This window comes from Camellia sinensis, chromosome 13, assembly GCF_055761805.1.
Source record: "Camellia sinensis isolate YWXY chromosome 13, ASM5576180v1, whole genome shotgun sequence".
Lineage (NCBI taxonomy): Eukaryota > Viridiplantae > Streptophyta > Magnoliopsida > Ericales > Theaceae > Camellia > Camellia sinensis.
This window is the reverse complement of record NC_138973.1, coordinates 151,615,344-151,759,522: the sequence shown is the minus strand read 5'-3', so window position 1 is coordinate 151,759,522 and position 144,179 is coordinate 151,615,344. Positions and strand designations below refer to the sequence as shown.

The window sequence follows — 144,179 nt, the reverse complement described above, 5'->3', positions numbered from 1 at the left end:
TCTTATTTTTAAATAATAGGTCAGGCCGTCGCCGGTGTGCCCAAGGGTGTATTGTCGTAGTATCTCGGCTAAACATAAGTTTATTCCTAGCCGGTTGTTTAGCTCGTGCACGCCATTGATTATTCGGTAAGTACTGGTCAAAACTTGGATGGGTGCTAGCCCGGTGCGGCGCAGAAATTCGATCATCAAATGGTTGACCGGGAAGCGGAGGCCTCCTTCAATTACTGACAGCACGGTGAAGGGGCATTGGTCAAGCCTGCCCAAGGGGTTGTTTCCATCTCGGCGAGCTCTAAATGGACATCTGCTGGGATACCGTATTCTTCCCTGAAGGCGGCCAAGGCAGCAGGTGTGTCCACAAGGAAGCGAAATTTCCCCATGTGTGGCCGACTAGTTTAGCCCAGCTGAGGTGGTTTGGCACAGGCTAGGAATTAATGGCTGCTCGGTCCTTGAGAGCCTCAGAATTAGTCTTAGGTCCCCTTGGACTCTGCAGAAAAATAAAGGGTAATTGTAAGTGGGAGCGCGGTCGCGCAAAACGAGCTAGACTTGAGCTCAGTCATGGATTGTGCCAAACCACCTCGGTTGTAAAGGCTAGCCAAGGAGCTCGGTCGCTCAAGCGAACTAGAGATTAGCCCGGTCGAGGGGCCAAGTCCTTTTGGTTAGCCCGATTTCTACTAAGGTTGGGACAAACTGCGTATTTGTTCGGTCCGAATGATTTTTTGGATCAAAGGAAGACCTGGAGCCTGGTCCGCCCCAGATCCTCAGTGTTCATTAGAGAAAATGAAGAACAGCAAGGAGAGTGAAGGGTTAGGGACGGTTTTGGGTGCCTATGTCCTAAAACCTACGGATTTAGTGCCCTAATATGTGAAATGCCGACTGAAATAGCAAAAACGAGGTTCAAGGAACTTACCAGTTGAGGGCAGGGCCTACTTTTTCGAGCACAAATGCAAGGAGTGGCAGGGACGAAGTTTTGCTGGGGGAGCTTGAGCTCTGAAATGTCGAAGGCTTGAAGAGAGGCAGTAGGAATGAAAGGAAGCGAGAAGGGATATGTTTATAGAAGGGGAGAAGCCGCATAAATTCAAATTTGAGGGGACGGTTGGGTTGGCTGCTCGAGGACCAATAGGAGATTGACACGTGCCTCCATTAATGGCAGCGTCAGAGTTGAAGAGACAGGAAGGCCAGACGAGGCATCGACCGAGTGAATTAAGGAGCCGAGCAAGAAAACCAGCTCGGTTGACTTCTTGCAAAATCGACGACCGAGGAAGTGTTACCCCGGTCAGGATAAATAATCCCAGTCACGCTTGCGCGGACGGAATTAAGGGGCAATTGAGACGGAGATTTATGAGCCGGAAGTGGGCCGAGATAAAAGCCGAGCATGTTGAAGGTCCAAGGGCATGTTGGGCCGAGATAGCTTAGTACTTGCCCGAAGTTGGGGCCGCTTGGCCCGTGGCCGAACTACTCGCAGCAGTGGTGACCGTGCAACTTGCGTTGCTCGGCCAGAAGGCATACATCTTTGGCTCGGCAGTGAAGCTCGTGCCAAAAGCTTGGCAGGAAAGCCTTTGGTTGATCGGCGTGGCCTTTCCGGAGCTCGACTTCGCCAGAATGCAGTCGGGCACGATAGGAACGGAGCTCGGCTATTGCTACACTTGGGCATGAAGTGCAGCCTAGATGTCGGCGGCCGTGATGCTGTACCTCGGTTGCTGAGCTCCCAACAGAGTAGCCTGGCAGTTGGGTTAGGTAATGTACAGCAAGACTTGTGCTGACGGATGGAATAGCAGCACCACGTATCGAGAGACGAATGAGAGTAGATTTGGGGCGTAGAAGATATATAAGCGAGTCTGCGCCCCCCATACTGAGATAGATGAACATTTGGTAAGAGAAACACTTACACTCAACTCTCTCCTAACTCTCTCTATCCTCAGGTGTGTGCTAACTTGGTCGTCGGAGGGGTTTTCCGGCCACACACCGCCGAGTAGCTCACTGCTGTTGTGCACGCAGGTGATCGGACAGAAGCGGAGCTTGGAAGAAAGGAATACGGGCTTGCCTAAATATTTGCTCCCCGTACATATATCTAAGTCATTTTTTTATAATTTGAACAGATATGAGCAATCCAAATGTCCTAATAGGACAAAAATATGTTGAAGATTCAAAAATCGTCCTGCTTTATTAAAATATGTTGAAAATTCATACAAGGTACAAAATCTATTAGGTATTCAATATATTTAAAATAATAATTAATTGTTCAAATTTATTTAATTTTTGGAATAAAAAATTCATTAATATAATCTTCACTACACACAGTAAAATCTGGCTTCTAATTACGGGATCGCTAACTTTTTTCCATATAATATGAATAAAAATAAGTGGAAAAAAAAAAGAGAAAATAAAAAAATAAAAATGGAAGAAAATAAAAAAAAATAAAAAGAAAAGAGTGAGGAAGATAGGATCATGGGATCATAGAAGGATGGGTGAGAAAATGAAAAAGTAAAAGAGAGAAGCGGAAAAATAAAAAATGTACATGTAAGATATTTTTTGAAAAATATATTTCAGTCGTTGTTTTATAATTTGAATAGATCTAAGCCGTTCAAATGTCCTAGTAGGACAAATGTGTGTGGGACAAATTCAAAAACCATCCTACTTTATTATATAGATGTTGAAGATTCATATAAGGCCTAAATTTACGAAATCTATTAGCTATTCAATATATTTAAAAATATTAATTAATTGTTAAAATTCATTTAATTTTTGGAATAAAAAATTCATTAATATAATCTCTACTATACACAGTGAAATGTGGCTTCTAATTCTGGGATCACAGGCTTTTCCATATAATATGAATAAAAATAAGTGGAAAAAAAAAGAGAAAATAAAAAAAATAAACAAATAGAGAGAAAAATAAAAATGGGAGAAAATAAAAAAATTAAAAGAGAGAGAGAGAGGGGGGGAAGGTGGGATCATGGGATCATAGAATGATGGGTGAGAAAAGGAAAAAGTAAGAGAGAGAAGCGGGAAAATAGAAAATGTACATATAAGATATTTTTTGAAAAATATATCTCAGCTGTTGTTTTATAATTTGAATAGATCTAAGCCGTTCAAATGTCCTAGTAGGACAAATGTGTGTGGGACAAATTCAAAAACCATCCTGCTTTATTATATAGATTTTTATGTTTATAACTTTTTAAATTATTAGTTTAAAAAAATTAAAAAATATATATATTTAGTGCAATTTTGATAATTTGTATTAAAAAAAGTTAAACCTGATTAAATAAGAGTTATGACATACCTCTTCTTTTATGAAAATATACAAATTTAAAAGTTATAATTAAAACAAATATATAATTTATTATTAAATATGAAGTGAAGTGATATTTAACAATAATTAATATGATATTTCTATTATTAATCCAATAATTTAAGTTATATTTCTTTTAATTTCAATTTCATAACTAAACATGCAATATGAATATAATACACACACGGATTAGTCTTTATGAATAAGAAGGTTTAAAATTATTTTCAAACTTTCATCATTTTCTTTTAATTTTTTTTTATCTAATTTGATTTTAAATTTGAATAAAATTTTTGATTTCATATGAATTATTTTAACTTTTTTATTAAATTTTTATCAATTTTTAAAAGAACTTTCATTCTTATCTCAATTTTTTTTCTTTTCACCAATTTTGATGGAAAAAACATAATTTTCAACGTTTCATCTTTTTAAATTTTTATCAAATTATAATTTGATAAAAAAATATATTAAGAGTTGAAGATTCTCTTAATTGAAATTATAGTGAAATAATATCTTGAAATAGTCAAAGTTTGAGTATGTAGTTAGTTGAACTGTATAATTTAATTAATTCTGTTATCATATTTGTATAAAAATTGACACTTATGACTACATTATTATAAGTTGGATTATGGGAAAAAAAATTGAGGTGTCAAACATTTTTCATTTGTAAATATCCTACATATTAAAAAATGAAAAAAAAAATGTGTACCTTTTTTATATCTGTTTATCAGTTTTTTTTTGTTTTTTTTATTTTAAGACATAAAGAATTGATGTTTCAATTTAAAAAATAAAAAAAATAAAAAAAAAAGATTGGGCTTTTTAGAGATAAAAGAAACCATCTAACTCTTTTATATACTATTAAGATGGACTATTTTAATCACATAAAAAAATAGAAATTATATTTAGAGATTATCCCTATATATTATGCTATTATATACAACTATAGTTGTAATAAATTAATTATAATATATATGAAAAGTTATATTAACATTTCATTTTCAATTAATTGAATTATAATTAACAAACTAACAAATAGCAGTAATGGTCTAACGGGAAGAGGATAAAAATAAAGAACACAATTGTGGAGATATGGTTTGGAAATACTCTCTGGATCTTGTAGGACGCTCTTGATCCTCAGCTAGTCACCTGAAAAGGAATGAACACTCCGGTGGGGGGTGCCGGAATTAGCACGTCGACAGAGAGGCCAGTGTATACTCTCTTGGTTGCTTGTGTCTCAAGTTAATCTTGTTTTTTCTCACCCCTTTTCTTAGCTGATGCTCCTCTTATTTATAGTCGTCCTTAATATTGATGGTTGGGCCCACCTTTTGACCAACGAATAATTGGTTATTCAACTATTTTGCCCTACCTATTCGTATTTGGCCCAGCTTACAGCTGATTCTATGGCCGATCTGGTTATTCGGTCTCTGTTCCTCCAGGATAAAGCCGTATAGTACATAACTTGATTTCTTTCTTTAAACTAAATCAGCTTCCCTATGTAATAATATTATTTGGCTCCCACAATTGCCCCCCAAACATCCTATTAATATCAGTTATTCGACATGTTTGGTCTTGGACTTGGAGGGTCAAAAAATATGACGATTTCCCTTATTTCAATGCAAGCGTCAGAATGCCTACTCTTTTTAGGAATGATTATAATCTCTCGTCCCTTCGTACGTTTCATTCATTTAATACGATTTGAAACCGTGTTGTCTCTTCGTTTGTATGCTTTTTGAATACACAAGGTCTCTCGTTGCCTGTCAGTTCACCTCCCTCACTTCACGTCCTCTGCAACTTTTTTCCGTTCATCATTGTCTTCCTCATTTCTTGTAAGTTTTTCTCTTCCCCATTTCAACTCCTATTTCCTTGTTTGTTTTCTGTTTAGAGTGTCCACTTTACTGGCTATGATGGCAAAACATTTGAGAGCCCTTCTTTCTGTGGATCGAGTCTTTAGTTTCCATCGCCGTTTTTCCATCCCTGCCGACGTCCATCTGTCACTCTTGGCAGAGAACGTAGTTGACATGGAGAGGACTGATGAGAGTACAATCGTCTTCCCTCTCCTGTTAATCGTTGAGGGCGGAGTCCGTTTCCCCCTTCATCCATTTTTTAGGGCTGTCCTTTGCCATTGGAGTTTAATCCCTTCTCAGTCGAACATAATTTTTTACCGAATAATAATGGGAATTATAGAACTAAACCGACGCCATAGGCTTAACCTTGGAATCCCTGCTATTCGACATTGTTATGCCTTGGCCAAATCCTCTGGTCGGCAGGGGCACTACTTCCTCAGGGCCAAGGACACCGACCATCATTTGGTGCCAATGCTTGCCAGCTCTGGCAAGCGTGTTGATGATGTCATGGTCGTTGTCCGCAGCAACTGGGAATTCGGCGAGGGCGAAGATCGCCTAGATCCAGTGCCCAGGTGAAGAGGCGAACCAAGTGGCCATTTAACCCCCCACAAATTTTTATTAAGTATTTACCTGGTTCAAATTCTACGTATTTGCCGTTTTATTTGTGCAGGAAACGATTTGAAAAAAGTTCTCGTTTCGGCCGACGACGCTATACTTGCGCAAATCAGAACCGCACTCCAGTTCTTTGGCCATCCGAATCTCCAGAAGCAAGAGAGGGCGGCCCACATTCTTCTGAGATACGAGCCGACTTGCGCTACGTTTTTGGCTGCAGATAGCATTCCGATTCCGAGAGGTGAACAGCATCTTACGGCGCTTATTTTTTTGAGCTTCAAGAACCTTAGGCAGATTGGTCTTGAAGCTTCAAATTCAGAGCCAACGGACGAACAAGCAGTCGAAGGAGTCGCTGAGCAGCCGAATCAACCCTCTTTGGACAAATCCGACAAACTAGAGGAGGAGGTTGACGCGGCACTAAATTTGGCTTTTGAAGAAGCCGCCCTCAATTCTCCATCCACTTCTGGCCGAGCGGACATGTCCTTCGAAGATATTTTCACCGACATAGAGGACCTACTTGGCTCATATCCTGACAACAAGGTTGGAGAATCGCTTAGTCAAATAGCCAGGCGAAAAAATGCCAAGAGGATGGCTGCCCGTGGGAGAGCCGAAGCCGAGCGAACTGAACCTCCACCCCCTCCACCCAACGCTAAGGTAGAATCTCCTCCACCTGCTCCTGTTAAGGAGACAGTTCAGACTGATGTAGCCGAAACGGAACTTGTTGTCGATCAACAGGAGGGTCAAGTGATGGAGCATATGGGGGTAAAATGTCCGGCTGAACACGAAACCGATTATTCGGAAAACCTAGTGGATAAACGGCCACGCATGGAAGAATCGAACCTGGTTGTGTCGTTTACAATACAACCAAGGATAAAAAATGTGCCGGGTGCTTCTGATGTATCGGCTGTAAAAGACACCGTTGTGGCCTTGAGCTTGGCCTCCTCCATTTCTTTGTCGGTTGACAGAGCAACCTTTAGGGCAGAGCCCGATCTGCTGTCCATCGCATTAGCCGCTCAATCGGCGATATTGGTACAAGATCCTTGTTTATAATTTTGCAAGGCTAATCAAAAGAAAAGTTTTTTATATCAGCTAACTTATTGATTCCTTGTTTTGTAGGCAACGAGAAAGATAGTTGAGATTGGTCGTCGCCAACATGACGCTATTGAACAGATTGGCTTTCTCACAGCCGAGGTAGAAAACGAAAACGGCAAGGCAGCAGAGGCCTCTCTCAGAGCTGAGTTTGAAGCCATGAAAGCGGCGCAAGAAAAAGCGAGGCCCGATGCCGAAGTAGATAAGGCCAAGATCATTGACCAACTGAGATTGGCCGCTGAGGAAAAGGGCGAACGCTAGCGAAGAAGCACTCAAATTGGCCAACGAGACGATTGCCAAGCTGGAGGCCGATTTGGAGGAGTCCAAGAGGGCGATAGCGAGCGCCGAATCCATGATTTCCAAGTCATTCCAAGCTGGCAAGGATGTGGCCTTGGAGAACTATGTCGAGGAAGTGCCTAAGTTCGAGAATAGGGGGTTCAAGCACAGCTGGCTCAAAGCCTTAGCTGCTGCTAACGTGGTATCGGAGCAGCCGATTCCGTACGAGCAGATAGAGTTGAGACACTGGAGTCTGACCCTAAAGACTGACCTAGGGTCAAAGTATATTTCATTTTGTTTTGGTATAGTGTGTGTGTAGGTTTTGTTAGATTTGTTAAATTTTTGACTATTTATTTTTGTGAGAAGCTATCATAGGGTAGTATTCATTTGTAAAGTGCCTTCTGTTTGTACTCAGTTTATGAATGAAAATTGCCTTTTGCATTTCTGCCTGATGCATGTGCTTGTTAATCGGCTAACTAAGATATAAAAACTTGAATGGAACAAATTACTGAATTAATCCAACGCTAAAATAACTGCATAGTACTGCGACTTAGCCGAATAGATTAATGAATATGCCTTTGCCCCAGCAAATTGATGAACAGGACCGCCGAACGGCAGTTCACGGATTGGTTGGGGCACAAGAACATTTCGGCGCATAGCCCTAATATTTAGGCCGAATAGATTAATGAATCTGCCCTTGCCCCAACAAATTGATGAACAGGACCTCCGAACAATGGCAGCTCAGGGATTGGCTGGGGCAGAATAACATTTTGGCGCACTCTGATACTTACGCCGAATAAATTAATAAATCTGCCCTTGCCCCAGTAAATTGATGACCAGGACCGCCGAACAACAGCCACTCAGGGATTGGCTAGGGCAAAATAACATTTCGGCGCACTCTGATACTTACGCCGAATAGATTAATAAATCTGCCCTTGCCCCAGCAAATTGATGAACCGAACCGCCGAACAACGGCAATTCACGGCGCAGAGCATTTAAGGGAACGCTTTGGGAACGCTTTGGGAACGCTGCACTCACAATGAATAAGAAGGGTGGGGGCTGCGTTCGTTTTATGGTCCATATCGGTGTCCAAATTTGGCAGATCACAGGAGAGAGAAAAGTAGCGGGTTTGAACTAGATGTCTAGAAGACTATTCTTCAACAATAGAGGAAAGGGTAAGACACTGGTGGAACTGGATTCAGCGATGAATCGAGGTGGCGAACCATTGTGAACAGGAAGTAGGACGTCGGTGGAGCGCGGAAGACGCCATTCTCCGCGTCGTCGAAGCAGGTCACCTAAGAAGGAAAGGCAACAGCGGTGGAATTCCCCTCACTCGCAAAGTGAGACGAGTAGAGCACCACGCCCGTTGTGCTTTTCAGTCGTCGTGGGGAACAAACCGATGACAGAGGCGGATTCGATCATTTGCGATCCAAACGTGGCAGTTGAATTCGCCTGACAGATTTTTCCGCCGGAAGTCCAGCAGTCGATGGTTAGACGACTTGATTTCGAAGTTTTTCAGGAGGGCGTCCATGGAGCGGTGAAAGGGCTTTATACGTCATATGAAATCGGCATGCGTCTCCATACCGCGGTGACCCAACGGCTGCTAAACCAGGCCATTACCGACCAAGATACGGCGAGCATGTTCGCTAAAGAAGCGATAAGGACGAAGGCCTATGAAGAGGGATTTTTTTATGGTTGGAAGATTGTTATAGAGAAGACGAGGGAAAAGCTGGCCGAAGAGGTCTGCCGATGTGAAAATCGTGGATTCAAGCATAAGTGGACCAAGGCTCTATAGGCAGCGGGCATTGATTTGGCGTCCCCTCTATATCAGAGTTATAATTTGCCCTTCGCGGCTTTTAAAGCCGAGAAAACTGACGACGAGGACAGTGCCGAATAATAGATTTCTCTTCAATTTTTTTTTTATTTTTTTTATTTTTTTTTATGCATGTATTGAATGAAAACATATCAAAGATAGGCATGACCTATTACAAATTTGGTGCGAATTATGTATTTACGATCTATTGAATGAAACAACTTATTTTAAATGTCTATATTGTTTCAATTGTTGTTCATAAATTAAGTCATGACCATCGATTACTGTTAATCACGTTTGTGGCGGCCAACTGCGATGTCGACAAAGCGCTCCGATTCCGGATATTTATTCGGCCCAACTGTGACATACACGGAAGGGGCTCCAAATTTGGAGGCTTTTATCTTGGCCAACTGTGTTATCCACGAAGGCACTCCGAATCCGGAGGTTTATTCGGCCCAAACATGTCATTCACGGATGGGGCTCCGAATTTGGATACTTTTATTTTGGTCCGAATTCGGAGGCTTACTTGGCCCAAACGTGTCATTCACGGAAGCGGCTCCGAATTCAGAGGCTTTTATTTTGGCCAATCGTGGTATCCACAAAGGGCGCTCTGAATCCGAAGGCTTATTCGGTCCAAACGTGTCATTCACAGAAGGGGCTCCGAATTTGGAGGCTTTCATTTTGGCCAATCGTGTTATCCATGAAGGGCACTCCGAATCCAGAGGCTTATTCGGCCCAAACGTGTCATTCACGGAAGGGGCTCCGAATTTAGAGGCTCTTATTTTGGCCAATCGTGTTATCCACGAAGGGCGTTTCGAATCCGAAGGCTTATTCGGCGCAAACGTGTCATTCACGAATGAGGCTCCGAATTCGGAGGCTTTTGATTTACCGAACTAAATTTCACATAGTGAGGAAATAAGAGGCCTTGCATTCTAAAAGTGAAAGTTGTACACGAAGAACATTCAAAACAAGTTATCATGCCCCATAAGGCAGGTTAATGATAAAATTTACACAAATGAGTGGAATTCCAAGGACGTGGCAGACTTCTCCCAGGCATGTCTTTGAGCCGGTATGCGCATGTGCCGACGATTGATTCAACCTGATAAGAGCCGTCCCAATTGGGACCTAGTTTTCCGTCAGTGGGGTTCCGAGTAGCAGGAAAAACTTTCTTGAGGACCAATTCTCCAGGTATATAACGTCGCAGCTGCACGCATTGATTATATGATTTAGCAAGCTACTGCTGATACCGCGCCATAGATGCGAGGGTACGATCTCGGCGTTCCTCGATCAGAGTTAGATCCAATGCTAACATCATGCCCTTACGGCCCAAGTCGAAGACCTTCATTTTGAGAATGGGTAAGCCAATCTCTAGGGGATAAATGCCTGGGTTCCAAAGCATAGGGCGAACGGTGTTTTCCCAGTGGACCGCCTTGGTGTAGTGTAATGAGCCCACAACACACTGGGGAGCTCTTCGACCCACCTGCCTTTGGCTTTCTCCAACTGTTTCTTGATGCTATCCAAGATGGCTTTGTTAGAGGCTTCAGCTTGACCATTGCTCTGTGGATAAGCCGAGGTGGAGAAATAGGGCCGAATACCATACGTGCTACATAATTCTCGATAGACACCACAATTAAACTGGGTGCCGTTGTCTAAAATGAGTGCTCTTGGAATGCCGAATCGTGTTATGATGTTTTTCCATACAAAATGCCGAACATCAGTATCTGGAATATGTGTTAGTGCTTCTACTTCAACCCATTTCGTGATGTAATCTGTCGCGATAATTAAGAATCGCTTGTTCCCTAGGGCCCGTGGCAATGGTCCGACGATATCAAGTCCCCATTGAGCGAACAGCCAAGGACTGGTGATAGAGCTTAACTCCTCAGTAGGCAAATGAGTTAAAGGGGAAAACTTTTGGCACTGTTCACATTTCTTGACATAACACTCGGCATCAGCTCTCATGGTCGGCCAATAGTACCGCTGTGTTACAGCTTGATGGGCCAAAGAATGCCCACCAGAATGGGCACCACAACTACTTTCATGTATTTTTGTCAAAAGTTCCTCAACTTTATTCAGATGAACACATTCTAGGTATGGACCAGAAAGGGATTTTTTGTAGAGCTTTCCTTGCGGATCTAAGTAATATCGCAGGGCTTTGCTTCGCAGTTTGTGTTCTTCTTTCTTGTCCGTCAGGAGCTGTTCGGAACATAGGAATACAGTGATAGGGTCCATCCAACTTGGACCTGATTCTATGATATTGATCTGAATTGACTCTAAAAGGGCAATGCTCGGCTCAAGGATGAATCCTACTTCAAACGTCCGTTTAATTTCTAAGTTGATGGCGGAGGATAGGCAAGCCAGGGCATCTGCATGTGTGTTCTGATCCCGGGTTATTTGATTCAATTCTTGATGGTCGAATTTTGCAAGCAAAGAATTCGTCATTTTTATATAGGCTGCCATACGGTCATTTTTGGCCGCATATTCCCCCTTCAATTGGTTGATGGCTAGTTTTAAGTCACAGAAGATAAGCAGACGCCGAGCACCAATGAGAAGTGCATTCTATAAGCCGGTTAATAATGCTTCGTATTCGGCCTTATTGTTCGATGCTTCAAAGCCCAGTTTGACAGCCTGCTCGATTATTGCCCCGTCGGGGGCCATAATCACTACGCCCACCCCACCGCCACGTTGGTTGGATGACCCATCACAATACAACTGCCAAATGTCCCCAACATAAATTCTCCAGTTTGGCTTAGGTTGAATTTCATTAGACTTAAAGTCGGCGAGACACCCAGTGAATTTGGTCACAAAGTCGGCAAGCACTTGTCCCTTAATTGTGGTTCTGGGTAAAAATTGGATATCATACTGGCCGAGTTCGAGAGCCCATTTTGAGACGCGCCCTGATGCTTCCGCACTACGGAGCACTGACCGGAGGGGGTAGTCCATTAGTACCCCAATGGTATGCCCCTGAAAGTAATGTATTAGTTTTCTTGTTGCCTTGACGAGCGCAAGGACGAGTTTTTCCAATGGAAGGTAACGTGTTTCGGCGTCAATCATTGCTTTGCTCACATAATAAATTGGCTACTGCTCCCCTAGTTCTTCCTTTAACAGTACGGCGCTGACCGCCCGGTCGAAAACTGCCAGATATAAAATGAGTGGATCACCTGCCGAAGGTGTTGTCAAGAGTGAAACTAATTGGAGGTAAGTTTTCAGACTGTCCAAAGCGGCTTTGCACTCGGGGGTCCATTCAAAAACTTTACCCTGCCGAAGGGTATGAAAGAATTGTCGGCAGCGATCTGTGGAATGACTGATGAACCTGTTAAGTGCGGCAGCCTTTCCCATCAGCTTTTGAACCTCTTTGACTGACCGAGGGGAGCCAAGTTCTAGAATTGGTGTGATTTACCCCAGGTTGGTTTCAATTCTGCGGTGGTTAACAATGTAGCCAAGGAATTTTTCGGATCCGATGCCAAATGCACATTTGGAAGCGTTCAGGTTCATTTTGTATTTGAGAAGTATGCTAAATGTCTCTTCCAGATCGGCTAGATGAGTTTGCTCTTCTTTGGACTTGACCACCATATCGTCGATGTATACTTCCATGGTACGACCGAGTTACTCCTTGAACATGGCAATCACTAGTCTTTGGTAGGTTGCCCCTGCATTCTTCAGCCCGAAAGGCATAACCTTATAGCGATAGGTTCCTTTTGGGGTGAGAAATGCAGTTTTTTCTTGGTCCTCCAGATGCATGGCAATTTGATGGTAGCCTCTATAGGCATCTAGAAAGCTCATATGTTGATGATGTGCTGTTGCATCTACGAGTTGGTCTATTCTGGGGAGGGGAAAGCAATCCTTGGGACAAGCTTTGTTTAAGTCCGTGAAATCCACACAAATACGCCAAGTTCCATTATTCTTCTTTACAACTACAGTATTCGACATCCATGTAGGATAGGCCACTTCGCGGATTGCCCTCGCATCAAGCAACCGATGAACTTCTTCAACCACAGCAGCAGTGTGTTCCGTGGCTGACTGCCAACTTTTCTGAATAATTGGCTTACATTTGGGATCAACGTTTAAATGGTGCTGGGACACAGATGGATCCACCCCCGGCATCTCGTATGGTGACCATGAAAATGCATCAAGGTTGCCGAGTAAGAAGGATATTAGCTCTTGTCTATCGACTTTATTCAGGGAAGCGCCGACCATGAAGAACTTGTCAAGATTCCCGTCAATTTCAACCCGATCCAAGGTTCTAGTTGCCTTTTCACTTAGGAGCCGCCCAACGTCATCGAGGCTCTCCAATCCGACACCTCAATTGAATTCACTTCCAGCTCTCTTGGTGTCTTTCCAGCAAGAAGGTAACATGCCTGCGCCGATTTCTGGGAACCTTGGATCTGCTCTATGTTGCGTTCAGTCGGAAAGCAAAGTAGTTGATGATAGGTGCTTGGCACGACCTGCATGGTATGCAACCAAGTTCATCCCATGATGAGATTATACGGCGAAGGAAGCTTGGCAACCAAAAATTCTACATCCACTGATCAGGAGCCTGCCCGAACTGGTAGTGTGATTTTGCCCAAAGGATATTCTGGATTAGCGTTGAAGCCGAATAACGGATAATCAGCTGGAGACAGGTCCGACTCAGTGAAGCTGAGTTTAATGAAGGTCTTGTAGTACATTACTTCTGAAGTACTTCCCTGGTCAATGAGAACATGTTCAACGGTAAATCGATTTACGTGTAATTCGATGACTAAGGGATCAGTGTGGGGGGAGCGTTACGTCGACCAAATCAGAATCATCGAAAGTAATACTCGCAGCTTCATGGGGCCGTTTTGCTGGTGTGATTTGCTTTTGGGGGTTAGGATGCGACTGAATTGTATGCACCGCAGATGCCGTCGGCAAGCTGTATATCATATGAATTACGCCGAGTGAAGGTGAATCTTCTCGTAAAGCTACTGTTTTTGTTGAATTGTTCTTTCGAACGTGTTGTACAAGCCGACCATCTTGTACCAACCCCTCAAGATGGTCCTTCAACACATAACAGCTATCGGTATCATGACCGTGGTCTTTGTGCTATTCGCACCGGCTATCCCGTCTCCTCGTGTCAGGAGGTCCCACCATCTTGAGTGGCCATTTAAAGAACGGAAGGTATTGAACTTTAGACATAACTGCACTAATCGGCTCCGATAACTCCGTATATTTCTTTTCTGCGCGCCTCATGCGCCTGCTATTCACTTGGAGTTGTTCATTAGCTCGATGTGAACATTGGTCATTTGATCAGCGCGAATCTCGTTTTTTCTCTCGTTTAGCCCGATTCCGTGGTTCAGGGCTCTATGATGGTACAGAGTTTATCGGCTGAACGATTTCAAATGGGGTCGTCTTGTTGGCCTTGTGTTCGGCTTTGACCCACAGGGCATCATGTTCTGCTTTGCAGTATTCTTCGACTTTCTTCATTAACGACCAAACTGTTTTGGGGGGGCCATCTAGTCAAGGATCTGCAGAGGGCACTATCAAGATGCAATCCTATCTTAAAGGCGGTGGTGGCCATGGAGTCATTGCAGGCATCGTCTACTAGATTAAAGCATTCCCAATAGCGCGCCGAATATGCACAAAGGGTTTCTCCCGGTTGAATTTGCATTGCCCAGAGAGAATCGGCTTGCTTTGGCTGGACTTCATTGGTGATGAACCTAGCCCTGAAAAATTTGGTGGAAGCTCTTAATCGATGCTGGTTCCAATTTATAATACCATCTGATGGCCAATGGTCCCAAACTGCTCAGAAATATTTGATACATGAGGGCCTCGTCGTCTGCATGAAGCATCATGGCTTGCTCATAATGACGAATGTGATCAATGGGATCCGATTTTCCGTCGTATAGGGTGAACGATGGAGCTTTGAACTTTTTGGGTAGCGCTGCCCTAGCGATCCGTCGCACAAAGGTGTCGTGTTGATCCTCTTGGTCTGAATCATTTCTTCTTCGCTTATTCCGCGCACACGGACTTCCTCCGGAAGAACTAGAGACCGCGACTCGTCCCTATTTTTTGGATTCTGGGGATGATGAGTCAGAGTCACTGCCAGTATCACGTCTTTGAATTCGAGGTCGTCAACCATCCTTTCCCATAAGTCGTCCCCGATCTTGGCACGCAGCCTGTTGGGATTTTGCCACCTCCAGGGCCAAATCCTGTCGAAGGCGCTCGTTTTCAGCCATCATGTTTTCTAACCTTTGTTCATTTTGCTTCGTCTGATCCATAATCGCTTGCATTGTCTCATGTGTTGATGTCGAGGGTGAGGTCTGGGCAACTGAGTCGAAGTTCAAGGCCCTTCGTGCGGCAATGTTCTCTGGCCCAAGCATGTTTCTTGGAGTGGTATCATCTCGTGGCGCAAGGTCGTCAGCAACTACCGGAGGATCTTCTGTCACGCCCGCCGTGGATGTGCTTAAGTATTCCCACAGACGGCGCCAATTATGGAGATATGGTTTGGAAATACTCTCTGGATCCTGTAAGACACTCTTGATACTCAGCTAGTCACCTGAAAAGGAATGAACACTCCGGTCGGGGGTGCTGGAATTAGCACTCCAACGGATAAGTGAATGTATACTCTCTTGGTTGCTTGTGTCTCAAGTTAATCTTGTTTTTTCTCACCCTTTTTCTTAGCTAATGCTCCTCTTATTTATAGTGTCCTTGCTATTAATGGTTGGGCCCACCTTTCGACCAATGAATAATTGGTTATTCGGCTATTCTGTCCTACCTATTCGTACCCGGCCCAGCTTACAGCTGATTCTATGGCCGATCTGGTTATTCGGCCTCTATCCCTCCAAGATAGAGCCGTATAATACATAACTTGATTTCTTTTTTTAAACTAAATCGGCTTCCCTACGTAATAATATTATTCGGCTCCCACAATAATGATATTTAAAAATTTTAAATTTACCTAGTTATACAAAAATCTAATGTTATGGTAAAATCTTGAATTCTCAATAAATTTTCACAGTTTTTATAAAATAAAATGACAATAAAAAATTAAAAATTTGATACCCATTTTTTTACTTCAATTTTATGGTCTTCATTGAAGAAAACAAAATTCAGTCAAAATCCTTGACATGGAACAAACAAAGATATTTTGATTGTAATCGTAATCACCAATAATTCTTCTCTACCATGCAAACCTGTAAACAAACACATAAACCTCACTAAAACCGAAACCAAAACCAAACCAACAATAGAGAAAGAGAATCACACAGGAAAAAATAAAATTAAAAAATAAATAAATTTATAGAGTAGGAGAATGCTACTTCTAACAACTTAAACCTCACCTAACCCAATCCGTTAGCTCCTATTGTCATATTTTTTTTAGATCCATATCTAAATTCTTATCTTTTTTTATTTTTGTGTAGTTTCTATTCGGATTTTTTTATTTATTTATTTTTTTTATATTTAAGATGGAGTTATGAGTTTCTAATTTTTAAAAAAATTTAATTTATCTATGGTTTCTATTTGTTTTTAATTATTATTATTTAGGTAAGTTATGATGTGAGTTAGATATGTGATAGACATGTGAGTTTTATTGATTTAAAGTATAATGATGGTGGGAGATATTTTTAAATTAGATTTTTTTGGAGAAACTTTAAAGATTTTTAAAACTTAAAATTAGATATTGAGATGCAAAAGAAAGATTTCAGCTGAATAAATAAAAATCAAATTTATTAATTTTATTTGTTTGTATATCTGATTTTTAGTTTTTTTTTTTTTTATAATGTATAAGATATAGATAGATATCTATAATTTTTTGAAAAAATATTATCTAATTTTTTGGAAAGAAAGAAGGAATGCAAATTTTAATACTTTTTTTGGAAAAACAGCGAGAGAGATTAGGATGAAGAGCTTATGAAATATTTTTGTTATTAAATAAATAAAGCAGTCAATAGTTTTTTTAATCTATTTTATAAATTAAAAAATCAATAATTTTAGAAAATTGATTAATTTGTTCCATTAAGCGATTTAAAATTTTGATAGATATACATCAAAAAATAGATAATTATATTACTAAATCATAATTCAAATTTAGATGTTATAACTTTTTGAGTTCCATAGCTAAATTCTTATCTTCTTTATTTTTGTGTGTAACCATAGTGTATGAAAAAAATTGAAAAAGGTACTGCAGTAATTATGAGAGAGCCAAGTTTGACAACCCAAAAATAATCTATCTTTTTATCTTTTTTCCATCACATTACCTCTCTACTTTTCTGCACATCTTTTCGTAAAAAGACAAAAAGTGCACTTATTTAGGTCATCCCAAACAAATATTTCAATTGAATAAATAAAAATCAAATTTATTAATTCAATCTGTTTGTATATCTAATTTTTAGTTTTTTTTATGTTATAATATAATATATAAGATACAGATAGATATCTTCAACTTTCATGAAAAATATTATCTGATTTTTTGAGGAAGAGAGAAGAAAGACAAGTTTTAATATTTTATTTTGGAAATCAGTGAGAGAGATTAGGATGGAGAGATTATGAAATATTTTTATTATTAAATAAATAAATCAGTGAATAGTTGTTTTAATCTATTTTATAAATTAAAAAATTAATAATTTTAGAAAATTGATTAATTTGTCTCATTAAGTGATTTAAAATTTTGATAGATTTACATCAAAAAAATAGATAATTATATTACTAAATCATAATTCAAATTTAGATGTTGTTATATCTTTTTGAGTTCCATAACTAAATTCTTATCTTCTTTATTTTTGTTTGTAATCATAGTGTATGAGAGAAATTGAAAACAGTGTTGTAGTAATTATGAGAGAAGTCAAAAAGGTTTGTGAGTTAGGAGAAGTCAATAAATGCTAAGTTTTTTTTTAAATCAAAAAATTAGAAAATTAAGATTAGGATATTGGAGCTCCCACAAAGCTTGTAGATTAGAAACTCATTTTTTCCTTATATAATATATAGATAGATATAGATATTTATATTTGTTTTAGATATTTTTTTAATATACAAATTATTTTTTTCAACTTTTTATAAAAATTATTTAGCAATCTCATCACTAACCATAATGTATGGAGGAAGTTGAAAAGAGTAATGTAGTAACTATGAGAGAAATGAAAAAGGTTTGTGGGTTGGGAGAAGTCAATAAATACTGAGAATATTTTTTTTTAAATCAAAAAATTAGAAAATTAGGATTGACATATTGAAACTTCCACAAAGCTTGTGGGTTAAAGAATTTGGAGCTATTAGGAGGCTTTTCTTTAGAAACTCCATTTTTCTTATATAATATATTAGCATATCACCCGTGCTATGTACGGATTGTGTTTACAATTATCTATATATGTGAATTGTGATTTTTAAATGTTTTCTTTTTTTTTAAATGTTTTCTTTTTTTTTTCTTTTTTATATTATATTAAAGTTTAATATTTTGATAATAATCATATGTGTTGGACTTTTCAAAGAATTAAATGTTTTTATTATTATTATTATATTATATTATATTTTAATATTTTGATAATAATCATATGTATTAGACTTTTCAATAAATTTTTTTTATGCTTGTTCTTAATGCATTAAAGTGTTATTATGAGGAATAATAATCATATGTGTTGGGACTTTTCAAGGAATTCATATGTGTTGGATTTCAAAGAATTTATTTTATATTTGTTCTTAATGCATTAAAGTGTTATTATGAGGGTAAGACTTGGGAGTTGAGAGAAGTTAATAAATGCTAAAATTTATAATCATATGTGTTGGACTTTTCAAAGAATTAAATGTCTTTTTTTATTATTATTATATTATATTATATTTTAATATTTTGATAATAATCATATGTCTTGGACTTTTCAAGAATTTTTTTTATGCTTGTTCTTAATGCATTAAAGTGTTATTATGAGGGATAATAATCATATGTGTTGGGACTTTTCAAGGAATTCATACGTGTTGGATTTCAAAGAATTTATTTTCTACTTGTTCTTAATGCATTAAAGTGTTATTATGATGGCAAGACTTGGGAGTTGGGAGAAGTTAATAAATGCTAAGATTTTTTTTTTTTTTTTAAATCAAAAAATCAGAATATTTAGATTGGGAGATTGAAGCTCCCACAAGGCTTGGGGTTAAAAACCTCATTTTGCTTAATATATAGTACTAGCCTATCACCCGTGCTATGCACGGGATAATTTTAGATATTTGTATTTGTTTTAGATTTTTTTTAATATATAAATTATGTTTTTTAAGACTTTTTATAAAAATAATCTAACAATCTTATCACTAACCATAGTGTATAGGAGAAGTTGAAAAGGGTACTGCAGTAATTATACACGGATTGTATCAATAATTATTTGTATGAGGTGATTTTAAATGCTGATCAGGAGTTTTTGACCAAATCAATAAATGCAGGCATGTGGAAAGACATGTGAATTGAAAAAAGTTAATAAATGCTGATCAGAGAATTTTGACCAAATTAATAAATGCTGAGTTTTTTTTTAAATAAAAAATTTAAAAAATTCAGATTGGGATATTGAGACTCCCACAGGCCTTGTGGTTTAAAACCCCCTTTTGCTTAATATATAGTGCTAACAAATCACTCGTGCTATGCACGAATTGTGTTTACAATTATCTATATATGTGAATTGCGATTTTTAAATGTCTTTTTTTTTTAAATGCCTTCTTTTTTTCCTTTTTTATATTATATTAAAGTTTAATATTTTGATAATAATCATATGTGTTAGACTTTTCAATGAATTAAATGTCTTTTTTTTATTATATTATATTAAAGTTTAATATTTTGATAATAATTATATGTGTTGGACTTTTCAAGAATTTTTGTTATGCTTGTTCTTAATGCATTAAAGTGTTATTATGAGGGATAATAATCATATGTATTGGGACTTTTCAAGAAATTCGTGTGTTGAATTTCAAAGAATTTTTTTTATGTTTGTTTTTAATACATTAAAGTATTATTATGAGGGTAGGACTTGGGAGTTGGGAGAAGTTAATAAATGCTAAGGTTTTCTATTTTTTTTGAAATCAAAAAATCAGAAAAAATAGATTGGGAGATTGGAGCTCCCACAAGGCTTGGGGTTAAAAAACCCCCTTTTGCTTAATATATAGTATATATAAATAGTTAGATAGATGTCTATAAAATAGTTGTTAACATTTGCCTTTTAATTACTAAATACTAGCATATCACTCGTGTTATGCACGGATTGTATTTACAATTATCTATATATACGAATTGTAATTTTTAAATGTCTTTTTTTTTTTAAATATCTTCTTCTTTTTTTTTCCTTTTTTATATTATATTAAAATTTAATATTTTGATAATAATCATATGTGTTAGACTTTTCAAAGAATTAACTGTCTTTTTTTTTATTATATTATATTAAAATTTAATATTTTGATAATAATCATATGTGTTGGACTTTTCAAGAAATTTTTTTTATACTTGTTCTTAATGCATTAAAGTGTTATTATGAGAGATAATAATCATATGTGTTGGGACTTTTAAAGGAATTCATACGTATTGAATTTCAAAGAATTTTTTTTATTCTTGTTCTTAATGCATTAAAGTGTTATTATGAGGGTAAGACTTGGGGGTTGGGAGAAGTTAATAAATACTAAGGTTTTTTTTTTTAAATCAAAAAATTAAGAAATTAAGATTGGGAGATTGAAGCTCCCACTAGACTTGGGGTTAAAAATTCCATTTGTTTAATATATAGTACTAGCATATCACCCGTACTATGCACGGATTGTATTTGCAATCTATACTATATATTAAGCAAAAGGGGATTTTTAACCCCAAGGCCTGTGGGAGCTCCAATCTCCTAATCCTAATTTTCTAATTTTTTGATTTTAAAAAAAAAAACCTTAGCATTTATTGACTTCTCCCGACCCACAATCTCTTATGACTTCTCTCATAATTATTGCAACACCCTTTTCAATTTCTCCCATACACTATGGTTACACACAAAAATAAAAAAAAATATATAAAAATTTAGCTATAGATCTCAAAAGGATATAACATCTAAATTTGAATTATGATTTAGTAATATAATTATGTATTTTTTTTATGTATATCTATCAAAATTTTAAATCACTTAATGAGACAAATTAATCAAATTTTCAAAATTATTGATTTTTAATTTACAAAATAGATTAAAAAAACTATTGACTGATTTATTTATTTAATAACAAAAATATTTCATAATCTCTCTCACAAATTTTCAAAAAAAAATATTAAAAATTGCATTCATTTTCTCTTCCCCAAAAAATCAGATAATATTTTTTTATTAAAGTTGTAAATATCTACCTATATTTTATATATTATATTATAACATAACAAAAAAAACTATAAAACTAAAAAAAAAAATTTAAAGTTATCTAAATAAACTTTAAATCAATAAAACTCACATGTCTATCACATATCTAACTCGCATCATAACTTACCTAAATAATAATAATTAAAAACAAATGGAAACCACAGATAAATTAATTAAAAAAAAAAAAAGATGCCCACAACTCTATCTTAAATAAATTGAAAAAAAAATACTCGAATAGAAACCACACAAAAATAAAAATAAAAATAAAAAGATATATCTATCTATCTATCTATCTATATCTATCTATCTATACTATATATTAAGCAAAAGGGGGTTTTTAACCCCAAGGCCTGTGGGAGCTCCAATCTTCTAATCCTAATTTTCTAATTTTTTGAGTTAAAAAAAAAAATCTCAGCATTTATTGACTTCTCCCAACACAATGTGCGTCCCATGTGGGTCCCACACCCATGTGAGACATTTGGTAAAACTTTTGGTAGAATTTTTGGGGCCTCTAGCATTTTTGTTTTAATTTCTCTCATACACTATGGTTACACAAAAAAAAAAAAAAAAAAAAAAAAAAGAATTTAGCTATATCTAAAAAATAAGAATTTAGCTAAAAATAATTTTAAAAAATAGGAATTTAGCTATAAAGATATAACATCTAAATTTGAATTATGATTTAATAATATAATTACGTATTTTTTTTTATGTATATCTATCAAAATTTTAAATCACTTAATGAGACAAATTAATCAATTTTCCAAAATTATTGATTTTTAATTTACAAAATAGATTAAAAAAAATTATTGACTGATTTATTTATTTAATAACAAAAATATTTCATAATCTCTCCCTCCTAATCTCTCTCACAAATTTTCAAAAAAAAAATATTAAAACTTGCATTCATTTTCTCTTCCCCAAAAAATCAGGTAATATTTTTTATTAAAGTTGTAGATATCTACCTATATTTTATATATTATATTATAACATAACAAAAAAAACTATAAAACTAAAAAAGTAAATCTTTAAAGTTTATCTAAATAAACTTTAAATCAATAAAACTCACATGTCTATCACATATCTAACTCGCATCATAACTTACCTAAATAATAATAATTAAAAACAAATGGAAACCACAGATAAATTAAATTAAAAAAAAAAAGATACCCACAACTTCATCTTAAATAAATTGAAAAAAAAAATACCCGAATAGAAACCACACAAAAATAAAAATAAAAATAAAAGATATATCTATCTATCTATATATATATATATATTAAGAAAAATGGGGTTTCTAACCCCCCAAGTCTTGTGAGAGCTCCAATATCCCAATCTAAATTTTCTAATTTTTTATTTTTAAAAAAAAACCTTAGCATTTATTAACTTTCCCCAACCCCCAAGTATAAAAAAAATTCTTTGAAAAGTCCAACACATATGAATTCCTTGAAAAGTCACAACACATATGATTATTATCACTCATAATAACACTTTAATACATTAAGAACAATCATAAAAAAAAATTCCTTGAAAAGTCCAATACATATGAATTTCTTGAAAGTCCAACACATATGATTATTATCAAAATATTACACTTTAATATAATATAAAAAAAGAAGACATTTAAAAATCACAATTCACATATATAGAAATAATTGTGAAGTACATATGAATTCCTTGAAAAATCGAACACATGATTATTATCCCCCATAATAACATTTTAATGCATTAAGAACAAGCATGAAAAAAATTCGTCGAAAAGTCCATCACATATGAATTCCTTGAAAAGTCCAACACATATGATTAGTATCAAAATATTAAATTTTAATATAATATAAAAAAAGAAAAAAAAAAAGACAAAGTGGTGAAACACAACCCGTGCATAGCACGGGTGATATCCTAGTACTATATATTAAGCAAAAGGGGGTTTCTAACCCCCAAAGCCTGTGGGAGCTCCAATATGCCAATCTTAATTTTCTAATTTTTTGTTTTTTTTTTAAAAAAAAAAATTAACCTCAACATTTATTAATTTCTCTCAACCCACAAAACTTTTTGAGTTCTCTCATAATTATTGCAGTACCTTTTCCAAAACAAATAATTTGTATATTAAAAAAAATTTAAAACAAATATAAATATCTATATCTATATCTATCTATTTATTTATATCTATCTCTAACCCACAAGTTTTGTGAGAGTTCCAATATCCCAATCTAAATTTCTTGATTTTTTGATTTAAAAAAAAAAATCTTAATATTTATTAATTTCTCACAACCCCCAAGCCTTACCCTTATAATAACACTTTAATGCATTAAGAATAAGTATGAAAAAAATTCTTTAAATCTTAGATTGTTAAATTATTTTTATAAAAAATCTTAAAAAACATAATTTATATATAAAAAAAATTAAAACAAATATAAATATTTATAATTATTCCGTGCATAGCACGGGTGATAGGCTAGTCTATATCTATACTTTATATTAAGCAAAAGGGGGTTTTTAACCCCAAGCCTTGTGGGAGCTCCAATCTCCAAATATAAATTTCTTGATTTTTTGATTTAAAAAAAAAAAAAACCTTAGCATTTATTAACTTCTCCTAACCCCAAGTCTTACCATCATAATAACACTTTAATGCATTAAGAACAAGCATAAAAAAAAAATTCTTTAAAATCCAACATATGTGAATTCCTTGAAAAGTCCCAACACATATGATTATTGTCCCTCATAATAACACTTTAATGCATTAAGAACAAGCATAAAAATATATTTCTTGAAAAGTCCAACACATATGATTATTATCAAAATATTAAACTTTAATATAATATAATAACAAAAATGCTAGAGGCCTCAAAAATTCTACCAAAAGTTTTACCAAATGTCTCACATGGGTGTGGGACCCACATGGGACCCACATTGTGTGGGTCCCACACCCATGTGAGACATTTGGTAAAACTTTTGGTAGAATATTTGGGGTCTCTAGCATTACTCATATAATAATAATAAAAAAAGACATTTTATTCCTTGAAAAGTCTAACACATATGATTATTATCAAAATATTAAACTTTAATATAATATAAAAAATGAAAAAAAGAATGCATTTTTTTTATAAAAAAAAAAAGACATTTAAAAATCACAATTCACATATATAGATAATTGTAAATACAATCCGTGCATAGCACGGGTGATATGCTAGTTATCTATATATGTGAATTGTGATTTTTAAATATCTTCTTTTTTTAAAAAAAAATGCCTTCTTTTTTTCCTTTTTTTATATTATATTAAAGTTTAATATTCTGATAATAATCATATGTGTTAGACTTTTCAAGAAATAAAATGTCTTTTTTTATTATTATTATTATATTATATTAAAGTTTAATATTTTGATAATAATCATATGTGTTGAACTTTTCAAGAAATATTTTTTATGCTTGTTCTTAATGCATTAAAGTGTTATTATGAGGGATAATAATCATATGTGTTGGGACTTTTCAAGAAATTCATATATGTTGGATTTTAAAGATTTTTTTTTTATACTTGTTCTTAATGCATTAAAGTGTTATTATGATGGTAAGACTTGGGGTTAGGAGAAGTTAATAAATGCTAAGGGTTTTTTTTTTAAATCAAAAAATAAGGAAATTTAGATTTGGAGATTGGAGCTCCCACAAGGCTTGGGGTTAAAAACCCCCTTTTGCTTAATATAAAGCATAGATATAGACTAGCCTATCACCCGCGCTATGCACGGAATAATTATAAATATTTATATTTGTTTTAAATTTTTTTTAATATATAAATTATGTTTTTTAAGATTTTTTATAAAAATAATTTAACAATCTAAGATTTAAAGGATTTTTTTCATACTTATTCTTAATGCATTAAAGTGTTATTATAAAGGTAAAGCTTAGGGGTTGTGAAAAATTAATAAATGTTAAGATTTTTTTTTTTAAATAAAAAAATCAAGAAATTTTGATTGGGATATTGGAACTCTCACAAAACTTGTGGGTAAGAGATAGATATAAATAAATAGATAGATATAGATATAGATATTTATATTTGTTTTAAATTTTTTTAATATACAAATTATTTGTTTTGGAAAAAGTATTGCAGTAATTATGAGAGAAGTCAAAAAGTTTTGTGGGTTGAGAGAAATTAATAAATGCTGAGGTTAATTTTTTTTTTTAAAAAAAAAACAAAAAATTAGAAAATTAGGATTGGCATATTGGAGCTCCCACAGGCCTTGGGGGTTAGAAAACTCCTTTTGCTTAATATATAGTATAGATAGATATAGATAGATAGATAGATATATCTTTTTATTTTTATTTTTATTTTTATTTTTGTGTGGTTTCTATTCGGTTATTTTTTTTTCAATTTATTTAAGATGGAGTTGTGGGCATCTTTTTTTTAATTAATTTATCTGTGGTTTCCATTTGTTTTTAATTATTATTATTTACGTAAGTTATGATGTGAGTTAGATATGTGATAGACATGTGAGTTTTATTGATTTAAAGTTTATTTAGATAAACTTTAAATTTTTTTTTTTTAGTTTTATAGTTTTTTTTTATGTTATAATATAATATATAAAATATAGGTAGATATTTACAACTTTAATAAAAAAATATTATCTGATTTTTTGGGGAAGAGAAAATGAATGCAAGTTTTAATATTTTTTTTTGAAAATTTGTGAGAGAGATTATGAAATATTTTTGTTATTAAATAAATAAATCAGTCAATAGTTTTTTTTTAATCTATTTTGTAAATTAAAAATCAATAATTTTGAAAATTTGATTAATTTGTCTCATTAAATGATTTAAAATTTTGATAGATATACATAAAAAAAAATACATAATTATATTATTAAATCATAATTCAAATTTAGATGTTATATCTTTTTTAGATCTATAGCTAAATTTTTATATTTTTTTTTATTTTTGTGTGTAACCATACTGTATGGGAGAAATTGAAAAGGGCGTTGCAATAATTATGAGAGAAGTCAAAAGAGATCGTGGGTTGGGAGAAGTCAATAAATGCTGAGGTTTTTTTTTTTAAAATCAAAAAATTAGAAAATTAGGATTAGGAGATTGGAGCTCCCACAGGCCTTGGGGTTAAAAATCCCCTTTTATATAGTATAGATATAGATATAGATCACTAGTGGTAACCCGTGCTATGCACGGGACTTTATACATTAAAAAAATTATTATAAATATGTTAAAGTAATTTAAGATTTTGTTTTGTGGTATATATGAAATTTATAAGTTAATTTTTATATTTATAACTTTTTAAATTATTAGTTTAAAAAAATTAAAAATATATATATAAATCTATTTAGTGCAATTTGGATAATTTATAATTAAAAAAAATTAAACATAATTAAATGAGGTTACATGAGTTATGATAATAGATAAATTTAAAAATTATAATTAAGACAAATATACAATTTTATTATTAAATGTGAAGTGAAGTGATATTTAATAATAATTGATACGAAGTTTCTGTCATTAATCCAATAATTTAAGTTACATTTCTTTTGGTTTTAATTTCATAACTAAAAATGTGATGTAAAGTGATATTTAACAATAATTAATATGATATTTCTATTATTAATCCAATAATTTAAGTTATATTTCTTTTAGTTTTAATTTCATAACTAAAAATACAATATGAATATAATACGTACACGAATTTCTAGTCTTTAAGAATAAATTTTTTTTTAAATATTTCCAATCTTTCATCATTTTCTTTTTCTTTTGTTTTTTTTATCTAATTTGATTTTAGATTTGAATAAAAAAATTTGATTTGATATGAATTATTCTAACTTTTTGTTTAAATTTTTGAACAATTTTTAATAGAACTTTCATTCTTGCCCCAATTTTTTTTTCTTTTCATCAATTTTGATGAAAAAAACAATAATTTTCAACACTTCATCTTTTTATAATTTTTATCAAATTATAATTCGATAAAAAAAATATTACGGGTTGAAAATTCTCTTAATTAAAATTATATTGGCACTTATGACCACATCATTATAAGTCGGATTATGAAAAGTTTTTTGAGGCGTCAAACACTTTCCATTTGTAAATATCCTACCTATTAAAAAAAAAAATTTTAAATGTGTATCTTCGAATATTTGTTTATCAATTTTGTTTTGTGGACATAAACAACTGATGTTTCAATTTAAAAAATTAAAAAGTATATAAAAAAAATAGATTGGATTTTGTAGGGATAAAAGAAGCCATCTAACTCCTCTATACGGTTTTAAGATGGACTATTTTAATCACATAAAAAAATATAAATTATATTTGGAAATTATTCATATATATTATGCTATTATATACAAATATAGCGGTAACAAATTAATTAATATATATATATATATTAAAAATTTTACTGAGCTTTCATTTTCAATTAATTGAATTATGATTAACAAACTAACAAATAACAGTAATGGTATAATAGGATAGAAAGAGAATAAAAATAAAAAACACAATGATATTTAAAAGTTTTAAATTTACCTAGTTATACAAAAATCTAATGTTATAGTACAATCTTGAATTCTCAATAATTTTTCACATTTTCTATAAAATAAAATGACAATAAAAAATAAAATAAAAAAATTGATACCCATTTTTTTTACTTCAATTTTATGGTTTTCATTAAAAAAACATAGATACTTCGATTGAAACCATCATCACCAATAATTCACCTCCACTATGTAAACTTATAAACAAACACATAAATCTCACTAAAACTGTAACAACCCACATTCATGTCCTAATCATGCTTGTATGCTTTTATATGTTTTGCCATGTTAAGTTGCTGTAACAACCCATACTCATGTTATAGTCATGTTTATGTTCATTTACATAGCTTTGTCTTGTTAAGTTTGCATTCATGAATCTTGTCTTGCTTTGTGTTTATGTGTTATGTCTAAGTGTTGCTTGCATGCCTTGTCCTTTCTCTGCTATGTTAAGCCTAAGTTATGTTAAGCCTAGGTCATGCCAAGCCTAGGTCATGTTACGCTTAGATCATTCTAAGCCGAGGTCATTTTTAGTCTAGAATTTATCTTGGAACCCCTTTGTTTGACCTCCACCTTTGCCTCGACATATTGGCCGAGATGTCACTATCTAGGCTGAGGTGTTCATCACCAAGGCCGAGATGTGTATTATCTAGGCCGAGATGTTACCTTTGCACCCAAGTGATCTTGTCCTGGAGTGGTATGACCTAGACCAAGGTGTGGCACATCTAGGCCAAGGTGTGGCACAGCTTAGTCAAAGGTTGTTCTTCCTAGCCGAGGTCATTGTCACCGTAGTTGCCAAAGTCTTGTTGTTAGCCGATGTCATCATTTGCCGGAGTGCCTTACCGAGTAGCTTGTTAGATACACTTTGTCATAGTCTTGTCTTGTCAATCTATCACCTTTTTTAGGAGAACTAACCAGCCGTTGCCACGTGTCCGAGCTAAGTCTTAAGTCAGCCGATAGAGAGAGAAAACCCATCATTTGTTTCTCTACTTGTTTTGAAGAGGAGAGAGAAGCTCTAAGAGAGGGAGAAGAGTTCTTGAGAGGAGGAAGATTTCCAAGCTTGATCCCTAGAAATCGAACCGTTAGATCCGCGTTCTAAGGTTAGATTCTTGATCTGCTCTTGTCGTTCTTCATGTTTATGTTATTGCATTGCATGATTGAATATGATTTGTAAGCCATGCATTGCATTGAAGTTCGGTTTTAGAAAGAGAAAATAGCATTCATGTGTTCATCAAGAAAAGTCATGTTTTGATCCGAAAGCTCATGCCAAGATCCATGTTTTTGTGTTTGTTTTCACATGATTTTCAAGTATGGGTACCCAGGTCCATGTTTTAGAACTCATAGCATGAAATCTCAGATTTTGTAATAAAGAAGTTATGATTTTTAGCATTCACATTCTTCATGATCTTCATGTTCATGTTCTTCCTGTTCTTCACGGGTGGAAACCCAGATCTCCAGACCTCACTTCCCGAAGTGTAGTCGCCGAGATCACTCTCACCTAGACCTCACACTTAGGCCAAGTATCGTATCTCACCTTGGCCTACCTTGCATGATCACTTACACCTTAGTTTGTCTTGTGCGCACCTCGGCATGCAACCGCACGCCGAAGCCTAGGTAACCACACCTCGGCCAGGAGGTGTGGGACCTCGGCAAAGACCTGGTTAATAACCAGCATGTCTTCCTGACATGTAAAACAGTGTTTTGACTGCCAGCATGTTTTCCCGAGATCATTTGCATGTATGTGAGACTTGTTTTGAGAAGTACGTTCAGTATGCTTTGCCATGTGTTTGTAGGACTTGGACCTTTGCCTTGACCCCGACGTCCCAAGAACTATGTGAGTGGTATTTTTAATAAAGTTATGTTATAAGGTTTTGATAAAGTTTTGCCTTGTTTGATAAAAGTATTTGTTAAGCATAAATGATATCCCTATTTTATGTATCAAGTATAAGTTTTGCGTATCAAGTATAAGCTTCGTTTTGGATGACATTCTTGAAAGTTCGTACGTGCTAGGGGACTATAAGCATTCGTAACACCTATGTGAAGTCCGTACGTGCTAAGGGACTATAAGCATTCGTAGCACAAAGTTTGGAAGTCCGTACGTGCTAGGGGACTATAAGCATTCGTAGCACATATGTGAAGTCCGTACATGCTAGGGGACTATAAGCGTTCGTAGCACATATGTAAAGTCCGTACGTGCTAAGGGACTATAAGCATTCGTAGCACAAAGTTTGGAAGTCCGTACATGCTAGGGGACTACAAGCATTCGTAGTACATATGTGAAGTCCGTACGTGCTAAGGAACTATAAGCATTCGTAGCACAAAGTTTGGAAGTCCGTACGTGCTAGGGGACTATAAGCATTCATAGCACAAAGTTTGGAAGTCCGTACGTGCTAGGGGACTATAAGCATTCGTAGCACATATGAGAAGTCCGTACGTGCTAAGGGACTATAAGCATTCGTAGCATATTTGTGAAGTCCGTACGTGCCAGGGGACTATAAGCTTCTGTGGCACCTTTGTTGTTTTGTCCGGAATGTCATCACTCCATGTTTAAGATTGACGTATGTTAAGTATGTAAGTAAGTTTTGAAAGACCAAGTTCGAATGATGTTTTGTTTCAAGCCAAGCTAAGCTATGTTATGTATGATTTTGACAAAGATATACTATGTATTGTTTTGAAAGGACCTCGAGAATCATTCATTTAAATCCTTTATTACTTGTACCATTCACTAAGTATCCAAGCTCACCCTCCCTATGTATATATGTAGGTAACAAACAAGAAGTCGGCCACGCCGAGATGTGTGTTTTGCAAGATGTTTTGAATGCATGTTATGTTGGCAATAGTTATGTCGGCAATCCTGAAGATTATGTTTCTTGACTTGTATTTCATGTATGTTGAATATGTCAGCTTGAGAAGCCTTTTACCAAGATGTAATATGTAATTTTGTACTTCATTTTATTTGTATTTCAAGCTTTAAAGCTATGTAAAGATGTATGCCATTCCATTTGACTTATGCACTGCTCTTGTGGACCACTTGTATTTTGGATTATTGCTTCCGCACTTGTGAGCCCCATATATTTATACTCTGATTGTGTGTGAATTTTGAAAGTTGGCCTTCGGTAATTCCGGATTACTGGCCGTCACGGCACCAAACTACTAGGGGTGGTTTGGGGTCGTGACAAAAACCGAAACCAAAACCAAACCAACAACAGAGAAAAAGAATTACACAGGGAAAATAACAAAATTAAAAACACAAATAATTTATGGAGTGGTAGGATATTACCCCCCCAGCAACTTAGATCTCGCCCTGCCTAATCCGTCAGCTCCTCTACCAGTGCCAATGAAGTCTAGAAGTTCGAATGACTAATCAAATTATTCTTCTAATAAGACTTAAAAATTGATTAATTTATCCCATTAAGTGATAATTCTATTATTAAATCATAATTCAAATTTAGATATTGTTACATCTTTTTGAGATCTATATCTAAATTCTTATATTATTTATTTTTGTGTGATTTCTATTTATTATTTATTTATTTTCAATTTATTTAAGATGGAGTTGTGGATTTCTATTTTTTTTAATTTAATTTATCTATGGTTTCTATTTGTTTTTAATTATTATTATTTAGATAAGTCATGATGTGAGTTAGATATATAATAGACATGTGAGTTTTATTGATTTAAAATATGATGGTGTGAGGCAGGATTTAAATATTTTTAAAATTTAAAATTAGATATTGAGAAGCAAAAGAAAGATTTTAACTGAATAAATAAAAATAATATTTATTAATTTTATCTATTTGTATATCTGATTTATTTATTTATTTATTTATTTGGGTTATGTTATAATATAATATAATATATAAGATATAGATAAATAACCACAATTCTCATGAAAAATATTATCTGATATTTTGAGTGAGAGAAAAGGAAAGCAAGTGTTAATATTTTCTTTTGGAAATCGATGAGAGAAATTATAATGGAGAGATTATGAAATAATTTTGTTATCTTTCTATTTGAAATACATAAATTAAAGGATAATTTTTATTTCTAAAATAATTAAATAGGTATGGGAGAAGTTGAAAAGAAGAATAATTATTATTTTCAAAATAATTAAATAGGCATGAGAGAAGTTGAAAATAGTGTGTATGAGAGAAGTCAAAAAGACTTGAGAGAAGCTAATATGTGCTGAGGTTTTTTTTTTTTTTAAATCAAAAAATTAAGAAGTTAATATTGAGGTATTGGAGCTCTCACAAGGCTTGTAAGTTAGAAACTCCATTTTCCTTATATAATACTAGCATATCACCCGTGCTATGCACGGATTGTGTTTACAATTATCAATATATGTGAATTGTGATTTTTAAATATTTTCTTTTTCTTTTTTTTTTAATGTCTTCTTTTTTTTCTTTTTTTATATTATATTAAAGTTTAATATTTTGATAATAATCATATATGTTGGACTTTTTAAGGAATTAAGGCCAAGTTTGGGAAGTTGCCAAAAAACCAAAAAGTCAAAAAGTTACTCAAAAAGTTAAAAAGTTATCACTATTCACCAAAAATCAAAAATTATGGTTGTGCAACTCCCAATCCTAATTTTTCCCTACACACTAATTTATATAATTTTTAATACACATTTTTCAATAAAAAGTCAAAAAGTTTACCCAAACAACCATATTTTTTTTCTCAATTTTTTAGTCCAAAAAGACAAAAAGTGCACTTGTTTAGGACACTCCAAATAACCCCTAAATGTCTTTTTTTTTTTATTATATTATATTAAAGTTTAATATTTTGATAATAATCATATGTGTTGGACTTTTCAAGAATTTTTTTAATGCTTGTTCTTAATGTATTAAAGTGTTATTATGAGGGATAATAATCATATGTGTTGGGACTTTTCAAGGAATCCATATGTGTTGGATTTCAAAGGATTTTTTTTATGCTTGTTTTTAATGCATTAAAATGTTATTACGAGGGTAAGACTTGGGAGTTGGGAGAAGTTAATAAATGCTAAGATTTTTTTTAAAATAAAAAAATCAGAAAATTTAGATTGAGAGATTGGAGCTCCCACAAAGCTTGGGGCTAAAAATCCAATTTTGCTTAATATATAGTATAGACTAACCTATCACCCGTGCTATGCACGGAATAATTATAGATATTTATATTTATTTTAGATTTTTTAATGTATAAATTATGTTTTTTAAGATTTTTTTATAAAAATAATTTAACAATCTTATCACTAACCATAGTGTATAAGAGAAGTTGAAATAAGTACTGCAATAACTATGCATGGATTGTATCTATAGTTATTTGTATGAGGAGATTTAAATGCTGATTAAAGGATTTTGACTAAATCAATAAATGTAGGTATGTGGAAAGACATGTGGATTGAAAAAAGTTAATAAATGCTAATTAGGAGATTTTGACCAAATCAATAAATGCTAAGTTTTTTTTTTTTTTTATCAAAAAATCAGGAAATTAGGATTGGTATATTGAAGCTCCCACAAGGCTTGGGGTTAAAAACTCTCTTTTGCTTAATATATAGTACTAGCCTATCACCCGTGCTATGCATTGGATAATTTTAGATATTTGTATTTGTTTTAAATTTTTTTTAATATATAAATTATATTTTTTAAGACTTTTTATAAAAATAATTTAACAATCTTATCACTAACCATAGTGTATGGGAGAAGTTGAAAAGGGTACTGTAGTAATTATACACGGATTGTATCTATAATTATTTGTATGAGGTGATTTTAAATGCTGATCAGAAGTTTTTGACCAAATCAATAAATGCAGGCATATGGAAAGACATATGGATTGAAAAAAGTTAATAAATGCTAATCAGTGAATTTTGACTAAATTAATAAATGCTGAGTTTTTTATTTTAAATAAAAATTTTTAAAAATTCAGATTGAGATAGTGAAGCTCCCACAGGCCTTGGGGTTTAAAACCCCCTTTTGCTTAATATATAGTACTAACATATCACCCGTGTTATGCACTGATTGTGTTTACAATTATCTATATATGTGAATTGCGATTTTTAAAAGTTTTTTTTTTTAAATGCCTTCTTTTTTTCTTTTTTTATATTATATTAAAATTTAATATTTTGATAATAATCATATGTGTTAGACTTTTCAAGAAATTAAATGTCTTTTTTTATTATATTATATTAAAGGTTAATATTTGATAATAATCATATGTCTTGGATTTTTCAAGAATTTTTTTTTATACTTGTTCTTAATGCATTAAAGTGTTATTATGAGAGATAATAATCATATGTGTTGAGACTTTTCAAGAAATTCATATGTGTTGGATTTCAAAGAATTTTTTTTATGTTTGTTTTTAATACATTAAAGTGTTATTATGAGGATAGGACTTGGGAGTTGGGAGAAGTTAATAAATGCTAAGCTTTTTTTTTTTTTAAATCAAAAAATCAGAAAAATTAGATTGGGAGATTGGAGCTCCCACAAGGCTTGGGGTTAAAAATCCCCTTTTGCTTAATATATAGTATAGATAGACTAGCATATTACCCGTGCTATACACGGATTGTGTTTACAATTATCTATATATGTGAATTGTGATTTTTCAATGTTTTTTTTTTTTTAAATGTCTTGTTTTTTCCTTTTTTATATTATATTAAAGTTTAATATTTTGATAATAATCATATGTGTTTGACTTTTCAAGGAATTAAATGTCTTTTTTTTATTATATTATATTAAAGTTTAACATTTTGATAATGGGTCCAGCTTGTCTCAAGTTGAGATCAAGACTGGGCCCGTCAAGTTCGGCCCATGGGCCCCATTTTTGGGCCCGTTTTGATAATCTGAATCGCTCAATGTGTAGAACTCGTCGAGTACTACATGCCTGTAAAAAATCACGTTGATCGGATATCAATAGCTATGTGATCAAATCAATTTTGTATAAAAAAAAATGGACGGTGAAACAATTAACGGTTGATAAAAAACTGTTTTGTTCACATAGTTATCGATATCCGATCAATGTAATTTTTTATAGGCATATAGTACTCGACGAGTTCTACACATTGAATGGTTCGGATTATCAAAACGGGACCCGTGGTGGGCCCCTACTGGCCCAACAGCACGGTCCAGTCCGATCTTGGACTGGACCAAAACCACTGCCTTTGATAATAATCATATGTGTTGAACTTTTCAAGAATTTTTTTTTATACTTGTTCTTAATAAATTAAAGTGTTATTACGAGGGATAATAATCATATGTGTTGGGATTTTTCAAGGAATTCATATGTACTGGATTTCAAAGATTTTTTTTTATGCTTGTTCTTAATGCATTAAAGTGTTATTATGATGGTAAGACTTGGGAGTTGGGAGAAGTTAATAAATACTAAGATTTTTTTTTTTTTACATCAAAAAATCAGAAAATTTTGATTAGGAGATTGGAGCTCCCACAAGGTTTGGGGTTAAAAATCCTCTTTTGCTTAATATATAACTAGCCCATCACCCGTGCTATGCACGGAATAATTATAGATATTTATATTTGTTTTAGATTTTTTTTAATATATAAATTATGTTTTTTAATATTTTTTATAAAAATAATTTAACAATTTGATCACTAAGCATAGTGTACGTGAGAAGTTGAAAAGGGTACTGCAGTAACTATACACGAATTGTATCTATAATTATTTGTATGAGGGGATTTTAAATGCTGATCAGGAGATTTTGACCAAATCAATAAATGCAGACATGTGGATTGAAAAAAGTTAATAAATGCTGATCAGGGGATTTTGACCAAATCATTAAATGCTGAGTTTTTTTTAAATAAAAAATAAAAAATTTAGAAAATTCAGATTGAAATATTGAAGCTCCCACAGGCATTGGGGATTAAAAACCCCCTTTTGCTTAACACGGAATAATTATAAATATTTATATTTGTATTAGATTTTTTTTAATATATAAATTATGTTTTTTAAGATTTTTTATAAAAATAATTTAACAATTTTATCACTAAGCATAGTGTATGAGAGAAGTTAAAAAAGGTACTGCAGTAACTATATAAGGATTGTATCTATAATTATTTGTATGAGGGGATTTCAAATGCTGATTAGGGGATTGTATCAATAAATGCAGGCATGTGAAAAAACATGTGGATTGAAAAAAGTTAATAAATGTTGATCAGGGGATTTTGACCAAATCAATAAATGTTGAGCTTTTTTTTTTAATAAAAAATATAAAAAATTCAAATTCGGATATTGAAACTCCCACGGGCCTTGGGGGTTAAAAACCCCATTTTGCTTAATATATAGTATAGATATAGATAGATAGATAGATAGATATAGATATAGATAATATAATATAGATAGATAGATGTGTTGAAATTTTCAAGGAATTTTGTTTATGCTAGTTTTTAATGCATTAAAGTTTAATTATGAGGGGGGTTTTGACCAAATCTCCCAAAAGGCATGGGGATTGGGAGAAATTAATAAATGTTGAGGTTTTTTTTTTTTTTAAAATCAAAAAATTAGAAAATTAGGATTGGGATATTGGAGCTCCCACAAGCCTTGGGGGTTAAAACCCCATTTTGCTTAATATATAGTATAGATATAGATAGATATAGATATTTTATATTTTATTATTTCTAAACTAATTAAATAAATAAATCAACCAATAAGTTTTTTTGATCTATTTTATAAATTGAAAAATCAATAATTTTAGAATGAGAGTTTGGAGTTCATAGGATGCTTCTCATTAGAAATCTCATTTTTCTTATATAATATCTATACTATATATTAAGCAAAAGGGGGGTTTTTAACCCTAAGCCTTGTGGGAGCTCTAATCTCCCAATCTAAATTTTTTGATTTTTTGATTTAAAAAAAAAAATTCTTAGCATTTATTAACTTCTCCCAACTCCCAAGTCGTACCCTCATAATAATACTTTAATGCATTAAGAACAAGCATAAAAAAAATTATTTGAAATCCAACACATATGAATTCTTTGAAAAGTCCCAACACATATGATTATTATCCCTCACAATAACACTTTTATGCATTAAGAACAAGCATAAAAAATATTTTTTGAAAAGTCCAACACATATGATTATTATCAAAATATTAAACTTTAATATAACGTAATAAAAAAAAGACATTTAATTCCTTGAAAAGTCTAACACATATGATTATTATCAAAATATTAAACTTTAATATAATATAAAAAAGGAAAAAAAGAAGACATTTAAAATAATAAAAAACATTTAAAAATCACAATTCACATATATAGATAATTGTAAATACAATCCGTGCATAGCACGGGTGATATGCTAATCTATACTTCTATACTATATATTAAGCAAAAGGGGATTTTTAACCCCAAGACCTGTGGGAGCTCTAATCTCCTAATCCTAATTTTCTAATTTTTTTATTTTAAAAAAAAAATCTCAGCATTTATTGACTTCTCCCAACCCAACCTCAGCATATATTAACTTCTCCCAACCCACAATCCCTTTTGACTTCTCTCATAATTATTGCAACACCCTTTTCAATTTCTCCCATACACTATGGTTACACACAAAAATAAAAAATATATATATAATAATTTAGCTATAGATCTCAAAAAGATATAATATCTAAATTTGAATTATGATTTAATAATATAATTATGTATTTTTTTTATGTATATCTATCAAAATTTTAAATCACTTAATAGGAAAAATTAATCAATTTTTCAAAATTATTGATTTTTAATTTACAAAATAGATTAAAAAAAACTATTGACTAATTTATTTATTTAATAACAAAAATATTTCATAATCTCTCACTACTAATCTCTCTCACAAATTTTCAAAAAAAAAATATTAAAACTTGCATTCATTTTCTCTTCTCCAAAAAATCAGATAATATTTTTTATTAAAGTTGTAGATATCTACCTATATTTTATATATTATATTATAACATAAAAAAAAAACTAAAATACTAAAAAAAAATCTTTAAAGTTTATCTAAATAAACTTTAAATCAATAAAACTCGCATGTCTATCACATATCTAACTCACATCATAACCTACCTAAATAATAATAATTAAAAACAATTAGAAACCACAGATAAATTAAATTTTTTTAAAAAAAGATACCCACAACTCTATCTTAAATAAATTGAAAAAAAAAATACCAGAATAGAAACCACACAAAAATAAAAATAAAAATAAAAAGATATATCTATCTATCTATATCTATACTATATATTAAGTAAAATGGGGTTTTTAACCCCAAGTCTTGTGGGGGCTTCAATTTTCCAATCTAAATTTCCTGATTTTTTGATTTATAAAAAAAAAAACCTTAGCATTTATTAACTTCTCTCAATCCCAAGTCTTACCCTCATAATAACACTTTAATGCATTAAGAACAAGCATAAAAAAAAAATTATTTGAAATTCAACACATATGAATTCCTTAAAAAGTCCCAACAGATATGATTATTATCCCTCATAATAATACTTTAATGCATTAAAAACAAGCATAAAAAAAATTTCTTGAAAAGTCAAACACATATGATTATTATCAAAATATTAAAATTTAATATAATATAATAAAAGAAAGAAGACATTTAATTTCTTGAAAAGTCAAACACATATGATTATTTTCAAAATATTAAACTTTAATATAATATAAAAAGGGAAAAAAAGACATTTAAAAAAAAAGACATTTAAAAATCACAATTCACATATATAGATAATTGTAAATATATTAAGAAAAAAGAAGTTTCTAAACCCCAAGCCTTGTGGGAACTCCAATCTTTCAATCTTAATTTTCTAAATTTTTGATTTTAAAAAAAAAAATCCCAGCATTTATTGATTTGGTCAAAATCTCCCGATCAGTATTTATTAACTTTTTTCAATCCACATGCCTGTATTTATTGATTTGGTCAAAATTTCTAATTAGCATTTAAAATCCCCTCATACAAATAATTATAGATACAACTGTTGCATAGTTACTGCAGTAGCTTTTTTAATTTCTCCTGTACACTATGGTTAATGATAAGATTGCTAAATTATTTTTATAAAAAATCTTAAAAAACATAATTTATATATTAAAAAAAAATTAAAACAAATATAAATATATGTAATTATTCCGTGCATAGCACGGGTGATAAGCTAGTATAGATAGATATCAAAAGGGATGGTAGGTTGGGAGAAGTTAATAAATGTTGAGGTTGGGTTGGGAGAAACAATAAATGTTGAGGTTTTATTTATTTTTTGTTAAATCAAAAAATTAGAAAATTAGGATTAGGATATTAGAGCTCTCACAAGGTCTGTGGGTTAAAAACTCCATTTTGCTTAATATATAGTATAGATAGATAGATATAGATATTTATATTTGTTTTAGATATTTTTTTTAATATATAAATTAATGTGTCATATAATGAAAGTGTGGGAGAGGGTGATGGAACGCCGATTGCGAGACATAGCAGATGTGTCAGAGAATCAATTTGGGTTTATGCCTGGTAGGTCAACAATGGAAGCGATTTATCTTTTGAGGAGAGTTATAGAAAAGTATAAAGAAAAGAAAATGGACATTCATATGGTGTTTATCGACCTTGAGAAAGCGTATGACAGAGTGCCCCGAGATGTAATATGGTGGGCGTTAGAGAAGAAATGGGTGACAAAAGGCTACATTGACGTGATTAAAGACATGTATGAAGGGGTGGTGACCACTATTAGATCGCCAGCTGGAGAAACAATGAATTTCCTATCACTGTAGGGTTACACCAAGGATCTACCTTAAGTCCTTATCTTTTTGCTTTAGTTATGGACGAGTTGACGATAAATATTCAGGATGACGTGCCATGGTGTATGCTTTTTGCAGACGATATTGTGTTAGTGGATGAGACTAGAGAAGGAGTTAACACAAAGTTGGAGATTTGGAGAAAAGCTCTGGAATCTAAAGGATTTCGGATAAGCAGAACTAAGACAGAGTACATAGAGTGTAAATTTAGTAATAGTAACAATGAAAGCAGAGGAGAAGTGAAGATTGAGAACCAAGAACTGCCTAAGAGTGAACATTTTCGTTATTTAGGGTCGATTATCACAACAACGGGAGAGATTGATGCAGATGTGGCCCATAGGATTAAGGCGGGATGGTGTAAGTGGAGAAGTGCGTCTGGGGTATTGTGCGATAAACGAATACCCACTAGACTAAAAAGTAAGTTCTATAGAACGGCTATTAGACCAGTTATGTTGTATGGGACGGAGTGTTGGGCAACCAAGAAACAACATGTAGATAAGATGAGTGTGGCTGAGATGAGGATGCTAAGGTGGATGTGTGGTAAGACTAGACAGGACAGGATTAGGAATGAGTGTATTCGGGAATGGGTAGGAGTAGCACCGATAGAAGATAAGTTGAGAGAGAATCGTTTGAGATGGTTTGGTCATATTCAACGGAGACCAACAGAGGCAGTAGTGAAGAGATGCGATGCTGTAACAATAGATGGAAGTGTTAGGGGACGGGGTAGGCCTAGATTAACGTTGACTAGCGTTATAAATAGAGATATGAATCTACCTAATTTTAATTTGACTAATGAAATGGCCTTTGATAGGGCCGTGTGGAGAAGAAGGATTCATGTAGCCGACCCCATTTGATGGGACTTAAGGCTTGGTTTGGTTTGGTTTGGTATATAAATTATATTTTTTCAATTTTTTATAAAAAAATATTTAACAATCCTATCATTAACTATAGTGTATAGGAGAAGTTGAAAAGGGTGTTGTAGTAACTATGAGAGAAGTTAAAAATGTTTGTGGGTTGAGAGGAGTTAATAAATGATGTGGTTATTTATTTTTTTTAATCAAAAAATTAAAAAATTAGGATTGAGATATTGGAACTCTCACAAAGTTTGTGGGTTAGAAATCCATTTTCCTTATATAATACTAGCTTATCACCTGTGCTATGCACGAGAAAATTATAGATATTTTATATTTGTTTTAGATTTTTTTTAACATATAAATTATGTTTTTTAAGATTTTTTATAAAAATAATTAAACAATCTTATCATTAACCATAGTGTATGGGAAAAGTTGAAAAATGTACTGCAGTAACTATACAGTAAATAATTTAACAATCTATAATTGTTTGTATAATGGGATTTTAAATGCTGATTAGGGGATATTGACAAAATTAATAAATGCAGGCATGTGGAAAGACATGTGTATTGAAAAAATTTAATAAATGCTGATCAAGAAATTTTGACCAAATCAATAAATGCGGAGATTTTTTTTTTAAATAAAAAATAAAAAACTCAGATTGGGATATTGAAACTTTCACAGGCCTTGGGGGTTAAAAACCCCATTTTGCTTAATATATAGTATAGATAATATATAATATCATATATATATATATAGATTATAAGATGAGAGAAATAAAGTGCTATCTTATTATAATGGAGGAGATCTTATAAAAAAAAACGTGTAGACATGAATGCCCTCCTATTTTATTGTGTTTACAATTATCTATATATGTGAATTGTGATTTTTAAATATTTTTTTTAAATGTCTTATTTTTTTTCATTTTTTATATTATATTAAAGTTTAATATTTTAATAATAATCATATGTGTTGGATTTTTTAATAAATTAAATGTCTTTTTTTTATTATATTATATTAAAGTTTAATATTTTGATAATAATCATGTGTTGGACTTTTCAAGAAATTTTTTTTATGTTCGTTTTTAATGCATTAAAGTGTTATTATGAGGGATAATAATCATATGTGTTGGGACTTTTCAAGGAATTCATATGTGTTGGATTTTAAAGAATTTTTTTTATACTTATTCTTAATGCATTAAAGTGTTATTATGAGGGTAAGATTTGGGAGTTGAGAGATGTTAATAAATGCTAACATTTTTTTTTTAAATCAAAAAATGAGAAAATTTAGATTGGGAGATTGGAGCTCTCACAAGGCTTAGGGTTAAAAATCCCATTTTGCTTAATATATAGTATAGATATAGATATATAGATAGATATATAGATAATGGTAACCCGTGCTATGCACGAAACTTTATAAATTAAAAAAAAAATTATTATAATTATTAGATAAGCTTTAAAGATTTTTTTAGTTTTTATTTTTTTTATTTTTTATGTTATAATATAATATATAAGATACAGATAGATATCTACAACTTTAATAAAAAATATTATCTGATTTTTTGGGGAAGAAAAAATGAATACAAGTTTTAATTATTTATTTTTGAAATTGGTAAGAGAGATTAGGAGGGAGAGATTATGAAATATTTTTGTTATTAAATAAATAAATCAGTTAATATTTTTTTAATCTATTTTGTAAATTAAAAAACTAATAATTTTAGAAAATTGATTAATTTGTCCCATTAAGTGATTTAAAATTTTGATAGATATATATAAAAAAATACATAATTATATTACTAAATCATAATTCAAATTTAGATGTTATATTTTTTTGAGATCTATAGCTAAAGTCTTATCTTATTTATTTTTGTGTGTAACCATAGTGTAGGAGAGAAATTGAAAATGGTGTTACAGTAATTATGAGAGAAGTCAAAAGGGATTGTGGGTTGGGAGAAGTCAATAAATGTTGAGGTTGGGTTGGGAGAAACAATAAATGCTGAGGTTTTATTTTTTTTTTGTTAAATCAAAAAATTAGAAAATTATGATTAATATATTAGAGTTCTTACAAGGTCTGTGAGTTAAAAAACCCCTTTTGCTTAATATATAACTAGCCTATCACCTGTGCTATGCACGGGATAATTTTAGATATTTGTATTTGTTTTAGATTTTTTTTAATATATAAATTATGTTTTTAAGACTTTTTATAAAAATAATTTAACAATCTTATCACTAACCATAGTGTATGGGAGAAGTTGAAAAGGATACTGCAGTAATTATACACGGATTGTATCAATAATTATTTTTATGAGGTGATTTTAAATGCTGATCAGAAGTTTTTGACCAAATCAATAAATGCAGGCATGTGGAAAGACATGTGAATTGAAAAAAGTTAATAAATGCTGATCAAAGAATTTTGATCAAATTAATAAATGCTAAGTTTTTTTTTTTAAATAAAAAATTTTAAAAATTCAGATTGGGATATTGAGACTCCCACAGGCTTTGTGGTTTAAAAATCCCCTTTTGCTTAATATATAGTGCTAACATATCACCCGTGCTATGCACGAATTGTGTTTACAATTATCTATATATGTGAATTGCGATTTTTAAATGTCTTTTTTTTTAAATGCCTTCTTTTTTTCCTTTTTTATATTATATTAAAGTTTAATATTTTGATAATAATCATATGTGTTAGACTTTTCAAGGAATTAAATGTCTTTTTTTTTTATATTATATTAAAGTTTAATATTTTGATAATAATTATATGTGTTGGACTTTTCAAGAATTTTTGTTTTGCTTGTTCTTAATGCATTAAAGTGTTATTATGAGGGATAATAATCATATGTATTGAGACTTTTCAAGAAATTCATGTGTTGAATTTCAAAGAATTTTTTTTATGTTTGTTTTTAATACATTAAAGTGTTATTATGAGGGTAGGACTTTGGAGTTGGGAGAAGTTAATAAATGCTAAGGTTTTTTTTTTTTTTGAAATAAAAAAATCAGAAAAATTAGATTGGGAGATTGGAGCTCGCACAAGGTTTGGGGTTAAAAACCCTCTTTCGCTTAATATATAGTATAGACTAGCATATCACCCGTGCTATGCACGGATTATGTTTACAATTATCTATATATGTGAATTGTGATTTTTAAATATATTTTTTTTAAATGTCTTCTTTTTTTCCTTTTTTTTATATTATATTAAAGTTTAATATTTTGATAATAATCATATGTGTTGGACTTTTCAAGAAATTAAATGTCTTTTTTTTTATTATATTATATTAAAATTTAATATTTTGATAATAATCATATGTGTTGGACTTTTGAATAAATTTTTTTTATACTTGTTCTTAATGCATTAAAGTGTTATTATGAGGGATAATAATCATATGTGTTGGAACTTTTCAAGGAATTCATATGTGTGGAATTTCAAAGAAGTTTTTTTTATGCTTGTTCTTAATGCATTAAAGTGTTATTATGAGGGTAAGACTTGGGAGTTGGGAGAAGTTAATAAATGTTAAGATTTTTTTTTTAAATCAAAAAATCAGGAAATTTAGATTGGGAGATTGGAGCTCCCACAAGGCTTAGGGTTAAAAATCTCTTTTGCTTAATATATAGTATAGATATAGATTAGCCTATCACCCGTGCTATGCACGGGATAATTATAGATATTTATATTTGTTTTAGATTTTTTTTAATATATAAATTATGTTTTTTAAGATTTTTTATAAAAATAATTTAACAATCTTATCACTAACCATAGTGTATGGAGAGACGTTGAAAAGGGTACTGCAATAACTATATACAGATTGTATCTATAATTATTTGTATGAGGGGATTTTAAATACTGATCATGAGATTTTGACAAAATCAATAAATGTAGGCACGTGGAAAGACATATGGATTGAAAAAAGTTAATAAATGCTGATCAGAGGATTTTGATCAAATCAATAAATGCTGAGTTTTTTTTTTAAATAAAAAATTTAGAAAATTCAGATTGGGATATTGAAGCTCCCACAGGCCTTGGGGGTTAAAAACACCCCTTTGCTTAATATATAGTATAGATATAGAAGATATATAGAAGATTAAGGGCTGGTTTGGCAAGTGTAAAAAAAGTAAAAAAGTTACTAAAAAAGTTAAAAAGTTATCATTATTCACAAAAAAATATAAAATATTAAATACAAATCAACTTTTTGGCCATCAATGTACTAACGTCAGGCCAGCTTCAGCGAAAGGAAAGAAAAAAATAAAGTTGCATGTGTACATTCACTAAGTTAGATGGTAAAGTTGGGCCTGTGGAGCCCACCATGGGTTCCGTTTTGATAATCCAAACCGTGAAGATGTAGAACTCGCTTAGTATTATATACCTGTAAAAAATCACGTCTATCGGCTATCACTAACTACATGATCAAATCAGTTTTGTATAAAAATTAGATGGTGTTATAGTTAACAATTAACAAAAAAAACTAACACGATCAGATAGTTATCGATATCCAATCAACGTAATTTTTTACAAGCATATAATACTCGACGAGTTCTGCATATTATACAATTTTTTAATACATATTTTTTTATAAAAAGTCAAAAAATTAACTCAAACATCTATATTTTTTTCTTTAACTTTTTAACCTAAAAAATAAAAAATACGCTTAATTGAAACGTTCCAAACATCCCAGCGGTAAAAAAAAAAAACGTATGAAAAACGTGTGATATTTTATGGGATCTGAATCGTTTTCGAAATATCACATCATCAAATCCGAATGCCAAAGTTACAGCACGACTTTGCCCCTTTCTCTGCCTCTCTCCACATGCAAACCAAACTACTGTGCCCTCCTCTTCTACTTCATATGCTTTAATATGTATAGTTTCCCCTGAAGACCTTCTCTCTCTAGTTTCTCTCCACTCTCAGAAACTCAAACTCTAATAGATACTGGGTGAAATCCAAAATTTTAAGGTTTATTTATTTTTAATTTTCAAAAGTTTGTGCATTTTCAAATGTATTCAGTAGAATGAGATTGAGGTTGATTTTGAGTTTTGATTGTTGTGTGGTGTAAAATGAAGAATGTGGAAACTTAAGATCGCGGAAGGAGGGAGTCCATGGCTTCGCACGGTGAACGATCACGTCGGCAGGCAATTCTGGGAGTTCGATCCCAATCTCGGATCCCCCGAAGAGCTCATGGAGATCAACAATGCTCGCCGCAACTTTACCAACAATCGTTTCCAGAAAAAGCACAGTGATGATCTGCTCATGCGCCTTCAGGTTCAAAATCAACAAAACATTTTCATCTCTCTCTACTTTCTCTCTCTAGCTGAGCTGGATCCAATTGTTTTGATATCATTTAGGAATAAGTAAAAATAGATTGAATGAGTCAATACACTTTTTGAATAATCCTCACTTTTGGACTCATCGAAACTGTGTTTACTGGGTTTTGACTGGTTCATATAAGTGGAGCCAACAGCAACGACAACTACTACAGCTACACAACTGTTATTTTATTATCTAAACCCTACTTACTATATGTAAGAATACTAAATTAATGATGATGATGATGATGGTGATGATGGTGATAAAAACAAACACCTACTGCATTGACAAAACAACACTAGTATAATTTTTTAATTGTGAATTATGTTTGCCATTTTGTTTTCCTTTTTTTGCAAGCGGCTCTCTAACTACATTGTTTGTATTTTCTCAACTGTTGGTGAACCACCACAATTAATCCCAATCCTACCTCCTATTGCTAACTTTCCAAACCCTAACCCCACAACCATCACCCCATCCATCGTCACCGACTTTGATCCACCTTCCCTCCTTCGCCCTGCTACCACCTACCTCCTTATTCAACCCTTTGCAAGTCTCCTGCTACTCCATCCCTATCCTCTCCTAATGTGCCCCCCTTCCATACGTGAATCCCCCTACCCCCACCCCCACCCTTCCCCCGATGCCCCCTCCCATCTCTTTGCTCTTCTTCTCCTTACCAATGCCTTCTACCAATGCCCCTTATCACCTTCTCTAGGGTTTTGAATGAAGGGAAATGGGTTAGGGTTTTGAACTTCTTTGCTCTTCTCCACTCCTTCGCAACCAATCCCCTTAACCTCCTCCTCTAGGGTTGTGAACAAAAAGGGAAGGGGAAGGGGAAGGGGAAGGGGAAGGGCTAGGGTTTCAAACAAAAGGGAAAGTGTCACGACAAACCCGCCCCTAAAGGTTTAGGTCATGACTGGCTAGTAATCCTAGATTACCTGGCCTAAAAAACGAAACAAATAAGTAATAATAGTAATCGGGGCTCTGCAGAAGCAATAAAAGAATATAACTACGTCCATCGAACAGTGCATACGTGCAAATTTCATATTTGAAACTTAAAACTTCATACATCCAATCATAGATACATAAGTATAGCACATCCAGTTAAACTCCTTATACATAATATCCATTCAAAAAAAGATGCCAAATGACAAAAACAAAACAACATAAAACAAAGGGTTGACACGCTTTGGCTCCACTCAAGTCCAAGTACGTCCCATCGCGGAGGCACTCCAAAAGCGGCTTTACAAAAAGGTGGACTCCCAAACTTCTCTAAACTTGATGCTCCATTTACTCGACCTACATATATATAGGGGAAAGAGGTAAGCTAAATTCCAATGAGTAATATTGGTATAAAGAGGTTAAATGAATGATGTCTAGCATAATACAAATCATATCTCATGAGTTTTGGAACAAATCATAATTAAGTACTGTCATATCAAAAGTTCATAGATCATAACTCATATGTAGTACATCCAATAGCACAAAGCAAAGGGCCTGAAGGCTTATATCAAAGGGACCATGAAGGTCAGCAAAGGGACCACGAGTCTAAACGAAGGGACCGTGTAGGTCAAACAAAGGGACCACTCGGGTCAACATCAGAGATCTTTGTAATCAAATAATGAAGGGCCTTGGTATTATTTCCCACAGGCAAGGGCCTTATCAAACAAAGGGCCATGATATTATTTAAAGGATACCACAATACATTTCAAAAGAGACAATCATTCATTTAGTCAAAACAATATTTCAAAATAACATTCTTGAAGTAATTTAAAATACATTTGAACATATCTTTATAAAGATACTGCTCACAGTGGGCTGGCACAGGTGATAGGCCTCGGATGACCACCTAGAGCTCGAATTTGGAAGTTGCTAGCTTAATCTCTTCAATTCCCTTAAATTCTCTACAATCTATCTACTCTCTCCCTAGAAGTTTCAAACTTTCATATCAGACTGGCCTTTAGGCCTTTCAAACTTTCATATCAAACTGGCCTTTAGGCCTTTCAAACTTTCATATCAGACTGGCCTTTAGGCCTTTCAAACTTTAATTTCAAACTGGCCTTTAAGCCTTTCAAACTCTCATATTAAACTGGTCTTTAGGCTTTTCAAACTGGCCTTTAGGCCTTTCAAACTCTCATATCAAACTGGCCTTTAGGCCTTCCAAACTTTCATATCAGACTTTGTCCACCATTCAAATTAATAAACTTTACAAAACTTACATAGAGGTAAGCAATTGGACAACAACATATTTCAGATGTTACTCACAGTGATCGGCTTGTGGATTTGCCCTGGAGCTTGACCCTACATATCACATAACACGTATGGGTTGCAAATAATTCAATCTGTTATTTAATTCACATATTCCTCTTTAGGCTTCATTCTTATCTCTTTAATTCAATTACAATGCTCAATGTATGCCTAAGAGTGCTTAGAAGTGCAAAGGAACGGAAAACAGAACACAAAATGCATTTTCAAAATTTCAGAAAACAGGGTCCCCGCTCGAGCGGATCCATGAGGTCTGCAAAAGTACTAGTTACATCAATTTCACGCTCGAGCGCGAACTCGACCGCTCATCTGGCTACATAGCTCCCCGCTCGAGCGTAAACTTCCCCGCTTGAGCGTAAGCCATGTTTGCAAAATATGCTGAGAGCTCGTATTTCATGCTCGAGCGGCGGTTTCCCCGCTCGAGCGGACAGCTAGAATTCTGGGTTTTCCAGAATTTGTTCTTGAGCTCAATTCGACCTGCAAAGGTTCCAAACTCATAATTTTTGGCTCAAACTTCAAATATATTTATGCTATCATGATACAAACACCAAATTATATCACTATGAAGCTCAATTTCATGAATCAAACACTTGCATGTCCCAAATTAACCCAAACTCATCACCAACTCATCAAATTCATGCATTCAAAGCTCCTACTCTTATAAATTGTACATGCATGTGATATATTACCCTCATTACAACTCACATGGTGCAAATGGTGATTGTAAACACGAGCTTCAACTAGAAACTTACATGGATCATATATTTCAAACTCAAACATGCAAATCCCAAACAATTACATACATGCAAGCATACATTAACCTTCAATTCAACATGATCAACTCAATTTCATGATCTAACCCACCATTTCACCTTCAATCCACAAACTCACAATTCACACTTATGAATTAAGGGTTGATTACTCACCTAGGAGCTTTAATCTTCCAAACTTAAGCTTAATTCTTGAGTTGGTCTTCAAATTATCAAGCTTCAAGATCAAACTTACAATCTCCTACTCTCTCTCTCTCTAGCCGGCCTCTTCGACTCTCCTTAGAGTGATTTCAGCCAAAAATGATATAAAAGAGAGGAATCAATTATACTAAGGCCCTTAAATAAAAGTCCCACTAACCAAAATTATAGATATTAAATAATTGAGTACTAAAGCACCAAATTAATCTGTTTACTTTGATCCGAATCAATTTTTAATTAAATTTCACCGTAGGCTCTAAAAATTATGCCAATCACAATGCCGTAATCAATTTCGGATTCTGTGGCCGATAAGGCCTTCAATTAAATTTCCAAAGCAGATAATCAAACAGATATTCCTACGGTGAACAGATAAAAATTCAAAACCACATATTTTCACATAATGGTACACGAAATCATATTAAACACATAATCATGCTCATATTAAGGACTAATTAACATATGCGGAACAGGGATATCACAACCATAATGACACTTGTAATTGTATAAGACTTAAACACTTACTGAACTGACAATGGTAAATGAGATAGTTTACTGGCTTACTTCATATGAAATTTTATATAACATTTTCTTTCAGCTTCTTATTTGAGAAAAAAAGTAAAAGTATACTTTGAGGTTGTTCTCTATATGAAGCTTATCAACTAACATACGCTATTTTCCTTTCCAAAATGTAGTTTGCCAAGGAAAGTCCAAGAAGGATACTCTTACCACAAGTCAAAGTAAAAGATACAGAAGATATTACGGAGGATCAAGTAATGACCACGTTAAGAAGAGCTATCAGTTTTCATTCAACTCTCCAGGCACATGATGGACATTGGCCAGGAGATTATGGAGGTCCTATGTTTCTACTACCTGGCTTGGTAAGTGTTGATTTGTCTCTACTGACGTTCCCATCATGCCATCCATTGAGAGTGGATTGTGTCAGACTACAACTGCAATTTTCTTCAAATATGCTATAGTTGTCAACATAGGTGTTAATAGTTTGGGTACGTAGCTTTGCAATTTAGTCTAAGAAAAGGATAATATGTGATTTTGACATTGTCTTGCCCATTGATGTATAGATTATTACTCTGTCTATTACGGGGGCACTGAATGCAGTCTTATCTAAAGAACATAAATGCGAGATGTGCCGATATATTTACAATCATCAGGTAAGGAGAATTTGATATAAGCATTTGAACCTATTATGACTGATCTATATCAATGTTTATTTAGGATATTCAAATTGTTTTCCTACAATTTTTCTTTTATGAGTTTCTTATCAGCATGATGAGATAAAATTTCTAAATGTTGAAATCTGTAATTACAGAATAGAGATGGTGGGTGGGGCTTACACATTGAGGGCCCCAGTACGATGTTTGGTACTTGCTTGAGCTATGTTACTTTGAGATTGCTTGGTGAAGAAGCTGATGATGGGCAAGGGGCAGTGGAGAAAGGACGTAAGTGGCTTTTGGATCATGGTGGTGCCACCGCAATAACATCATGGGGAAAAATGTGGCTTTCAGTTGCGTCCTGAATTTTTATCTTGTTTGTTTTAGTGCTCAACTGACAAAGTATTTTCTACTCTCCTAGACATTTATTTGGTTCTTGGTCTATTTTTTGATGGTTATAGGTACTTGGTGTATTTGAATGGTCTGGAAATAATCCCTTGCCCCCTGAGATATGGCTTATCCCATATGTTCTCCCGTTCCATCCAGGTTAGTGATCATCTTTGTGCTTTTTATGTAAGCCTTTCATTTTTTTTTTCTTCTTGTAATGAACTCATGGATCAAAAGAATGGATGGTACTTCGTGACAATGGCTAATTGATCCAAGTTTTACCATCTGCCAATAATCCTGACAATCATTTGGATCATAATTACAACCATAGGGTAAAGAGTAGGATTGTTCGCAGGTTGATTCGGTGTGGTTTCACCGTTGACCTGTCACCTGACCCAACTGCTTTGGGTGGGAGATTTCATCAACCAATATCGACCAAAGTACTTTTCAAAATTGATGCATGGAACATGTATGGAATGAACCTAGCAACAAGAATGATCACAAACAATGATAAATTAGAGAACTTTTTTTTTTTGAATTTTTTTATTGATTAACTCAAAACTAAATAGCCCTACGGCTTACAACCTTATTTATAATAGTAGAGAACTTCTGATTCGTCTAGGAAAGAGAAAACATTACAATTTTCTAACTTAACATTGAATAATTAAGAAAATACTAAAAAAGGAAAAATTGAGTTAAGCCTAAATTTGGATACTAGAAACTTAAAGAAACATGCCAAAACAAACAACAACCAAAATGGAAAGTTCTTAGTCTCTTAGATAATGTAATTGAAAAATAAAACTTTCTTAAAATGGAATAAATGCAAAATTGAGGGCCTAGTGGATAGAATTCACTTGAAAAGCACTTTAGATTACAATAAAGCAGCGGATTTTGATTGTTGGGCATTTCCCATCGAACATTGGCATTTCAAAGCTGATCCCCCAACGTTTATCTGAACACTAATGTACCATTTTGCCATTCTGTGATCCAAATGGTCCAAATAAGCCACGGCCACTTGGCCGTCTCAACTTGGAAAGAGTTCATTATCAAATTCAGAACTTAATCTGAGCTGTCATCAGTATTGCTAAAAGCACGTTCGAAGTGCAAAGTGCAGCAACAAAAACACTTTTAGTTGTTACAGTGAAACACAGCTACGAAAGTGCGCTTTTTAATAACCTTAAATTGCGCTTTTTCACGATTATAATTTTTTGTTTATAAAAATACAATTTATTAGTTTTTAACCTTTAGATCATAGTATTGAATAGGCCCTTGATTTGTTATAAATACCAATATTATGGTATGATACACTGCCAATATTTTGGTATGATAACGAATACCATTTTGGTGCTTTTTGGTTTTTACCTTTTAGGTATATTTGCATTTAACCATGTACTTCAGTTTAAGCATGACTATAAAAAATCCTAGTTGTGAATATATTGTATGCTACAAGAGAAAATATATAAAAACTATGTTTAAATGTTATATAATTAGTTGGGTACTTGATTATCATATTATCCATTCAAATTTAGCTAATAGAATTTGAATAAATTGAACAAGCCCATGTAAAATTTGCATCTACAATTTTTTTCAATTGCACAAGGCTACTCATTTTTAGTTAGAAGGATAAATATATTGTTATTTGATTTTTTTTAAAACCTTTTTTATATATATATATTTAGTTAGAGAATAGAGATAGAAGATTAGGGTTAGAGTTAGAGAGAAGAAGAAAGAGAAGAGAAAAAAAGATAGAGAACATAAATTAGGGTTGTGTATTTACATATGCACCCCCACTTTCAGCAATTGGATCTAAAATAATGAATGCGCCATTGATCCTAGTTATCTTGTTCATCGTCGATGTGGTTTGCAGAGTGCTCATGTTGCTGCTTCTTCATGGTCACCTTTGTTGATTTGATCAATCACCATCACCAAAAAAGAACTACAATAATTAAATCCCAATTAAACAATAAAACCTAATAAATCATAACTAACAAAAATAAATTCCTAATCTTCAATTTAACATTATCCAATGCTTTTTATTCCCCATCAATTTGAATACAAGGTATTGACATTAGTAGAATGATACCCGTGGGAGACTCATGTTGTAAAGCCTAGGATTGTTTGTTTTGGCAGAGAACTCGAGCTTTTTACTTTTATTTTTTTTAATAATTGAGCTAAACAATTAATTTATCAGAAACTTTTGTCCCTAATCCTTCATTGCAATATTGTCACAGTACCATATTGCTTTTTGTATAACTTCTAAATCTGTCCCTTGCATTTTTTTTTTTGTTTATTTATTTATTTTATTTTATTTTTTCCCTTTTCTTTTGTTGACCATGCGTCGTGCTATGTTCTGAGTAGAAGTTTTAATTAATAATTCCATATCCTTGTCAAATATAATTCTCATAAACTTGAGAATTTTAGCATAATAACTTTGCTTGTGTAAAATGTTTTTTGGTGATGTTGATTTGTGCATGCCATTTAAAATACTGCAAAAAAAAAAAAAAAAAAAGAAAGCGTTCCTATTGTCCTGTCTAAGGAAACCTTTTCTTTTTCCTCCAATTATGTAGGAAGGCTGTGGTGTCACTGTCGGATGGTTTACTTGCCTATGTCGTACTTATATGGGAAGAGGTTTGTTGGTCCAATCACGCCAACTGTTTTGGCTTTGAGAAAGGAGCTCTATACTGTACCTTATCACAAAATAGATTGGAATCATGCGCGAAACCAATGTGCAAAGGTTGGTAAGGGTCGTATTCATTATTAAGATGTTATACATATCGTTACTAATAACAATAATAAAAAGATCTTAATACATATGTTTAGCTGCTTTTCCATGGTTGTAGTTTGGATAGAGTTGCAAACAAGCCGAGCCGAGGCAAGTACTAGAATGCTCAAGCTCGGCTTGTCCCATTTTGGAGTGTTCAAGCTTTGGCTTGACTTCTTTTCAAGCTAGCAACTCAACTCGAGCTCGGCTTCTTGGTTTTCGGTAAAGCTTGAGATGACTCACAATGGTTTGATAGCTAAGTGGTTCAAACGGTTACGGTAAGCCTTTACACTATAAAATCTTGTATGTCATGACTTTATCCCCCCCCCCCCCCCCCCCAGCAGAGATAGAGTAGTGATCGGCTAGTAATCTTAGACTACTAAGGCCCAACTAAAACAAATTGATGATTCTTCTGTGGTATTTGTGGTATAATTTGATTAAGTACTGGAAACATTCAATTTTCTTAACCTGATTATCCTACAAACATCCATTTAGACCAAGTGTATAAGTAAATGAAATGAAACAGTTAGATTTTGAGAGAAGAAATATGAATAAACCAAAAGATGTTTATAGAGGTTAGGAGAGATGGAGAGAATGGTGTGAGGTAAAAGTGAAGAAACTTAGTATATTATCGTCCCTAGCATAGTATATAGTAAATATACTATTGCTTGGACTTCTAATTCTCTTCCTTCTTCCGTCATATTTACATCATAGTTGTCAAATCAGGATTCGAATCGTGAATCGAAATGTCCTTGTACCGAATCGCGAATCGAATCGAATCGAATCATGAATCGTAAGGATTCGGTCATTTTAAAAAATTAGATAAAAAAACATATCTACACACTTAAATATTACATTTATCTTACAAATATGAAATATTATAGACTAAACTCAATGAAAATGTTGTTTGGTTTTTTGTTTTGTGTTATGTTATTTTTAGTGATTTTTTTTTTTCATATTTTAATTATTATTTTTTAATTTTTAGATGCACCTAATTTAGGTGTGTACTTGAAAGGTAAAATATTTGTGATAGATTCTAAGAAAAAAAAAAAATTGATAAATACAAAAATATACTAAATTTTTAGATGTATATAAAAGGTTAAAAAAAATAAAAATAAATTATCAACCATTCTTTAATCTTGATAAAGAGAGCAATTAAAAACTCAAAACTCCAAATTCCAACACCAATAGCTAGTGACAGCAATAACAGAGGTACAAAAGTAATAAAAAGGCTCAAAGTGGGCAAATTATGAACTATTCAATTTAGTTCTTGCACAGCAAACAGTATCGTATGGAGTTTGTGGACCAATAGCAGCTCAAAGTCCAAGCACGACACCTCAAAAAAGTTTGTTGAAGCTTCAAGATTTAATTAAAGTTGAAGGCGCATGGACCCAACATCAAAAGCTACTTCTTCGTAACTAGAGAAAGAGAGAACCATTTTATTTTATTTTATTTTTCTAGGGTTTTGTTGTTTGAGAGTTAATAAGCAAACCAAAAGACAATGGGATTATTATATAATAACTCGAAAGGTCTTAGAAGACCTAGTCGATCCATTCTCCAGCAAAATAAAGCAGAAAAAAAAATGCATCCGAAATCAAAGAAATCCATTCGGGTCCTACTAGTTGCGGGTTTACTGGCGATTTCCAGAATCGTGTGATTCTGCGATTCTTATGATTCGGTGATCGATTCAACGATACAGGTGTGATTCATTGTCATTTACGATTCTCTCTACCAGTTCGTATTGATTTGTATATGTATCGAACTGAATCGTACGATTCGAATTGTGAATCGTTCGATTCTAACAATAGAGATTTACATTAATAGTGCTCAAAGTATAAAAATACCCATAAGGGAAATACAACATAACATAACACTGCGCCTCAAGTTGATGCATGGATGTCTCATGACCAACTTGCACACATCAGGATGAAAAACTACTAGTCCTTTAGTGAACATATCAGTTAGCTAGTCTTCAGACCTCACAAAGGGCATAAAAATTAAACCCTTGCTCAACCTCTCCTTAATAAAGTATCTGTCAACTTCAATATATTTTATCCTATCATGTTGCACTAGATTGTGAACACTATCGATAGCAGCTTTGTTATCACAATACAGTTTCATAGGGCTAACATCATGTAACCCTAATTCCATTAATAACACTTGAAGTCATATAAGCTCACACAAATGCCATGAGCCATAGCTCTGTACTCGACTTTTGCATTAGATCTAGCAACCACAGTCTGCTTTTTACTCCTCCAAGTAACCAGATTCCCTGTTAAGAAGGTACAATAGTCGGAGGTGGACCACCTATCAGTAGATGCTTCCATTCTCAAATGACCATGATTGGAGAATAGTATCCCGTTCCCTAGAGCCGACTTGAGATGCATCAAAATGCGGTAAGTAGCATCAAGATGCACTGTATGTTTGGTATTGTAACACGTTAGCTGTTATCCTTTCAATACATGTTTGAGATTTACCACTTTGACACTTGATCGGGTCTGGTATTATGACACCCTAGGTGTGTTACCATATCATTAAACACTTGGGATTCACCAATTTGACACTTGAACACTAGAGTTTCTGTGTCTTATATTCTATTTTAGAGTGTTAGTTATATAACACACTATCATCATCTTATGGAATATAACTTACCATATGATACTTGTTATTATAAAAAACAAAGGTGATTCTTTGATGCATTAAACCATAATGTAGATGGATGAATAGTAAGAGAGCATTATTGAGCATAACTTGTTTATATACATTCCAATGGCTTAATCAAGGTGCTTCAAGATCCTAAACTAATGTGAGCTACATTTCTATATATTATATAAAAAAGTTTTGCAGGTTTATTTAGAGTATGATTAATTAACTTAATCCTTACTAATTAAGGCTAATGTGATGCCCTGGGTCGTTGACCCGACTTGAGTGTGCCTTTTCGGAATTATTGAGTGACCTTCAGAACCTTGAGCATCGTGTGATGTGTTGTTTGCTTGTTGAACAGTGTCTAGCTTCTTCTATTGTTTTACAAGTTAGAATTTTCGAATTTTGGGCGTAAGGACGAACCGGGGGGTGTGGGAGTGCCTTGGGGGAAGTTTATCCACAACAGACAGTTATGCACGTGCGGTTGGTGGGCTCGCACGTGTGGTTTGGAGTAGGCCAAAATTTGGATCTAAGCTTGGAGCTGCATGTGCGGCAAGGTGGAGCAGCATAGGAACAACACACTGCGGGAAATTGCATGTGTTGAGTGGGGGGGGGGGGGAGGGAGGCACCGTACGTGCAGCCAGGCGTGTTTTTGTCTCGATTTTTGAGTCCATTCTCTCTATCAATTGATCCTCTTTCTCTCTTTCTCATATCTCTTTACTCTCTCTCTCTCTCTCTCTCACACACACACACACACATTTCTCTCCCTTCTCTCTAAAACTCTCACCAAACTTCACATTTTCTTCAATCCACCAAGATCAGCAAAGATTTGACACTAGTTCTTTGGACCAAAATGACGAGCATGTCGAGGGCTACATTTTGACTCAACCAAACGAAATTCCATCCAGTGTTTTTAAAGGCTCAAGGCGCACGAAGGCGCTGAAGGTCTCTTGGGGCCTAGGTGCAAGGCGAGGCGCGGGCTTTATTGAAGTAAAGCGCACAGTCTTAGTAAAAAATAGAAAAATTTAACATAGACTAATCATTCATAGTACTAAGACAATTTTTTTAAAAATAAAAAGTAATCAAGATTCAAGACAAAATATAGAATAATTCTCAAAGCCATGAAAGTGCATATTACATAACATTCCAATTTTCAAAGATAAAATAATCCATATTCAATAAAATAAAAATAAACACAAACACTAAACATCCAAAACATAAATATTCAACAAATACTAATATATGTCTTAACACTTAAAAACATCAGTATCAAAAGAAAGGGTAGGTTAGGTTGGTCAGTCAATCATCATCCTCAACATCAATGGCAAGCAAACTATCATCTTCTTCTCCATCAGTTGATTTATATCCCTCAACATTTTCCTCCTCTGTGTCATCTGAGCCCGCTTCCTCTTCATCTATTAATTGAAGTGGAGTTAATCTTGATGATTTAGATATCCTCGGTTGTACCTTTGAGCGTGAACTTGTTGCTCTACTTGCATGGCTACTTTCTTTTACTCCAGAAGCTCTATCAATAGTGGACCACGTCAAGCCATCATCATCATCAAACACAGGCTCATTATCTTCATCTGATTCTCCATCCATCCTCCCAAGCAACCACTCATTGCTTTCATCAATATTTTGCAAAGATATGGGATCAAGAGTGTTGCGCATGTCATACCTAAATCTCAATGTTCTATTATATTTGACAAACACTAAATCATTGAGACGTTCTAATCTATTTCTTTTCTTGCTATGAAGCTGTAAGTATTAAAAAGATATTAAATTCAATATAATGAGAATAAAAAATATTTGAATTGAACAAAAAATTAGTTAGAATGTTAAATACTCACATGTTTAAAAACATTCCAAATTCGTTCATAACCCGATGAACTACATGTTAGGCTAAGGACTTTTATGGCAAAAGTTTGCAAGTTTGGAGTTTTAGAACCATATGATGCCCACCAATCAGCTGCGATAATCGCTAGTTAGAAATAATTGTTACCAAGTATTGAGTTTCACTAAAAGTATTACTAAAAATAAACTCTATGAGTCTATAATATATTACCTGGTGCCCTTGTATTTCTTTGCCTAATCGCAATAGACTTGCCAAAAAGACTCTCAGGCTTCATATAAATACTCATCTCATTAGTGATCAAATCTTGAACAGTGACATCCGGGACCAACCTTTGCATGCATTCATAAAACCCATTCATCACTTCATGATCTTTTTGCACCTCTAATGCTTTTGGGTAAAAGAATTATGGGTTAAGAAAGTGCGTAGCTGCATGTAAAGGCCGATGCAATTGGGCATCCCAACTTTTGTCGATGATTTCGAAGATTTCATTATACTTCTCTTCTTTATGATCAAATGAACTTGCAATGCATTCTTTTGCCCTATCCATTACCTCATAAAGGTATCCCATGGGAGGTTTCTTCTCGATATCAACCAATCTAAGCACTTTGACGAGAGGACCCGAGACCTTAAGGGCAAACACAACAGTATTCCAAAATGAAGGCATCAACAAAGTTTGAGCCATTCTTTTATCTTGTGGTTCCTTTGCCCATTTGCTTGAGGTCCAATCTTCGGAGGTGACCACCTTTCTCAAATTGTTTTTTTGTTGATGCATTCTAGACAAAGTTAGAAAGGCGGTTGCAAATCTAGTTTTTGCAGGCTTGATCAAATTCTTCAGATTTGTATAGCGCCTCATCATGTTTAGCAACGTAGGCCGGTTGTAAATGTAGCCTCTGTTATCAGAATCTTACGATTCGCGATTCGATTCACGATTCGATTCATAATTTTTGTAAAATCGATACGAATCTATAGGTGAATCTCTCTGTTATCAGAATCTTACGATTCGCGATTCGATTCACGATTCGATTCGAATTTTTTGCAAAATCGATACGAATGTATGGGTGAATCTATTTTGGAAGTAAATCTATAGTGAGTCGCATGATTCGCAATCGATTCACGATTCAATTCACTTTTTACGATTCACGTAATTTTTTAAATTATTGTGTCCGACATATTTTCAACTATTTCTTTCTCCATATTTTTAATGAAAATGACATAATACAACTTCTAATAGCGTTTAATACCAAAATAACCAACATATATACATAATTTGTTATTATTTTAGTGATCATAAAGTTTTTAATAGAATCCAATCAGATTCATTCAGATCCAACATATTTTTGACCTTTCTTCTCATTTTTTTCCCCTTTAAAAAATCATAATATATCTTCTAAAGATGTTTAAGATTAAAGTTACACTATGAATTATCTATTGCTATTTTATTAAATTGAATATAATTGAATATTACATATGTGAGGTCAGTTATACCTTTGAAAATGTTTTAAGCTTTAAAATAAAGTATTCTAAATAATTCTTTCTTATTATTTGTTCACTGTTACTTAGAAAAGTATGTATGCTTATTGTCTAAATATCAATATCGTTGTTAATTATTGTTACTTTGAAAATTGATAATTTGTCTATTTGGTTATTATCTTTATTAAGAATGGTTGATAATAAATATCTAAAAAGAAAAAAAGTAAGATAGTGATCTTACATAACAATTTTGTTAACTTCTTACCTATTAAACTACGTGATTATCACTCAAAATAATATTTTCATTGATTTAAGCCTAGATATTTCATATTCATAAGATATATTTAACATCTAAATGTGTAAATATATATTTTTAAGTAATTTTAAAAAAGTGACCGAATCTTTACGATTCACGATTCGATTCGATTCGCGATTCAGTACAAGGTCATTTCGATTCACGATACGAATCTCGATTTGACAACTATGAATGTAGCCATGTACTGCAATACCCCTTATCTTGAAAATGTCTTCTAACATCAAGTCCAAGCAATGAGTAGCGCATGGTGTCCAATACAAGTGTTCATACTTGGCTTCCAAAAACCTCCCTATAATGTAACAATAACGAAAAATTATTATTTTCAAGTTTTTAAATTTTAAATACAAAACAAACTATGAGTAAACAATTTTGATGTAAGGAATGAGGAAATAGTCTTATCCGCCAACACATTAGCTGCAGCACTATCAGTGATAACTTGCACCACATTCTCTTTTCCAACTTTCTCCACAAACTTGTCTAGTAATTCAAATAGCTTTTGCCCATCCTTTAAATAGCTAGAAGCATCAACTGACTCAACAAACATGGTTTCTCTTGGACAATTTACTAAAAAGTTAATCAATGTCCTTCCTCTCTTACCAGTCCAGCCATTAGCCATTATGGAACACCCGTATTTTGCACAATCCTCTTTATGATTCTTCATTAAATGTTCGGTATGTTTCACTTCTTTTTTAAGTTGGGTAACCCGCACTTCATGGTAAGTTGGTGGCTTCATACCAGGACCATATTGCCCAATGGCTTAAATCATTGGTCCAAAACTCTCATAATTTACTTCATTGAAAGGGATACTAGCATCATACATCCACCTTGCAAATCTTTGCGTTGTCCGAACTCTCATTTCTTTTTTGTTAAGGTCATTTGCATCAATTTTGGTTTGCTTCCCTTTTGCTTGGTCTCTTCAAATTTTCACCACTGTTTTAGGATTGGGTGTGAAGTAAACATCTATAGGCCCTTTTCTATTTGGCATTTTTGATTTGGATTTGGATGAACCTTGGCTACTACTTGTCAACTTACGGCGTTGGTTGACATTGATCTCAACATCATCATCATCATCTTCATCTTCCATGTCCATGTCATCGAAATCAGGCAACATGTTCATTTCTTCTTTTTGTGTCTTCTTTTTTGACATGAACTCTCTAATCTCTTCTCTTACATGAGCTGGATACTTCGGGCAAGCAGTGACATTCCTATAACCTCCCGCGAGGTGTTGTTTCACCCGATAAACACCTCCATTTGATACTTTACCACAAAAATTACACTCAAACTTGTTTAAATTATTCTCCTCCACCAAATGGGCATATTGCCACGCCGGATCTTTTCTATTACTTTCAGATGTCATTTTCTACTTAGTACTTACTACACAACACAAAAAATAAATAACAGAAAAACAATTTCAGGATAATGAATGTAATGTATGTGATGAATTAATTATTTGTATATATATATATATTTTAATAGAGACGAGACTCAAAACAAAGGGAAAAAAGAAAAACGAAAAAGAGGAACAAAGAGCTAACTAGCAGAATGAGAAAAAAGAAAAGAAGCAAAATAAGAAGGAAAAAAAAGAAGATGAAAAATAGAGAGAAATTTCACCCAGCAACTAGCAACGAAGAAGGGAAAGGAGGAGGAGGAGAAGAGGAAAAAAATTCACCCAGCAACAAGCATAACCAGCGAAGAAGGGGGGAAAAAAAAACCAGCGAAGCAACAGAGAAGAAGAAGAAGAAGAAGAGGAAGAAATTCACCCAACCCAACCTAGCAACCAACGAGCGAAGAAGGGAAAAAAAAAAAAAAATCGACAGAGCTTTGAACAGTGAAGAAAAAAAAAAAATTTGCCGACAGAGGTTTGAAGAAGAAGAAGAAGAAGAAGAAAAAGAGTACCTGGTTGGAGAGAGAGAAGAGCCTAGTCGAAGGAGTGAAGGAGTCGAAGGAGCCCAGTCAAAGGAGACAACATAGATTAGGGATTTGATTTGAGTCGTCTTTTGATTTGGGTTGTAATGTATTGTATATGAGTTGTAATTGTATGTGTTGGAGGCTTTTGGAACACAATTTTGAGCCGTTAGATCTGAATAAAAAATAAACACAAAAGCCCGCCTAGGCGCGAGCCTTGCGCCTCTCTGCGCCTCTCCTAGTGGCATTCAAGGCGCACGACTGTTCTACTGCGCCTCGCCTTGGCCTCCTTAAGTCGCACCGGTTGCGCTTGGCGCCTAGGCGCGCCTTTCACAACACTGATTCTATCGAGTTTGAAATTTGGGGGTTTTCTTCTTGGTTCTCCTCTTCTCTCCAAGAGGTAGGGATTTCTCTAATTTCTTTTAATATAGTTTTCATGGATGGATATGTGGTATTTTATTCCATAATCTTAAGAGGTTTTGTAGAAATTTCAAAGCATGTAATGTGAGAACCCAAGGTTTGATTTGTGTTGTGTATTTCCTAAATTTTCTCTATCAAATGTAAGTTTTGAGAATGTTGGAGTATGTGGATACTTTAAATTATAAAAGCTCCAAATGTTCAAAGAAGAAAACCTAATTTTCTTGAAATCATGTGACTTGGAAAAATGGGAAATCTATTGATCATTTTGAGAAATTAAAATTGAATATTGTTAATTGAAGGAATGGTGAGAATAGAAAGCTTGTATTTGAACAATTGATTGAGATTTTGAGAAATGTTCCACTCTATAACCAAACCAAACCAAGTCAAGCGTTAAGTCCCATCAAACGGTTGATGGTTGAGACTATGTTTACGAGTTAAATTAGAAATGTGTGATTGAGTAATTAATGAAGTGGGTTAATGAATAGTTTCGGAAAAAAAAGTGTGAAGATAAGCGAATGTTTGTAAATTATTGGGATCCATGAGAGTTTTGAGAACAAAAAGAAAGAAAATGATATATGGTTGTGGAGTTATGTTTTATGCTTATTGTTCTTTCTCGGAAATATTTGTCAGTAATGCTTGGTTTAATTAAATCCAAATCTTATGTGTTATGTACCTTTGTGGGTTTAATTGAGAAATCGTTAATGTTTGGTTGATATTGGTATCTGTGATGAAAGTTGTCACGATCCTAACCCGCTCCTAGAGGTTAGAGCGGTGACCGGCTAGTAATCATGAATTACCTACGGCCTAACCTGACAAATTACAAAATATTTAATATATTGGGGCCTGAAGCGGAAGTAAACAAACATTATCTAGTCCATTGAGCAGTGCATAAATGACATAAAATAAAACCCACACAACTTTTCATAACATAACATACTTCTTCGGTGGCTTCTCAAAACGGGTGAACTTCAATGCAAAATCTCTATGGTTGATCCTCATGTTGCTCACCTACATATATATGGGGGAAGGGGTGAGCTAAAGCCTAATGAATTACATCAATATAAAGAGGTTAATGAATAAGTTCCAGGCCATCAAAAACATTCTTATTTAGATCACAAACTCTTTCAGAAATATATAAATGTATATAGAACTTTTATCAAATATTCATAGTTAAACAGTGTGTGACGTACATCCATTAGCACTAAGTAGAATGACCATTTAGGTCCAAAATATATAGAACGACCATTTAGGTCCAGAACAACCACTTCGAGTCCAGAACGATCACCATGGATCGAAAATAGAACAGAGATATCCGAAAGCGAAGGCATAAAAACATCCCTCAATGGCTAGGACTCGCTAAGGATGCAACCTAAGAAGCATGGACACTTCTAAGAAGGTGACGTATCTGTGTCGGACAACGACACTGTCCTATTTTTTAAATTTTCTTAAAAACCCGGACACTCTTTGGGCACTTGGAGGACACACGTGTCAATCGCTTAAACATACGTGTCTAACAATTAGACACATGTGAAATTTATTATAAGTTTGAACAAAACAACTTAAGATATAATAATAAAACAAAAATCGTATAATTTATAGGAATTAGTATCATATTGCATTTTTTATTATCTTTGAATGATATATTCATATATATAACATATAACAAATATATAAAATTATATATTTCATGCGTGTCTTCCATGTATTGTGTCCTGCATTTTTTTGAAAATTATCGTGTCGGCGTATCCGTGTCGTGTTACGTATCCATGTCCATGCTTCTTAAGATGCCACAATAGATACAAAATGGATATCTCATTCATTCATTTCAAAATACAAGTTCAGAAATCGCATCATATTAGAACTTTACGAAAATATCTTTACAAAGACATTACTCGCAGTGACTTGGTTCAGATGTTACTCCTTGGCGGTCTGACCTACATTATACACATACAAACGTTGATAATACACAACAATCAATCGAATTCTTATTTTAATTTTCTAACCATTTTACTTATGTTGGTTTCTAGCTTAATTAATCCTTAATGTGGCTTAATTCATGCCTAATGACGCATGGAAACAGATAAGAAAGAAAATATGAACAAAAAGATAGTTTTCAAAATTTTCTAAAATAGAGTAGTTTGCTCGAGCGGTCTCTTCCCAGGGTAGTTTGGTTGTTTCAATTGTTTGCTTGAGCTGTAACAAGACTGCTCGAGCAGTTTGTGAAAACTCTGTTTTCGAAATTCTGTTCAAATGGCTTCCGAAACGAAATTTCCAAGCTTGGGGTCTTGCATGGCTTGTCCAAAAACATGTAAATACTTTAGAAAGCACATGTACATGATCAATTTCAAATCATTTGCTCAAAACTTCTTTAATTTGCCAAAAATTGAATCAAAACATCATGCATGTCACGTTTTTCAAACTCTCTTTCCTTTCGATCTTCAAAATATGAAATTGAAAGTTTAACTTCATGAATTTCTAAAAATTTGAACTCTCATGCATGTGAATATGAACTCAATTTATGCAAGACAACAAAGATTCAAACCCAAAATGATCAAACCCTAAATTAACTTCCAATTCATGATCCTAGCTCAAATTCATTATCTTTTTTGCTAATTCCTCTTGATCCTAACCTTTTCTTGAATTCAATTATTATGTGGATTTCGTACAAGAATTTGGCTTGAATTCTTACCTAAAGTCTTGAATTGATGAAATCTTGTTGAATTTCTCTACAATTCTTCTATTCTCCTCGTCTCCTCTCTTAGTTCTTCAACCTCTCTCTCTCTCTCTAAATTTCCAGCACAATTGAATAAAATGAACTCATCTTCTCACTTTTTAACTTATATATTGAATAGAATTAGATTAGGATTAACTCAAGGCTCTAATCATGTATTAGCTTAATTAATCACTACTTAATTATGATTAACACTTACTTAATTTCATTAATCTCAATTTAATCATTCTTAATTAATACTAATCTCACTTAATTTTTTAATTGAGTTCCTATTAGGTTCTTCACACTAAACTGAATCAATTAAGCTTATTACTCAAAGGTTTCTAAGTCTTATGGGTTATCAATTCCTGATTCAAATCAAAATCCCCTAACAAATAAATCACATACGAATCACACCACATACAATACAAATAAAATAAAAAATTCCTATAATTAAATGAATGCAAAATGGTATGTAAGATGTGGTTATCATAAAAGTGCTATATGGAGGTTCTGTTTCCTTTCGGCTAGCACCCGATAAAGCATGGCATTCCATTTCCTTCCGGTTAGCGCCCGGTAAAGTGTGTATGTTGGGCTATATGGAGGTTCCGTTTATTTTAAGCTAGCAACCGGTAAAGTGTGACGCGTTGAGATAGGTTCTAGTGTCCTTCCCGTTAGTGCCCTATAAACTGTGTTGTGGTGGCTTGACGAAGCCTGGAATTGTGATTGTGATATTTGTTGATATGTGTAATTGTGTTGAGATATGTGTAAATGGTGGAAATGTAATAGGTGCCCACTCGCCCTTCTAGGCATATGGCTAGGAAATGTGGGAATGACGTTAGTGTTATTTGTGGATTAGTAGGTAGCTTGTTGAAATTATCTTCGGTTTATATTTCATTGTGAGTAGTTGAATTATTGAGTAGTTGTTTTGAGATTCCTTTCGATTTACCTATCATTGTGGATTGTTAGATTTTTATATTTGGAATTTACTTTGATTATACAAAGTTATTGAAATCCTTCAAATTGCAAAAGGTGAAATGAAACGTTAAAGAATCTAGTTTTGGGAAAAATCTATATTTATGTATATGTATATTTTGGATAATGGAAAAGAACATTATTTATATACATATTATGTGGAGCATCATCATATACATGTATAGGATTATATTGATTAGAATTATTAAGATTCGTACTGGACTATATGTTCATCTCACGATGTTGAACCTTTTTCAGGTACAAGCTTAACGAGCTTGAGAAGCTCTCTTTTATTATTTCGGCTAGGGCCTTTTATTTGTAGATTGAATGACTTGTTTTTGTAATAAGAGTTACACTCCTTTTATCCATGTTTATATAAGTCCAAGGGCATTTGTAATTGTAATTAATGAATTATCATGTAAATCCAAGAGAAACTTTTATTGTTTATTCAAGTTAATGATGTAGCTTTCACACTTTTATTTGTGAAAATGAATAATGATGATGGATTTTGTAATGTGAATCGGGTTCTAAAATACGGGGTGTGACAACAAAGGATGATTAACTAGATTGATTAGTGACCCAATTTATGATCAATTAAACTAACCTAGGTCAATTAATACTAATCAAGTGATTAGGGACAGATGGTGAACCACACCCGTCACCTAAGAATAGGACACCACCGACTTGCATTTGCCTACCATGTGTGTGACATGTGTTATATTAGATATAATATTTTACATACAAACGTAAAAGTGTCGAGACATGCTAGGAGCTTGCAATATGAAATCTGAATTCTCTAAGAAAGTGAGGGAAAAGCAAGAGAAAATGGGTGAAAAGCCTAAGGATTCAAATAAACTTGGAATTGAGGTAAAATTCCTTGATCTAACCCTAATTCTACTTCTATAACTCTCAAATAATTTGATTAAAATAAAGTTTCAGTTGTTATTTTCTAGAAGTTAGGTTGAAGGTTGAAATTGAATTGATCTTGTTCGGTTAGGTAGATCCTAATTTTTGGAAGATTGGAGAGGACCAATGTGTTCTCACTATTTATTAATACATATATTTGTGTATGTAGGCCTTAATAATGAAATTAGGAGGTTGGAATTACATAGAGCAAAAGTTGAATTTAAAAGGCCTAATTGATTGTGTAATCGATTCCAGGGCATTCTCTCTTTGCTAATCAATTGTTTAATTGATTCCGGACTATTCTGTCCCATTTTCCATCAATAGACTAATTTGTTCAATATTCCAGAGAATTCACTAATTTTTCTTGCAGGAAGATTTGTACTACCCTCACCCTCTGGTACAGGATCTACTTTGGGAATCTCTTCAGAAGGTTGTGGAACCGATTTTAATGCGTTGGCCTGGGAAAAAGTTGAGAGAGAAGGCTATTCGTATGGTGATGGAGCACATGCACTATGAAGATGAAAATACTCGTTATATATGCATAGGGCCTGTAAACAAGGTGAGTATTTCATCTCAATGGCGACCTTTTTCTATTTTAAAATTTCCTTCTGTTTAGTTTGTCAAGAATATTGCTCATTTTTTTCTCTATTTGAATAACTACAATTCTCTCTCCATTTTAGAAAATCAAATTTAATAAGCAGAACCATTTCATGCACTCACAATCAGAGGAGGTGCAAATTTTCAAATTAGTCTTTTAAACCTACTGGACAATGCATTACCATCCATCTAGAATTTCACTGACTTTTCAAGGTGGACAACTGTTGTGAGACATCCAAATTTGAATAGAGGGATCATCAAAAGACAATGTCTATGATATTGCAAGGTTCTAACACTTCAGAATATTAATCTCTCAGATTATATAAGTTTTTCACTCGCTTATATGCTTCCTAAAATTTTCTGCATGATATCACATTGCCATTCTTTTTCCTGTATCCTTTTTAGCAAATGCTATATGATTAATCAATAGCAGTTTTCTCTTTTTGAGGTTTCTCTTTACTTTGCATTCTAAAATGAGAAATCAAAACTGAATTTTGAAACTCAGGTGCTAAATATGCTTTGCTGTTCTTTTTTAAATTGTTTTTCAGTTTTCTTTTCAGTATATATATATATATTTTTAAGTGAGAAGTAAGCCTTGTCTAGTCCCTTCATTTTCTTATCTAAACTGAAATTTGAACTCAGGTGCTAAATATGCTTTGCTTGTGAATGGTAGATCCAAGTCACTCCATTTTTTTTTTTCTCTAAACTGAAATTTTAATCTCAGGTGCTAAATATGCTTTGCTGTTGGATTGAAGATCCAAATTCAGAGGCTTTCAAGTTACATCTTCCAAGAATCTATGATTATCTGTGGCTTTCTGAAGATGGCATGAAAATGCAGGTTTTGAAATAGTGCTGTACCATCTTTTGATTAATCGTTCATCGCTGATTCACTCTTCCTTCTATTATAAGATGAGTAGAAAATAATATGTAATGACCCCATCCTTCCCCAAACAGGATAGTGTGATGACCGGCCAGCAGTCTTTAACTACCGAAGGCCTGACTAAATGAAACAGGAAATGAACTATACATTGGGGTTCATTAGGAGGAAGCTTTACTGATATAGAATGAGTAGAGATTACTTTCCTACAAGTGGTGAGATTGGGTTGACTATATTGGCAGCAACAATAATAGACTTATAGGGCTGGATTTAGTGGGATTTTGTGGCTGCAAAAGTATTTAAAAAATAGGAGATTAAGGATTTGTAAAAGGGTAGGGTTTTGGGAATAAAAACACAAAGTGTTGGGTGGCTGTTCTAAACACTACCTTGCTGGATAGAAGAAGAAGAGAGAAATAGGTGCTTCACGTTCACAAGGGATAGGCCAATTACACAGAATATCAAATTTTCATTATATTAACTCTTCTGTTGAATCATTGAGATTACACATATATTTATAGGCTAAAGACTCCTAATTCTATAAGGACTATACCTCAAATTTAGAAACTAAAAATATTTAGCAACTACTAATATTCTAGACCAACTATAACTTCCAATTCTACTTCAATCATAATAGGAAACTTTAATGGCTTCTAATACAACTTCAATATTAACATAGGAAATTTAGACTTTTGACTGCTAAATATAATAAAACACATATATAATGTTCCATTTAATAAATTGACCCAAAATAAAACCCATGGGCGACCCCTACGACCCATGTCCAACAATTATTGTAATTACCATTATATCCTTAATTAATAAAACTTACTATAATGATATGAAGACTCAAAATTATTCCAAATCTTTAATTCCTGATGCTCTAAATGTGCTTCATGTAAAATTCCAGATTTGCTTTTTTTCTTCTTTAATTAGTTAAGTCCATTTAGAGCTGTGCATAAGTATAGATGAAATGAAACACAAAAACATTTCATCACTTATTGAAATTGTACATTGTGTAGGTAAGTTACAAAAAGGAAAGTACATTCATTTCAAGCCAATATGTACAAGACAAGTTCTATCTGTTGCAATCCAACTAGGTGTATATTACAAGAATGCAAAAGCTATACAAGACTCTCCATTAACTATTATATAATACAAAAACTTCTTGAAATAAGCTTTCTCTCTTAAACTTGCTCGTGTTGTTCTTCACCTACATACATATAGGGGAGAGGGGTGAGTCATTGCCCAATAAATAATATTATTGTAAAGTGGTGATGAATGAATATCGATGAGTTTACAAAATGTACATCAATAAATCCAGTTTGATAAGTTCCAAGTCATTTCATTATGAATATTTCTTTTCAAAGCATAGCATTTTCATATATATAGCAATATACATCCAACAGAACAAAACGAAGAATAACTGTCCCCGATACCGATTGGACAAACCTACCCACAGGTGGTGAAGGAGATCTCAAATAATGCCCATTGGCATGCTTACGGTCCCCCAATGGCTAGGACTAATCTGAGATTGCCAATTACATACATTGGTACAAAGAGTATAAGATATTCATTCATCAAGACAAAGCCAAACATTTCAAAGTATGATACATTTTCAATTTGAAAACTATAATTTTTGGAAATAACTTTGGAGTGATATTACTCATAATGGCTCTTGTAAAGAGGGGATACTCCATGACATTCCGACCTACACAAATGCAAATGCAAGTACGAATGAAATATGATGTAAAGTAACACAGTGTCGTTCTTTTCGAGTTCAATTCAAATGAGTTGGCCTAAGTTTAACCCTTCTTCTTTAATTACACTTTTTTAGGTCAACTTATAGGTGTAATTTAGGTTCATTTCAAATTTTGATTAGATGAAACAAGGCTCGGCGAGTTGAAAGGATGAAACGGAGGTGAAACTGGGCAATTGCCCTGTGGGCTGCACATGAGGGACCTGTGGGTTGCACCTGCAGATTCACGCAGTCTCCATCAGAGTTGGCCGCTGAGGCCGCACCTGCGGATTCACGCAGGCAGTTTTGCCTTTGGCTGCACCGAATCCCAAACTTGGTTTATAAGCAGTTTCTTCAATCCAAGGCTTCAAAACATAAAATTTTGCTCTATTAGATATATAAAAATGATATGAAAAACATGGTACAAGAATACTACACAAAAGCTTAAGATTTGATCAATCAAAAACATAATTTCCATTCAGTTTTGTCCTACCCTAGTTTCCTTTCATCCCTTTTTCCATTTCTTCCATTAACTATCATTGAAACCTAGTCTAACTTTACTTCTTGTTTGTTATAAGGATTGCCAAAGAGGGTTAGAAATCTTACCTTAGGATGAATTTTTGTTGAATTTTGAACAATGTTTTAGAGCTTCCTCCTATGGTTCTTCTTCTTCCTCTTTTTCTCCTTCTTTGTTCTTCTATCTCGTCTCTCTCTTCTCCAAATTTTCTGAGATAATCCTCTCTTTTTCTCTAATTTTTTTTTTTATATATATTTTATTTAGAAAAGAGGCACTTGTCTGTCATGTGGTTGTGCCTATCATTTGAGAGGTGCTTGGTTGAGCTATGTGAGTACTTCACCTATGTGCTTGCTTGTCAGGCCTTTTCCTAATCTCCTTTATTAGCTTAATTGATCAAGCTTAGTTCTAATTAATCAAAGTTAGTGTCTAATCATCATTAGTTTAATTAATTCCAATTATGTCTAATTAATCACGTTTAATTAATGCTAATCCCGCTTAAGTTTTGACAAAGTGTCTACAAAAATTCTACTCATTAGACCTAAGTTATTAAGTTCCTTGATTACGGTTTTTAAGACATCTAAACATTCTATTTCCAGTTGAAGTTTATCCCCTAACTCCTGTATTCTTCCAAGTTTCTTCCCTTAAGGGTTTCTAGCAAGGCATAACCTAACTTTGTTCTCTAGTCCTAACCCACAAGTAGTTCTAAGTTCTCTACTCATGACACTTATCTTCTAAATTCCTTTCTAACAAGTCACGAAACAAGTACTAATGCAATGCAAAGGAAGAAAAAAAAAAAATGAATGAGTAAATGGATTCCAATGTTATGCAATGAATGCCTCGGGTGTTACATAATAGCTCCACTTGAGTTATTATTAGTGGAAGGTGTAAGTTTCTAGCTAGATTAGCTTTATTAATATAATTTTTGTTTTCATTCTTGTGCATTTCGGAAACTTTTTTACCCCTATAGCTGGTGTATGATTCTGTTGCAGGGTTATAATGGAAGTCAATTATGGGACACTGCTTTTGCTGTTCAAGCAATTGTTTCAACGAACCTTGCTGAAGAGTATGGTCCAACTCTTATGAAAGCACACACCTATATAAAAAACTCACAGGTGGTTCTCATTTTTAATATATTATGATTCTCTTATTTTACAATGTGTTGGATTCTTCATGCTTTAATTGTCCACTTCTATTTTATTTTGACTCCCTTCTCTTTTCTTTAAAGGTTTTAGATGATTGCCCAGGTAATCTTGATTTCTGGTATCGCCACATTTCAAAAGGTGCTTGGCCTTTCTCAACTGCAGACCATGGATGGCCTATCTCTGACTGCACAGCTGAAGGATTAAAAGTAATAATTGATCAAATGTAAAAATATTCTTTTTGCTCATTTTCTTTTTTAGGGTTGACCATTGGTTCAATGGTAAAACCTTAGTCTAATAACCTTGAGGTTATGGGTTCAAGTCTCGGTACAACCACTTTGTGCACTATGCCAAAGGTTAGGTGTGTACCCATTCTTTCCCCTCCCAAACACATAGTAATGTGTACTAATTGGGTGTAATTTTTTTTTACTCATTTTCTTTTTTGTAACTTACATTTTCAATTTATTTTTCAGGCTGCTCTACTATTATCAAAACTGCCATCAGACATTGTTGATGAACCACTAGATGCAAAACGGTTATACGATGCTGTAAATGTCATTCTTTCTCTACAGGTAACTCGAATTCTAATTTTATTTAATTAACCCACGTTTGTTTATCTTCTAATACATTTCCCAATTTCTAGTTATTTATCATTCACTTTTTCAGTAGTGGATGCTTTTCATCCCAGTAAGGGTAATATGCAGCTTTCATGTCATTCTAAATTTATGAATAACTTTAAAATATTTTACATTATACTATAAATATCTAGGAAAATAAATTTTTGACATTTTATCTGGATGTCTAATGCTTTGTACTGCTGCTATTTGAGACGCATTTCGAAAAAAGTTTCTCAATGGAACACACAGAATAGCCTTTGTAGTTCTTCAATTTTAAAGCTGAAATGAATATTTTAATCCAGCATAACAAGCGAAGTTTTTAAAGGTGAATGTGTAATGTGAGGCGTTTTACATCTCACGAGGTGAGCGCCTTCAAGCATCAAGACGTAAGCATTTCGAATTTAAAATTTTATATTTATTAAATAAATTAAATGTTTTAACATAATAAAAAAAAATGAAATATAAAGGCGTAAATACTTTTCTCTTCAAGATGGAGAACATTTTACTGCAAACAAGAAAGCTAACCATCATTGCAAGTGAAATTGACATTTTTAGCTTTGCGTTTTTTTTTTTTATCGGAAAATGTTAGTTGCTAGTTGTTAGATTAGCACCTATAGGAGAAAATCTCTTCACCCTTGGCAAAGTATCTAAGTGCTTGGACTCCCTTAATTCAACCACCCTAAGAGGAATTGAACCCATGCCTTCTTTGAGACTAAGCCCTAAGGAAGGCATGGTGGCCAACTAGGCTAAGCCTAGTTGGTTAGCTTTGTGTTTTTCTTGATTGGTCATTTACTTCATTTTTCCTATAGAATATAATTGCGAATATAATTGCATGTAAGAATTTATGTATTATTGATTGATGTTTATTGATATCTATTACAATGATTCATGATTCTTATATATAGAAGAGGGTGAGTGTGTAGTAGGTAAGGAGTAGGTGAAGTGGAGGTGGTAGTGGTGTAGTGGGTTAGGTTTAGTGGAGTAGGTGAGGTGGTAGTGGTGTAATGGGTTAGGTTTAGTGGAGTAGGTTTAAGTGGGTGAAGTAGGTGGAGAGTAGGTGGATTTTAACAGCCCCCCGCAAACTCAAGGGGGATAGGAACTAACCAACTTGAGTTTGGAGAGAGTAACAAAACAAGAAAATACATAAAAATAAAAGAGGATAAGAGACACTGTATGGTCGTGTCAGACCATTGGTGAAGACACTGGATGGTGGTGTCATAACGTTGTAGAGGACACTGTATGGGGTGTCATAACCATGTAGAGGACACTGTATGGTGGTGTCATAGCGGTGTAGAGGACACTGGATGGCGGTGTCAGACCGATGTAGAAGACAGTTTATAGGGTCATGTCGGACCGTTGTAGCAGACACTGTGTGGTCGTCTCAGACCGATGTAAAAGACAGTTTATGGGGTCATGTCGGACCGATGTAGAAGACAGTTTACGGGGTCATGTTGGACCGTTGTAGCAGACAATGTTGTGACAGTTGTTGTGACAGTTTACAGAGTCTTGTCGGACCCATAAAGGAGCTAACCGGAATCAATGTCGGGACAGTTTACAGAGTCTTGTCGGACCCATAAAGGAGCTAACCGGAATTAATGTCGGGACAGTTTACAGAGTCTTGTCGGACCCATAAAGGAGCTAACCAGAATCAATGTCGAGACAGTTTACAGAGTCTTGTCGGACCCATAAAGGAGCTAACCGGAATCAATGTCGGGACAGTTTACAGAGTCTTGTCGGACCCATAAAGGAGCTAACCGGAATTAATGTCGGGACAGTTTACAGAGTCTTGTCGGACCCATAAAGGAGCTAACCGGAATCAATGTCGAGACAGTTTACAGAGTCTTGTCGGACCCATGAAGGAGCTAACCGGAATCAATGTCGGGACAGTTTACAGAGTCTTGTCGGACCCCTAAAAAGTCGCACCCTCAAAAGGTGTGCCCAATCTTTCAAAAGGCGTGCCATCAAAAGGCGTGCCCAATCCATAAAAAGACGTGCCATCAAAATGCGTGCCCAATCCATAAAAAGACGTGCCATCAAAATGCGTGCCCAATCCATAAAAAGATGTGCCATCAAAAGTTGCGCCCTCAAAAGGCGCGCCCACTTCATCAAAAGTCGTGCCCGACAGAAAGTGTCGAGCCATCAAAAGGTGAGCCGGAGACGCGGCGAGGCACGTGAGCGACAGAGTGGCGTGTCGGCCGCGTCGTCAGTGTCGATATAAACCAATGCGGAGGCTGTGCTTGAGGCAGAAGCGAAAACAAAAAAACCTGGGAAAAAACTTCTGAAAAACTCTTCATTTTCTGAGAGAGATATTCGTTTTTCTGAGAGATTGCCTCTAAGAGCTGCAAATCTTGAAACACTCCCCTTCCGAACATTATCAGTCTGAAATTGCTATTTCGCTGAAACATTCAGCAACCCAAAAAACATGGCCTCTTCTTCCCGTTCAGCTACCCAGAATATGGCCTCTTCATCTCGTGGTCTACTCACTCTCTTTCCCGACCTCAACGAGTCAACAAGAGAGATAACTGGTGCGGAGGCCCGTGAACCTCAACCAAACACCTCTGGTTTTGCTCCGTTGAACTTTCCGATGCGGTCGGTGGAGCAAAGAATGGCAGTGCAGTCGGATGTGGAGGCCAATCAGTATACATTGAAGTCATGTGTGGAAACCATGACTGCGGTTACAAATTTGTCGAACCGGCTGCAGAGTGGGACAAATGAGATGCAGCAGTTAAACGCCCAACTGGCTCTGCTCCAACGCATGTATAAGGATGCGCGAGCAGAGTTAAGTGTGCTAAAGGCGGAAAATAAGGAGCTGAAGCGGAAGGCCACCGTGATGTTCCGATTTGGAGGTCCACCGTATGCTGTAGTGGAGGAGCAGGGAGGAGGCAACTTGCTTGGTGGTCTAGGAAGCACGGAGGCAACACCGGCAAGGACCACCCAGGACGGAGGCAAGAAGAAAAGACCGGCGGCTGAGTAGAGAAGAAAAATCCCACTGTGGGTGTGGTAGTTTTGTTTTTTTTTGTGTGGGTTTTCTTCTTTTTTTTTTTTTTTTTTTTTTTTGATGTAAAAGTGTGATCGGGGTTGATCCCCTGATATGAATAAAATGACAAGGTTGTGGAATGTTGGTGGTGTTATTTTGTGGTGTTGTTTTGTTTAATAAGAAAAATAAAATAAAAGAAAATAATGGATAAAGAAAATAGAGAAAAATATTTGTGGATGGAATAAATTAAGAGAAAGGAGAGATATGATTAAAGTGGGTTTGAAAGTGGGAAAAGATGAGAGAGAGGGAGATAGAGTGGGTGCATGATGATGATGTTGGGTCCATGGAGAGAGAGAGAGAGATGTCCAAGAAGCTTGTGCTTTTGATAGTTACACATTACCCAAGCTGTATGTGAAGATGCATGTTACTGTCTTACACTTCTGCAGGCTTGGTATTCTTTGTGGGGCACTTGCAACACGTGACATTGAAAATTGTATTCGAAAATGATGACATCTCCAACATGAAACGTCTTGGAAGCAGCCCAGGCCTTGTAATCAATATTCCCAATGATGGTTCAACCAGCGGAGTCCCCAACCTTGTACACTGCTGCCATTGAAACCTTCAAGCCAGCAAACATGGCTACCAACAACAGAGCCACAGCTCTACACCCCACACCCAAATCCATGGCTAAGAGAGAGAGAGCAAATCGGGAAAAAAAAAACAGCAGTGACGAGCAGAAAAGCAGCGCCAGAAACGCCAACGACGACGACGAGTAAGAGTACAACCACGGATATGTGAGAGGCAAGGTGAACGGCGATAGAGGCTAGACGATGATGCGGGTGCCGCCGCCGACATATCGGAGGAGGGGTGTAAGAAAATGATGAAGAAGTCAAGGTATGTATAGAAAATAAGCGGAATAGGTTGAGGTCCGGCGGGCGGCCAAGGCGAGGTTACCGCCCGCCGGTGAAGCGAGAAATACTAAGGTCTTAACCTTGCTCTGATACCATGTAAGAATTTATGTATTATTGATTGATGTTTATTGATATCTATTACAATGATTCATGATTCTTATATATAGAAGAGGGTGAGTGTGTAGTAGGTAAGGAGTAGGTGAAGTGGAGGTGGTAGTGGTGTAGTGGGTTAGGTTTAGTGGAGTAGGTGAGGTGGTAGTGGTGTAATGGGTTAGGTTTAGTGGAGTAGGTTTAAGTGGGTGAAGTAGGTGGAGAGTAGGTGGATTTTAACATTGCATGAGGGATTCTTATTTATTTTTTGCTTATTAATTTATAAACCATCTACAAGGCTAAGTTTAACAAGAACCTAAGGTAAGTTCTTCATATCCATACTCCTCATATGCTATTCACAAATGGCATACAAGGCGCATGCATTTGGCTATGATGCGCGAGCCTAAAAATTTAAGCTTTGATGTGTTTTGCCTTAGCCTTAGCCTCGGCTCAAGGCAAGTATTAGTAAAGCCTTTTAAAACATTGGTAATAAGAGCAATCATAAGACAGACAAGGTTTAATGAGGAAAACTTAAACACAATCTCGGGTAAAAAACCATGGATACAATGCATCCACTCGTAAAGAAGGTCAAGTACACTTACAAGACCTAGTTGCAAGATCCTACCTGCTCAATATCTTGAGCAGTTTCGTAGTCCGATCTTATCCACACTTGTTCAATTTGTTGTGTATTTCTAGTCTCCAATAATGCATGCCAATGACACCCAAACACAATCAACTTCACCAATCCACGATTAATGTACGTGCAACTAAGTCTAATACAGTATGAGCTTGCAAGAGGAACCTAGTCACTTGCAAGACCTAGCGAAACCTGTCTTAAGAATATGAAAGAAAATTTTAGACATGCCAAAAATCATATATCAAAAGGACACATACCATTTTTGCTTAATATTTGCATGTCAAAAAATAAAAGAACAAAGCATGTGGATTATGGTAAAGGATTGTGAATCAACCATGTGTGGGTTCAATGCTAGTCATTCACCCATAACTAAACTAATGTCTCAACTTACTCCTACTTTTGTAAAAAAGTTTAGTGTAGAGGATATGAAAGATGGGAATAAACAGAGACTTAGTTTTATCCAAGACTGTGTAACATGGTGTCAAAGTCCGAGTACTCGAGGATGGATAAGGTGTGTGGCTTTTGCCTACACATGGCAGATTCTGTCCAATGAGCATGCTGTGCATGAGGGAGGGTGTGAAGCAAACTCATATATTCCTTGGGTACAAAAGTAATGTGTAGTATAGATGCGTGAGGTATCTTCACCTCAATAGGCTAACTTCTAAGGTTGAGTTCTACCTAAAACCGTGTAACATGGTATCAGAGCCCAAGTACCTAGGGACACACCATATATATTTTTTACAATAAAATGAATTGTCCTTCACATAGAATTTGTGGGGTCTTTCAAATCAATCAAAGACAGATTGATGCCATATATTCTTCTTTCCAAATTGGATACAATTTCATTAAAGCACTATGTTGAAGAAAAACCCTTTTTTTTTGGGTTCGCTTTGGTGCTTTTGATGGACACGGGATGTTAATCACCTTGTTTGGTTTTGAGTTTTGAAAATGAATTTTCTAAGTTTTTAATTCATTTTTTTGTATTTTTAATGATTTTTTAAAATAAATTAATCAAATTTTTAATTTTTTTTTAGATCCACTTAATCTTACTGTACTTAAAAAGTAAAAAAAATTGTACAAAAATTTTAAAAAAATTCATTGAATACAACAAAGTATGAAAATATATTGAATTTTCCTTTTATTTTTTATTTTTAAAGTCCTGCCCCCCCCCCCCCCCCCTCCTCTCAATAAATGTTATACACTTTTTAAGTGTATTTAGATTAGGTGTATCTAAAATATAAAAAAATTGAGTAAAATATTTTAAAAAATTTCTTAAAAAAAATGGAAAACAAAAAACTCAATTTTCTAAAAAGTGGTTTCAATTTGCTGGAACCAAACATGGTGAATATTTTTTGCTTCCTTTTTAGATTTAATAATTAATAAATCATCCATAAAAAGACAAATGATAAGAGTTAACTAAAAAGTTAATACTTAAAAAAAAATTTTATTTTATTGATTTAATGTTAGTTTTTCCTAACTTTGATTGTTTATGGATCTAATATTAATCTACATAGTAAATAAAAACATGTAATTTTTTTAATTGTTTTGTTCATGTTGTGTCCGTGTCCATACTTGTTAGGTTACGAGTTTAAAGGTTGTGCTAATTTGGGTTGGGTTAGGTTAGGTTAGATGGTCTGTGTTCGTTTAATGGTTGGACTAGGCATGTGGATTGGGCTCTTTAAAGGAAAAGGATTGTGCTGTAGATATATATTTTTTTAAATTTCATGGAGGCTGACTTCAGGTTTGTTTTGGGCTTTAAGGGGTATGAGTTGTGTGGGGCTGGTTAATGGACTAGAGAGATGGGTCTAGGTGGAAAATGGGTAGGTTATGTACGACTATTATTATTTGGGATAAATCACAAGTCAGTCCTATGTGGTGGACTTAAATACCTGTAGGTCTTGTATACTTTTTTAATGTAACAATAACTCCTAAAATGCTTATTTTGCGTCAACATTTTTTGAGAATATTGATAGGTAAAAAAATGAGCAAGACTTATTGGTAAATAAGTTTGATCAATAGGACCGGCTAGTAAGTCACCCTATCATTTGAGTAGTAATTGGTGCTTTGGGTTAGTCTAGGGTTATGATGGGTTGATTTGACTAGGGTTTGAGTCAAGAATTGTGGGTTGGATATTAAATGGAGAATATATTAATATAACCTTTCAGTTGACTTTGTTTTCATTGTTAGAGAGGTCTCAAAGCCCTAGCAGTAGGCATTGTATGCGAAGCAAAAGAAAGGAGTGTTCGAATGAGGCAACAATTGTAGTGACGATGGAGACGGAAAGGAAAAACGTTGATGGCAAGAGTGGTGGTGGCTGATTGAGGCAACAAGAGAGACCAATGGTGGAGTCAATGATGGGGTCTCGCGAACTGACAATAAGTCCCTTGTTCAAGGGATTGAGGCTTTGATCCAGGTGGTCTAGGGTTTCGGCTACCTTTTTTACAGCATTGATGGAAGGAGGAAAGGAGGAAAGGAGAAAGAGTAAGTAGGGGCCGAAGCTTGAGCTTTGATACCAAAATGATGTAGGACGCAGTACGGAGAAAGATAAGAGAGAACATGAAGAAGAGGGCTACTACCCTAACACGAGCCTAACATTAGCGGCCAAAACCTTATACTCAATTTAGGAGATTTCCCTTTTCTTTATGAAATTGTAAAATAAAATTGACATGTAGGAAATTTTAAGACTATAGATAGATCTTGTACTAGAACTTGGCCTTCTATAAACTTTATAGAGATTCAATTGATCCATCACAACTGTAAAATTCAATCATCACAACTATAGATTTTGAATGTTTATGATTGTTAATATTTAACAGTCATTTAAATGTTCACTTGAATAATTGTGTTTGTTGGTTTTTAACAAATTCAAAATAATCCAATGCATCTCAATGTACAGTTAAAAATATACATCACCATATAATGGTGATTGCCATGTGTCCAAGTGCCAAGTGCGCTACTAAAGTGCCCTACAACCTATTCCACATGAGTGCGCTTGTGCGTGCCAGTGCGTACTAAGACAATACTAAGAGACAAGGTTTCGAAAAGCGGTTGCAGTCGCCGTAATAGTTGTGGTGACGCGGTTGCAATTGCGGGGTGTAAAGGTCGTAGCATAACGGTTGTGATAATCAGAACCGTGATTTTTTTTTATTTATTTTATGTTTCGCACAATTTGAAAAAAATTTACCGATACACATAATATATATGTATTTTTTTTTTCCAGAATCACATTTATTAGGTTTACAATTTATTTTGATCCATTTTTGTTAGTTTTTAAGTATGATCTGATATATTTCATATTTTTAAATCACTATTGAAGGATTTTTTTTAACTTTTATTTCAATAGTTAATGACTTTAAGAATAATTGATTTTGGATGTCTAGAAATTATTTTTGACCAATACCTTAACTAACCGAATAAAAAATATTCATATTTATTAAGTGAAACGATTATAAAAATTAAAATTGTGCTATAAACAAAAATTATTTTTTAGGCATTTTTTTAGACAACACTTCATAGCTAACTAAATAAAATTATTTACAATTAAGTATTAAATAAAATGATTGTTAAAAAAAAATAGCGCCATAAACAAAAATTATTTTTGAGCTACTGATTTTATTCATTTTTTTAAAGACATTTTTTGGATAACATATTACCGTAACAAAATAAAAAATATTTACAATTAATTATTAAATAAAATGATTGTAAAAATAAATACGACTACTGTTTATATATTTTTTATTTTACATGCTAATGTAATGAAATAAAAATTAAAAACTAATCATAAAGAAAAAAAATTCATATAAGATTTTTCTTTGGACTTGGATCACTTGAATATTTATTATTTTTGTGTAAGCTTTTGTCTTTTGTTTCTGGAAAGGACGCTATTCAGAATATTGTGAAAATTTGTAATGGATCGTTACGACCGTTACGGTACTACTACAGCCGTTATGTAACACCGAAATGGCCGTTACACATGTAAATTTCCATCACACCACTATAGCAGCCGTAACAAGTGGCGGTAATCATCACAACCGTTACGTAATGGCGTTACATAATGGTTGCGGTTGCTTTTTAAAACCTTTCATATGAACACAGTCACTCCTTATGGTATCTGTCACATCCCCAACCCGCCTCTAGAGGTTAGAGAGATGACTGGCCAGCAATCTTAGATTACCGAAGGCCTAACTTGACAAAAACACAATATTTAGTAAAATAATGGGGCCTAAAGCAGAAGCTTTTTGACGACAACTATTTAGTCCATTGAGCTGTGTGTAATTAATATGAAATAGAAACACACATTTCCTTACTTTAACTTACATTATTTACAATAAATGCAAAAGTACAAAAATTCATATACACACTCTCTCAAAAGCTTCTAAAGGGTAGGCAAAACATAAGCCTCAACTCGAAGGCACCGACATCCAAAAGCTTTATACAAGGGTTTTTCAAAAGTAAACCCCTAAGATTGTTCCTTGTGTTGATCACCTACAAACATATAGGGGAAGGGGAGTGAGCTAAAACGCAATGAGTAATATTAGAATAAAGTGGTTAATGAATGAGTTCCAAGCATTTTTAAAAACATTCTTATCAATCCATAACACATTTCAGGGATAAATATAAGAGCTTTTATCAAAACATTCATAAGTTAAACACAATATGTGGTACATCCAATAGCGTAGAACAGAATGGCCATTTTAGGTCTCAAATAGAACAGAACAACCATATTTGGTTGCAAACAGAACAGAACAGAACAGAGATCTCCATGGCCAAGGCATATGAATGTCCCCCATTGGCTAGGACTCACTGAAAGATGCCACAATAAATTTAATAGATTATGGAAAACTCATTCATTCAGAAATAAAATACAGATTTTATAAAACATATCATACCATAGCATTTTCAGAACTATTTCTTTACGACCTACATAATACACATACAAACATCCATAAAGCGAAAGCAACTAATTGGACTTAACTTCTCTTTTCAATTCAACTTAATTTAAGTCGGTTTCTAGTCATGTTTAACTCTCGTTGAGTCTAAATACATGCATAGGGATGTTTTGGAGAGAGAAAAATGAGCAAAAGGTGAGTTTTTTTATTGGCTAATCCTGAACAGACCGCTCGAGCGGTACTTTCATTGCTCGAGCAGTGAACCTATTTCCTCAACATTACAGGCCTACAAAACAAAATACTGGACTTCCTTCATCTTTGCTTGAGCGGTCAACCAACAGCTCGAGCGGTCCGCGTCTGCTCTGTTCAAAGATTCAGTAAGGATAAGCTCCCAATTCGCAATTTCTAGGCTAGGGTTTTTGCATGACTTATCCCAAAACTTGTAAATTCATTAACAAACATGAGAACATGATCAATTTTTCAAATCATTTGCATCAAAACGTCTTTTGATTTCAAGATTAAAACCAAAACTCCATGAATGTGATGTTTTTCAAAGCTTTCTTCCTTTTTCTTCAAAACATGAAATTGAAGTACCGAAACTCTTGAAAAAACATTTGCATGTATGAAATTAAGATAAAAACTAACTAATTCTAAATTTTCAAAACCAAATCATAACTTTAATTCCTAACTTGCTGTAATTTAGATTTTTATTAATTTTCTTCATATCAAACCCAATTTAAAATCATGAACTTGATTCTCCTTTGCACCTCTCTTCTTCTCTTCTTCTTCCTCTCTTCTTTTTCTTCTTCTTGAGCTTAACTCTCTCTCTCTCTCTCTCTCTCTCTCTCTCTCTCTCTCAGTCCCAGTATTTTCCAGCATTACTCTTCCTCATTCTTGACTCAATTTTTTTATTTATTAAGGGTTGGGACACTTGTCCTCACTAGACTAATTGTCTCAGCCAATTTCCAACACACACTCACACAACGAGTTAGAACAAGTAAGGGAGAAGGCAACACAAATTCACAAGAAATTCCCAACCTTTATTATTGCACCAACAATACAAAGGAATGCCTATGAAAACTCTCACAATTACTTGCCTGAATTTCGAGTTCCATGGCCATGCCTAATATAGGCTTACAATCAGTTACAAAATACAAGCATCAATACAAGGAAAGCCTACCAAGTGGCATGGCAGTTGACACCCCCAACTGCCTAGGGACTTGGGAATAATTCTGGAGCTAACTTCCAGTAACTGCTTCTGACTTCCAACTTTGCTTCCTAATTTCCAGCCTTCCTTGTCTTTGCCCCAACAAAGGTAACTGCTCTCAACAAACATGCATAACTGCTAATGACTGTCTTGTTGTCTGCCCTATCAAGCCTGCCACAAAATTGCTTGCCTTGGCCACCAGACCAAGACTTGCCTACTGATTGTGGTCAATCCCCAAGTATGGTGCAGCCTACATTCAGGTCATATTAATGCCTTGCATCTACGTAATGCCACCCATACTTTGGCCAAGGATTGAGTGCTACTGCCACACAACACTTGTCATATTCCCACCTTCTTGTCTTGTCATGCCACCATCATGCCGTGGTCTTGGTTGGACATAGGCACAAGGTGTCGCCAATGCCAACCATGTAGCCTTCAAGTAGAAGGTGCTAACACTAATCCATATGGTATTATATTTGAGTAGGATTAAATTAATTTGCTAATTATACTTTAACCTAATTAATCAATTCTTAGGTCTAATTAATTATGATTAGTCAATCTAATTATTCTCAATTAAGTCTTAATTTAATCGTTCGTAATTTTTACTAATCTCACTTAATTTTTAATTAAGCTCCCAAAAGGCTCTACACGTTAGTCTAAATCTATTAAGCTCCTCAATTTAGGTTTCTAAGATATCTAGATGATTTAATTTCATGTTCGAAACTATCCCCTTACTCAATATGATTCATTACTGAATATGATTCATTAAAATTTTACACAAAAGCCTTTCTTAAAATAGATTCAATTTTCCTAAGTCTTATAGTTTTAACTCATATATTTCTTTTAGATTCCTTATCAATTGTATTCATTTTCTAAAATTTCATTTCACTAATCCACATTTCTATTTCTAGAGTATTATAAAGTAATTAAATTATTCGATCATGACACGTAAAAATGCTTTCAGTGTGGTATATATTTGTTTTCTAAGCTTAAGAAGTGATTACTTTCTAACTCTTAACAATTGACAAAGAAATTTATATATATATATATATATATATTTTTTAAGCTTCATAACTATATTCTTTTCTAGGTTTTACTTAAACTATTTTGTGTTATGAGATAGCTAATTTGGCCTAGGGTATTCAAAGATGGATATTAATATGGCTATGGCACGTGGTATTATTCGGGGTGTTATAGTATCACTCATTACAATTAATCCCATTTAATCTGTTCTGACATGCTTAAAATCTAATTGTTCCCACAGACAGCAGTAGTGGAGTATATGTATGCTAAATTTGTTTTATTCTCTAAAAGGAATTTTCAGCTCTGAACTTTAGAGTACATTTGTAGACTGTTCTATGCCTTTACATGTTAAAAGGGGGTGTGTTCAAGTTCATCTTATAATGTGAGTCGGCAGCTATCTGCATCCCTTGACAATTTGAGGGTTGAAAATATGAGTAGTTCTTCGAGTCTTTCTATAATTTATGTTCCTGGATTTATGTTATTGGTAATCAAGCAATGCACTGCTAAATATTCTTTCTTTTAGTCCTATAGACAGGTAAAGTTAGATGTGAATGATATCGTGTTCATATGCTCTTTGAACAAACCATATGCGCATGTCATGTAAAGCTGGTTTAAAGCTGCTGAGTTTTTATTTCTTAGCCTTCTTTTATTAAAGCAGCCTTTGTACAAATAATATTAAAATAACAAAATCCACTCCTTACTTATGTCTCTTTGTGTTTGTGTTTCTGCCTACAATTGAATTATGCAGTGTATGTTTCTTGCTGTTTTGCTAATATATTAAAGCCCAGAGATCAGACCAGAAAGCAATCCACCCTTATTTCTGTGTGTTTGTGTGCACGCGCATGTTTGTTGTCTACCTGCAATTGAATTGTGTATTGGTTCTGCAAATTATTTTGTATTTGTCGTTTTTTATCCCACCATGTACATTTTATTGTAGTCTTTTCTCTGTGGTTCTTAATTTATGAATCTTTGATAAACTCTTCTTATTACCTCTGCAGAATAGCGATGGTGGCTTTGCAACGTATGAACTCACAAGATCCTATAGTTGGTTGGAGGTAGCCTCCATTAATTGTTTGTGCACTTCTTTGACTATGAACCTTCCTAGAAAGTTGAACATGATGTTGCCCATAAAATCATCTCTATTTAATCATTTGCAAGGGAGGGTTTTAAGTGTATTGCCAACTGGTCTTTCATCCATCCAAATTGGTGTTTGTTATAGAGCATGTCTAGTGATTACGCTTTCTTTTTGCTATTTTAGCACAACAAAAGCGCAGAGTGTAATTTTATTTACCATGCTAAAATAGTACATGTGGTCCTACTGTACAATATTTTTTGTGTTATTGTTTATATATCTACCTATCAATCTCCATTTTTTTTCTTTTTGATAATTCTTCATATCATTAATTTAAATCAAAGTTACAAAATAAATAAATGGGTTTGTGCATAGACATAAATTTTATATTTACATTTAATTTATCTCAATTTATTTTATGCCAAATTAAACTTAATTTATCTTGAAGTGACCTATCTGTAATTAGTGATATACTATAGTACAATTATAATGGCATGGACGTAAATCTTATAAAAAAAGTCAAACTGGTCAATGGTGTTGTATAAAATAGTGCAGTGCATGTTTAGTATAATACACCATTGTAGTGAGTTTTTGTTATACTGTGCTATTTTAACACTACTACACCAAAATACTACACTGCTTGAGATACTAGTGTTAATTACAAGATGGCAGTGTACGTGAATTTGTGCCATCTTATATTCATATTAATAGACAAGATCGATTTTAGTGCACTATTGAGGTAGCAAGTTATTCCTATGTGTTCCAATAGAAATAATATTGTTAAAATATATCCTCACCTACCACCTCCACTCAACTCACCTACCACACACACTCACCTACTCCCCAATCCTCTCCTATATAATGAGTACCTCACCATCTGTAATTAACATCAATCAGATATCAATCAATAATACATTGAATTTTAACATGGTATCAGAGCAAGGTTGAGAAGCTAGTAATTCTGCTTCACAGGCGGGCGGCAGCCTCGCCTTGGCCGCCCGCCGGACCTCTACACATACCTTCCATCCGCTGCCACAAATCCCATAACTGAGCCATCGATCACCAAGGCCCACGGCTCTCTCCCTCAACCAAATCTCTCTCTCTCTCTCTCTGTATGGAATAACGCTCATCCGAAAATCTCTGTCGTTTCAATCGTTGCTATATTGCGCCGATGGAAAATTACTCATACGCTTCCTCTTACCCTGACTCCGGCGACGCCTCTCCTCCGTCGCGTGACATCGATTTCGACACCACGCAGCCGTGGGAAGACCAACCGCCACCTGCGGCAGGCACCTACATAGCCAAGTTCATGTGCAGTTTCGGGGGCAAAATACACCCTAGACCTCACGACAACCAGTTATCTTACATCGGCGGCGACACCAAGATCTTGGCCGTCGATTGCAACATCAAATTCTCTGGCCTCATCGCCAACCTCTCCGCCTCCATCTGCAACGGCGAAGACTTAGGCCCCTTCGTCCGCAAAGCCTTCGCCTCCGGCGAGCCCGAGACTCTCCTCCACCATCGCCGCCTTGTCTCCGATCAGATCCGATCTCTAAACTCAGTTCCAAAAATGAACGACGCAGATGTCTCCAAGCAGATCCAGCAGATGGTCAGATTCATCCGCCAAGAAGCCGCAGCGACAGCTAACGAGATCTCCGTCTCCGCAGCAGAAGAATTTAACATCGCGAAGTTTCAACTCCATGAAAGATGCAGCAGCAACGGAGCTCCTAAATGTGAGCCATGACCACCATAACCTTTTTCGAATATCTCTCACTCCCTTTCTTTTTTTTTTTTTTTTTAATCAACCCACCAACCCTTACTTTAAAACCACACTTTATTTTTTTATTATAAACCACACTTTTTGCAAAGCCCACGACACAACTTTGCACATGCCCTTTCTGATAGCATTATTTTTTTTTATTTTTTATTTTTTAATTCCATCCACTCCCTCTCTCTCTCCTCCCTTTTTCTATCCACTAAACTCACTTTTATCATTTCTCTGATTCCATTACAAGCAACCCACGTGATTCTCTTCTTATTATTTCTTTCTTTTTTATTTTTCTTTCACTGTATTTTTCAATTTTTTTTTTTTTCTTTGCCAAAAAAAAAAAAAAAAAAAAAAAAAAAAGAGAGGCAGAAGACCAACTGCACACCAACTTATTTTATTCATGTCGGGGCTCACCCCGATCATCATTTTACACCACTTCACAAAAAAAAAAAAAAAAAAAAAAAAAAAAACAACAACACAAATTGGAACAGTGGGATTTTTCGTCTCTACTCTGCCGCCGGTCTCTTCTTCTTGCCTCCGTCCTGCGCGGCCCTTGACGGTGCTGCCTCCGTGTTTTCCACGCCACCGAGCACGTTCACTCCCCCATACTCCTCCACTGCCGCATATGGCGGCCCTTCAAATCGGAACATCACGGTGGCCTTCCGCTTCAGCTCCTTGTTTTCTGCCCTTAGCACGCTAATCTCTGCTCGCGCATCCTTATACATGCGTTGGAGCAGAGCCAACTGGGAGTTTACATGCTGCACCTCATTTGTTCTACTCTGCAGCCGGTTCGACAAATTTGTGACCGCCGTCATGCTTTCCACACATGCCTTCAAGGTATACTGATTGGCCTCCACATCCGACAGCACTGCCATTCTTTGCTCCACAGACCGCATCGGAAAGTTCAACGGAGTATACTCCGGGGCGCTTGGTTGAGTTTCCAGTGCCACCGCACCAGTTCTCTCCCTCGTTGACTCGTTGAGGTCGGGAAAGAGGGTGAGCAGCCCGCGGGAAGACGATGAAGCCATTTTCTAGGCAACAGAGTGTCACACAGTATCTCTCTCAGAACTCTCTCTCAGAAAACAGAGTGTTACAGAATCTCTCTCAGAAATCTCTCTCAGAATATCTCTCGCAGGTTTTTTGCCTCAGCCTCAGCCTCTGTCTTATAGCCGAGGCAGCCACGCGCATCGCGCGCCTCTTACCACCAGCCGACAACACGGGCGCGCAAGCCAAGGCGCCCACGTGCCTCGCCATCATGTCCGGCACGCCTTTTGATAAATTGGGCACGCCTTTTGATGGCACGCCTTTTGATAAAATTGGGCACCCCTTTTGAGGATGCAACTTTTTCAACGGTCCGACATGACCCTATAAACTGTCCCGACATTTGATTCCGGTTAGCCTTTTTCAACGGTCCGACATGACCCTATAAACTGTCCCGACATTTGATTCCGGTTAGCATCTCCAACGGTCCGACATGACCCCATAAACTGTCCCGACATTGATTCTGGTTAGCATACCGTGTCCTCTACACCGTTATGACACCGCCATCCAGTGTCCTCTACACCGTTATGACACCGCCATCCAGTGTCCTCTACAACGTTATGGCACCACCTTTCAGTGTCTTCACCAACGGTCTGACACGACCATACAGTGTCTCCTATCTTTTTTTTTATTTTTATGTATTTTCTTGTTTTGCTCCTCTCTCCAAACTCAAGTTGGTTAGTTTCTATCCTCCTTGAGTTTGCGGGGGGCTGTTAAAATATATCCTCACCTACCACCTCCACTCAACTCACCTACCACACACACTCACCTACTCCCCAATCCTCTCCTATATAATGAGTACCTCACCATCTGTAATTAACATCAATCAGATATCAATCAATAATACATTGAATTTTAACAAATATAACATAGCATTTTCCCCCAATAGTTTGGGCTTAATCATCTTATCATAGAGTATGGTCCATAGTGATGTAAGGTTGAGATCATGAGTTTTCAGTTTTTTTCTTCCATTGAATTCCATCACACTTCGTTCTGTTTTCACTAGGATATAAGTCTATGTATTCATGTAGAATTAGCACAGTGATGCATATGAGTAAAGAGTGACTTAGCTATCTACAGTGTTTAAAAAGGTGGACTGAGCTGGACAATTGATTATCCAGACTGCACTCATCTTCTTTTGTGGTTCTTAGACATTACTTAAAGAAGATAACTGCTCTCCTTTTTGCAGTTTGTCTTGACAAGGTGATTGATTGTGAACTCATCCCAATCTGAAGTGGGTTGTTGAAACTATATGAATTTTAACTTTAATGTATTCTTTGGGGTTTCATTTCACATATTGTTGCAATTACTTATAAAAATAAAAGAAAAGAAAATCACAAATAGTTGCAATTAGTGTTGTTAAAATTCCTCTTATTTATTGTAGGCTAGTAATAAATATTTTAATGTCATTTGAAGATGGCAATTTAATTTCTTTCTGGGTTGATAGTTTGGTTTTCATTAATATTAATTGTTCAAGGATGTGAGTGGAGTTCTATTGTAGCCAGTTAATATAGAATATGTTGCTACTCAACTTTCTTACACTATTTTTTTACTTCTTTTCCATTTAGAGAAATATAATTCTGTGTTTTTTATATGTATATATTGTTTCAGCTGCTCAACCCTGCCGAAACTTTTGGCGATATTGTTATTGATTATCCGTAAGATATCAGCTCCTTTATTGTATTTATTTTCGGATCTTGATTTCTGTCAAGCTTTGTGATTAATAACCAACTTACAACTATTATGTAGTTATGTGGAATGTACCTCAGCAGCCATTCAAGCTTTGACATCATTTAAGAAATTATACCCCGGGCATCGGAGAGAGGATATAGAAAATTGTATTGAAAGAGCTGCTATATTCATTGAAAAGATACAAGCACCAAATGGATCATGGTTTGTTTCTTTTTTCCTGTTAGTTTGTCTAGTCCTTTACTTTGGATGAAATACCCAATGTGTTAATGTTTATGCTCTCATCGTGCTCTTCCTGCTGTGACAAATTTTCAGCCTTGGTTTAGGGGCATGTTATTTGTCTATATAGTCTATATTTACCCTTTAAACTCTGCTACAATCTATAATAATTTATAGTCAAAATATAAATTAATATTTATAGTTCCTCAATAGGTATGGCTCTTGGGGAGTTTGCTTCACCTATGGCGCGTGGTTTGGGATAAAAGGGTTGGTCGCTGCTGGAAAGAACTACCATAACAGTTTGAGCATTCGTAAGGCTTGTGATTTTCTGTTGTCCAGACAGATTGTTTCTGGTGGTTGGGGAGAGAGTTACCTTTCATGTCAGGACAAGGTTGGTTCATTGAGATTTGCTTCTTACGTTCTTTAATGCATGACCAATAAAGTTGAACTTTGTAGATTTGTACTATTGTAAGATTATTTATCACACCAATTTTCAAAGATTAATTAGGCAGAAACTAATTAACCTAAGCATGAGGTTTTTGAAAGAAATTTCATTCTCATTCATTTAATTATCAAAAATTCTTTTCTTTAACAATTTTCTTTACCTTTAGAAAGTCCACACCAGGAAATACCCCCAGAAATCCTTATTTCAAAAGACGGTGTAACTGAAGAAGAAAATAATAATACCATGGCTGGAAACCATGAACCTGCTCTCTGTGTATTGCTCTCAACATGACATATCCTTACATTCTTTCCATAATATACATTATATAACACAAAAAAATATATACACATGCCCCTTTTCAAATACAATGCCCCACGGGCTTACAACAATAAAATGATTATTACCCATTTTTAAAGAAAAGGGCACTCGGCCAAATCCATAAATACGGTTCGAAACCGAATACAAGCAAATAAGAGCACTACCACTCGTTACCACATAATCCCTACATCCTGATACAACCAACTGTCTGATCCTCAAGTCCGAAAACATTTTCTGAACACATGTATAAGCAGTGGGTGAGCAAACCACTAGCTCACCGAGCAATCTCATATATATATATATGCATAAAAATAACATGAAATGCCCAACTTTTAGATTACTTGCTCAATCACTTTAAGACCAATTTATTTAATCAACTCCCACAAGTTAAATACTTAATAATTTATCCAAAAGATAATAACCACATATCATCTTTTATCAACAGGATAACAAGTCCGATTTATTTAATTAACTCACTCTAGTTAACTTAGATAAATGAATAAATTCCAACACTTGCCAATAAGATTTTAAGTCAAAATAATTTAAGTAACTCACTCTTGTTAACTTAAATAAATAATCAACTTTAACACTTGCCAACTTGGCCTCAATTCTATTTTATTTAATTAACTCTGCCCAGTTAACTTAAATAAATAAACTAATAGCTTTAAAATATAATAACTGCCAACAAGACGTACAATACCCGCTTTCAAGGTTATAACCCTTCTTGCCACCAATATTGTGTCTGAGCAAAAAATCAATAATAGGTCCTACCTACTCCAGGCTCACCCTCTGAGCTGTGTGTCAGAAACAAACTCCATCCACAATCACGAGGTTACTACTCCGCTGAACTCCAGAGTGTCCAAGGGTCTATACCGTAGATAGTTGGTACCACTATCTCCCTTACCTATACTGGATCAATAATACCGGCTATATGCCTATTAAGTATTAGTGTGTAAAGGTAGTTATGTCATTTGTTCTTTTAGTCTTTTATTATAAATATGTGTAACCCTAATATGTTTAAGTGTAAGATAATAAGCACAACAATCTCTCTGTTCTTCTTTTCTTCTAATTATTCTTCTTCTTTTCATATGTAAATCTAACATCTAACATGGCATCAGAGCTACATTTCCTCCTTGAAGATTGTGATCTTTCCTTGTTCCTCTTTTTCTTCGTTTTTCGCCCCAAAAAAAAAAAAAAAAATAATAAATAAAATTCCCTCCATGTTCGAAATTTCATGGGCTTCTACCCCATGATTTTCTTTTAGTTTTTTGGTAATTATTTGGTGGTTCTTCCAATTTTTGTTGATTTTTTGGAAAAAGTGGCACTTTTCATAAGCCATTGCTGGAGCCCTTTTAGGGCTGTTTTTTTCCCTTCCTTCCCTTTCCTTGGGGGCCGACTGGACCATTAGAGGAGGCTAGAGTCACTGTTTTGAAGGATTGGTGAGGTTCTCTTAGTTTTTGTTCGTTTTTTGCTTTCTTGGCTCGTTTTTGGATCTGTCTAAGTCTATAAAGGTATCTTCCTAGTCCTTTCTTGAGTTTGTGGCACTATTGTTGGCTTCCTGGACTGTTATTTATTGTGGGGATTGATTTTCAATGGTTGGAATTGAGGATAAAGACCCTAGGGTTAGTGAAGAGGGGGGCGTGCATCGTGCTATGACTCTTAATGATAGACACTCTTGAAATTAGTCCTGTGAAACTTGATGGCTTCAATTATTTGATTTGATCCCATTCTTGTAGCCTTGCTATTGCTGCTCGCCGTTTGCTACATTACCGGTGACCTTTCCCAACCTGCTCATAATGCCGCTTCGCGTATTCAATGGGTTTCTGAGAACGCTTTGGTTATGGTTTGGCTCATTAACTCTGTGCAACCAGCCATCAGTCGGTCTTTTCTTCTCTTAGATACTACTCATAAGATTTGGACAGCTGTAGTCCAGATGTACTCCCAACAAGGTAATGATGCACAGGCGTATGAGTTGAGGAAGAAGCTTCGGAGCTTAGATCAGAAGGATAGACTGAGGTGCATTACCTGGGAACTGGCATGAGGGATGATGATGGGTTTGGTGGCACAAGGGAAGCTTACTCTTTCAGACACCGAGAATAAGTCTTAAGATCAACCCCATCCAAACGACCACCAATGTCAGGCTCCACATCAAGAGAACTATTAGGCTCCCTCTCATCACAAATAGCAGTCTGGTGATTAGGAAGGAAAAAAGATAACTCGTGTTGATAGGCCATCTCCTCATCCGCAATCTCATCCATAACACTACTCACTGAGGTGCATTACCTGGAACTGCCATGAGGGATGATGATGGGTCTGGTGGCACAAAGGAAGCTTGCTCTTTCGGATGCCGAGAATAAGTCTTAAGATCCACCCTATCCAAACGACCACTAATGTTAGACTCCACATCAAGAGAACTATTAGGCTCCCCCTCACCACAAATAATAGTCCGCTGACTAGGAAGGAAAAAAGATAACTCGTGTTGATAGGCCATCTCCTTATCCGCAATCTCATCCGCAACACTACTCTCCCCCGGAGGAGATGGCGGAGAAGAAGGAAAGAAGGCCTTACATTCACGGAAAGTGACATCCATACTGACATACATTTTGTGAGTGTGAGGATCATTGCATTTGTAAACCTTCTGAGTAGCAGAATAACCAATAAAGACACAACACACAGCCTTAAGATGGAGTTTCCCACGAGTACGCGGTTACAAATGAACAAAATAGGCACACCCAAACACCCGAGGAGGAAGAGAAGAGGGATATGCTACATGAAGTAGTTGAAGAGGAATCTGGAATTGGAGGACACTTGAAGGCATACGGTTAATAAGGTAAGCAACGGTAAGAACAATATCACCCCAAAAAGACTTAGGGACATTCATGGTAAATAAGAGAGAGTGAGCAACTTCAAGAAGATGGCCATTTTTGCGTTCAGCAGCTCCATTCTGCTGAGTACCAACACAACTAGTCTGATAAAGGATGCCATGCTCCTTTAGGTATGCTCGAAAAACTCTCATCAACATACTCAGTCCCATTATCACTTCGAATAATTTTGATTTGAGCATTAAAAAGATTCGTCACCATTTTATAAAAAGTTTGGAAACAAGAAAAAACTTCACTCTTAGTTCGAAGCAAGTAAATCTAAGTCATACGGGAATAACAATCAATAAATGTAACAAACCATCGATACCCAGAAGTAGAAACCATAGGGAAGGGCCCTACACATCGGTATACTTATTTGATTAATTGAAGGGTAACAAGTACGTTTATGCCTTGCAAGTTCACAAGCATCATAACCAAAAATACTCCTAGGGCAATCATGAACCAAAGAAAGGAAATTTTTTTTCTAAAACACTAAAGGAAGGATGACCCAAACGGCGATGCCACTGATAAAGGAGATGAAGAAGAGAGCCAATAGTGCACTTGAGAGCCTGAGATGGGACAGCAGGAGGAACGTCATCCAAATAGTGCAGTCTACCTTGCGCTCTACCATTGCCAATCGTTTTCCCGTAGCCAGTTCCTAAAAGATACAATGAGTAGGAAAAAAGGTCGTTGAGCAATTTGGAGAAGTAGTAAGACCACTAACAAAAAACAGGTTAGTGGAAAAATTAGGAACATGAAGAACAGATGAAAGAGAAAGTAAAGATGAACAATGAATTGAACCCTTGCCCGAGAGAGAGGATAAAGTGCAATCAGCCACTCGAACCTTATCTCAACCAGAACAAGGAGAATAAGAATAGAAAAGACTAGAGGCACCTATCATGTGGTCGGTGGCACCTGAATCAAAAATCCAAGAAGGCGATGAGGATGTACTAAGAGCACTAGCAAGAATACCTGTGTAGGCAAAATTGGAAAAAGCTGTGGTAGAAGGAAAATCAAGTAGAGCCATCAAATACCTGAGAGTGTGTGACTCATCCTAGGAAAGAGTGTTAGGCTCAAAAAAAGGACTCGCAGCAATCTCAAACACGTGCTTGGGAACGAGCTGTTACTACCTGTAAGTTTTCTGAATGAAACTATATATTCAATTGTATATTTGATTACAATAAGACCTTAGATTATATGGCCCTAACTCCTAAACCATAAGGAAAATACAACCACGCCGTAATCGTGCCTATAATATGTACAATCACAATCTTACCTAATTTAGAATATACACCACAATCATGCCTAATTTAGAATATACTATACACAATATATTCTCACCCCCGCTCAAACTCAAGGTGCTTTAGCAGAAAACACTGAGAGTTTGCTAAGAAACTGAAACCGAGGAGTAGTGTGAGTCTTGGTGAAGAAGTCCGCAAGTTACAAAGCCAAAGAGATGAAAGGAAGCGAGATAGAGCCAGATTGCAGATGCTGACGGATAAAGTGACAATCAATCTCAATGTGTTTTGTCCGTTCATGGAAGACAGTATTGTGGGCAATTTGAATAGCATTGCGGTTGTCACAATAGAGACAGGTTGGAGAAGAAGACTGAGGGACACCCAAATCAAGCAAGAGACAACGAAGCCAAACAATCTCAGAAGTAGCATGAGCCATAGCACGATACTTAGCTTCAGCAGTAGAACGAGCAACAACGGATTGTTTCTTGCTTTTCCAAAAGATTAAGGAATCACCAAGAAATATACAGAAACCAGATGTAGACTTGCGATCAGTAATATTACCAGCCCAATCAGAATCAACATAGGCCACCAAGTCCAAAGAGGAAGTAGAGGACAACAGTAAGCCTTGAAAGATGGTAGCCTGAGATAGCAAAGAATGCGAACCAAAGCAGCCCAATGGGTAGAGCGATGAGCAGAAATGAACTGGCTAACCACATAAACAACATAAGCAAGATCAGGGTGAGTGACGGTTAGATAAACTAAACAACCCACAAGCTCGCGATATAAAGTGGGATCATCCAGAGGGACACCATCAGTAGAGTTGAGCTTCACATTAAGCTCAATAAATGTATCAGAAACCTTAGTATCAGTAAGACCAGCACGATGAATGACCTCATTAGCATACTTAGCATGAGACAAAAAATAGCCCTTTATGTGGTCTAGACAATATCGCAATGGACCTAGATCCTTCATTTCAAAGGTGTGGAAGAGATGTTGCTTGACCTCAGAAATGACAGAAGAGTCAGAGCCAGTGATGATTATATCATTCACATATAGTAAGAGAGCAACAAAGCAAACCGAGGTATGTCTCAGAAACAAAGCAGAGTCGGAAGCAAAAAGATGAAACCCAAGCTCGGTAATAGCAGTTTGAAAGCGATCATTCCAAGTACGAGAAGACTGCTTTAGACCATACAGAGCACGCCGAAGATGACAAACATGTCCAAAGGAATGGTGAAGGCCAGGAGGAGGACGCATGTAAACCTCCTTAGTGAGATGGCCATTAAGAAGAGCATTCTTAACATCCATCTGATAAAGAGGCCAAGAACGAATAGCATCTACAAAGATCAAAGTACAGACAATAGTCATCTTGGCAACATGAGTAAAGGTCTCTTCATAATCAATACCATACTCTTGAGAGAAACCTTTGATAACCAGACGAGCTTTGTAGCGCCCAAGAAAACCATCAAAATGAGTCTTGACTTTGTAGACTCATTTGCAACTAACTAGATTCTTACTAGCAGGCAAATACTAGTTTTCTGTAAAGCAGATAACTCATCCTCCATAGTGTGAATCAAATGAGGATCCTAATAGGCCTTCTTGTAAGACTGAGGTTCTGGAAAAGAGTGAATAGCAGACAAAAAAATACAATATGAAGGAGAAAAACATGTTTTAGCAAAACCAAGTTTTCTAACCTATTTATGAATGTGAAGGGGATACTTATGGTTAGCAAGATTAGAGTCGTCAGAAGCAGGAGGATCAGCAGTAGGGGCAAAGACAACTGGTGGAGGAAGAGCCTTACAACGAGAATAAACTAGCAACGGAAGAGGAGAAAAAGCTGAAGGAGGATAAGTAGCTAGAGGTGAAGTAGGAATAGCCTCAAGAGGGCTATGAAGCACGGATACTTCAAAAAGGGTGACGTATCCGTATCGGTATCGGATACTTATCAAATACCGATACTCCTCGGATACTCGCGGATACGTATCAGATACTTCTTAAAAGTATCGGATACTTCTTAATTAATTTTTTATTAATTTTGAAGTATCGGATACTTAATTTTGAAGTATCGGATACTCGAAGTTACATATTACTTATAATATTTTGTTTAGTTCTTTGATAAGAGGAATATAGTGAGAGTTAAAGTAATAGAATTTGTCAAATTGATGTATCCTTGTTGTCTCTCTCACTTCTCTCTCGCTTTCTCACTCTCTCACGTTTCTTCTCTCTGCTCTCATTCTTTTTTTGGTGTTGGCATGTAAGGATGATGTTTAATTTGCATTTGCTTTTACTTTTGCTTTTAGTTTTGGATGTTTTATGAATGTTTGAGCACTTTTAGGTTAATAGGAATCCCTCTTTTTATTTATTAATTTACTTTAAGTTTTATTTTCATGCATATTACATTATTAAAATTATAATTTTCTTTTTTTTACGAATGTATCCCCGCTGTACCTGTATCAAACTTTTTCAAATTTTGACATATCGCCATATCCACATCCCCATATCACCATATCCGTATCCGTGCTTCCTAGGCTATCATTGATGACTTAAAAAAGTATATTTGCTGAAATTTTTATTTAAGAATGGTTTTTTGGCTTTAGCTAAGGTCTGTGATATTCACTGATGAAGGGGAACAAGTTGAAGCTATTGACCTTGAAGACTCTTAGTTTTACAGGAATTTTTATTCTTTATCAAGTTATCTTTTGCTTTAGGTTTTATTTTTATGCATACTGCATTACTAAAAATTGTTAAAATAATATTTTTTATGAACGTATCCCCGCCGTACCCGTATTCTAGTTTTTCAAATTTTGTCGTATCGCCGTATCCGTATCGTATCCGTATCTCGTATCCGTATCCGTGCTTCCTAGCAAGAGGGTCAATAGAAAGGTACTCAACAAGAGGGGTGGAAGGTGGAAAAGATGGAACAAGCTCAGGAGGAACAGTGGAGATGTACTCATCTGGCGGAAGCAAATGGATCAATCTGAACCAAATCCTCTTTGGAGACTGGGGCTGTAAGAGGAAGAAGCTGAAAGTAAGGTAGACGTTTAAGAAAGGCAACAGGGCGAGAGACATAAAGGCGACGGAAAACAGGGTCATAACAGTGATAATCTTTCTGAGTGAAACTGTAACCCAAAAGGACACATAGGGATAGACCGAACACTAAGTTTGGTCCTGTCTTTACGGGATAAAAGGACAAAACAAGTAGACCCAAACACACGAAGGAGAGAGTAATTAGGTAGTTGAGAAAATAGAGCCTCATAAAGAGACCGACCTGAAAGAAAAGGGTAGCCATACGGTTGAGAAGAAAAGTAGAAGTAAGAATTGCCTCACCCCAAAATAGAGCCAGAACGGAGGCAAAGAGGAGAGACCTAGCTGTCTCAAGGACACGACGGTGTTTACGCTTAGTTTGATCATTTTAGGTAGGTGTATCTGTACAGGAAGTTTGGTAAATGGTACCCAAATTGGCCAAATATTCACAAAAGTCAGTTTTAAAGTATTCCCACCTAAGTCAGACCACAACAATTTAATAGTAGACCCAAACTGTGTAGTGGCCATAGATTAGAAAGTACGGTGTATCTGGTAAAAGTCAGATTTATGAGTTATAAGATAAACCTATGTGTAACGGGTGCAGTCATCAACAAATGAAACGTAGTATGCAGAACCCCCTTTGGTGAGAACAGGAGAAGGGTCCCAAACATTAGTATGAACTAAAGAAAATAGTACATCAAATATAGAAGTACACATAGTATGCATAATCCCCTTTGGTGAGAACAAGAGAAGGACCCCAAACATCAATATGAACTAAAGAAAATGGTGTATTAGACATAGAAGTACCTTTAGGAAAAGGCAAGGTTGTCATTTTGGCAAGTTTACACCCCCGACACTCAGTAAGTTCACAAGGAGAAACTTTACCCAATATACTAGACTGAGCTAAAGACCGTAAGCGATCAGTTGACAAATGTCCTAATCTAGAATGCCACAAGTAGAAAGGATTAGATAGAGAATCTAACTAAGAAGAGGAAAAAGCAGTCGGAGAGGTAGTCATAGGCAGATGGAGGCTATCCACCACATAGATGTCTCTAACTCTACGATCAATCCCAATTTGCTGCTTAGACATCCAATCCTGCACAGAATAGATAGAAGAAGAAAAGATAACATCAAAACTAGAGAAATCAAGCTGACAGATAACTGAGAAACATAAAGGACAGATGGAATAGAATCAGCAGACATAGCTGACATTAAGATAGACCCAACAAATATAACAGACATACCAGACCCATTAGCAGCATTAACAATAATAGAAAATGGAAGGGAAGTACAATTTTGAAGTAAGGAGAGTCATATGATGAGAGGCACCAGAGTAAAAAATCCAGACAGACGAAGAGATACTTGAAGAAGACCCAAGCAAATCTGAATGAAGAGAGAAAACAATGGAGGCAGATGGGGATTGCTGGGAGGGGGACAGTATGCTGAAGATGACTAATCTGAGTACTCAAGAAAGCCAAGTCAAGATTAAGGGTCGGAGCAGATGCAGTATAAGCGATGGGAGCCTGAAAATTACTCGGAGAAGAAGGGCAAAACTGGGTTCGAGACTGCTGAGAAGACGAGGCAGACATACATCCCTTCTTGGGATAGTGATACTTCCAATGGCCCCTCTAATGGCAGAAGGCACACTCATCTAAAGCCAGAGACATCATAATAACCAGAAAACTGAGGGGTTAAAGTGTAATAAACCCAAAATAGAGCAGAATAGTCACACCAAAAGTTCAATTCTAATAACCAGAAAACTGAAGAGTCAAACTGTAATAAACCAAGAATCAGAATATTAAATAACTCAACAAGTCCAAACCCAATGACTTGTGTGAATTAGTAGTTGAGCCAAGACAGTGAACAGAGACCAATGACGAAGAGCTTCGATCGACATAGCCAGAGAAAGAGAACTAGAAGTCGAGGTCGAGCGAGAAGAATAAGGTCAGACAGAGGTGCGGGAGAGAGAGACGTTCGTGAACCTGTCAAACCAGAATAGGCAGAGGTTGAGAGAGAGAGACCTTTGCGTTAGAGAGAGACACCTCGCGAACCAAAACGAGAGAGAAAGATCCCTTGCACAAACCAGATGGGTCAAACGTGTTGTTGGATTGCGATTCTGGTGACAAATACGACTTCGATGAACACCCAATGGCAGCAAACCAAACATTAAAGACCCAGACGAATTGTGATGATGAACTGCGATGACCAAACGAACTAGACGAAACGCCCAGACGAAGCACCTAACTCAGATGGGTCGACTTCGTGAGACTAGAGATCAGGATCAGAGATGGCTGCTAGGGTTTTGAGTCCTTCAGGTTTCGAACTAAGCTCTGATACCAAGTATGTTTTCTGAATGAAATTGTATATTCAATTGTATATTTGATTACAATAAGACTTTAGATTATATAGCCCTAACTCCTAAACCAAAAAGGAAAATACAACCATGCCTTAATCATGCCTATAATATGTACAACCACAATCATGCCTAATTTAGAATATACACCACAATCATGCCTAATTTAGAATATACTATACACAATATATTCTCACACTACCCCGACCTTGACCCTAAGTAGGGCGACCATTCAGTTTCCAACAATGTTCTCGATCAAGTATGTCTTTCCCACAATAATCACACTTCAATCGATCTCGATCAACCAGTGTACCCTGAGTACCAGACTGAATCGGACTAGGCTGAGGAGCTCGAGTAGGAGAAGCAACAACCAAACCAGAACGATCCTGAATAGAGGAATGAACCATAGCACTACATCGACTCTTCTCTTGTTGGACAAGGGCATAAGCCTCGCGGAGGGTGGAAAAAGGGGAGCGACCCAACACCTCGATGCGAATCTGATCATACTCCAAGTTTAAGCCAGCAAGAAAGTCATACGCACGCTATTTCTCCATGATTTGCTAAAACAAAGTGGCATTCCGAGAACAAATAGCCTGGAAGCTTTGGTACTAGTCTATTTCTCTATTTCTAGTTGATAGTCCTATTGTCGATGATTTGAGTCTTCCTATTGATCTTTGAAAAGGAGTTAGGGCTTGTACTCAACACCCTAGTTCTAAATTTGTGTCATATGATTCATTGTCTTCTACATATCGTGTTTTTGTTTCGTCTTTGTCTTCTGTGTGTATTCCCTAGGGTTGGAAGGAAGCTATCGATGATCCTTAGTAGAAAGTAGCTATGGTAGAAGAGATGCAAGCTCTGAGCAAGAATAACAGTTGGGAGTTAGTTCCTCTTCCTAGTGGAAAAAGGCTTGTAGGGTGTAAGTGGGTGTTCACTATTAAGCAGAAAGCAGATGGAACAATTGAACGGTACCAAGCACGACTACTGGCCTAAGGGTTTACTCAGACATATGGAATTGATCACCAAGAAACCTTTGCTCTTGTAGCAAATATGAATTCCATTCGAGCTATTCTCTCATGTGCAGCTAATTTTGGATGGCTTTTACAGCAATTAGATGTGAAGAATGCATTTCTCCATAGTGATTTGGAGGAGGTATATATGGATATACCACCAGAATTCTCATCTCAGTCTACAGTTGGGAAAGTTTGTAGGTTGAAAAAGGCGTTATATGGTTTAAAACAGTCTCTTCGAGCCTGGTTTGACTGATTCCTGAAGGCTATGTTGAGATTCAGGTATAAGTAAAGCAATGCAGATCACACAATGTTCGTCAAATGCCATGCAGATAAGGCAACTATGCTTATAGTATATGTGGATGACACAGTTGTGACAAGTAATGATGAGAAAGAAATGACACTTCTTAAGATGTTGGCAAGGAATTTGAGATCAAAAACCTTGGTCCGTTGAGGTACTTTCTTGGGATTGAGTCGCCAGATCTGACAAAGGCATCTTTATTTCTCAATGGAAGTATATCCTAGATCTTCTTGAGGAAACTGGCATGTTAGGCTGTCGACTTGTTGATTCGCCAATTGAGGCTAATCACCATCTTTGTAGTGGTGTTGGTGATCTTGTGGAGAAGGAAAGGTACCAGCGACTTGTGGGAAGGCTTATATATTTGTCTCACACTCGTCCAGATATTGTCTATGCGATTGGGATAGTGAGTCAATTTATGCACGGGCCTCGTGCACTTCATTTGGATGCAATGCATCGCATTTTGAGATATCTTAAATCTGCTCCTGGAACAAAGGATTTTATTTTCCAATCATGGTCACTTGAGGTTGGAGGTGTTCACAGATGCTGATTGTACTAGTTCTATAGATGACAGGCGATCTACCTTCGGTTACTGTGCATTTGTTTAAGGGGGGGGGGGAATTTAATCACATGGCATAGTAAGAAACAAACAGTGGTGTCCAGATCTAGTGTAGAGGCAGAATACAGGGCTATGGCGCATGGTACATGTGAACTGATGTGGCTCCAGGCGTTGTTGAAAGATATTGGGTTTGTTTGCAGTGAACCTTTGACATTGTATTGTGACAACAAAGTTGCCATTAGCATTACTCACAATCCTGTTCAGCATGACAGAACAAAGCATATTGAGATCGACAGACATTTCATCAAGGAGAAATTGAATAAGGGTTTAATATGTATGTCTTTTGTGAAGTCTGAAGATCAATTGGATGATGTCTTTACTAAGGGTCTTAGTAGTAAGGTTTTCCACCCATTTGTTACTAGTTAGGCATAAGAGATATCTTTGCACCAACTTGAAGGGGAGTGTTAAGTATTAGTGTGTAAGGGTAGTTATGTCATTTGCTCCTTTTATCTTTTATTATAAATATGTGTAACCCTGATATGTTTAAGTGTAAGATAATAAGCACAACAGTCTCTCTGTTCTTTTCTTCTTATTGTTCTTCTTCTTTTCATATGTAAATCTAACATCTAACAATGCCTAACCGGACTCACCCACAAAATCAATAATAATACTAGCACCAAGTCCGCCAATTAACCGAGTATAGTAAAAACACACCCAGTTACTACATAGTTAAAAACCAAATATATATCAAAAATATTTTCCAACAGTTAGCCAATTATATCAAAATCCTCTTTTGACTATAATTATGAAACATAACACAAATGGTCTTTTACCAATTCCTCATTTTTAACTTCATCCAGTTAATCCAAAGCGATAAAATAAATAATTTATTTTAAATTGTGTATTAGCTCTACACTAGCTAAAATCATGACTTTTCTCTATTCGTGTCAAAAATCACCAAATAATTCAAATATCTCATAAATGAAGTTAAGCAATGAAAATATCTTAATAACATAATTCAACTTGTAAAACTAGTAGTCAAATCACATTGATTTCCTCCAAATCTCATACTTAGATCAACCTCACCATTTTTAATCCCATAACATTAAAAGTCATGAAATATACCTAATAACACACTTTTAGCTACATAGGATATAAAATAATGTCAACACTAATTTGACCCACCAAATTAGTAAGGTCCTCATACTTAGAAATTCCAAGAAAAATACCAAATGTGATATAACATTTCTCATTTATATACACACAACAATTTTTAGAACTTTTCCAAAATTAATTAATCAACATGACATTCACATCAAAATACACTTTTCAAATATGAAATTCAACAGAAAATCCACTTCTTACATTTTTCATTTTTCGCAAAAATGACTAATACAACATGAACATGAATATTTATACAAAAACGTAATTCATCCTTACTTTATAATTTCATTTTCACAAAAATGAACATTATATAACAATATGCACATGAATATTCATATAATATCTTGACTATTTTACTTGTAGAGATTTCATTCCAAAAACAACTCTCAAATTTATTTTCGGATTTTGACATATATTATCAGACACAATATGATTTTTCCAAATTAATTTTGGAATACCAATATTTTTAACATTTCAACATAATTTTGTTTCAAAAATTATTCAAACAAAAATTTGAGAATAATATATGTTATACCTCCTATCATGATATATTTTATCAAAATATTCCTAACATGGATTTAAAGTAATAATATGAAGAAAGTCCCTACTTCAAATAATGAAGATGCAACACTGAAAAATCCCAAACTTATTGGATCGAAATTCTGAGACTAAGGTTTCGAAGAGTTCGTCGAGCTCTACGACTTTACTTCTAAATTTTTTTCCAAAATCTAACCCAATCTAGTCCCAATCTTAAGAAACATGTAAAACGCCATGGTTAACAAATGAGAGAGAGAGAGAGAGACAGAGACAGAGCTCTCCACTCTGCAGAAGACAGCATAAAGACGGCTAGGGGGAAAACAGAGACACTTGTCTCTCAAGGGCTTGTCATCATTCTTTTGGGAGGTGCTTGCTTCACCTCTTTGCTTCACCAATTCCTTAATCCCCATCATTAGCTTAGTTAATCAAGTTTAGTTCTAATTAATCAAGGTTAGTCTCTAATCTTTATTAACTTAGTTAATCTCATTAGGTCTAATTATTGCTAATCCCGATTAAGTTTTGGTACATTGTATGGAAATGCTCTACTTGTTAGACGTAAGTCATTAAGCACCTTGATTAAGCTCTAGGATTTCTTATGGTACTTCAAATTCAAGTTCAAAACCATTTTCTTAACTCCTAATGTTCTTTAATTATATCTATTCTTAAGTTATTTATCCAAACATGCTCTTTGCTTCTAAATTTTCTATTCCTAACACATACGCTTATTAAGTTTTCTAACTATTGTATTAATCTCCTAAGTTGTTGTCCCTAACAAATTATCTCTATTTCTAATCGAATGTAAGGTTATTCAATTAGGAAGTATTTGATCATGTCACATAAAAACGCTTCCAATGTGGTTACATACTTGCTTTCTAAGTTTAAGAAGTGACTAATTCCTAATCCTTAACAGTTAACAAGGAAATTTATGTGTTCAAAGCTCCCTAATTATTCATTTCTAAGTTTTTCTTTAAGTATTTCATGTAATGCAAAAACTCCGCCGGGGTTGTTAACAACTCCGCCGGTCCCAAGCCCGGGTTAAGGAGGAGGGTTGTGTGTTAGGTAGCCGACAGCCAACACGTAAAAAAGCCGCTCGGATCCCTTATGAAAATGAATCCTACTTTGAATCGTTTAAATGCTAGGTCGTTCCCCTCAAGTGACGCGTTGCGCCTGCCTCCGGGTGTTTCGAAAAGTGAGCAAGGGGCGCCGCATCGACGCCTGGGTGCGGTGAAAAATGGGCAAAGGTTTCCGCGTTTTTCTGGACGAGCGCGGGTAAAGAAGCTAGTCCAAGACTATAGGTTTAGGATAGCCACTTGGAACATAGGAACCTTAACTGGTAGGACGATGGAATTGGTAGATGTCATGATTAGGAGGAGAGTTAGTATAGCTTGCATACAAGAAACTAAGTGGACGGGAGAGAAAGCTAGGGAAATTGAGGATACTGGTTTTAAACTTTATTATAGTGGTAAGGATAAACGCAGGAATGGGGTAGGAATCATAATTGCCAAGGGTCTTGTGGAAAGTGTGGTGGCGGTCATTAGGAAAGGAGATAGGATTATGCTAGTTAAATTAGTTATTGGAGGGAATATAGTGAACATTATTAGCGCTTACGCCCCACAAGTAGGGTTAGATGATCAGACTAAGAGGGATTTTTGGGAGCAAATGGATGAGATCTTACAGGAGATACCCGTAGGAGAGAACCTGGTTATAGGTGGAGATTTTAATGGCCATGTGGGCATAGATAAAGTAGGTTATGAAAGGGTGCATGGTGGATACGGTTTTGGTGACAGAAATGAGGCTGGAGAGAGAATCTTAGATTTTGCGTTGGCTTCTGACCTGGTGGTGGCCAATACTATGTATAAGAAGAGGGAGGAGCATTTGATAACCTTTAAGAGTGGATTAGTTAAGAGCCAAATAGATTATTTCTTAGTGAGAAAAGTAGACTGCCTCAAATGCAATGATTGTAAGGTGATTCCTGGAGAGAGTCTGGTCTCTCAACATAGGATTTTGATACTAGATTTATGTTTTAGAGGGCAATACCAAGCTAGGAAGGATGGTGGGCGTCGTAGGACGAGATGGTGGGACTTAAATGGGGATAAACTAGAAATATTTAAGAATCGAATGGAAAAGGAAGGTACTTGGGACTTAGAAGGTGATGCTAACACTATGTGGAATTCGATGGCCAATTGTATGAGGAGAATCTCAAGGGAAGTGCTTGGAGAGTCGAAAGGAACGGGACCCAGCTCTAGGGAAACTTGGTGGTGGAGGGAAGAGGTCCAAGCGGTAGTTAAGGCAAAAAAAGAGTGCTTTAAAAAGTGGCAGAAGGATAGAATTGAGGAAAACCTTAAGAGCTATAGATTGGCTAATAAGGAGGTCAAGAAAGTAGTGAGAGAGATTAAGTTGAAAGTTTATGATGACCTATACACTAGACTAGATAGTAAGGAGGGAGAGAAGAGGGTATACAAACTTGCTAAGATACGGGGGAGGAAAACAAGAGATTTTAATCAAGTAAAGTGCATCAAGAGTGAGGATTCTAAGGTATTGGTGAAGGATGATGAGATTAAGGAAAGATGGAAGAATTATTTTGAGAAACTGTTAAATGAGGAACATGGAAGTACGACAATAGGGGAAGAAATAATCAGTAATACGATAAACCAAGACTATAGGTTCTATCGCAGGATTAGGAATTTTGAAGTGGAGATTGCACTTAAGAAGATGAAATCAAATAAGGCTTTAGGACCTGATGATATCCCTATTGAAGCTTGGAAGTGTTTGGGTAAAAAGGGAGTTGCTTGGTTAACTAGGTTGTTTAGTAAAATTTTGTTGACTAGGAACATGCCAGATGAGTGGAGGAAGAGTATTTTAGTGCCAATCTATAAGAATAAAGGTGATGTCCAGAATTGTAACAACTATAGAGGAATTAAGCTAATGTGTCATATAATGAAAGTGTGGGAGAGGGTGATGGAACGTCGATTGCGAGACATAACAGAGGTGTCAGAGAATCAATTTGGGTTTATGCCTGGTAGGTCAACAATGGAAGCGATTTATCTTTTGAGGAGAGTAATAGAAAAGTATAAAGAAAAGAAAAGAGACATTCATATGGTGTTTATCGACCTTGAGAAAGCATATGACAGAGTGCCCCGAGATATAATATGGTGGGCGTTAGAGAAGAAAGGGGTGACAAAAGGCTACATTGACGTGATTAGGGACATGTATGAAGGGGTGGTGACCACTATTAGATCGCCAGCTGGAGAAACAAATGAATTTCCTATCACTGTAGGGTTACACCAAGGATCTACCTTAAGTCCTTATCTTTTTGCTTTAGTTATGGACGAGTTGACGATAAATATTCAGGATGACGTGCCATGGTGTATGCTTTTTGCAGACGATATTGTGTTAGTGGATGAGACTAGAGAAGGAGTTAACACAAAGTTGGAGATCTGGAGAAAAGCTCTTGAATCTAAAGGATTTCGGATAAGCAGAACTAAGACAGAGTACATGGAGTGTAAATTTAGTAACAGTAACAATGAAAGCAGAGGAGAAGTGAAGATTGAGAACCAAGAACTGCCTAAGAGTGAACATTTTCGTTATTTAGGGTCGATTATCACAACAGCGGGAGAGATTGATGCAGATGTGGCCCATAGGATTAAGGCGGGATGGTGTAAGTGGAGAAGTACGTCTGGGGTATTGTGCGATAAACGAATACCCACTAGACTAAAAGGTAAGTTTTATAGAACGGCTATTAGACCAGCTATGTTGTATGGGACGGAGTGTTGGGCAACTAAGAAACAACATGTAGATAAGATAAGTGTGGCTGAGATGAGGATGCTAAGGTGGATGTGTGGTAAGACTAGACGGGACAGGATTAGGAATGAGTGTATTCGGGAATGGGTAGGAGTAGCACCGATAGAATATAAGTTGAGAGAGAATCGTTTGAGATGGTTTGGTCATATTCAACGGAGACCAACAGAGGCAGTAGTGAAGAGATGCGATGCTGTAACGGTAGATGGAAGTGTTAGGGGACGGGGTAGGCCTAGATTAACGTTGACTAGCGTTATAAATAGAGATATGAATCTACTTAATTTGACTAATGAAATGGCCTTTGATAGGGCCGCGTGGAGAAGAAGGATTCATGTAGCCGACCCCATTTGATGGGACTTAAGGCTTCGTTTGGTTTGGTTTGGTTTATTTCATGTAATGCAATGGCTAATCGGGCTCATAGCATTCAAAGATGGATATGGATGTAGTTATGGCACATGACATTATTTGTGGTGTTACACAGAGCTTCTCTCTCTAAAGTGTTTCTCTCTTTAGAAAGGTTTGTGTGGTAACTTCTTTAGCTCTCTTCCAAGTTAGGCTGACTCATGTGTAACCAAGTGGGTTGACAAGCATCTAAGGCCATACAGTTGACTTTGAAAAATCCAAAGTCGTGACATTAGGCACCTCCGCTTGGGATCATTGGACGCTTGTGGACTGGAGGCTAAGGCTGTGGAATCATCAAGGCTTGCTTGGTTGTCTTCCTGTCAAGACAGTTACTCCTTGACAAGGCTTAGAGAGGTTTAATTCTATAACAATTATCAGAAGTTCTAAAGCCTTTAATGATGCAAGTACCACTAGAATCAACAATTGAGCATTCATTCAAGTTATATTGAACATGATGATGGTTATCACAAATTTGACTAATACTCAGAAGATTTGCTCTCAAGCCATCCATAAACAACACATTTTCAAGTCTTGGAAGATCCGAAGCAATTGTAGTGCCTTCCCTAAATTCCGGGTTTTGTTACCATCCCCAAAAGTTACCATACGCTCATGACATTCTTTCGAGTAACCAAACAAAGATTTGTCGCCGGTATGTCTAGAACAACCACTATCAAGATACCAAGAAGAAAAATCATGTGCTTTGAGTGCAACGTGAGCAACCAAAACATTTACATTATTCTTCCTAATCCAACAAGAAGGTCTACTAGTAATCCTAGAATTCACCCCCTTTCTATCAGTTAGATAACCACTAACAACTTCAGAACTTTGATAGTGCCAATTCTTAGCAAGAAGAGTTACTTTATTGACCTTGTCACTAAGAGACTTGGATTGATGAGCTAGGGCCTTGAGATAAATGAAGAATTCATTTTGGCTTTCTGTGAAGGTCTTCTAGCCTTGCTCTTACCAAACCTATCCAACTCAACTCTTCTCTCCTTGAACATTGTAAAGCAATTTGATCGGATATGACCACTCGCCCCACAATGATGACACACCGGAATGAACTTAGGTTTACCATCTCCCTTAGTAATAGGAATGAAAGAAGGAACATTTTCTTGAAACTGTAGCCCGATATAGTTCATAATAGAAAAGTTGGATTGTGTAAATGAACCCCATATAATTCCGACATGGCTTTCTTGAATTTTTGCTGCTTTTGTTGTCCGTGCACATTTGCTTCAATGTTTTCCTTCTAAATTTTGATGATTGAAAATCCTGAACATAGCACATTTGCTGCTATTTTCCTATTGGTGTTCTTCATGGATATAAGAAACCATAAATTTGTGATAAAGAAATGTGGAAGATGCTCCCTTATAACTGACAAAAAAGGAGAGTATAAAAGAATGTGGAAGGCAATTCTGTTGGAATTTTTTCCTCTAGGATGGTGGAACCACTTCTCTGATATACTATGAACTGTGTATTCCAATTTTCAGTTATGCGAGTATAATGTCAAACATGTTATTTTTCTGTTTGAGATGATTGAAATAGGCTCACCATGTTTAATATGTTTGATGCTAATGTCAATAGAGAGACTAATTTGAATGCTAAGTAATGCGGTACGACTGATTGCTGAGAAGTTGGCATCGTACTTTAATGCAATCGCTTTAGGGTGATAAACAAGGGTTGGTGGTGGCCATATTAATATTCATTCTAATTATATTTCTGAAGCAAAATTTTAATTTTTTTTTTTTTTGTGTACAGGTGTATTCGAATCTTGAGGGCAACAGATCTCATGTAGTCCATACTGGGTGGGCTATGATGGCTCTCATTGATGCTGGCCAGGTACACTATTTCCTTCATTGAAGAGTGGCAAAGAGCATAACCCCTCGAAAAAATCAGTTGCTCTCTCATCTTGCTAGTGTTTCTATTATCTGCATCCATTTATGTTGGTTTTGTGGAATTTTTAGCAAATACTTTGCTAAATGTTAATTCTATATTATTACCTCTTAAACAATAATAGGGATGCATTTTTTATGGATGACTTATTCATTATTGAACCTAAATGCTTTTAACATTTGTGATGTAATGGGTTTTTGATTGATGAAATAGTATTTTGTATGTTGAAGGATGGATGTTCACGTTAGATTGAGTGGTTTTTTCATGTTGAATTAGCGTTAATGTTACACTATTTTTTGTTGCTTGTGGATAAAAATATGCAAAAGAAATAAAAATATATTCAGTGTGTTCGGTTTGAGCTTTTTGAATTAAGTTTTTTGAAAACTGAGTTTTTTGGTTTTCGTTTTTTTTTTGTTTTTAGTAAATATTTTTAAAATTTTAAATATTTTTTTTTACTTTTTTAGATGCACCTTACTTAGATGTATCTAAAAAGTAAAAAATTTGTGAAAAAATATTTTTAAAAATTAATAAATGCATAAAAATATAAAAAATATACTGAATTCTCGTATTTTTTTTTTTGTATTTTTGGTATTTAATGAATTTTTAAAAGGTTTTTTTCAAATTTTTTTTACTTTTTGGGTATATGTATGTTAGGTATGTTTAAAAATTAAAAAAATTGCTCAAAATATTAAAAAAATTCAGTAAAAAAAAAAAAAAAAAAGGAAAATAAAAAAGTAGAATTTTCTGAAAAGTGTTTTTGAAAAATAATAACCAAGCATAGTGATTATTTTTTTCTATATTCTTGCCGGGTTTGTAGCCTAATTAAAATCATCATTTCCTGTGTCCGTGTCTGTGCTTGTACTTTGTAGTTGCTAATTGATGTAATTCAAATTGTTGCTCACTAAAAGATGTTCAAGTAATTTACTCCTTAAACCTAGTCACCTTGGTGAAATTAATTAAGAGTTGGTTCCTTTAAAACATTCACTGAACTATCAACTGAACAATACTTAAGACTTGTCTTAATTTGAATTTGTTCAAATTCAATTCTTATTTCAATAACAAATGTTATACGAACTATAATCCACTTAGTGTAAACAGTGCAATTATATTCTAAAATGTTCAATAATGAATCAAGAGTAAAAAATAATGAAATCCAGAGAGAAATTCCCAATGAGGGATACGATATCTCAAGCTCTAAATTACAATTTCAATTGATAAAAAATTAGTAAGAAAAGTGTCTACACCTATTTTTGTAGGCAACTAACTCAACTACTACACAACCACATACAATTACCACATATAACTGCTTACATCTACTACCGCCTTTAAAAAGAATTGTCCCCTTAAGAAGGAATTATCTTCAAGCAACGACAACACAATAGAAGCAATCACAACACAAACTAGTCGAACACAGAAGGAACCAAGTGTTGGACATTGAAGGTGTTGGAATGAGGGATACAATAGCTTGAGCTCTGAAATACAATATCAAATGATCAAAATTAGTTAGAAAAACCTCTACACCTATTTATAGGCAACTAACTCAACTACTACATAACTACATACAACTACCACATATAACTACTTCCATCAATAATCAAGCATTCATCTTATCACTTCATAATGTACAAAATAAGTGCAAGATTTATAGTGATTTACCACACCTATTTTTCCTGCGTCACCCTTGGTTCCACATCCGTAACTATACTAAAAGGGTTATATCTGGGTTTAACCTTTACATCTCAACAACTAAAGGTTTACACTAGGATTACCCGCCAACCTTTACAACAAATAACAAATTGGATTTTCTTGGCTCAACCCAAAACCAACCACCACAAATATACAAATTCCTATTAGTTAAACTAAGATGCTCACCTAGAGCTCCTAGGGTGTCCCTATGGTGTCCCTATAGGAAACCAAAGTGTACGTGTGTGATAACAATAGTGTATACAACAATATATAATACTAAGATAGAGAATATCCCTTCCAAAAGCCAAGAAATCACAAGCTCTTAAAGTAACTTCACCAACAAAGTGTTGAAGGCAAAATTACCCAAAAACACTAATACCCTACTGATTTACGTTTTGGAATGCACATTCCAAAACTTGGTAGTTTTTCATTCCAAAATGGAGAATTTAGTGATCCAAAATGAACCCAAAATTTTTCCATTATATTTTAAAGTTTCCTATAGGAGAAAAAAAAAATCAAATATAATGAACTAAAATGTAGAGTGAATGGAGTTGTTGCATAACCAAATACGAAACAAATGGACCATAACGCTTAATAGAATTGTGCTTTTTCATGATTAAAACATAACAATATTTGATTGTATGTCTAACTATTAAAATATATTTGCCATCACATTAATAGTCTTTTAAATTTTAGCAGCGTGATCTATACAATCTTACCCTTATTGTATCACATTAATTTTAGAGCATGTGGCGTACCTTGTTTTCATTCCTGTTCCTTGTACCAGAATGATATGCATTCTAGGTAACCTTGGTTGAAGGCCTTTCAAACTCACTCTAACTAAAATAAGCTGTACAAACTCTTATTAGGTGTGGTTAAGAGTGTATAAGAGCTGCTGAGACTTTCATAAGACTCCTTTTTGACAAGAAAATACCAAATTGGGGCTTTTGGTATGTATAGAATAGCCTTTTCAATAGCCTATAAAGCATATATACAGATATAATATAGTTCCATGATAAAACCTTAAAAATAGGATATGGGTACAGCTAACATACATTCGTACTAAATTATATATATCTTATAGTTTTTAGTATTGTATTATACATAAGCTCAAAGGATAGTGAAATCATTATTAAGGAATTAGTTATTTGCTAAACATGGACACAGGTATAGTTACAGGGACATAGCGCTTTTGAAAATATTAGGATATATACCTGGTGGAGATATGGAAATATCTATTTGGTTTTGAGTTGTTAAAAATAGTTTTTGAGCTTTCAATTTGTATTTCTTTAATTTTATTGATTTTTCTTTATATTTTGATTTTTTAAATTTTCAGATGCATCAAATCTAAATGTACTTAAAAATTAAATTTTTTGTGAAGAAATATTAAAAAATCTCAATAAATACGAAAATATATTGAATTTTTGTATTTTTTAGTATTTAGTGAATATTAAAGATTTTTTTCATAAATTTTGTACTTTTTAAGTGTATTTAGATTAAGTGGATCTAAAAAGTAAAAACATTGATTAAAATATTTAAAATGTTCACTAAAAAAAAAAATACGGAGTGAAAACTCAATTTATTTGAAAATTCCAAAACCAAACAATGTTTTATTTTTGTTTGCTATTTATATGGGTATAAATTTAGAGCACAAAGATACGAGATACATCAACGTATATGTGAGTATAAATTTTCCACTTTTTCCTCTCCATGTTTCCATATATTTTACTTTGACCCTAAATCAGTTTTTTAAAGTTAAAAATAAAAAAATAAAAACCCAAAAAGATATCCAATCCATTTCCAAATGCATGGCATGTGTGTCCATGAAATGTCCTTGTGTCCTGAACTAATGAGCGAAGTCAATATCTGAACTACTGTCAGCTGACCATCCATAACAAGTAACACTCATCATGACGAATATGCTCGATAGCATACTTTAGGCACCCCACAACACAAGATTAAGGAATATAATCCTTTTGATTCTCCGAGACAGGCTTAGGATTCATTTCAATGGTTTAGGCTCTACTTTTACCAATAGATAATTCAATGGGTTCGCAATTTGCACCTAGAATCATTGTATATATTCCTCATGTAAGTCACGAATGACAACTGAGAAGTCTCCCAAAACAATCCTAAGGATCTTACATCCAAGCATATGGCTTGCATCACCCATGTTTATCATGTCTAAAACAAATGACTGTCAAGCCTAGGTGGTGACAACCCTTTTAACTTTTTTGGCTCACAATGATAGAATAAGGGAACTTTCAATGGACCATTGATCATTCTTGAGTGGTCTTCATTGACCATTTTTGGCCCATAATAGCTCAATGGAATCTAAGAACCACTACTTGGATGACTTTGCTTCAGGTTGTAAATGTTTATTCGAACCAACAATTGCTCCCTAACCTTTTGCCATAAAAGCATAAGGTAAATCCTTATAGATCTACTTATCTAATTTTCCAATGAGAAGTCTAGTTACAATATCCACGAAGCAAAGTTTCGAACTCAAATTTATTATCAACGCTAAAGTTGAAGTAAACCTCACTCTTGAGGAGGAAGTCTCCTCTTAGTCCACAACTTACTCAATGATGCGACTTTCCGGTTGTCACGACCCCATCCCGCTCCACACAGGATAGCATTGTGACCGCAGTAGGGCTTGACTACCCAAGGCCTAGCAAGACAAGACAAGAATAGACTAACAATAGTTGGGGCTTATGCATAAGCATTCATCCATTAATTACCAAAAGTCCATTTAGAGCATGTGCATTAGTCATATGAAATGAAAACATACATTCCTCTTGGATTGATATCTTGTATTATTACGAAGTCCAAACAACAAAAAGTATAGTACATCATGTATGATATAACCTTACAAAAACCAACACACATGTACAAGACTGTCTTCTTAAGGTTACATCTTCCAAAGTGGAAAGCAAAAAAACTACTAAACAAGCTTCTCTTTGGAACTGTGCTCTTGTTCATCACCTACATTGTAACACCCCAAAATTTATTGTCCGAATACATCCCCAATTTCCTTTATTAAATTGCATTTCCAAGATATAATTGCAGAAGCAAGATAAAATAAATAACCTCTGCTGTCAGAATCTTGCGATTCGCGATTCGATTCGCAATTTTTGCAAAATCGATAGGAATCTATGATTGAATCTATTTTGGAAGTGAATCTCTAGTGAATCGCATGATTCACAATCAATTCACAATTCGATTGACTTTTTACGATTCATGCAATTTTTGAAATTATTGTGTCCGACATATTTTCGACTTATTTTTTCACTATCTTTTTAGTTAAAATGACATAATACAACTTCTAATAGCGTTTAATATCAAAATAACCAACATATATACATGATTTGCTGTTATTTTAGTGATGATGGAGTTTTTAATAGGATCCAATTAGAGTCCCTGTGTTGATATGGTAAGCACATATTTGGTTCTTTTTGTTTTTGGGCTACTGGTGTATTCGGTAGCATTCTTTATAGAAAGCCATTTTTCTGGCCTTTCTGTTTATGGTGATTTGTCGTTGATTTAGCCTTGTTGCTTTCTTTCTCTTGGTTGGTTTCTTTTGTTGCCGTCATGATTGATACCATACACGTTTCTCTATTATAAGATGTTGATTCCTTGCATATGTTCTTTGAAGTTATCATTGAATTGAGTTATTACAATTATTGTTGTCTTTCGGCAACTTCATTATAGTTGTTTGTAATGATCATCCTATTTTTGAGTTCAAGTTGGACACTTCATTTCAACTGTTTCATGTTCCAACTTGAGGGGTGAGTGTTGGAAATAAGATTATATTGTCAAAGATATCAGAATATATGAAGATCCCATGATTTGTGCATATTATGATTCTCTTGTATCTTTAATTTATTTCAATTCCTTAACTGAAGGGGTTTAATTGTATCTCCCACTCTATATATGTGGTGTATTGTGTAAACAAGAGAATCAAGTTGTGTGAATCAAAGATGTAGCCCCTGGGGTTTTGTGTGTACGGATGTAAGTCAATTTTGGCCAAACCACTTTAAATCTTTGTGTTCTTTCTTTTCTCTTTTATGTCTCTATTGTATCTCCATATTCAACCTTACTATCTTATTACAAAATTCAACTCATCCTAGCATTCACAAATATATACTTAAGGCATCCCCTAACACAAATTACAAAACAAATAATTCCTACACTTTAGGCTTCATACTAACTTCTTCTTCTCTTCTAATCCTTAGCAAGTCATAATTCAAGTAGGCATATAATACAAGGCAAGAAATCAAGAACAATAATCCACATGTCATGCAGGAATGTCTCGGGTGTTACATAAGTATCTAGCGAGCCTTATGCTTTTTAAAAAGACTATCCACTTCGCATAGAACTTTCAGAACCTATTTGTTTACAACAGTTTCACATCATAATGGAAAGTTAACCAAATCCTTAAAATTGTTAATCTTGAAAAACTTCATCTTTAGATGCGTAACATCAGTCCACTCTCCAAAAATGAGAGCCTTTTTTACTATCCAAGGCTCTTCACCGTCTTTTAGAGCAATCATGAATATTTCTTTCTCAATCACATAGTGACAATTTGAGATTTTCACATTCACTTCCGCGCAACAAATGATCTAGATAGTTCTTTAATGGTCTGCTAGTAGTTAAGTTGGTCCCACTGTCCCAAGGAGGCTAGGAGTTTCTTTCCATTCTCAACCAAGTACATGAAGTACCTTCCTTAGAATTATCTATCTCGTAGAGTTTCAAAACTCTATTCATGTCACCTTAGCTAGGGAAATCTTCTTTTAAGATATCCACCTTTTGTAACTAAGTATCAAATACACTCACATAATTGCTTGCCTACAAGCACATGACCCTTTTTCAGGACAACATACAATAATGCTCCATATTGCTACTCTTTTTGGTCTCAAATTCCCAAAACAAGCTCTTCACTAGTCTATTATCCAAATGAAGTGTAGAGTCCTGATATAGGGGGCACTCAGTTAGGGACGTAGGCAACAAACTAAGGTGTGTTTCCCTATTGGGAAACATATTGTGCGTTATCTACCAAACATGATAAAACATTACATAGTTCCCTCTCTCTGCTATACCATTGTGTTGCAGAGTACTAAGAATAGTCAATTCTCTAAGCATCCTTTCCTCTTCACAGAGCTCTCTAACATGTTCAAATAGATACTCGCCACCTTTGTCAAACCTAAGAGCCCAAACGCTCGTCTAATTGATCTCAACCTCATGTGTGCAATGTTTAAAGCATCTTAAAGCTTTTGACTTATGGGAGATCAAATAGAAATGACTAAGATGCATATCGTAATCTAAATGCGATGAGATTGGAGCTTACTATCATGCCTTCATAGATACCCGAGTAACAGATTTATAGTGCACTAACTTGCTCAAGGTTGCACATTCAAATGAGACTAGAATGATACAAGCAAGTGGCCCGACAGGGCCTACTCAAGCCATCTCGATCATCCTCATATCATGTGACCGATTCCAACATATAGCCACCGTTTCATGACCAATTTCAAACTATTTCCAATGGTCCTAATGTGTTGTTTCTCAAAGACAAGTGTAAAGGTTAGGCCCAACAAGGTAATAATGACTCGCGAGTAATTCATATCGAATTAGTAAAGAATAAAAGATGTCATTGAGGTACTAAGTGTGCCAAAGTCGCAAATTTAGCTAGTAAAGTGCTAATCTCAAGCACCTTCTAACCACTATACTACAACTTTTGCGCCTGGTAGTAAACACCATTCTAAGATGTTAGGCTAGCTAAGGAATAATCATATATAGAGGGACCTCCTCATATATCACACTTAGGTGTGGAAACTTCAAGTTTCTAGACTCTATCAAGTTAGCACTGCTAGTGGATTTTGCAACCTGTAGGCACTGATCTTCTCACTTAGTGTTAGTGGATTTTGCAGCTTCTAAGCGCTAATCCTTTAACTTTGACTAACACTTCACACACAAGTTTTGCTCCATTCGCTCCCACTAGTTGGGTAGAAAGCAAAACATTCAACCTTGCTACTTGTCTCACACTTAATGACTAACATCCTTAAGCTCGCCTATTATGAATGACATGGCTCTTAGATGCCACTTCTTCTAATGATGCAACACTCTTAAGAGTCAAACTACAAAGTCAAATCGTGTAGCTCAATAATTAGGATCATATCTAAATATTTTGAGGGCTTTCTACATTTGATGTCATTCTCACAACTTCAACTCACCAACCAAAAAAACTTTGCATGCCACACTCATTATAGCTCACATATCAGTTTGTATTGCTCTAATTAAGGCAACAATAATACGGCGATGTTAAGTCGTGTTCCTTGCTTAGGCTAAACTGAGATTTGACCAAAACTCTCCAAGACTATTTGCTTGATAGGATCACATTGTTCACTATTTAACATCTCTACTCAGGTCAAGTCAACCTAACTAAATTTCATAACTTAGTCGTTTAGAGGAAAAATATGCATCGAGATTAATTTGATTAGCACATATCAACATAATTTTGCAGCAAAAATCTAAATTAAATATTAATAATTTTAGACATGTAGCAAGATTGAAAATCCGCTTAGCTCGTAATCATCTCTTGCGTCTCGTGTGACAATTATCAAAATTTAATTCAATTGGGAGAAAATTCATAGAATTCTCTTATCAGAACAACTGTCTGAAAGGATGATAGTATGTTTAACTTCATATACTAGCATATCAATGTGAATATGCATTAGAAATCATGCTAAATATAATTTAATCATGAAATTAAATTGAAAAGAAAATGCAAATCATGCTATTGGATTGCAAGATATTACAAGTTCTACACATTAAAAGAACTTAACATGCTATATTTAATATGCAGATTATGCCATAATTGATTTTAACAACATTTGTATTCTTTTAGAATTTACTTGAATTTCAAGTAATTAATAACTACATAGAAAAATAGAAATAAATTTTACAAAATCTAAAACTATACACCACTCCTTCCAATAAATAAGAAAACGTCATAGTAGTTTATAGTAAAAATTTCAAGTCCAAAAGCCAAGATATGCGCCTCCCACAGGCATTTTAAAGTAAAATTTAGAATTATTACTTTAGGAAAAATATTTTTATTTTGAAAAATTCTGAAACCTTTCCTTTAGATAGAAAATCAAATTTCGAGTTCAATGGTACCAACCATGCTCAAAACGGAGTTCAAACAAGTCCTATAGAGCAATTTAAAGTAGTTCAAAAATTTTTTTAAAAAAATAATAAAATAAAAACCAAACAGAGCCTTAGCAACACCAGCAGCCAAGTTGGCTGTGCTGCTCGGTGTGCATGGTGCGCGTAGGCTAGTACATCATGCACGCTTGGCCAGCCCGTGGAACACGAGGCTGGCGCGTGCTAGTGCGTGGCGATGTGCGTGAGGGCATACGTGATGGCGCGTGGATGACGCAAATGGCAGTTGTGTGCGCATGGGTTCCACACACCTCTTTCTGAGGCTCTTTTGGGATCAATTCTAGCACTGCCTGACTTGATTTTTTGAGAGGAATGCATTGGTGGTCTCGGTTTTGGAACCTGACAAATCTAAAATGGGGGGTGTTTTCACTCTCTCTCTCTCTCTCTCTCTAGTGAGAGTGAAAGTGCAAAAACTATGCATTTCATCTTCTCCAAATAACCCATATTGTTCCAACCCACCCCAAAGTTTCATTCTCATCCGTAAGTCAAAAACATGCAAATAATATGCCACTTCGAATGCCTCAAAATGAGAATTTTGAATATATAAGTTTTGTAGCATGAAATTGAAGCATGTAAAAAACACATGTAAATAAAATTTTGGAAAAACAAAATAGGTTTCCATTTTTCTCAAAATCTAAAAATCCGATTTTAATGAAACTTTGTAGATATGTTCTACATGATATGGACTACAACATATATCAATTTTGGTTCAATAGGAGAAAGTTCAAAAAACATCAATTTTCATGCATGAAACATGTGTATAATCATTTTAATGGCTGCACACGTATTTCAAATTATATTTTATGCATAAAACAATATGAAAACACTCACGATAGCTCTGATACTAATGTCGGAAAATTAATACGCAGCTAAAATAATCAGATTTGGGCATACATTTTACGCTCAAACTGAATTCAAGGATCATACTGATGAATTACGTGCTTCCAATGAAAAACTCGAACTTTTCCTAGTGATTGGAGTATCACCCACACTAACCATAGTATAAAGGCTTGGATTGTTCTTTGATGGCAGAAAGTTAGAGAGAAAAGTTGGAGAGATATTCAGGTTACCCACACAACATATGTATTTGATACCATTTTTAACATCCCATTACTTGCTGGCCCAAGTAACCTGTGGGTCGACCAACAATACCAAAAAGCTTAAGTCCAAGTTACTTAGTAGAAAGGTAGTGGTGCTTTATATGCCCAAGATCACTCATGCAAACTTCTGATGTGGGATAGTGTCATGACCCGAATCCGCTCCTATAGGTTAAGGACATAACCGGCCAGTAATCCTGAGATTACCTACGGCCTCAAACCTTAACAGACATAACTCATCAGAGTAAAGGGGCCAAACGGAAGCAAAAATTTAAAACTTTGTCCATAGAGCCGTGCTTATATGAACTCAAAGCAAACCATGCACATATACGTTAATAACCCATAACAAGTACAGTATCACAAAATCCTTTACAGACAGGATCATCCAAACTGAGTCAACCTATATCAAAACTATATACAGATGTACACAAAGTCCTTGCCAACAAGACAAAATATAAATACATAACAAAATGACAAGGATGGGTCTCGTACGTGAGACACAAGGCTGACTCTCCAAAACTCATGTTGTTCCTGGAAGACTTCACTGGGGCTGGGTTTGGACTTCTCTCGGCTCACCTACAAACACATGAATGAGCGTGAGAGATAGCCTAGTGAATAATATCGAATACATAAATTACATAAGCAATATGAAGAACAACATGCTCCGAACGGCCTTAGGCCCAATGCATATTTCTGCTTAACATATATACACTTATACAAAATTCAGATCAAATGACTGTAGTTCCAAACATACTGGCCTTTGGCCCAATCAGATTCCCATTCATGTCAAAACGGCCTTCGGCCCATTCATTTATGTCAGAACGGCCTTCGGCCCATTCATTTAAGTCAAAACGGCCTTCGGCTCATTCATTTCTATCAAAATGACCTTAAGTCCATTCGTTTATGTCAAAACGGCCTTCGGCCCACTCATTCATGTCAAAACGACCTTCGGTCCATTCATTTCTATGAAAACGACCTTCGGTCCATTCATTTCTATGAAAACGACCTTCGGTCCATTCATTTCTATCATGTCAAACTTTTGTCCACAATCCCAATTAGCAATTCATAAAGCTTATAAGGGAAATAAACAATTGGACATTGACAAGCTTTCAAATATCGATATTACTCACAGTGATCGGCTTGTGGATTTGCCCTGGAGCTTGACCCTACACATTTCATGAACACAAAAGGGTCACTAACAATTCAATCCGTTCCTTAATTCACATATTCCTCTTTAGGCTTTATTCTTATCTCATTAACTCATTTACAATGCTTAACATATGCCTAAGAGTGATCACAAGTGAAAGAGAACGGAAAACGAAACACAGAACGCATGAACAAAATTTCAGAAAACAGGGTCCCCGCTCGAGCGTGGACTTCCCCGCTCGAGCGGACCTAAGAGGCCTGCAAAAGTACTGGTTACCTCAAAATTATGCTCGAGCGTGATTTAGGAAGCTCGAGCGGAATGCCTGTCTACAAAAGCTCCTCGCTCGAGTATGAAATATCTCGCTCGAGCGGACATCCAACTCTGCAAAAAGTGCTGGGAGCACGAAATTTACGCTCAAGTGGAGGTTCTCCCGCTCGAGCGGACCTCAAAATTCTGGAAAACCCAGAATATGTTCTTGAGTTCCAATTCGGTTTTCAACCAACAAATCATGCATGTTATGGCTCAATTCTCAAATATAATTATACCAACATGATGCAAACCCCAAATCAGAACCCAATGAAGCTCAATTCACCATCAATTCACATGCATGCCCCAATCTCCCATCAAACTCATTCTAACATAACAAATTCATACATTCAAGCCCATATTTTCATAATTTGTACATGCATGTGACGAATTAGCTACATTCTCAACTTAGATGCACAATTGGTGATCAAAACATGAGTTTCAACTACAATTTACATGGATCATACCATTTGAGCTCAAAACATGCAATATTCAAGACAATCACACACATGCATGCATATATGGGTCTCCATTATAACAACTTCAACTCAATTTCCTTATGATCAAACAATTCCATGCTCTAGACCCTCCTTCAAACTTGAATTCACAAAATGATAGTTAAAATTTACATGAACTACTCACCAAAGAGTTTAATCTTCACAATCTATGGCAATTCTTGTGTTATCTTCAAGGCATTCAAAGATCAAGAGCAAAACTTAGATTTTTCTCCCCTTCCTCTCTCTAGTAGCCGACCCTCCTCTTTTTCTCTTAGAGTTGATCAGCCAAAATCAATGTAAAGGGAAGGAATTGGTTTTAATAAGGCCTATAATAGCCCCACTCACACATTATTTCAACATAAAATAATTGAGTACTCAATTCACCAATTTAATCAGTTTAAACTGACCAGAATCGATTTCTAATTAAATTTCACCGTAGGTTCTAAAAATTATGCCAATCACAATGACGTAAACAATTTCGGGTTCTGTGGCCGATAGGGCCCTCAATTTAATTTCCAAAGCAGATTATTCGAACAGATATTCCTACGGTGAACAGATAAAACTTCAAAATCACATATATTCACATAATGGCACATAAAATCATGCTAAACACATAATCATACTCAATTTAAGGACCAATTAGCATACTACGAAACAGAGGTATCACAGATAGGGTGTTACAGATTTAGCATGGGTGTTCTAAAATTAAGAATATGATTTGAGCCAAAATATCCTATTCCCGTAGCGTTAGTATTTTCTTGGATATGTTAATAGGTTTGATCGAAATGGTTTGGCTACAAATCATGTTTTTTGGTGCACCAATAAATTTGTGTTTATATGTTTTTCTAATATATTTGCTTTTGAATTTAGTTTTTCATGAATATTTCTTTGTATTTGTGGTGTAGGCCGAAAGAGACCCAACACCATTGCATCATGCAGCAAAAGTATTAATAAATTCTCAAATGGAGAATGGAGATTTCCCGCAGGAGGTAATTCTGCAGTGCTTTTTGCCTTGCTTACTTTATTGGAAAGTCTTGAATTTACCTAAAACAATATTTAAGCAACCATTTCTATTACATTTGCCTTGGAAATAAAATAGCAGAACCAAGTGCAGTACTATGATGAACCTGCTATATCATTCTTTGAAAACTCTCAATTTTTCTGCGATGCTATTGTGCTATAAATGCAGTATGTCTGAACTTGTGCACCTAATTCTTTATAAGGTTATGAAGTTTTTTTTTTTTTTTTTTTTTTTGGGGGGGGGGGGGGGATTAGGGGCGGGGTGTGTAACGCTCCAAATTTTTAGCCCAAATGATAATGCAACAATTATGGCTCTTTCAAGGAAAACCGAATATAATTCTCCAAACTTACATTACATGATACAAATTGTTCTTCATGCAACAATATATTAATCCAACAACAAGTAAATAAACAAATAAATACCCCTAAAGGTTTATAAGTTTCCAAGGCTTGAGTTTGATTACACAAAATGGTTATTCAAACCCATACACATATAGCCATTGGCTGACACACAGAGTCACAGCAAAATAAGAGTCTCGTACTCTCCACACACATTTCCTCGCCTTTAATTACGCAACATCACCACATCTTTTCCTGCACAAAAATCCTGTAGGGTGAGCATAAAGCCCAGTAGGAAATCCTTAACAAAGTATATACATTTTATACAAGTCTCAAGAGATGAAATGCACGTGCCATGCTATGCCCTTTTGAAAGAAAATCACATTTTCATCTTTGAAAACCATCATGCTCAATAATGTTATGCAATTTCAATTCTTCAAAACTTAACAATTCATTTCAAGAGCGGTAAATACGACTCTAGTAATCCTTAGGTTGGTGTCTCTAAGTAGATTATATAAGTACTACCAATTTGTCATTTTTACCAGTATTAACCAGAAGGCTCGACACCTATCGGCGCAAGTTTTCGGTCTTTCACCCCAGACTCTCAGGTCAATTTATTCAATATCATCTACATCACCTATTAAGACTTACTAGCGTATTTACCCCAAAACCATTCTATGAAAACTTGTTTCTCAACATTCTTTTCTCAATGCAAGTTTTCAAATCAACTTTCAAAGTTTAATGTAATCAAATGAATTGATATGCCAATAACACAAGATGAATATAAATACTGTTATTCCAATTCATCATCCAAGGAATATCACAATTCCCTCTTCTTAAGTATCCTCAACAATTAGTCATTTCAAGACTATTTCAACGTTTTGAACAATAATTTTCAAAATGAACAATAATTCTCATATACCTTGAAATTCATCATTTATATAAATATAAATAAGAAATTTTCCAAACATCTATTTATTTTGACACAAAATAAATATAACAATATCATTCATGGATTTTCAGTCTCTAAAAAAAATCTCCAAATTCTAGGTTTTCTCACCAAAACTACACAACTCAAATCTTTTGAAAGAAAACTTTCCAAAATCATCTTTTCTTCAATCAACGAAGATCAAAACCCATAAGATCCTTTTAAAAAAACAAGAGACAAACCCACTTTCAAAATCGTTCAACTTCTTGAATCAACAATCAATTTTCAAAGCTATCGAAAGATGATTTCGAAAATCATATAGATCTTGCAAAAATATATATATAACTCTAAGAAAATCCCTACCTCAAGTTACGAAGAAGAAATGAGATGAAATCCCAAAATTTACGGTGTCGAAACTCGATCTCCACCGCACACAACGAAACCCTCGAGAAGTTACACAACTTTGATAAAGAACTTCGGTCTAGCTCCCAACGGATTTGGAGGAATCAAAAAGAGAAGATGACTTCTAGAGAGAGAAGCTCTAGATCTGGAAATTTTGGAGAGTTTTAGAGAGAGAGAACTGAAAAAGTGATCTGAAATCTCCCCTTACAGATTGATATAACATGGTCCGCTCGAGCGTGAAACACACTTTCCCGTAAACAATTTCGAATGCATTTTGCATTTTTGCTTTCAGCGAGCTGACCGAGCGGCTTGACCCCCGTAAGTTGACCGGGTCAAAATCGGGATCGCTACAGGGGGGGTGGAGGAATAATGAAATGCAACACTGAAAAAAGCTGCTGAGAAAAACTTTGTAACTGTTACTGAATTAGACTAATGGAAAACATTGAAAACTGCCAGGAAACCATCTTACTGAAGAGGAATTAAGGCTCTTATTTTAACTGCCATTACATATGTTGTGTACACAATGTTTTTCCACCTTCAACACATCTTGGTTTGAATTCTTGGAATACACCCAGCTTACGTTGGTGGGGAATGGGACATACCAGAAATTTTGAATATTCATTGAAATTAAAATATACTTCAAAATATTATCTTTTGGTTTTTGAATATGTTTTTTTTGTTTTTTATTGAGGTGAATTACACCGACAGTTGAGTTGCTTGAAATAACACTGACCTCTTATTAATATATAGAGATGCCCCTTCCCGTTCCTTTTAACATTCAGCTAATGAGTTGGATTAATATGCTGACATCACAATATATTTTCCCTCATCTGACAAACTTCAATTAAAACAATTTATAATCAAAGTTTATGATGTTTTGATAATTTCCAATTATATTATGCCACGTCATTGATTGGCTTGAGAAATGGTGAGTTTCATCACACCTTGTCCAAACCAGCTCTATACTAACCCATGAAATCTCTCTCTCTCTCTCTCTCTCCACAAAATCAAACTCACTACCATCCAAACCCACCTCCCACCGCCTCAAGCCCACCTATCAATTTCATCTCTTTCTCTCACTTTGCAAGCCCAACCCCTGTGACTGCCCTAACCCACTAACACTGCCACTGCCATTGCTATCGCAACAAATCAATGCCACACTACTACTGATACCCGCCTTCCACTGCCACCCAAAACATCTCCACAAATCCACCCATTGCTACCACCAAATCCACCTTAGTACACCATCCATCTAAACCCATGACCCACTGCCTGTGCCCCTGTAAGATTTCTAAATAAGAGTTGTATATTCAATTGTAATGTAATACAAGAATACATTGGTTTATATAACAATCTAACCTTAGAACTGAAAAGGAAACAAATATATACTCAATTCCTAATATATACAAAATATATGTACTGCCATATATACAAAAACCTAATATTCTCACACCCCCGCTCAAACTCAAGGTGTTTTAGCAGAAAACACTGAGAGTTTGCCAAGAGGAAACTGAAACCGAGTAGTAGAGTGAGTCTTGGTAAAGAAGTCATCAAGTTGCAGAACTGAAGAGACGAAAGGTAGTGACATAGAGCCAGACTGCAGATGCTGATGGACAAAGTGACAATCAATCTCAATGTGCTTTGTCTGTTCATGGAAGACAGTGTTATGGACAATCTAAATAGTACTGTGGTTGTCACAGTAAAGGGAGGTCGGAGAAGACTGAGGGACACCCAAATCAGATAAGAGACAACGAAGCCAAACAGTCGTAGCATGAATCATGGCACGGTACTCAGCCTCGGTGGTGGAACATGTAACAACGGTCTGTTTCTTGCTCTTCTAAGAAATCAAAGAATCACTAAGAAATATGTAGAAGCTAGAAGTAGACTTGTGATCAATAAAATGACCAACCCAATCAGAATCAACATAGACCACCAAGTCCAAAGAGGAAGTGGAGGACAACAGTAAACCTTGAAATACAGTACCTCGGAGATAGCGAAGAATGCGAACCAAAGCAACCCAATGTATAGAACGAGGAGCAGAAATGAATTGGTTAACCACATAAAAAGCATAAGCAAGATCAGGGCAAGTGACAGTTAGATAGACTAAGCAACCCACATGTTCTCAATATAAAGTATGATCATTTAGAGGGACACCATCTGTAGTGTTAAACTTCACATTAAGCTCAATGGGAGTATCAAAAATCTTAGTGTCAGTAAAACTGGCATGGTGAATAACCTCATTTGCATACTTAGCCCGAGACAGAAAGTAACCTTTAGGAGAAGAAGTTATCTTAATACCAAGAAAATATTGCAAGGGGCCCAGATCCTTCATTTCGAAAGTGCGGAAGAGATGCTGCTTGACCTCAGAAGGTGTGGAAGAGATGTTGCTTGACCTCAGAGATAACAGAAGAGTTGAGCCAGTGATGATCATATCATTCACATACAGTAACAGGGCAACAAAACCAGTGAAGGTGTGAATAAGAAACAAAGCAGAATCCTGAGCACAGGATGAAACCTAAGCTGAGTGACAGTGGCCTAAAAGTAATCATACCAAGTACTAGGGGATTGCTTCAAACCATACAAAGGACGCTGAAGACAACAAACCTGCCCAAAGAAATGGGAAAGGCCAAGGGGAGGACGTATGTAAATCTCCTCTGTGAGATGACTATTAAGAAAAGCATTCTTAACATCCATCTGATAGAGATTCCAATGACGAACAACAGCAACAAAAATCAAAGTACGGATAGTAGTCATCTTGGCAACAGGGGCAAAGGTCTCTTCATAATCTACCATACTCCTGTGAGAAACCTTTGGCAACCAGGCGAGCTTTGTAGCGCTCAAGAGAACCATCAAAATGAGTCTTGACTTTATAGATCTATTTGCAACCAACCAAATTTTTGCCAATAGGCAACAAAATCAGCTCCCAAGTAGTAGTCTTCTGCAAAGTAGACAACTCATCCTCCATAGCTCGGACCCAATTAGGATCCTGGCATGCCTCTTTGTAAGACTAGAGTTCTGAAAAAGAGTGAATAGCAGACAAAAAGAGGCAGTATGAAGGAGAAAAACATGCTTTAGGAAAACCAAGTTTGGCTACCTGTTTACAGTTGCGAAGGGGACAATTATGGTTAGCAAGATCAGAGTCATCAGAAGCAGGAAGATCAGCAGCAGGGGCAGAGACAACCTGTAGAGGGAGAGCCTTGCAACAAGAATAGACTAACAACGGAGGAGAAAGAGCAAAAGGAAGAGAAGGAGGAGAAGGAACAGACTCATGGGGGACAATGAAGAGGGACTAAGCAGGAGGGGTGGTAAGAGGAGATGAGGGAACAAGCTCATGGGGGACAGTAGAGATGTATTCATCAGAAGGGACTTCAGAAGGAAATGGATGAATGTGAATCAAATCCTCTTTGGAAACTGGGGTTGTGAGAGGAGGAAGCTGAAAGTAAGATAGACGTTCGAGAAAGGCAACATAGCGGGAGGTATAAAGGTGATAGGAAACAGGGTCATAACAGCGATAACCTTTATGAGTAAGATAGTAACCCAAAAAGACAAACAAGATAGACCAAACACTAAGTTTGGTCCTATCTTTATGCAGTTAAAGGACAAAACAAGCACACCCAAACACACGGAGGAGGGAGTAATTGGGAAGTTGAGAAAACAAAGTCTCATAAAGATATGGATGGCGTAAGCATTATTTTATCACACGTACAAATCCAAACAACAATTCATATCCTTAAACACTTAATATTATTCCAAAGCTAAATGTTAGAATGTGAAGACCTAATTTTATAGGAACCAAGCCTAATTCAAAATTGAAAACTAAATCATAAACTTTGGAAACTTGTTCTCTGATAGAATAAGAAACTAAATACACTAGATCCTACTTATCTATAAATGAACATAAATATTAAAAATTAAACAAAATCTCCGTGCCAACTTAGAGCATGCATGCTCCACATCATTCTCTTCGACTACCAAAAAATAATAATAATAATAAACTTCAAGTTTGCTCTGAAATATTGATCTTTGCCAAACCAACGAATCAAGTACTTCAAATATGTGGGCTCTCTTATTTTTGTTTGCAATTGAAGCCCCTCTGTAATCCAAATTGTCTTGGTCTTCATGTTATTGATGAGGTCCACCATATATGGCTTAATAATCCAAACAAATATATCAGCATCCAGAAAATCAACTCGTTCTAACCCGTAATAGAATTTGATAATTTGAATGCACCTTCATTTTTTAGTGATTCTTCCTATGGTAGAACCTTTTTTTGATTTTTGTTTTTTTGTGTGTGTGATGTTCTTGCCCGTCAATTAGGGCTTCTTGGACTTCAATATCTTCTTAACTTTCTTCCAAATAACGACACTTTCTTGAGCATTGAACCTACTTTCATGTGACCATTACATTCCATTATGTATCTTTTAAGAAGTGAGCCAACAATTTGTCCAAAAGTTTATTACAGGCAAATTGATTTGACAATCGATGTAGGTGTTAAGGCACCAAATTTTCGAGTGACCCTGCTGACGGGTTGGATTGGTATATATATATGTTTTGTAAGCGGGTTGGATTGATTGGTCCTTCTAGTAAGGCCTAATAACAAGTATGTGGACTGGGGTTATGTTGGTCCTTTGGGTAAGGTCTGATAACAAGTAAAGGGAAACTGGACTAAACTGAGTATTTGGACTGGGGTTTTGTTGAGTTTAATTTTGGGTTGGGCTAACTGGGAGATGGAGTAAATTGATATAGGTTATGTTACATGGACTCAGGTGCGGTGTGTATCCAAGCACTAGACCTTCATAAATTTAAATCTTAGGATCTTGGGATACGTATCCGAAATTGGATATTGGTATGGAGATGCGTCATATACATACATATTGCATATTATATAATATTCTTGGATGAAATGTTGTAAATTATATAAAAATATACTTGAAATTGAATAGGATTTAGGACAAATATGAACTTTCTATATCTAATTAATGTGAGAAGCCAAAAAATATTGAGTTTCTTCTTCTCATATATTGTAACAAATTAAATGATCCGAGTGTCTAAATTGGGTACTAGTGTTGGACACATATCTCACACCCTTGCCCATGTCATAACCGGTGGACACAGATACTATACGGGAAATAGAATAGTCCATGTAACACAGGAAATAGGTATCTGGACTGTTGCACGGGTATTTGGGCTTAAATAAGAAAGGTGGGCTGGGAAAATGGGTTATAATGTCGGGTCAGGTTTAAAGGTTATTCAATCCACTTGTCTCCTTTCTTCATTAATTGACTTAGCAGCACAAGCCCTAGGGAAAGAGGGCACCAACGATCAACATCGGGGAGGTTCCAGCAAGAGCCACATGATGTTCACTTCAATGACTGAAGTAACTGTGAGAGTAGGGCAGTGACTGTGATCCAGTGATCGACTACTCCAACGATATGATCTGTCTAAATCTAAAAGTTGGCAGGGATATTGACACAGGCTCCATTTTGATGTAGCAAGATTCGATTAAAAGAAGCTAGAATTGTTGGTGTTGATGGCAACGATGATGTGACGAACAGTTGTATGCAAGGTGGCAACACAGCAACAATGGTTGCTGATGATGGTGGTCATAACAGCTATTGAAGACAATGATGAAGCAACAACTATTCTTGATCGATGATGGTTTGAACCAACGAGGCCGTATCAAGAAGGTAACCACTTGATTGAACAAAAACAATGGATCTATTTTGGCTATGATACCAACATGATGTAGCACGGAGAGGAAGAAAGAAGGAAGAAGACAAGAGCCACTACCCTAAACACAACGGCCACTACCTTAATATTATTCCAAAGCTAAATATTATAATGTGACGACTTGATATTTATAGGCTATAACCTTAATTCAAATTAGGCAACTAAATCATAATACTATTTGGAAAATTAATCCCTAATAGAATAAGAACTAAACATACTAAATAATCTATAAATAAACATAAATATTAAAACTTACTTATAATATATTAAAATCTCCATTGCCAACTTAGAGCGCACATATTCCCCATCATGGGAGTTCAATGTTATTTCATAAACCTAAGGTACGTCTAAAAAACATAAGGGATTTAGGTGTAAAATGCCTTTTCTATCATTAATAATGTTTATTTTTCCTACTTGTTATTTTTTGTTTTTTGGTGTTTGGGGTTTAAAAGTTCACTAGTAGAGATCAAAACTTGATTTTTTGTTTTTCTTGTTGAAACATATCCAACTCAAAAATTTCGTACTTGGTTTCATTTTCAATTTTTTTTTTTTTTTTTTTTTTTTTTTTTTTCATTTTCAGGAAACTACAAAGTTGCTCAGCGAACTATTTTGGAGAAAATTTTCACAAAACAACATAATTTTTAGGAAACATTAAAAAGTTGTTTTCAAATTGTTCATTCAAAATTGAAAATGATTGGTGTTTTCTATTGGATACCTTGATATACATTGTTGGGCTCGTTTCTTAACAGCTTAAGCTTTTGGGATAATTGATGACTTAACATGATATCAGAGCTCAAGTTTGAGAAGGTCTTGGGTTTAAGTCTCTTCATTTGCATTTAGTCCATATTTGCATTCTTTCTTCACTCTATGTATTGATGTTTACATCACCTACAAAACGGGGTTGCACATGAGGGAAGGTGTTGGATGGTTCGATATACATTGTTAGGCCCATTCCCTAATAACTTAAGCTTTTGGGATAATTGGTGAGTTAACATTTTCGAACTTTTCATTGATTAGCTTTCAAAAACATGAAAAAAAAAAAAAAAAAAAAAAAAACTAACAAAATGGAAACACAACCAAACAAGCTAATGGCCTTGTTTGGTACAGCTTAATTTCAGCTTATTTCAGCTTTCAGCTTAATTTAAGCTATTTTGATGTGTTTGGTTTAGCGTATAGCTTATAACTTATAGCTTTGTGGAAGTCAGAAAACAGCTTATTCTTTAAGTGGGGCAGGAGATGCTTTAAGAATAAGTTGGAAATCAGCTTAAGCTGAAAGTTATAAGCTATAAGCTGTTTAGGCATAAGCTATAAGTACTTTCCCATAGCTCTACCAAACAGGGCCAATATATATTCTGATTGAAGTAAGTCCAAGCTATCCAACATAACAATAGAAATGGAGGTTAAAAAAGCATGAGACCTAAACCACTGACAACCCATAAAATGGAATCATTTCTTTGTGTTCCACTTTCCGCATTAAATTATTGCACATGTTCTTTCAGCATACTGAAGCCAACACAGATATTGGAACTATCACTGTATTGTAATGAAATATGTGAAATGTTGTTTCAATTTTTTGCATCATTGGTCACGATGTATCCTTGATGATGAATGTTCCACTCCGGATTTTAATAATTGGTTTTTACTTCATTTTTTTTTTTTTTGTTCCTTGCAGGAAATCACTGGGGTATTCAACAAAAACTGCATGATAACTTACGCAGCATACAGAAACATATTCCCAATTTGGGCTTTGGGAGAGTATCGATGTAGGGTACTTCAGGCCTACAGAAAAACTATAGTGAAGTAATCTCGTGAGTGCCATTTGCATGTTGCTTTTCAATATTTCCTGATCATTCCCCATTTTAGCTTTCCTTTATTTTTCAATAATCTATTTTAGCTTCCCTAAATGTTTCAAACGTTGCAGCGGATTACTAAAATGTAATGTCATTTAGTGCAGAACATTTTGCTTGTGAATAATTATTTATGTGCTTGCCACAGTTCCCATTCAGTGATTTTACAGCTGAAAGTTTTGGAATTTATCAGGTATCTGTAATTGCATTTGTTGATACAATTGAGTTATTTTTGGTTTTCTAAAAATATTCAACTTGTTACTTTTTTTAAGCTTTTTCTTCCTTTATACTTGTTTGTGGTTAAGAAATCTTTTTTTTTTATTGGCACCGGGGTGTCCAGATCAAAACCCAATTAATCCCCAGGGTGCGCAAGCCCTCAGCAAGGAGGAGGTTAAGAACTCTTTGCCTTTCTTGTCTATTAAAAGTTGACATAAGATTTCAAGATTATTCCATTTTTGCAAGCTTATTGTCTTGTTCATCTAATGTCAGTGCTTCTCTGCTCCTCTACAAATTGATTTGAAGTTGGAGAACAAAGGGCAAACTAATATATGAAACCATAAAAGTGAAGATGAGATTACTCAACTTGTTGAATAATTGTAGTCATACTCTAAAGTCTTTTAAAGTAAAATTTGACAGCTATGTCCACTTCAATTAATATTGTTGCCTCATGCAGTGGCTTTGTGGATGATTTGGACACATGTCATTAATTTGGACACATGTATAATTTTAGACAAAGTAAAGATACTAATGTTGGAGAGCCTGATGTATATTGCTCGACTCCTTTTCCAACAATTGAACCTTTTAGGGCTAGTGATTTAATGGTACAAAAATAAAGCTATGACTTGTGAGAAGTTTCTATGATAAAGACTTGTGAGAAGTTTCTCTGTTTGCATTCTGTTCCTCTACATGTTTGGATATTTATGTACTCATGTACGAGACGGAATTGCATACATGCACTTGAGGAAGGCGTTGGGGAACTTGATATGAATTGTTGGACACCTTTCCTAACAGATCATACTTGACCAGTGGTGATCTATCAACTAACAAAATCAGAGTGAAAAAAATCTTTGTACATCCTTGTGGTGGTTGTTTGTTTAACTAGTGAAGAATTTTCAGGAAAAATAAAAAAAAAAATGTATATATATATATAACAAGGTAATTGTTAGGTTTAGCTGGCTTAATTCCAGTTGGACAAAACATCCAGAGTCTTTTTTTTTTTTGGGGGGGGGGGGGGGGGGGTTCTTTTGGAGGTTATAGTTCTTAGTCAAGTTGAGCTATCTATGCTCAGGATTATCCTTGGCATAGGATTGTGCATCAAGGTTTTGAGTTGTGAAAGGTATTTGACTTAGCCACACCCTCCCACATTTCATCTTTTTGAACTTGGTTGAATCATCTTATTGGTTTCCAAAGCCCGCTTGCTAGGCACTTGAGGTCTGCATATCCTGCTAGGTCTGATCACTTTGAGCTTGACAGTCACTCAAGCGCCAGCAATCTTGCAAGGTCCGCTCACTGTGCACTCTACAGAAGCTCGAGCGTTCAAACTCCTACAAAGTGAGCTCAATGCAGGCTCTATAGGGGCTCGACCATTGGAAGTCCTGTGAAGCGCGCTCGCTTTGCATTTAACAGTCAATCGAGCACTGGTGGCTTTTAACAACGCATGTTTTGAAGTCATTTTTTACCTTTTTACCTTAACTGTTTTTTGAAAAACCTGATCTCATCTTTTCACTAGAGATTCGGGAATACAAGCTTGAGACACTTTTTTTTCTCTATCTAGTTCTTTGTTCAAGCTTGTGCTCCGAGAATCCATGAATGGGACTTTCAATCTAAAGGTGATCTCATGATTTCTATCTCACAATCTCTCTAGATTGATTGTTTTCTTGTTGATTTCTATAAAAACCTTCACACATATCCTCCATTCCAAAAACACCATGGTTGATTGAAGATTGAAGCCATTGATTTGGAAATTGAAGTTTGAAGCTTCATGGAGATACTTGGATCAACAGAGCTCGTGGTTGCGAGGCCGCTTTGACCGGAGATCAAGCTTCTTGAAGCTTGTGGTGGGCTCAACTATAGGTGCGTAAGTTTGGGCAAGACTTTGTAAATCCTTGTTTGAGTCTTGTAACTGTTTGATTCAATGATCTAGTGAGAATTGGTGTTGGGATTGTGTTTTTCATGCCGTGAGATAATTTTCTCATAGGGTTTCCACGTAAATTGTGTCTCTCTTTATCTTATTTGATGCTTTGAATTGATAAGATCAATGATTGGAATTGTTAAGTAGTTGATTTATATTTTTGGTATTGTGGTTGATTGAAAATTTGAGTTGAATTGTCCTATTCAACCCCCTCTAGGATCAATTCGGTGTTGTGTGGGTGTTTTCAGTAATGATGGTAGTGTGACTTATATGTGGTCCCATTTAATTCTAGGTCAGCTGATAAGGATTTGTGTCGTAGAACATAGTAGAAAAGACCGAGAATGACCAAAGCTCTTGCTCTAATTTACATGTATTTGTTTTAATCAAAAACTGAGTTACCCTTACACTCTTATTTATAGCCTATGGCCACTTACTACTAAAATCTAATGACACGTGGATTTTAAACTAAAATTTGCATTTAGAAATATTTATTTTCCCACATCGTGACAATCCCTTAAAAAAAAAAAAAAAAAAAATCCGTTTTAAATAAATAAAATAAAATAAATAAATAATCTGCAAGTATAGATGCAAGTGGAACTTAACGAATCATCTTCACAGTATCATATTTCATTCTCTTCAAAGTAGCCCCAGTGTCTTCATGTGACTTATCAAAGAGGTTCAACTTCATCACCACCTTGCTTTATGGATTACTTACCCCAAATAAGTGCATAATCACAAAATACCAACTCATTTTGCTTGGTTAATTAAAACATTAGTTTTTTTTTTATTTTTTATTTTTAGTTCTTTTGCACCAATGAAGTTCTTGCACCTCACTTGAAACCCTATGAAAGTAAGTCTTGATTTCTTGTAAGGAGGAAAAATGAAAAATTAATTAAGTTTTTCAAGGGCCTCATACTTGGCTGAGCCACCCTAGTTGGTCTTCCAAATTGTTTCAAACTTTTCCTTTTTTTTTTTTTTTTTTTCCTGTCAAGTGTAAACAATTCTCTTCTCCTCTCTCCTCCAAATTTCTTTTTCTCTTTTGAGTGCTTTCAAGCATATTTGTGGAGGACATCTAGCTTCATGACCCTTTAAAATGTGGTTTGGTTCTTTGAAGCTCTTGACTATTACGTTTTAAATGTCACTTGATTATCTTATATCATTCAAGCTCTCTTGCAAAGTATGGTTGAAATGTTATTTTGAAAAAGTAAATGAAGTCACAGTTTGGATATATTAGAAAAGAAAGTATTGAAATGGCAAATTTGAATTTTATGTTGAGACTGGTTTTGTAGTTGTGGTGAGCAAGTTGGGTTTAACTAACTTCGGTGGAAGATCAGAACGTTGCGGGGTTGGGTACCAATTTGTTTCGGGTTAGTCCCCGAGAAGAGGCAGTTTAGCAACTAGTGGTGTAGGTGCTAGTAGTCTAGCATCTATTGTGTTTAGATGTAGTTTTACAAACCAGATTGCCACCATAGTAAGAAAAGGAAAAAAGAAGTTCAAAGTTTGAAATGACTTGTGGGAAAGATTGTTTTTATGATTTATTCAGACTCTTTTTAAATGTTTGATAATGTTTCTAGTGCTTACATGCATGCATGTATCCATGCTCATACTATGCCCTTTAGTTTTGAACTTGGGCAAGTGTTTACTACGTTGACATTTTCAGGTTAAGGACAACACTAGAGAGGAGGATAAGACCTTGGCATATTCATATGGTTTGTTGTGATAAGCTATGAGGCCTTCTATATGTTGCACTGAGAAATTTTGTCCAACTTGTTGGTATGTAATGCTCACTTTAGGTGAACCTTGAACTCTATAAACTTGGCATATTTTTATGGTAGTAAGGCTGTGGTTAATATTCTGGTTTTCTAGAGTTTAAAATCTGCATTTCTATGTTATATTGGCAATTCATAATTTGTGTGGTTTATTTGGTGGCCTTCAAAAATCCATTTTTACAGAAAAATACCATGTAGCTCGAAAAAGAGGGGCTTGAATGGCCCAAATGGGTCTCTACCGGATGACGGGCCAGATGACCGGCCGGACGTCCACCCGGATGACAAAGTGAAACACTTGTCTACCGTGATTGTCACCTTGTCGACCGCGACTGTCAGCCTTTTCTCCGGACGACCGACCAGACGACCGGCAAGATAAATTTCAAACCATTCGGGCCAAACTCAAATTCGAGCTGCACAGCAATGCTCATTTTTACAAGACCGTCAAGTTTGTCCTAGCAAAACAGTCCCACCTTAGAGGGAGATCTAACCTGAATTTTTTTTACAATAGGTAGATTAGATCTGAATCCTTGGATTGGCATTATAAGGTAGACCTCCCTCATTTGGCCTAGTAGAATGGAGGATCCTATGACCGTTTTCCCGAAACTGGATAAATTTTTGTTGCATTTTACTAAAATGGTTGGGGAAATGAGATTTAACCAATAGTAGAAGATTCCAAAGACAACTAAAATAACAAACATAAACAACGGCACCAAAAGTATGGCCTGTGGATTGTGGACTAGAGCTTGCTTGCACCAAAATTGGGCTTATTATCTATCGAGGCGTCAGACACACATTTCATCTTCCATTCCATTCCATGGTTTGTTTGTTTCATGGACCAGGAGTGTGGTATGTTTTTTTCACTTTCCTATTTTTATTCAATCTCAAATTCATCATTCTTTGGCCAACTCTCAAACTAAATACCGTCTGTTAACATATATCACAACACTTTCAGATTTTTCATATCAAAATTATCATGGTTTTAAATAGGGCAAATTACACTAACAGTCCTTATAGTTTGGGACTCGTGTCACTTTAATTCTTAATTTTTTAATTGTGACATATTTGATCCTGAATTTTGAATCTTGTTCCAAATAAGGATAATTGAAGATATCATTGTTTAATTTCAAGGGCAAAATTGTCAATTTCATAAAATATAAACTAATTTGACAAAAATAAATGTCAAAATAATATTTTTAATTTTTAAAAAATTATTTTTATCCACCAATGATAAAATTATGTAAAAATGATAAAAATTAATAAAAATTACATGATTAATTTTGAAAAATTAATTTTACATGATCATTATCCAAACACATAATAAAAATTAATTTAGTAAAAAAAAAATAAATGTCTAAAAGATTTATCAATTTTACATAATTTTATTTTTAGTGAGTAGAAATAATTTTTAAAAATTCAAAAATATTTATTTGATATTTATTTTTGTCAAATTAGTTTATATTTTATCAAATTGACGATTTTACCCTTGAAAAATCTAATAATATCTTCAATTGTCCTTATTTAGAACAAAGTTCAAAATTCAGGGTCAAATGTGTCACAATTGAAAAGTCAAGGATCAAAGTGACACAAGCCCCAAACTATAGGGACTATTAGGCCAAGTTTGGCAACATCAAAATAATCCATCTTTTTATCTTTTTTTCATCACATCACTTCTCTACTTTTTTGCACATCTTTTCATAAAAAGACAAAAAGTACACTTATTTAGGTCATCCCAAACAACCCCTTTTAAATATTAAAAATCAAATAAACAATATCTCAAATTGATAATTAACAAATAAATAAAAAAAATCATGAAATTAATGCTTAACGTTTCTTGATATATGTAATATGCCTATGAAAAAATTTTGAAAAAATTAATTCCATTGATTGGATGAAAATAAATAAAAAATAAAAAATTGTTAGTGCATGAAATTTAACTGTTTAAATAGAAGAAAAGAAAAAAATGTATAGCTAACCTCTAACACAATACCGCCACTACCCATCAACATCGATCATTATCACTAACCACCATGATGATCACAAACACTTAAACAAAATTTAAAATTAATTTAAATAATAATAGTTAATCAATTTGACCTAGAAATTGTGAAATTAATTTTAGAAGTTCCTATATATGAAATAGTTTTTTGAAAATTCAATTCCAATAATTAAATATATATTAAAAGATATTCGTACAATGAAATTTTACTATTCAAATAGAAAATTATTTTCTCTAACTTTTAACACAATATCACCACTACCATCATCAACAACAATCACCGCTGCCACCACCATTCCCTCATGGGCTTTTTTCAAGAATTGAAAATATACACAAATTGTCTTAAGGGAAATTTACTTGTACAATATATTTACAGGTGATTCTACTTACACCATTACTTTGTCTCTTTACATCCTCCATATGAGTTCCCCCCTCCCAATTTATCCATGTGTGAAATTACCTTTAAGGACAAAACACTAAAATTAAATATGTTGTTATCTCCTTACACCCCTTGATCTTCAATCCCTACCCCTCTTTTTCCTTTCTTTTTTTTCTTTTCTCTTACACTTGTCTTTTCAAAAAGTAAGAATCATAGTATTTTGATCAGTAAAGAAAGTAATGGATGAAAAAACGGTGGTGAAAAACTATAAAAAAAGTGAAATTGTGAGTTTTTTTTTTAATTATTTATTTGGTAGGTTTTTGTTTTGTTTTTCTGGATTGGTGTTCAACTTTCGTTCGATGGTTCAAAATCGAACAAAATAAAATAGTCCGGCATCACATTGTCGAACAAAAAATATAAGTCCAGTAACCAACTACCGAATAAAATCTCCTTACACCCCTTGGTCTTCAATCCCTACTCCTCTTTTTCCTTTCTTAATTTTTCTTTTCTCTTACACATGTCTATTCAAAAAGTAAGAATCATAGTATTTTGATCAGTAAAGAACGTAATGGATGAAAAAACAGTGGTGAAAAACTATCAAAAAAGTAAAATTGTGAGTTTTTTTTATTTATTTATTTGGTAGGTTTTTGTTTCGTTTTTCTGGATTAGTGTTCGACTAAACAAAATAAAATAGTTCGGCATCACATTATCGAGCAAAAAATATAAGTCTGGTAACCAACTACCGAATAAAAGATACATTTTCGTTAATCCCAAGCCGAATTTTTTTAATTTGTTCGAGTTCTCATTACCATGTATTTTCAATTTTATTTTTTTATATTTTTTATTTTTTTGTCTGGAAGGATTATACTTATACTCATTGCAACAACGCAAGTACTGCAATATTAGTAGACTCTAGTCATGAATTCATTACAGATGAGGTTTGTTAAGTTTTTTTTATGAATACGAATTTTTCTTATTTTTAACTTGTATTGAGTTTTATTAATAATTTGACGTATACATGTATTTATTATCTTTAGTTTTTTAGTAGTCGTGAAGTATTAATTAAATGGGCTTCTGACGCTGGGAAGAAGACTGAATTTGTCATTGTTATAAAGACATCAGATGCGGGAGGTAATGGCAGAAAATCAAGACTTACACTTGCTTGTAAAAGAAGTGGTTACTATAAAGACAACAGGAAGATCAAGGGGAAACGATTGAGGTTGACAGGTTTCTAAAAAGTGTGAATGTCCATTTCTATTAAGGGGAGAAAAATTACATATAAATTATCAAGACGAATTGTGATAACATGTTTGATTGATGGATGCAAATAATGACAGATTTTATGGATACTTTATGTATATTCGTACACTTGATGTTTTTATGAATAATTTTATGGATACTTTTTATGTATGATTTTATGAATGCATGTTTGATTTATGAATTTTTTTATAAATACTTCAAGGAAAAATAAATCTTTCAATATACAGCGACGGGAGCCTAGACAATTTTATTGTAGTTTGGCAACATAACACTAGAGTAACCCATTTGTATAACAATGTATCACTGAACATACACTTCACAAGTAGCTCAAATTAATTTCTTGTTATCATTTAATTGAACGGCAACATAATGCTAGGAAAAAAAATATTGTCCGGTAATATGGCATTGGAGTAATTCAAATTAATTAGCGTTGTATTACCGAACAGGCCCACCACAAATTAAAAAATCATTGTTCAGAAGAAAGTGTCTCTGTAAATGTATAGCAACAAAATATTGGAGAGATCTATTTTTTCCGGCAGCATAACACCGGAATAATGTAAATTGTTTAGCACCGTGTTACCAAAATTAGTGGTGTAAAGAGATGAAATAGTTAATTTAGGATTAGTTTTGGTAATATATTGGGGTGTAATGAGAATTACATTTTTTTTTAGTGGTGTAATGAAATGGAATGTGTAAAGAGGTTAAATAGTGGTGTAAGTATAATCACCCTATATTTACGTCTTTACACCCTTCGTTTGAGATTTTTTTTACAATTTTACCCGTGAAGTTACCTTTAAGGACAGAAGATAAAAATCGAATAGATTTGATTATCTCTCTACACTCAATACACTTCAATCTCTATTTTTCTTCTTTTCTCATTTCTTCTTTTCTATTATACATCTATTTTTAAAAAGTAAGAATCATAGTGTTTTTTATCATTAAAAAAAAAAGTAATGAACAAATAAATGGTGATAAAGGATCATCAATGAAGTAAAATGGTAAGTTTTTTTTCTTTATTTTTTATGTTTTCATTTCTTTTTTAAAGAGGATTGTTCGACTTTTGTTTGGTGTACCAAAATCAAATAGTTTGAAATCATACTACTGAACAAAAATATATATCCGGTAATTCACTGTCAAACAAAAAATACTTGTTCAGTAACTTATTGCCAAACAAAGAATACATGTCCGAAAACTCACTACTAATCATTTCCAGTTTCATTTATCAAACATTTTTATTTTTTATTTTTTTTTTGCTTTTATGCTTCTATTCATTGTAGTAAGGCTAATAGTGCATTATTAATGGTTTGTTGGTTGAATATGCTTCTTGGTCATCCAATACCTTCAAAAGCAAGTAATTGGATTTATTTTCATCACTTATGTGCTAGTGGATAGGAGAAAGCATATACTACCCGTATTGATCAATTTCGTACGCTTGTCAACCCTAAGTAGTAACTACCGAAACTATCAACATAGATAGATTGTGATAACATCTCAGTGTATTTTTTTTTATTTTTTTTATAGATGTTTGTGTTGACAAATTTAAAAATATTTGTATTGAAAATTTTTATGAATATTTTTATGGATACTTGATGTTTTAAAGAAAGTGAATCTGTAAACGTGCAGTAGCAGATGGCTAAACAAATCTAATTTGTTCAACAATATGACACCAGAATAATGCAAATTGTTTGGCAATATATAACCAAACAGGCCCATCATAAATTTAGAAAATAAAAAAATGTTTTAAGGAAAGTGAATCTATAAACGTGCGGCAACATATGGCTGAACAAATATAGTTTGTTCGGTAACATAATACCGGAGTAATTCAAAAGGAATAGGTGTAATGAGAAAAATCTATGGGAATTTTTAAAAGGATTTAATTTAGGGTTAGTTTTGGTATTATAAAACGTGTAATTAGAATTTCAATTATTTCTTTATGGTATAATAAGAAAATAAGTGTAAAAAGGTAAAATTGTAGTGCAAGTAAAATTTCTCAGTCTTAAATTAATGTGTGGACTATATAGAGGATTAATGGTATGGCACATGCGCCACTTGTACCAACCACATTATTCATTTAATTATTATTACTATTTTGGGAAAATTACATATATATTTTTTGAGGTTTGTTTAAAATATAATTTGCCATGTATGATTTACAAAAATTACAAATACCTCTGTCAAAAATTTTTATTTAACAAAATTAACTAAAAAAATAAAATTTTATTCTCTTCTACAATAATAAAATTACTTAAATATTAATTGAAATATATTTCTGAAATAGTTAAAAATTATTAATTGACTAATAATTTATTAGTAAAAGTGGTTATTTGTTAGGAAATTACAAATTTCAAGGATTGGGATGTAATTTTCTGAATCACACGGGTAATTTATATTTTAAACAAAAGTAATGCTAGGGGCCTTAAATGTTTTACGAACATTTTTTCCAAATGTCTCACATAGATTGGGACTCATATCCATACATATGTGAGATATTTGGTAAAAATATTGGTAAAACATTTTGAGTTCCTAGCATTTTCCTTTACACAAAATTCAAGATAATCCTAATATTTTAAATATTATATATATATATATATATATATCTCAATTGTTTCCAACGTTATCAATTCTTTTTGTTTTATCAAACTTAAACTTAACCCGATCAATAATCACTATTGATCGCATTCATAATCTCTCGATCAGTTTTGTTATCAATATTTGCATAATTTATTAAAATTCAATTTTATAACATTTTGCCTTCATTATTGTCCATTCATTTTTCATTTACCAAATTAGACTTGACTTTTGATAATGTTCTAGGCACTTCTATAATTAGATGATCATTTTTATTAGGGATTTTTATTGATAAGTCCAATTTAGAAGTGTTTTAACCTAAGAAGTCCATGAAGGAATTTTTTAGCCCATTTAGTCCCATGTATGTATAGTTTTATTCCATAAAGTCCATTTTCTTGATTTACACTATTTTCTTGGACACTTATGCCCTTATATTTAATTTTGATACCTTTATAAATATTTTTTCAACGATTAGCAATTTAATGATGTGAACATTCATATTTTAAAATTCACATTTGTAGGAATGTAAATTGGCCCGTGGGCGGCCTGAAACCCGCCCGCGAACCAGGGCGGGCCCGCCCTGTTGACAATGTGAATATTCACACTAACATGTTAAAATTCACATTAATAGGAGTATAAAATTGGCCCCCGTCCCATGGCGGCGCGAACCCCGCCCGCGGCCCATGGGCGGCCCGGGGCGGGCCCGGTCCGGCCCGTTGACAATGTGAATATTCACATTGACATGTTAACATTCACATTGATAAGAATATAAAATTGGGACGCGGCCCATGGGCAGCCAAAAGCCCGCCTGCAGCCCGGAGCGGGCCCGGCCCGGTCCGTTGACAATGTGAATATTCACATTGACATGTTAACATTCACATTGATAGGAGTGTAAAATTAGCCCGCGCTTCGTAGCTGCCCGAAACCCGCTCACGGCTCGTGAGCGGGCCCGGCCCGGCCTGTTGACAATGTGAATGTTCATATTGGCATGTTAACATTCGCATTGATAAGAGTATAAAACTATACAGCAGCCCAGGACGAGCCCGACTCGGCCCGGCTCGGCCCGTTGACAATGTGAATATTCACATTGGCATGTTAACATTCACATTAATAAGGTGTAAAATTCGTCTCCGTCCCGTGGCGGCGCGAAACTCGCCGCGGCCCATGGGCGTCCCGGGGCGAGCCCGGTCCGGCCCGTTGATAATATGAATATTCACATTGACATGTTAACATTCACATTGATAAGAGTATAAAATTGGCCCGCGGCCCATGGACGGCCAAAAGCCCGCCCACAGCCCGGGGCGGGCCCGGCCCGGCCCGTTGACAATGTGAATATTCACATTGACATGTTAACATTCACATTGATAAGAGTGTAAAATTGGCTCGCAGCCCGACCGCAGCCCGAGGCGGGCTTAGCCCGATCCGTGACAATGTGAATATTCACATTGACATGTTAACATGCACACTGATAGGAGTGTAAAATTAGCCCGTGCCCCGTGGCTGCCCGAAACCCGTCCATGGCCCGTGGGCGGCCCGGGGCGGGTCCGGCCCAGCCTGTTGACAATGTGAATATTCACATTGACATGTTAACATTCACATTGATAAGAGTGTACAATTGGCCCGTGACCCGTGGACAGCCCGAAGCCCGACCTCGGGCCAGGGCGGGCCCGGCCGGTTGGCAATGTGAATATTCACATTGACATGTTAACATTCACATTGATAGGAGTGTAAAATTGGCCCGCAGCCCGTGGGCGGCCCGAAGCCCGATCGCAGCCTGAGGCGGGCTTGGCCCGACCCGTGACAATGTGAATATTCACATTGACATGTTAACATTAATGTTGATAGGAGTGTAAAGCTTGTCCGCTGCCCAGAGCTCGCCTGCGGCCCGGGGTAGGCTTCGGACCGCCCATGGGACGCGAGTCAATTTTACATTCTTATCAATGTGAACGTTAATATGTCAATGTGAATATTCACATTGTCAACAGCCTAGGCCGGGCCCGCCTCGGGCCGGCCATGGGCCGTGGGCGTGTTTCGGGCAGCCACGGGGCACGGGCTAATGTTACACTCTTATCAATGTGAATGTTAACATGTCAATGTGAATATTCACGTTGTCAACAGGCCAGGCCCGCGTCGGCCCGGGGTCGGGCTTCGGGCTGCCCACGGGTCACGGGCTAATTTTACACTCTTATCAATGTTAATGTTAATATGTCAATGTGAATATTTACATTGTCAACGAGCCAGGCCGGGCCCGTCCTGGGCAGCAAGCGGGCTTCGGGCCGCCTACGGGCTAATTTTACACTCCTATCAATGTGAATGTTAATATGTCAATGTGAATATTCACATTGTCAACGGGCCGTCCCGGGCTCGTCCCGGGCTCGTCCCTTGGGACGCGAGTCAATTTTACACTCTTATCAATGTGAATGTTAATATGTTAATGTGAATATTCATATTGTCAACAGGCCGGGTCGGGCCCGCCCCGAGCCGCCCACGGGCCGTGGGGTAGTTGGGTTGGGCCGGGCCCGCCCAGGGCAGCCCACGAGCCGTAGGCGAGTTTCGGGCCGGCCACAAGCCGCGGGCTAATTTTACACTCCT

General features: G+C 34.9%; 1 protein-coding gene across 16 annotated transcripts; it reads left to right on the top strand.

Annotated features, from left to right (window-relative positions):
- The first annotated feature begins 45,008 nt into the window (after positions 1-45,008).
- LOC114289539 (cycloartenol Synthase) lies at positions 45,009-135,471 on the top strand. Of its 16 annotated transcripts, none has more exons than XR_014349776.1 (22): positions 45,055-45,247; positions 45,375-45,573; positions 49,541-49,726; positions 49,928-50,017; positions 50,176-50,370; positions 50,479-50,563; positions 52,972-53,138; positions 66,736-66,924; positions 67,687-67,800; positions 71,081-71,203; positions 71,317-71,439; positions 71,704-71,802; positions 84,580-84,636; positions 89,074-89,120; positions 89,212-89,355; positions 89,584-89,761; positions 109,127-109,207; positions 122,124-122,207; positions 131,310-131,445; positions 131,592-131,677; positions 133,427-133,557; positions 135,276-135,471. XR_014349776.1 is itself a non-coding variant. In XM_082903742.1 (21 exons), the coding sequence occupies exons 2-19, from the start codon at positions 45,376-45,378 to the stop codon at positions 131,439-131,441; spliced, it is 2,292 nt and encodes a 763-aa protein (XP_082759868.1). In that variant the 5' UTR covers positions 45,055-45,247; position 45,375; the 3' UTR covers positions 131,442-131,445; positions 131,633-131,677; positions 135,276-135,471. The 16 variants fall into 16 exon arrangements, 7 of the variants coding, with proteins under 7 accessions (XP_082759864.1, XP_082759868.1, XP_082759866.1 ...); XR_014349777.1 differs by having other exon boundaries at positions 131,587-131,677; XR_014349781.1 differs by lacking the exon at positions 133,427-133,557 and adding an exon at positions 129,404-129,594.
- Positions 135,472-144,179: the final 8,708 nt, after the last annotated feature.

Bases quoted from the DNA above. Each gene is read 5' to 3' on its own strand.
- LOC114289539 (XM_082903742.1), top strand. From the start codon at position 45,376: ATGTGGAAACTTAAGATCGCGGAAGGAGGGAGTCCATGGCTTCGCACG. The intron at 45,574-49,540 runs GTTCAAAATCAA...TCCAAAATGTAG, and splicing joins ATCTGCTCATGCGCCTTCAG to TTTGCCAAGGAAAGTCCAAG. The intron at 71,803-84,579 runs GTAACTCGAATT...TTACCTCTGCAG, and splicing joins ATGTCATTCTTTCTCTACAG to AATAGCGATGGTGGCTTTGC.